At 47.9% G+C, this 139,574-nt stretch overlaps 11 protein-coding genes across 30 annotated transcripts in view; 7 read left to right on the plus strand and 4 right to left on the minus strand.

Annotated features, from left to right (window-relative positions):
• furinb (furin (paired basic amino acid cleaving enzyme) b) overlaps positions 1–3,769 on the plus strand; it is a gene marked incomplete in the record, with an annotated part of 78,023 nt that extends 74,254 nt beyond the window's left edge. The window contains 3 exon segments of the mRNA XM_030366918.1: positions 232–359; positions 805–933; positions 1,821–3,769. Of these exon segments, the coding sequence (XP_030222778.1) occupies positions 232–359; positions 805–933; positions 1,821–2,626 (1,063 nt within the window).
• A 1,777-nt stretch (positions 3,770–5,546) lies between these two features.
• man2a2 (mannosidase, alpha, class 2A, member 2) lies at positions 5,547–41,115 on the minus strand. Of its 6 annotated transcripts, none has more exons than XM_030365713.1 (23): positions 40,958–41,115; positions 36,110–36,290; positions 35,138–35,395; positions 34,543–34,687; positions 33,150–33,321; positions 31,583–31,710; positions 31,173–31,346; positions 29,383–29,569; positions 26,422–26,599; positions 25,286–25,488; positions 24,239–24,421; positions 23,064–23,178; positions 22,264–22,334; positions 20,934–21,099; positions 19,753–19,989; positions 18,250–18,372; positions 17,428–17,542; positions 16,448–16,581; positions 15,544–15,685; positions 14,392–14,525; positions 10,120–10,314; positions 8,462–8,575; positions 5,547–7,789 (listed from the first exon to the last, which is right to left on the minus strand). In XM_030365713.1, the coding sequence occupies exons 2-23, from the start codon at positions 36,239–36,241 to the stop codon at positions 7,637–7,639; spliced, it is 3,459 nt and encodes a 1,152-aa protein (XP_030221573.1). In that variant the 5' UTR covers positions 36,242–36,290; positions 40,958–41,115; the 3' UTR covers positions 5,547–7,636. The 6 variants fall into 6 exon arrangements, with proteins under 6 accessions (XP_030221573.1, XP_030221572.1, XP_030221571.1 ...); XM_030365712.1 differs by having other exon boundaries at positions 40,906–41,115; XM_030365711.1 differs by lacking the exon at positions 40,958–41,115 and adding an exon at positions 39,929–40,219 and having other exon boundaries at positions 36,110–36,293.
• A 1,745-nt stretch (positions 41,116–42,860) lies between these two features.
• unc45a (unc-45 myosin chaperone A) lies at positions 42,861–53,859 on the plus strand. The gene is made up of 19 exons (XM_030366063.1): positions 42,861–43,030; positions 43,239–43,431; positions 44,158–44,333; positions 44,439–44,528; positions 44,788–44,955; positions 45,429–45,597; positions 45,977–46,147; positions 46,762–46,933; positions 47,419–47,719; positions 48,003–48,097; positions 49,042–49,183; positions 49,817–49,957; positions 50,462–50,589; positions 51,130–51,196; positions 51,291–51,404; positions 51,561–51,676; positions 52,066–52,183; positions 52,416–52,571; positions 52,949–53,859. Exons 1-19 carry the CDS (start codon positions 43,007–43,009, stop codon positions 53,231–53,233), a joined length of 2,826 nt encoding a protein of 941 aa, XP_030221923.1. The 5' UTR covers positions 42,861–43,006; the 3' UTR covers positions 53,234–53,859.
• Positions 53,860–53,873: 14 nt separating this feature from the next.
• On the plus strand, positions 53,874–58,200 carry rccd1 (RCC1 domain containing 1). Its single transcript, XM_030366064.1, has 8 exons — positions 53,874–54,199; positions 54,602–54,802; positions 55,308–55,473; positions 56,039–56,160; positions 56,490–56,591; positions 57,084–57,254; positions 57,779–57,808; positions 57,920–58,200. Exons 1-8 carry the CDS (start codon positions 53,980–53,982, stop codon positions 58,075–58,077), a joined length of 1,170 nt encoding a protein of 389 aa, XP_030221924.1. The 5' UTR covers positions 53,874–53,979; the 3' UTR covers positions 58,078–58,200.
• Positions 58,201–58,237: 37 nt separating this feature from the next.
• On the minus strand, positions 58,238–60,895 carry cib1 (calcium and integrin binding 1 (calmyrin)). Of its 2 annotated transcripts, none has more exons than XR_003977948.1 (7): positions 60,695–60,895; positions 60,422–60,456; positions 60,156–60,255; positions 59,512–59,662; positions 59,039–59,198; positions 58,590–58,678; positions 58,238–58,488 (listed from the first exon to the last, which is right to left on the minus strand). XR_003977948.1 is itself a non-coding variant. In XM_030366065.1 (7 exons), the coding sequence occupies exons 1-7, from the start codon at positions 60,743–60,745 to the stop codon at positions 58,467–58,469; spliced, it is 567 nt and encodes a 188-aa protein (XP_030221925.1). In that variant the 5' UTR covers positions 60,746–60,895; the 3' UTR covers positions 58,238–58,466. The 2 variants fall into 2 exon arrangements, 1 of the variants encoding a protein (XP_030221925.1); XM_030366065.1 differs by having other exon boundaries at positions 59,080–59,198.
• Positions 60,896–61,622: 727 nt separating this feature from the next.
• On the plus strand, positions 61,623–88,389 carry si:dkeyp-19e1.3 (TBC1 domain family member 3K). Of its 3 annotated transcripts, XM_030366868.1 has the most exons (15): positions 61,996–62,185; positions 72,672–72,783; positions 74,318–74,391; positions 74,660–74,739; positions 75,826–75,865; positions 75,968–76,048; positions 76,715–76,822; positions 77,163–77,272; positions 79,913–79,961; positions 81,847–81,967; positions 82,359–82,453; positions 82,840–82,905; positions 83,290–83,389; positions 84,334–84,486; positions 85,332–88,389. In XM_030366868.1, exons 3-15 carry the CDS (start codon positions 74,326–74,328, stop codon positions 86,771–86,773), a joined length of 2,511 nt encoding a protein of 836 aa, XP_030222728.1. In that variant the 5' UTR covers positions 61,996–62,185; positions 72,672–72,783; positions 74,318–74,325; the 3' UTR covers positions 86,774–88,389. The 3 variants fall into 3 exon arrangements, with proteins under 3 accessions (XP_030222729.1, XP_030222728.1, XP_030222727.1); XM_030366869.1 differs by lacking the exons at positions 61,996–62,185; positions 72,672–72,783 and adding an exon at positions 61,623–61,737; XM_030366867.1 differs by lacking the exon at positions 72,672–72,783 and having other exon boundaries at positions 61,997–62,185.
• A 158-nt stretch (positions 88,390–88,547) lies between these two features.
• Positions 88,548–96,468, minus strand: uevld (UEV and lactate/malate dehyrogenase domains). The gene is made up of 12 exons (XM_030366873.1): positions 96,015–96,468; positions 95,217–95,301; positions 95,060–95,125; positions 94,660–94,823; positions 93,777–93,912; positions 93,199–93,293; positions 92,985–93,090; positions 92,660–92,830; positions 92,144–92,308; positions 91,280–91,376; positions 90,287–90,410; positions 88,548–89,380 (listed from the first exon to the last, which is right to left on the minus strand). Exons 1-12 carry the CDS (start codon positions 96,054–96,056, stop codon positions 89,216–89,218), a joined length of 1,416 nt encoding a protein of 471 aa, XP_030222733.1. The 5' UTR covers positions 96,057–96,468; the 3' UTR covers positions 88,548–89,215.
• Positions 96,469–96,842: 374 nt separating this feature from the next.
• On the minus strand, positions 96,843–101,774 carry spty2d1 (SPT2 chromatin protein domain containing 1). Its single transcript, XM_030366870.1, has 6 exons — positions 101,395–101,774; positions 100,673–100,790; positions 98,857–100,560; positions 98,014–98,173; positions 97,834–97,911; positions 96,843–97,585 (listed from the first exon to the last, which is right to left on the minus strand). Exons 1-6 carry the CDS (start codon positions 101,452–101,454, stop codon positions 97,498–97,500), a joined length of 2,208 nt encoding a protein of 735 aa, XP_030222730.1. The 5' UTR covers positions 101,455–101,774; the 3' UTR covers positions 96,843–97,497.
• Positions 101,775–102,862: 1,088 nt separating this feature from the next.
• On the plus strand, positions 102,863–114,472 carry tmem86a (transmembrane protein 86A). 11 transcript variants are annotated; one of them, XR_003978010.1, is made up of 5 exons: positions 102,863–103,016; positions 108,490–108,754; positions 109,483–112,101; positions 112,309–112,428; positions 113,063–114,472. XR_003978010.1 is itself a non-coding variant. In XM_030366876.1 (4 exons), the coding sequence occupies exons 1-3, from the start codon at positions 102,996–102,998 to the stop codon at positions 109,935–109,937; spliced, it is 741 nt and encodes a 246-aa protein (XP_030222736.1). In that variant the 5' UTR covers positions 102,863–102,995; the 3' UTR covers positions 109,938–109,940; positions 111,123–114,472. The 11 variants fall into 11 exon arrangements, 3 of the variants coding, with proteins under 3 accessions (XP_030222736.1, XP_030222737.1, XP_030222734.1); XR_003978011.1 differs by having other exon boundaries at positions 109,483–112,073; XR_003978009.1 differs by having other exon boundaries at positions 109,483–111,195; positions 111,935–112,073; positions 112,309–114,472.
• A 9,616-nt stretch (positions 114,473–124,088) lies between these two features.
• LOC115551240 (E3 ubiquitin-protein ligase TRIM39-like) lies at positions 124,089–128,594 on the plus strand. Of its 2 annotated transcripts, XM_030366871.1 has the most exons (2): positions 124,091–125,666; positions 125,767–128,594. In XM_030366871.1, the coding sequence occupies exon 2, from the start codon at positions 125,769–125,771 to the stop codon at positions 127,386–127,388; it is 1,620 nt and encodes a 539-aa protein (XP_030222731.1). In that variant the 5' UTR covers positions 124,091–125,666; positions 125,767–125,768; the 3' UTR covers positions 127,389–128,594. The 2 variants fall into 2 exon arrangements, with proteins under 2 accessions (XP_030222732.1, XP_030222731.1); XM_030366872.1 differs by having other exon boundaries at positions 124,089–128,594.
• A 7,959-nt stretch (positions 128,595–136,553) lies between these two features.
• Positions 136,554–139,574, plus strand: part of b4galnt4a (beta-1,4-N-acetyl-galactosaminyl transferase 4a) — a 136,163-nt gene continuing 133,142 nt past the window's right edge. Inside the window, exon 1 of the mRNA XM_030366359.1 lies at positions 136,554–138,474. Coding sequence (XP_030222219.1) covers positions 138,333–138,474 — 142 coding nt within the window. The 5' untranslated portion in view covers positions 136,554–138,332. The remainder of the gene's footprint in view (positions 138,475–139,574) is intronic.

Raw genomic sequence — 139,574 nt, forward strand, 5'->3', positions numbered from 1 at the left:
TTGTTCTTTGGCTTTAAAAGTATATTTCTTTCCAATGGCATTATAATGATATACTATTATAACTATATTCCCCCAAAATATAACCCTTTTAGAAAATAAACGTTCCTCTATTAAGCGTGGCGACGGTTCAACGGTTTTCCGTGATGATGTTGTTAGCCTCATGCTAGCTGAGAGCCATGGGGGACGGGACACAGTGGGGTAACCACTGTTGTGTGTCTGCCCCCGGTCCAGACCCAATGATTACTCCCCAGAAGGCTTTGAGGACTGGTCCTTCATGACCACCCACTCCTGGGACGAGGACCCCAGAGGTGAATGGACCCTGGAGATAGAGAACGTCCCTGCAGATGGAGGCGATTACGGTAAAAAAGGTTTTAATTTTCTCAAGCACACTTTATCCCCTTCCTCTTTTACAGGACATACATGCAACGTAAGGGAATTAATTGACTTTACGTAAGACCACTCTCTCTCTCTCTCTCTCTCCCATTCCGTCAATCTCTCCCCCTCTCTCCATCTCTCTCTCCCTCCATCTCTCGCTCCCTCTCTCTCTCTCGCTGTCTCGTTCTCCCATCTCTCTCCCCCACTCTCTCTCTCTGCCTCCCTTTCCCTCCATCTCTCCCCCTCTCTCCATCTCTCTCTCCCTCCATCTGTCCCTCTCCATATGTCTCTTTCCCCCCCCCCCCCCCCTCTATCTCTCATCTCTCCCCCACTCGTTCTCTCTCTCTCTCTCTCTCTCCCCCTCTCCATCTCTCTCTCGCCCTCCCCCCCCTCTCTCTCCCCCCTCTCTCCCTCTCTGTCTCCCCCCAGGTGTGCTGAGTCAGTTCTCCCTGGTCCTGTGGGGTACGGGCCCCAGGGCGGTGAACCCCTCCTCCTCAGACTTCCCCCGGCCGTCCAACAACAGCTGCAAGACCTTCGACGCTCAGCAGATCTGCATAGGTGCGTGAGGGGGCGGGGAGGAAGCAGAGGTGGGAGGGGGGGGGGGACGCCCGCGGGCAGGGGAAGGAGGTCAGCGGGCAGCTGGGGGGTGGGGGGGAGGACTGCAGTGTGCTCGTTGAGAGACTGCAAGTGTACCGCACGCTGCTTGCCGGGCTGACTCATGTTTTGTGTCGTGTTGGGAGGAGAGGGAGGGAGAGGGAGATGTAGGGGGGAGAAAGTAAGTGTGAGCGGGTAACAGATGGTGGAGGTGAAAGAGAAAGATGGAGAGAAAGAGGAAAAGAGAGTGAGGGTGATGAGAGGGGAGAGAGGAAGGGAGGGAGTGGGTGTGAAATCGAGAAAGAGGAAGAGAGAGACAGGGAGGGAGAGAGAGAGAGAGAAAGAGGGGGGGGGAGAGAGAGAGAGAGAGAGAGAGAAAGAGGGGGGGGGGAGGGGGAGAGAGAGAGAGAGAGAGCACTCGATGAGAGAGTGGGAGAGAGCTTCAGGCCGACCCAACAGCAGATCTAAACAGCTGGTTCGGTATCAATGAATCTGGGCAGCCATAGGAAGCTCGGCCGCATGGGAAAGACGTTGCTAGTCTTGTACCTTGTCTTGGATATGAATGGCATATGAACTCAAACAGAATTTCAGATGTGTGTGTAACAGTGTGTGCATGCGTGTGTGTGTATGTGTGTGTGTCTTTGTGCTTGTCTGTCTGTCTGTCTGTCTGTTTGTTTGAGTGTGTGTGTGTGTGTGCGTGCGTGTGTGCATGTGTATGTGTGTTTGCCTGCTTGCGTGCGTGCGTGCGTGCGTGCGTGCGTGCGTGCGCGTTCGCATTCATGCGTGCTGCGTGTATGTGTGTGCGAGCAATGCGTAAGTGTCTGATGCTTGTGTCCTCCTCCCCCCTGCAGAGTGCAGCCCGGGCTTCTCGCTCTTCCTGCAGGGCTGCGTGAAGCTCTGCCCTCAGGGCTTCACCTCGGCCGCCCAGCTGCTCAACCTGTCCCTGGAGACCTGGGTGGACCTGTCCTCCGTGCAGGCCTGTGTGCCCTGCCACGCCGCCTGCCTCACCTGCTCCGGCCCGGGCCTGTCAGCCTGCCTGTCCTGCCCGGCCCGCAGCCACCTGCTGTTCACCTCCTGCCTGCGCCAGAGCCTGGTGCAGCGCAAGTCCCCGCCCCCGCCCGTCGACACCGCCGCCGCCGCCGCCGCTGCCGCCGCCGGTCTCCGCGGCAACGACGGAGCCTGGCAGGAAGTGGAGAGCTCGGCGGGCAGGGAGGAAGATGCCGGCGGGGGCGATGGAGGCCGAGGAGGGGAACAGCCGTCGTTGGGACGTCCCGGGCCGGGGTCGACATCGACGACAATGTCGACGACGACGACGACGACTACAACGGCAACGTCCTCCCGGCTGGTGGTCCTGTCGGCCGTGCTGGGCACTGCCTTGCTCGTGTTGGGCTGCCTGGGACTCGTCCTGCTGCTGCTGCAGACGCGGGCGGCCGGGGGGCCCAACGGCGGCGGTCTGCGGACGGCGGAGGCTCCGGGCGGCGGCCGGCTTGGGCTGAGGCTCGGCTGCGACAGGAAGACCAGGGTCTGCTACCGGGGGATCCCCACCGTGTGGGGGGACAAGGACGGCGGCATCGCGGGCCCCTGGGAGGGGGAGTCGGACGGGGAGGAGGACCATAGCGAGAGGACGGCGTTCATCCGGACGCAGAGCTCCGTCTAGGGCTGGTGGGAGACCATTGCTGATGGAAGAGCTTGAAGCAAGGAGGGGATTCGCCCCGGTTGGTCGCTGATAGTGGATCCTCAAATCACACGGCCGGATGTGCGCCGCACGATAGGGACAGTATGCGGAGAGATAACCGAAGTTTAGCCCAAACGCGCGGACGCGAGCTGGACAGAGAGCCGTCCCGGCAGCCGCGGATGCGTACGAATCAAAGTCAGCGGAGCACACGGCGTTGCTAGCAGGACTAGTGCCCTCCCTGCGCGCTACGAGCTACGAGCTAGCTCGAACCCACAGAGCCGAACCTTCCTGTTCCTTTAGTCGCATTATTCATCATGATTTTTATTTTTTTCAGAGATTACCCTTAACTGTGTGTTGGTTATTTTGCAAAAAAAACTGCATAGATTTAAAATGTCAGCGAAAAAAAACATTGTGTTCTCAGTGTTTTTGTACTTCGACTTCTGCATTTGCATCCGATATGCGGCTCCCATCCCGGGGGTTATCGCGGCGTCGCCTGCGGAGGCCCTTCTGCCCGCTGAATGTACCAAATCAATCCCTCAAAACAACATCCAGCGCACCGCAGAGATGAATTGGCAATCGCACGTCGGTAAGAGCCACTTAACCAGCTGCGAGATTCAAGGCACCGTTGATTGGTTGATTGCGGAAAAGTGCTGCAAGTGCTAAACGCGTTTAGTGAGCCTCTTCTCTGTTGCTCCGACGGAGAACGTTTTCACTCTTTTTTGTAAGGATGGGAAGACTGATCCCGCCGCCCAACCCCGAGACGTGACCTTCTCTGACAGTTTTCTCTATCGCTGGGAAAAGGAACTTCTGCTCTCTTCCTCCTCCACCCCATAAAGGCTGTGGTATCGATTGGTTTCTGGGTCTTCTCCAAGAGCATCGCTTCATCAGGGAAAATAAGCGAGCTTGTCCGCGTGTTTCAAATAACCCGGCCCGGCCTGCTGCTGTTCCCGGAGAGTCGTAGTGGGCAGTCTGCTACCACTGGAGGACTGGATTCACGCCTTGGTGAATCAGTGTGAACCACTTGGATTAACGACGTTTCCTATTGTGGTTTATTTTCTACGCGTTTTTTTATTTATTTATTTATTTGACTTGGTAACGGTTTATATTGTGCAGGAAATAAAAGCTGTGGAAAAAAAAAGTGACGGTACGTGTTTGAGTGCAAGCAGGCGCGAGTGTGTGTGTGTGGGGGGGAGGGGGGGGGGGGGGAGAGAGAGGCAGAGAGTGAAAATGCGAGAGAGAGAGAGAGACTGGGAGGGAGACAGAGAGAGTGATAGAGTGGGATTGAGAGAGTGAGAGTGAGAGTGAGAGGGAGAGACTTCCTCACTCGGTAAGTCTGCATAATTGCAAGTCTGCTAGTATTCCCCCCAGGATGTGAAGCGTACTGCATTCCACCGCTCCGTCTCCTCCCCTCTGTCTTTAACTCCTCCCCTGTCTGTAACTCCTCCCTTCTGTGTGTAACTCCTCCCTTCTGTCTGTAACTGCGGGGCAGAGGTCCTCCCCTCTGTCTGTAACTGCAGAGCACTCTCCTCCCGTCAATCTGTAACTCCTCCCCTCTGTCTGTAACTCCTCCCCTGTATATAGCGCCTCCCTTCTGTCTGTAACTTCAGGCAGATTGCTGCCGGGCAAGGACGGATTAACATGAACATGGGCCCTGGACCCAAACCAGCCATGGACCCCTACCAACATGCAAATACACGCACTAGCATATCGAATTTGGTTGCATATTATAACTAATGCAACACACATAATAATGCAGCGCGCAGCCAGGAGAGAGAGAGAGAAAGAGAGAGAGAGCGCCGAGACCATTCACGTGCGTTTCCCCCGGCCTTTAAACGGCACTATGATATGACGCCGCCATAATTTATAGGTACAATTAATCTAAAATGGGGAAAGGGGTTGTATTCAATGCCTGCAGTGAAACAACTCTGTGTGTGTGTGTGTGTGTGTGTGTGTGTGTGTGTGTGTGTGTGTGTGTGTGTAAGTATCGAGTTGGTGAGTCATAATTAGTTCTGGCAGAAAGATTTTCCACTTAATCTGGTGGCCATGAAATGCTTCACACCGTGCATAGTAAACAGGTAGAGCTTGCGTGTGTGTGTGTGCGTCAGTTTATTCTATGAGGTGTTCCAATGCACCCTAATGTGGACGAAACACACCCAAATTAAGGTTACTGTATCAATTATTAATATGTTAAGGGTCCTCATCACAGGCCAGTCCCAGACAATGCTTTATGTAACTAAATATATATATTAATAAATAATAAATATAAATTCATGATGAGATGACGCAGGCAAAGGTCGTACGCTGTGGTCCTGATGCGACCCGAGTACATGTGACGTCACAAGCCAGCGAGCCTGCTTTTTATGCGTTTTCCACGAGGTGGCCACGCCCTCCGCTTCTCCCCGCCATTCTCTGCACTGTATCCGGGTTGTAACCCACACAAGAGGCTTGTGTTGCCTTTTGCCATCTGCTCGCCCGCTCCATCACTGGCCACCCCCCGGAGTGGTGGTCAACCTCAACATGTATTTTCCTGTTTGAAGGGAACCTTGGTTCTGTGTTGGTTAGAAACCATTTTACAGTGTGTTGAACTGGAAGGCCGCTCAAGTGTGTGTGGTGTAGCAAGAACTCTTCGTCAGGCGGTTTAACTCCTCATATCGGTGTGTTATGAAGATCAGCCGCCCTCCACGGAGCTGAAGGAGTCCGGACCGGACGCGCAAGTTCATCGCACAGAAAACACAACGTCCTCGCCATCCCTTTGTCCCGCTCACACTGACTCAATGGCGCCCCCTACAGTCCACTCCGAGTTCACATCAGCCTGGGATGGATCTTATGTTCGCATACGCTTTAAAAATGTCAAAACGGGATCAAAGTAAATGAAATAGAAAACAGGGAGTGGAGACACAAGTATTGGTCAGTAGATCTTTTATTCATATCCCAATCCCTTATGTTCAATTATTCCTTTATTTCCACTGATAGTCAAGAGAGAAAATAAATATCAAGGAGTTCAGTCTTTCACAGTCCAACCCAACTAACAGCGCTACACTGAAGATTTCACATAAAAACAAGATGTACACACTCCCGTCCCGACACACACATACACACACGGACATCAGAAACAGGGGAATCCAGCAAAAAGTCAAATTTCACAAAATGTTTGCAATATCGACACTGCGGTTGATGAGAGGCCGGGCGATAAAGTGCTAAGCGTGGAATGGTGTGGGTGAAAGAACGATTTGGCTGATGCATAGCACGGATCTGGAATGAGAGAGTGAATGAGTGAGTGAAGTACTGTTGTGGGTGTGTTAACCCAACGTTCCTCCCATTAGGTGTGTGGGCAGCTCTGCCACAGTGACACGGTGCTAGACAGACGCACTGGGACTTGGGGAGGTGTGTGTGTGTGTGTGTGTGTGTGTGTGTGTGTGTGTGTGTGTGTGTGTGTGTGTGTGTGTGCCTGTATGTGTGTGTGAGTCTATGTGTCTGTGTGTCTTCAGCAAACTGTTGCTAAGGCCTAAGAAGGCTAATGCTGCTGTGAAGGCTACAAATGGACTGTAAAGAGGGGCGGCCGCCTATCAACGACCGCCATGAGACCTGTACTACCGTGGACCGTAAACACACACGTTAAAACATTAATACCACCTGGCGGCTTGTTCCATGGGGGCCGACCGTGGCGTGGAATAGACTCAGGGTCCGGCTAGCTTTAGCAGGACTGCTGCTACGTCTGACTAAAACCAATGGCACATGTTTGGGTCTGGCCCTGTGAAGGGACAGCCTAACTGAGAGTGATCGGTTCCTAATACATACCCTACTCCCCTCCCGGTGTTGAGAAACAGACTCCCTCCCTCCGCTACACACATGCACACGGACGTACATGGAAACACTGGAGAGAAACAAAGACACGCGGTCCCGGGAGCGGTCATCCTCTCTTCCTTGGTTGTTATACTGCGGTACGGTACGTTGGGCCGGCTCTCGTTTGCACAAACACACAGATGGCCTCAGAGAAAATTAAAATTACAGCTAGTAAAAAACAAAACAAAGGACAGTGATTCATCGCAAGACTCCTGAGACCAGGGGGGGGGGGGGGGGGGGGGCAGGGGTGTGGGGGGGGGGGATCAAATGAAAACCAGAGGACAGAAACAAGAATGGTCGCTGTCACCAGACACAGAGAGAGCGGGGATAAACCACGGAGCTTTGGACCCAGGGGCTCGAAGAGTGAACACACATTCACACAGTCATACATTCATACAATCATTTGTTTGTTTTGGAAAGAAAAAAAAGAGAAAACGATTCACAGATTTTAGAACTTGACGCTGTGTGTGCCCGTGACTTCCTCGTCACGGAACGTGAATTGGTCGGGGGACGAGAGATGAAGAAAAAAGAAGGAGAGGGAGCGATGTGATTGCACTCTGCAGTGGAGTCTCCCGAAGCTGTATGTACATTCAGTAGTTAAGTCTGGGGATTAACAAGTCAACGCGTCGGTTCAAGTCCTGCCCACGAAGGTCTGAAGGGCACCCCCTCCCCTGCTGGGAACCATCGCAGTGAAACAATAACCCACAATTATCCAAGAAGATTTCAACACTTCCGCCCGCTTTAGTCTTTTACTCCTCCACAATTGGCTGCATATTCCAAACGGGTTTGGCCGCTTCGCAAGGGAGGGCGGAGCAAACAGTGATCCACTTCCTGTCGCCCGGCCTCTAATTGGTCCATGGGGGGGTCCAGTAAGAACTAGCTCCACTCCAGGGGCTTTAGTTCTAGGGAAGTTCTGCTCGTGCTCCTAAACAGAGGACCCCAAAACATCACCACCACCGTCGCCGCCACCGCCACCACAACCCCTAGACCCCCAGCATCTTAAAATATGTCCACCAGGGGGGGGGCCCCCCCGAGGCCAGGAGCCTGCGTGTGCAGTCTGGGCGGCGGGGGCTGTTATTGCGTGCCGTGGAGGACGGAGGAGGGCGGCGGCGGTGAGGGGAGGGGGGGAGGAGGGGCCGGGGGCGGTCCTTAGCGCAGCTTGAGTTTGAAGGCGGAGAGCTCCATGGGGTTCAGGCTGACGCTGGAGTCGTTGGCCAGGGGGGGGGCGCTGTGCATCAGGGTCAGGGACACGGGCTGCAGCAGCTGGAGGTCCAGGCCCCGCAGCAGGCCCGACACGCCCAGCTGGAGGGGGGAGGGGAGAGGGCCGATCGCCGATTAGTATGACAAGGCTGAGGCTTTACTGTAATGGGATGCTTATTCACTGTATATACTTACACAGTATGCATACACAGGGAGACAACAGAGTGACACACACAGAGAGTGACACACAGAGAGAGAGAGAGAGACAGAGAGAGAGAGAGAGAGAGAGAGGAGTGACATAGACAACAGAGTGACAGAGAGTGAGAGCAAGAGCGTGAGCGAGAGAGACACAGAGTGACAGAGAGAGAGAGAGAGAGAGACAGAGTCTCAGAGAGGGAGACAAAAGCACAGAGAGAGACAGAGATACATAAGGACATGGAGAGAAACAGAAAGAGAGACAGCGAAACACAGAGATAGAGAGAGAAACTCAAGAGAGACAGAGAGAGAAACACATAGAGAGAGACAGAGAAACACATGACCGAGAGTCGGAGAGAGACCGAGAGAGGGAAAGAGACAGAGTGAGATTTACATTCCAGAGGTATTTTATTCACTTCCCTCGTCTAGAGGGGGAGAGAAAAGAGAGAAAAGAGCGAAACGAGTTCCCATGAAATCAGCAGCTCAGGGTGGAAGCAAGCAAGCATGGTGAACACATTTGCTCCCAGTCGGCAGTGGGGGAATAAATCCAAGTGTTCTCCGAGGACTGTGTGTACGGACCTGTCCCTGCGTGGTGGAGCAGTTGAAGCCCAGAGACGGACTCTCCAGGCTGCAGTCCATCCCTTTACGGTGCAGGATCATGGCTGTGTAGGGAGACGGGGAGTTGGGGTCCTCCTGCACACACACACACACACACACACACACACACACACACACACACACACACACACACACACACACACACACACACACACACACACACACACACACACACACACACACACACACACACACACACACACACGATATGAGAGTGAAACTATTGCTTCCTCAGAGTAGCGGTCAACCACCTGCGTTTGGCTGGTGACCCCCGTGTGTGGGGCTCAGAGACCTCTGGGCCCCCCCACCAGCGCCCCGGTGGAGCTACGACACGCACGGCGGCACGATAACGAAATTATTCTTAGTGTGCCGGTGTGGCTGCGAGTCATTAGGCCCACTGTTGATGTACAAAGGGGCCAATTTAGATAGTTTATCAAAAGAACGTTTCAAAGAACGTTTCAGAGAATAGCGATGCCTCAGAAGTAATCTCCCGTGACGGATTGTGCTTATCGGGGGCCCCCACATGTGGTTCCCCCTCCCAGGTCAGGACCCGCCGCTGTACCACAGCGGTCCTCAAAGGGTGGGGGGGGGGGAGCGAAGAGGGGCGACCATGGGGGGAGGCATGAGCTAATGCGATGGGGGCAGATGAATTAAAAAGGGGACCGAAGAAAGGGAGTTGCAGGGTATGTTTCCTGAGGAGGTACAGTAAACAGAGTGCTGCTGAGTGCCATACAGGCCGCTCCGAGAGGCCGTGACACGTGGAGGAGATCACCACTTCAGACAGGAGGGGGCGGGGAGCGGGGGAATTCATTTTAACGACCTGATGAATAAAGATGGTAGGTCCTTTTGCCGCATTTTTACAACAATCGTGTTAATCACGTTCAGACCGTAGTCGTTCCTCCTCATCAGAGACACAGCGTTCTCACATCCTCACATGAAAGGCTGTGTGTGCGATTGATTTTTAAACAGGGGAGTGGGGGGGGGCTCCAGGAAAAGAGGGTCAATGAATCAAAGTGTTGGGTTATCGCGGTGCATGAAGGACAGGTGTGGGTGTTCTGCTTAGGCACCGCAGTGATGGAACGAGCACCCGGCCAATGGACCGCCGAGACGCTCACCAGCTTTACGCAAAAGACCCTCACAGTCCCCCCCGCCACCCCCTACACCCCTCTTACGCACGTATTGCATGTTGTACGACCTTGCACTTAAAAATACTACTTAGCATTGTGTAGCGTCTTATCCTAGCTACCTTTGTTATATACAGCGAATGGGTTAACCTAGTGATTATAATTAGTGCCTGGTACTTGGTTCTATGAACATCCTTACTTCTCGGACAGCGATATATATGTTTGTTCCTCTTTCTCCTGACAAATGTAGTTATTGTAAGTCGCTTTGGATAAAAGCGTCTGCTGAACGTAAATGTAGATGTACATGTAATGGACTGTGGTCTGATCTAAGGTCTGGTCTAAGGTCAGTTCTCGTCTATGGTCTGGTCTAAGGTCAGGACTATGGTCTATGATCTGGTCTAAGGTCTGGTCTAAGGTCTGATCCAAGTCGCTCTGGATGAAAGCATCCTGAAAGTAAATGTAAAGGTAAAGGTAAAGGCGTGAGGGCAGTCCTACCTGGCTGACGACGCTGCGCAGGTTGACCAGGTGGAAGTCGCAGGGCAGCGGCTCCCTGAGCGGGCAGAAGGTCTGCAACTGCGGCACGCCACGCTTCTTGGGCAGCACGGGCAGCGCCAGCACCTCGTGGTTCAGGACCGCGCCCGTCAGGTGGCCCAGCAGCGACGGGAAGGCCGGCGCGCCGCTGTCCGTCATCTGGCGGCCGGGCAGGAAGGGGAGGGGTTTAGGTCAGGAGCAAAAACCAGTGCTAATGAGCATTAATGAGCGTTAACGAGCGTTAACGAGCATCAACAAGCATTAACTAGGGTCAACCAGCATTTACTAGCGTCAACGAGCGTCAAAAAACGTTAACCAGTGTTAACGAGCGCTAAGGAGCGTTCTACATCTGTAAACGAGCGCTAACGGATGCTTACGAGCGCAACATAGCGTTAACTATCTCTAACGAGCGTTCTACGTCAGTAAATAAGCTTTCTACGTCAGTTTAATCCTGCGCTGTTCTACTGAGCTTTTTCAAGGTGTTGGTTCACCCCGTTAAAACATATCTGACGATCCTCAAGAGTAAAACGAGCCCATACACACATCAAGCCATCTGAAACTTGTACAGCTATGAGTGTAGCTACAACCCTGGCCACTAGAAGGTGCTAATGGGAAGACTTAACCAGTGCGGCTTTAACCAGCATCAGTTTGGAGCTTCCAGTCCATAGTGTTTTCACATATCTTTTTATCCGAATTTGCACAACTCCTCTTACTGTGTGCACAGATACACTGCATAGACGTTTTTTGCATATCCCTTGTTTTATCCTTTTTTTATCCCTTTCTTTATGACAGCACCAGACCGCGGTACTTTCTGCTGTGCTCTGACGCTCGGAATATCCCGGCTGGCATTAATAAAGTTCTACTTTATCTGTTGAATCCCGACTTAAGTGCTTCATTTGCTTTGACTTTAACTTCTAAACAAGGTGTATGAGCTGCTCCAGAACGCATTGGAAACACCGTAAAGCTGGGGAGGCTTCGGGCTTCGATTACCTCTAGTGGGGGGAGGCTGGGGGTGGCGATGAGGCCGAGCTACTGGGGGGGGGGGGGGGGGGGGGACGACACACTTACTTAGGAGCGGGGTGCCGTGATGGAGCGTGTTGTCACGGTACAGTAGAGCACTTTCAATAACACTACATCATCCCTTAATGAACAAAGCAGTGCGAGGCGGCCGTATATCAGCAGCGTCCCCAGTACATAGAGGAGGCAGACGTACGGCGAGGAGGTGTTTCCGTCGACCTGACAAACGACGCCGTTTGTCATCGCACCGTGAGGTGGGACTATTAAAAGGGGGGGGGGGGGGGGGGGGGGGGTACTAGGATGTCTGGCTGGAGGGCTGAGGGGGGGAGAGGCCTGGAGACTGGGTGGGAGAAGGGGAGTATAGCACCAACGCTACTAGCGAGCTAGTGGCCTACTAGTGGCATCTTCTCGGTTGCCGCGACAACGTTACCTCTGAAGCCCCGCCCCTCCTCAAGGCCAGAGGGAGGAGCGAGCGAAACATGGCGACCAGTTTGGCGAGCAGACGGCTCTGGGGTCAATGGCGCAGAGGAGAAAAACACACACAGAGAGAGACAGAGAGACAGAGACAGAGACAGAGACAGAGACAGAGACAGAGACAGAGAGAGAGAGAGAGAGAAAAAGGACAGAGGGTAGAGAGTAGAGAGTAGAGAGAGAGAGTGGGGGGAGAAGGGAGAGACAGATGGCGAAGTCGGTGAGGAGAACAGAGAACAGCCACAAACGGGTCATTGAGGAAAGGCGGGCTCCGTGGAGAGAGAGAGAAACCGGGAGCTTTCTCCCCCTGTTAAGCAGGTCCGTTATCGTCTGGTGGTGAGGGGTGGGGGCGGCACCGGGGGCTAAGGGTGCGTCAGCAGGTTGTCCCGGAAACCCACTGACTCATCACAGTCTGCGGTCGGATCGACCGGTCTCTGAGTCTGATCTCATGCGTACGAAAGGTTAACTCGTAAAACTGTGACAATAATTCTTTAGCCTATGACGATTTTATATAGTGCCCTGGCGTGTGTTGTGTTGTGCGCTGATTTACCACACAGGCCACCACGGCCCAATTGGATTGTGAAACGATTTAATTCAGTCTTGATTGGCATTTTAGTGCGATACAATATGTGTATCTTCCCTGCGATGCAGTGATTGAGCGCATTGCAACAATAAGGGCATTGTGCCGGTAAATCTCCTGTCAGAGGTCACGAAAACACAAACGCTATTTAATATCGGTGAACAAATATGAGGCGACAGCCAGCTCTACGGTTCCTCTGTCAGTCATGCAGGGCTGCTCTGAATACATGAATACAGCCGCTGCCTGATGGATAATCGGCCCCCGAGCAGCAGCCGATACGCTGGCTTTGTTCAGAGCTCAGGAGCCCGCGGTTTAGAGCCTCTGCTGACGTCAGCGCAGCGGCACAAAGCACGTTGGAAATGACACGACGTGTGAGCTACGTGGGAGCCACGTCACGGGTGGTGAGCTGAGTCACACACACACATACATAGAACCACTACATGTAAACCAGGTCACATGACCCTAGGGTCGGTGTGTAGATACCCCAACACACAGAAAAATTACATGTAATCCAGGTCACATGACACTAGGGTCGGTGAGTAGGGAAACACAAACAAAGACTGAAAGTCAGACAAAAACACACAGACCAACGTCACATGACAGTTTTTCTGTGACAACGCTGCACCCGATGCAGTGTTGTCTCCTAAGGCTGATATCACTAATTCTGTCCACCCCTTTAACACACATTGCTACATCGCTTTGGATGAGATAGATCCTAGTAAGAATTGCTCCCCCCTTCAATCCGGCCCTTGGTTTAATGAAAAAATTCCTTATGTCCGGGGTGGCAGAGTGACTGTGTAACTCCATCACACTCCATGTTCACCGCCTCCACCACACAGAGCTTATAACGGAGTCTAACAACACGGTGCAGGTCACCAGGGCTTCTTACTCAGCTAACCTAACCACCTCCGGCAAACGCAACGCCAAAGTCCTTTCTGCACACCAATAACCGGTCTGTCGCTCCATCACCTCCTGACATGCCAGCCTTTTGCAATAAGCATCGCAGTCACTCTCTCTCTCTTTCTCTGTGGAAAGGATTTGAGATGGCAGGGCAGAAGAATCATTAACTCTATTCCCTTCTCTGCTTATCCATCTGTTTTGGGCAGTTTCTCTCCCATCTCCCTGCACATCCTCGTTGATGTGTGCGTCAGGAACCGTTCCCAATGCCCTGCTGGGAAGGGTTATTGACTTTCCTGCTTTAAAAACTTTTGTGGGCGTCTTGCTCAAATCCTGGTCTCCATTTTTAATAGCTCCATGCAATGCAGCTGTGTCCCGTATTATTTTAAACATGCCAGTTACTCAGCTCACTTTGAAGCAAACCAACCTTGATCATCACTTCCGAAACACTAGAAGGCCTATTTTCTAAGTTGCCTTCAATCTTACAAAGATTTAAGAAAACGGTTGTGCGACAGCCCACTGACAGTCGACTGCACACAACATTGTAGATCAATTCCAATCTGGTTTCCGTCAGAAGCGTTCCACGGAAACAGTGCTGCTCTGAGCCTCCCATGAGATAATGATGTCTACTGATGTGCTGAAGGCTCTGCTTTTGGTGCTGCTGGAACTCAGCGCATCTTCTGACACTGCAGATCCCCAGCAGCAGAACCCTGACTGAAGGTCTGGTGGGTGGATGGATCGGGGCGTGGCCCTAGACAGGTTCTTTCTGGTTCGCTTGATCCCTACGTGTCTGGAAGTGCTGCTTTCTCCTGTGGTGTGCCTCAGGGTTCCGTTTTAGGTCCTCTTTCATTTGCTTAGTTGGTTCTCTCCGTAGGTCGTTTTGTTGATACATAAAAAAGGTATCTTGTATCACGGTTATCAGTGGTGGATCCTGAACCCTTCTGCAAGGCTGTGTCCAGCATGACAACTCGCATCACAACCATCTTAGCCTCATTACATTTTGTAAAGTGCAGGGGGTGTTTTGTGAGTGTAGGGGTGTGTGTGTGTGTGTGTGTGTGTGTGTGTGTGTGTGTGTGTGTGTGTGTGTGTGTGTGTGTGTGTGTGTGTGTGTGTGTGTGTGTGTGTGTGTGTGTGTGAGTGAGAGCATAGGTGGGTGAGTGAGAGGGTAGGGTTGTGTGTGGGTGCACGAGTCTGTGACTGTAAGGCTGTGTGTGTGTGTGTGACTGTGAGGTTGTGTGTATATGTGAGTGTAGATGTGTTTGCGTTCTCACAGCGTTGCCGGTGTCTCTGCGCTCCAGCAGCAGGCGGAAGCGGTTGACGGTCTTCTTGTTGTCCTTCAGGCCCTGGCCCAGACCACGGTTATCGTCCTGCATCAGCCGGCGGTCCAGGATCACCTCCAGCTGGCCTGGGGCGCACATACAGACGCACGTATGTTAATACAAATGTAAAAATACACATACACACACAAAAATTATCTATATCTATCTATCTATCTATCTATCTATCTATCTTAAAACACAAAGATATTCAAAAACACACACATAAATAAGCACACATACATCTGTAGCCTAAGCATAATGAAACAAGACCCTGCTTTCTGCATGCATTCAAACCAAATGGAGCTCACTGTCTGCTGTGAATTTAAATATATAAATCTCACAGCCATCAGCCTCCTGGAGGGTATGTTTAGGGACACACACTTCTACCTCAGGAATAAGGCTATTCAATTAAATAGACGAATACACGACTCAATAAACACCAAATGATTCACTTGGTCGTGAAGCGCTGCTGGTTCTATTGTCAACAAATGAGGTATTGTTGAAACGTCCTTGGTCAGGCTAGACAGGGAGATAACTGCTCCTAGCGTCTTGTTTATGACCGCTTAAGTGTATGCGTGGGCGCGTTATTCTACATGTCAATGTGTGTGTGTGAGTCTGTCTGTCTGTGTTGTGTGTGAGTGCCCATTATGCTACATTTCCTTGCGCGTGCGTTTGTACATGTGTGTTTGTGTGTGTGTGTGTGTGTGTGTGTGGTGTGGTGTGGTGTGGTGTGGTGTGGTGTGGTGTGTGTGTGCGTGCAATGTGCATGGTCCTACATTACCTTGCGTGTGTGTGTGCCGCGTGTGTGTGTCCATGCGTGTATGTTTATGTGTGCGCGTGATCCTACATGTCCTTGAATGTGTCCGTGATCCTACGTGTGATGTCCTTGCGTGTGATGTCCTTGCGTGTGTGTCCTTGCGTGTGTGTCCGTGTCCGTGTGTGTGTGTGTCCGTCTCCGTGTCCGTGTGTGTGTGCGTGAGAGCCTGTGTGCTAAGTGCAGAAGCAGACATGCTGTCAGCACATCCTGCGGCCCATACATTAACCCCATGGGGTCAGCCCCCCCGTTCCCCATCACTAAACCCCTGTGGAGGCGGGGCCACTGACCGCTCTCCAGGCTGGCCACGCCCAGGGCCTGGGCCGAGTGCAGGCTGAGGCGGTGCTGGCTGTCCTGGATCAGGGCCTGGCTCGGCATGGGGTAGAAGTTAGCCTGCAGCGGCAGCTTCAGGAACTGCCGGCGCGCCTGCATCTACGGACCAGGAACGACGTAACAAAGTCAGTGGGGCGCACAACACAAACACAGGGTGGATGGGAGAGTCAGGGGCACCACACAACACAAAGTCAGGGGAACGACTCAACGCAAAGTCAGGGGTACGCATAACACAAAATAGGGTGGATGGGAAAGTCAGGGATCGCACACAACAGAAAGTCGGGGAAACAACAACACAAACACAGGATGGATGGGAAGGTCAGAAGGAACAACACAACACAGGGTGGGTGTGAGGGTCAGGGGAACAACACAACACTAGGTGGATGGGAAGGTCAGAAGAACGCGCACAGCACAAAGTCAGGGCCATAACACAACACAGGGAGGAGGGGGGGGAGTCAGGACGACGTTAAGATTGCGTTGATTGCGTTGAGCAGGCGCTTTAACCCACAGCGACCTACATGAGGGCTAATTACTAATTCATCCTGATCCTGATCCCGATACGATTACACCCTCGCAGACTATCTTCCAGCGGGCGATTATGAGGGTTGGGGCGAATGTATGTCAGGACGTCAGATCAGCCGTTATATCCTGCGTTGAGTGACACAGTAAACAGCTTGCCATTTACGTTGTCATTTACCTTTGGCACGCTTTCATCCCCGGTGATTTACAAACGAGGCCGTGAACCCTCTGAGCGTACAATCCAAAACGGCGCAGCTACACAAAAGTGCGAAGCGCTGCGGCACTGCGTTTAAAAAACAGCCGATCAGAAGGGGCGAACCGGGATGTTCGTGAGCGACTGACCTGGAAGCCGTTGAGGTCGGTGTGGAAGACGTCTCCGCTCTGGATGTCCGTCACCAGGCGCATGGCCAGCTCCTTGTTGGTCTGGTCCCGGATGTCCACCGCCGTGCTGAGCTCCACGGAGAGCCCGTCCGCGCCTGGAGGGACCAACGCAAACCCACGTTTAATACAATGGTAAATGTACTGCATCCAATGGGGACGACACTAAACCCGAAACCTCGCTACCCGCGGTAGAAGAGGATACGGGACGAGGTGCCTGGGGCCAGTGGGGCGTGCTCACTTCATGTTAAAACCCAGGTTTCACGTCTTTTTGTCATCCGTTATAGGTGATATGTGGAAGCAAAACTCTTGAGTTTAATTTCCGCGTTTCGAGAGCCCCACATGGCGTTCAGCAGGCGAAAAGAAGGCGGTGTACAGCAGGCGGTGTACAGCAGGCGGTGTTAAGCAGGCGGTGTAAAGCAGGCGGTGTTGGTGGATACTTTGAGGAACAGGTCACGACGCACGGAGTGCACAATCAGGGTTTCACTTGGAAAAAGCGACGGAAATGTTTTGGAGAGAGCAGCACAGATAGACGTGATGGAAAGACATAATCAAATATTTGATTGGAGAGTTTCAGAGGGTTAAATAATTAATTCATGTAATCAAACTACCCACTGCTCCATCTGCTGCCTGTGACCGCGCCAAGTTCGGCCTCACGGAGGCTGCGTGCGTGTGTGCGTGTGTGCGTGTGCATGTGTGCGTGTGTGCATGTGTCTCTCCGAGTGAGTGAATGAGACTACAAAAACGAAAAAAATAAAACGAGCGAGTCTGTGAGTGAGTGAGGGAATGAGAGCAAGAGCAAGCAAGTGTGTCTGTGTGTGTGTGTGTGTGTGAGTGAGTGGGTGAGTAAGTAAGCGAGAGCGAGTGAGTGTGCGAGCGTGCGAGTCTGTCTGTGCGTGCATGCGCTTGCGTGTCTGCGTTGGCGTTGCTATGCGTGGTCTTACCAGGCACGTTGTGGATACGGACTGTCTGCTGGAAGTGCTGGAAGTGGGACACCACCTCGGAGAAGAGGGGTCCCTCTTCAACCCGGACCACCGGAGGCTCCTTCTGGACGTAGGGCTGGGGGCGGAGAGGAGAGGAGAGAGGAGAGAGAAGTCTTACTGTTCATAAAGAAGCTCCTGGTTCACCTGTAAGATGTCACCTGAATAATGTAGGCCAGGCACAGCTTTATCTCTCTTCTGTTTACCAGACGTCGGCTTCCGGCCGCTGTCAATGTCATGGTGATCAAGCTCTTTTGAATATGAGAAAGACAGAACTCAGAGAGAGACAGACGGAGAGAAACAGAGAGGAGGCAAGAAAGATACACACACAGACACAGACACAGACACAGACACAGAGAGAGTTGAGACAGCAAGATATAGAAAGAGACAGCAAGATATAGAAAGAGACAGACAACACAGAGAGAGGACGATCAATAGAGACAGAGAGTGAGACACATGGAGAACAGAGAAACGAGAGAGAGAGGGGTCAAGAGCACAGAAGTGAGCTCTATATGGCGGGGGTGCTCTGAACACAGACACCCCGTCAATACCGGGCCACTGCAATCCACTCCTGCCGCTGCCGCTGCTGAGCCCAGGCACACTCTATTGTGTCTTCCTTTCATTACCTTCTTTCTTTCATTCAATCAATGAGATTAAACAACAGACAACCCTCTCTCCCCAGGGGGGCCCTCCCAACAGTGTATAGCACACTGCTGTTAACCAAGGCTGCAGTGAGCATCGATAGCAAACTAACGAGATGGGACGAGACACCAAACATAAGCACACCTTTGCCGTGCCGTCGGGCAGGAAGAGGTAGGCCCCGCTCTTGTCCTTGGAGGGCCGTGTGCCGTACACCAGGAAGTGCATCTGGACCTTCACTTCCTGTGGGTCGTCCTTCAGGCGGATGCTCTTCATGGGTAAAACACACGGGGAAGGAGGATGGAGAGAGATACTGAGTCAATGGTTAACAGACATTTATACAGCACTTTTCTAACCAGTGGCCACTCAAAGTTCTTTACAATATTGCAACAGTCACCCATTCATACACACATTCACACACCGATGGCGGAGTCAGCCATGCAAGGCGACAGCCAGACAACTTTTTGGTCTACTCTACAAATTAAAATACAAACTACGTGAAATGTATTTGCACATTTTCAGTAAAATTAAAAAGATGTAGCCAGTAGTGAAAAAAAGAATGTTCATAACCTTTTGCTTTAGGACAATGCATTCTTAAACTTTTATACGGATTGGCAGAGTATTACAATATTCATATCAAGCCACGACACTACGGCATACGAAAGGCAATCAGTCGAAGCCATCAGCAGAGACAGCCGACAGGAGGTCATTAGCCAAATCAAGTGATACAACATCGACACAAGGCCACTGTGGGACTATCAGCCTTAGCTCGTCACAAATGGAAGATCATTCATTTGGGTCTGTCACCGTTTCCATTTAGCCTGCTACTCAACAACCCTCTCACATTATCAACCGTATCGGCCCCAAAAGATTGACTTGTGGTTCGTTATTCCCCTCACACAATCTGGGTCGATCCAGCCCTCGGGTGATCGGCAGGAAATTACGCAACAAGATGAAACCTGGAGAGCTCAGAGCAGCCAACTCAATGTCTGCGAATAATTTTGTTAGTTTTGATTTAGTTTTTTGACAGAAAGTTTTTGGAGTGTGCCAGAATGAGACAGACCCCTAAAAGGTGAGGCAGCAGGCGGGAAGAGAGGGATGAAACAGGCTTGCGGTAGCAACAGAAGCAGCAGGCACTGCCATGTCATCTCTGATCAAACAGCCCAGAAGGGCCTTCTGGGAAATCAAGCTGCGGTGGTTTCACTTCTTAAAGAAGACTTCAAGCAGAGATCAAAGTGGAGCTTACAAGCTTCCTATGCAATATGGATCCACAGAGAAGAGCGCGCAGCCGACGTCCGTTTTCATTGTTTTCATCTATTAGTCGATATTAACTATTTATATCGTTCTATTTACTGTAAGGCAACTTCAGGTGCCTCCTGATCAGTGGCAAACAAATACTGTTTTTTAATTATTGATGCAGCAGATGAAGCTAATGTAACTAATGTAGCTAATGTATCTAATTTAACTAATACAGCTAATGTAGCTAATGGAACTTATACAGCTTATCTAGCTATTGCAGCTAATGTAATGAATACAGCTTATGTAGCTAATGCAGCGTATGTAACTAATGCAGTTAATGTAGCTAATGTAGCATATACAGCTAATGTAGCCGATACAGCTACTGTAGCTAACAGAGCTAGCGGGTCATACCTCCAGGAGGCCGGTGGTCCCAGAGAAGCCCAGCGTGAGGGACTGGGTGGTGATGAAGAAGGGCTGGGGGTCGGCCTGCTGGGAGCGGACGGGCAGAGGGTCCACGGCCCGGGCGCTGACCCCGGCCCCCGGCAGGCGGAGCAGGGTGTCGGAGCGAAGCGTCATGGGCGAGTCCGCCATGTTGTACAGGTGGAACACGGCCAGGCCCAGGGCGGGAAGACGGGCCATGAAGGTGGCCTGCGGACCACAGAGCAGGGCTTACATTGGATTCATCATCATCATCATCGTCATCATCATCATCATCATCATCATCTTTGTATTGTTATTTTATTCTTTTTTTAAAGTAACAAAATGCTTCATGGGCATAACAACTGCATAAGTAAGAGGTAATACATACGTATAAAAAACTATGACTAAAATAATTGTCTTAGCCTTAAGAGATTTGAAAAGTTTGTTTGTTCCGCGATGGCTGTATGGGTTTAAGAGTCGTTCCATTATAGACTGTGCCAGTTCATATTGTCAAATTCATAATAGGCTATTGCAGCTTCGTCTCCCCCTCACAAAATGAAAAACACAGCCCAAAATATATATATAAAGCCCCTTGGTTATGTCAATATTGTGTATGGAGCCGCAGAATCGATCGCTGGCCAAGAAAAGTAGAGAGCATAATAACAGTGGAATCTGTTTACACTTCTCACTATTTGGCACCTATTGCCCTCCTACCCGTCCCCTGGAATAGGCTTCTTCGTTGCTCCTTCATGAGAGTTTCCCTTGCCCTTCAGCAGGTCTATAACCTGGTCTGTGAGACCCTGTGTGACTGGAACTGGGATTAAGGAATATACTATAAGGACTATAATGGCGGCATGTGGCTCAGGAGGTAGAGAGGGTTAGCTGCTAACCGGAAGGTTGCAAGTACAATCCCCAGGTCCTCAACGGTGGTGTGTGAATGAATGTGTAAATGAATGGGTGAATGTGAGGCAGTATTGTAAAGCGCTTTGAGTGGCCACCGGCTAGAAAACCGCTCTATAGATGCCTTCCATTTACTAACACACCTGACTCGACTAGAATACGGTACGAAAAATACGATTTTTTGAAACCCTCAATCATTCAAACATAACTCGTACAGCCCCCTTCACACACGCCACCCCAGCCCTGCGCTGGACGGCCCGCCCCAGTCTCACCTTGAAGACCTCGGAGCTCATCTGGATGGGCGACGCCCACTGGGCGCTGACCTGCACGGGGAGGGTCTGCCCGTCCTCCGTGAGCACGCGCACGTGGGCGGTGTTCACCAGCACGCTGACGGCACACAGCCGCTCCTGCTCCACGGGGTTGTACAACACCAGGTACCTGGGGGGGGGGGGGGGTGGTGACGGGTTAACTCTTCAGCCCTGGTCTTCTGGAGCCCGGGAACCAGGTGCATCTCGCCAGCTCGTGGCGAGGTCTGGCTCCCCTCCCGTACAACATGATATCTGCCCGGTTACTACATAAACTGACCAATCACGACCGTTTATCTGATACGAGTAGGGATGAATACGATGACGTTGCAGGGGAGTGCTTCATTTATAAAAAATAGATATACACACACACACACACACACATATATATATATATATATATATATATATATATATATATATATATAATAATTATTTTTCTTGCCCCTTTTAATTGATACTGTTTGTACGGTTTGCCCTGTTAGTTCTATTTGTCCTGACTATAACATTGACTTTTAACATTTATTTTATTTTTCCTCAGCATTACTTCACACTAGTTTATATTGTATGGTATTATAGCTTGTATCTCTTCCTTCACTGCTGCTGTGCTATAACACAAGAAATCCCCCTCTGGGGATTAATAAAGTATTATCTATCTATCCATATATTTTTACAACAACAACAACAAAGTTGGCTGCTTCTGCCGTAGAACGATCTGTTTATTTTGCTATGTCTGCTTATCTGTTTAAAAAAAATGTGTTGCCCAGTGCTGCATCACCCATTATGTTGCTGATTGGTTGCAGGTCTATCGTATTTTGTCCAGAGGTATTTTGGTCTGCGCCCGTTGGAAATCGAAAATGAACAGAGAGGTTCAATACTGAATGCAGCTTACATTTCGTCTGGCAATGCCAGGCTAAGTAATAAGTCTCATATGATCTTCAACCTGGTCATCTACGCCATAGTGTGTCCATATTCACATGGACACATATTGTGTTATTAGAATACGACAAACATTAAGAGAAGACAAGTGTAAGAAGGTTAAAGTCTCTGGAGTTGTGGTCGTTTTAGCAGCAGTCCTTGTTTGTAGCAGTATTGGCATTCATAGAAGCATTAGAAATACGTAGCTATTGCGGTCATTCTATGTAGTCACGTTAGTGCTATCTTGTAGTAGTCCTTATGGTAGTCGTAATAGTTATTCAGAAACTAAGTTAAAACTGTACACAATAGTTTCCAAGCACTTCAAGCACTCTGCGTTGCCGTGGTGAGTATCACCAGCGGTGGGTGGAGCTGTGGGTACCTGGGTCCAGTGGAGTCCAGCTCGATGAGGGTCTTCTGGGGGAGAGAGTCCTGCGTGGCGCGCCGGTCGTCCTGCAGACAGACGCAGTGTTAAACACAATACGACTTTCAATGTGTCAAACACAATACGACTTTCAATGTGTTAAACAAAATACGACTTTCAATCTGTTAAACACAATACGACTTTCAATGTGTTAAACACAATACGACTTTCAATCTGTCAAACACAATACGACTCTCAATGTGTCAAACACAATACGACACGTCTTTCAATGTGACCCCTGCCTTAAACCCCTCACCAGCAGCGCTGGACACGGTGGGCAGGAGCAGCGAAGCGGTCGGGTAACAAGGGCCCAGGCATCAAGGACCCAGGCATCAAGGGCCCAGGCATCAAGGGGCCGGGCACCATGGGCCCAGTGATCAAGGGCAAGGGAACCAAGGGCCCGGGGATCAAGGACCCAGGCATCAAGGGCCCTGGCCTCAAGGGGGCCAAGGGCAGCAATGTGCCAGGAGGGAGAGTTAACCCAACATGTATGTCATGTGGCTTGAGAGGTAACCGGAGCCAACACGTAAATAAACCCAGGTGAAACCGGGCAGAGCATCCTCACACAAAGGGCACAAGCTGGGTGTGAAAGCACCCAGGGCCAGCCTGCCTTGCAGCACGACGGCCCTGGTTTTTCTCGTACAAAATAAGAAAATAAAACTCATCCGAGATAGCCGGTAGTGCTTGAACCTGAGTGCAGCGACCATCTCTCACACACTTTCCCTGACAGACACTACTGAGTAGGTAGCGGGCCTCACCGTCTCCAGGAAGGGCTCCGTCTGGTAGAAGCGATAAAACTCCTTGTTCTTCATCACCAGGAAGTGCGCGGCGTTGATAATCACGCGCTTCAGACCGATGAGAGATCGCAGGAGCCTGCAGGGGGAGGAAAAGAGAAAGAGAGAGAGAGAGAGAGAGAGAGAGAGAGAGAGAGAGAGAGAGAGAGAGAGAGAGAGAGAGAGAGAGAGAGAGAGAGAGAGAGAGAGAGAGAGAGAGAGAGAGAGAGTCAGGAGCAGCACCCAGCTCCTCTTCTCTTTCACACTTCATCCCTTGCCCATGGGCACTAACATCAATCCGTCTCCCCAACCAGAACAAACCAGCCCCCGTCCTCTCCCGCCTCGCCCTCCCCACACCAGCCCCTTCTCTTCCCAGCCTCGCTTTCTTCCCCTCCAGCCCCTGTATAGCTATGCATGCATGTCATATATATGCATACCTCATCGATATTTATACATGCTGCATAGCGACTGTACATGTCATGTACTGTCCTAAAAATGTGCACATCACTTCATACATGTGCATATTTATCCATGACTCTTTTTTTTTTGGCGCAGATGCATTGAAATGTATCTCTGACCTGGAGCTGAGGCAATGTGAGGTTAGAGCAGTCGAAACAGCAACTATCCTGACCATGCCAAGGGGATCAAGACAAGAACCTACTACTTACTACCCTGAGGTACTTGGCATCGTGCAGCGTCTTATCCTAGCTGTCTTTGTTGTATACAGGGAATGGTTTAACCTAACGATTGTTGGTGCTTGGCACTCTTTTCTATGAACAACCTTACTGCACCCACAGCGATATATTGTTTTTTCTATTTCTTTGGCAAACGTACTTATTGTAAGTCGCTTTGAAGAAATGCCTCTTCTAAAGGGGTGGCATGTGGCCCAGGAGGTAGAGCGGGTTGGCTGGTAACTAGAAGGTTGCTAGTTCAATCCCCGGCTTCTCCTAGCGAGAGTGTCAAGGTGTCCCTTAGCGAGACACCTCGCCCAGTCTGCTCCTGTCGCCTTGCGTGGCTGACACCGCCGTCGGTGTGTGAACGTGTGCATGAATGGGTGAATGTGAGGCAGTATTGCAAAGCGCTCTGAGTGGCCACTGGTTAGAACAGCGCAGCATAATTGCAGTCCATGCAACGCCCTGAATGTAAACATAGAGCGTCACCTGGCGCCGTAGTCCACCACCACGTTCTCCTTGGCCGTGCCGGTGATGGCGTCGTGGTGCTGAAACAGGGCCACGGTGCGCCGGGCGTCCACCAGCAGGGCGTAGTCCGCCACCGGGTAGCGGCCCTCCATGGCCGCGTGACGGGCGTGGCCCAGCGCCAGGCTGTACAGGATCTCCGCACCCCTGGAGGTAAGAGGTCAGAGGTCAGAGACAACGTTCAGGCCCCCGGTCACGTGAAGGTGACCCCCCCCCCCCCCCCCCCCCCCCCCCACACACACACACACACACACTAGAGTGTGACCGAAGGGGTGCTTGCCCCTACCAGTGAGTGGCCATTTATTTGGAGCCCCATTATCTCCTGTTTAGGGTAAGCATCGGGTATTGCGCCGACCTAGGCTACACTTTTCCCTGCACTCCCCCCCCGCCCGCCCCCCCTCCCTCCCCCCAAACACACCGCTGCCTGTCGGTCCTGTCAACAGCACCGACATTACGGGAACGTGATAATGGCTCATCTCGCTGCGACTCGTGTCATTAAACAGGCCGGCCTGCTAATCACAGGGCCGATATAGTGTCTGGTCGCTGTGTTGGACAGGAGCCCGACTGGCCCTGCAAACACGTCTGCAAACATGTCAATTCCTATCAAGTCTGAGCCTTCCCCGCTCTGCTGCGGAGGGGATGCGGTGCCATTAAATGCTCATTCCATCACTGCACCACCTCGGGCTGCAATTAATTATTATTTGTGGATTAAACTGTGATGGGTATTTGTTATTGTTATACTCGAACGTCACACATAATGGCATACAGTTATTAAAGTTATTAAGCCTCAAGGGATGTTGAACTTTTGTCTGTTTGGCATCCAAAGAAAATTGCGCTCTATTAAAATGATAATAACGACAAGAGGCGGGACATCTCCAACCGGAGTCACTGATTGGCCCACCACCGGGCGGTCATCAGCATCATTGGCTGGAAAGAACAGCTTGTACAACGCCATTGGCCACAACCGTGCTAGCACTGAAAGACAGGGCGGTGTGCCGCCGTGGTCCCAACCTGAGGTGAGACTCCAGCACGCGGTCCAGGCTCTTGTAGAAGGGCCTGGAGGTGAAGTAGCCCGTCCAGTAGTGGTCCTCGCGGTCGGCGTAGGCGAAGAAGTCTCCGCTGAGCACCGGGAAGTCTGCGGGCCGCGCCCCCTGGGCCACGCCCCCAGCCTTGTACACTGCTGAGAAGTACTCCGACAGGGTCCCGAACTGGGCCTGGTGGGAGGGGGAGACCCAGAATATATGAGGGAAGGAGTGAGTGGGTGAGTGAGTGAGTGAGTGAGTGAGTGAGTGAGTGAGTGAGTGAGTGAGTGAGTGAGACCAAAAAGACAGAGAGAAAGAGAGACACAGACAGACAGAGAGAGAGGGAGCGAGAGAGAGAGAGGTTAGAGTAAGAAGGAGTGAAGAAAGAGGGAAGAGCGAGACAAACAAAGAGTATGATTGTTTAACCTTTCCCATCAGAAGACGTTGTGCCTCCCTCTTTACTCAAGATGGAGATTCATTGAAATAAAAGAGGTTGTGACGCCATTAAGCTAACACGACAGGTGGGCTTGACTTATGGCCCTGATACAGTACAGAGAGTGCATTACACAGTGTTTGTTTAGAAGCACAGAGCATTTAACCTTCTCCTTTCTCCTCCACATTCCCTGATCTGCTTGAGTGATATCTCACATAAGCCAACAAAAGCATATTCACTCCTACGCAAAGAGGACACGCCATCTTACTCGATCAAATAAAGAGGGTCCTTTATTAATCCTAGACAGTGAGACTCGTGGGAACTGATAAGAGTCCATCATGATGCGGCTCCACCCCATCCAGAGCCCTAGAGGCGCTCAGCGTGGACAACGAGAAGAGTGTGTCTTCATTACTTGTGGAGCTAACCACATTAACGAGGGAACTTGAATGGTAGTCAACTATCCAAAGACGAGAAATTGAAAAACTCATTTTGGACCCCGAATAAAGACAGAAATCCAGCAATTTACCTTTACAGTCATTTTGTATTCATGGTTAAGACACATATTGTGATGTATCGAGGATTGTATACAAACACATTGCTTTACGCCGAATCGCTGTATCACGATATTATCGCAATGGTGGGCCATGTATCGTATCATGAGGTACCCTGTGATTCCCAGTCCTATTCATTACCTTGACGTGCATCTGGGGGTGGGCGTTCATGTAGTCGAAGAGCCGCTGGTAGTTGGAGAACTGCTGGTCCCATTCCAGAGCCATGTCGTAGCGGAAATCATCGCCCAGGGGAACCAGGAGCACTTTGCTGCGGAACAGCTTGGACTTCTTGCGGTACTGGTCCAGCAGTAGGTTTGCTCTGTGTGGGTTGGACAGGAGGGAGAGGGAGGGAGAGGGGGAGAGGGAGAGGGAGAGGGAGAGAGAGGAAGCAGAAGTTACCAGGCGGCAGGGCTTTTAGCTCAGAGGCTTACATTTACATTTAGGGAATTCAGCAGACGCTTATATCCAAAGCGACTTGCAACTTGCAAAAGTACATTTGTCAGAAGAAAGAGAAACCATACATCGCTGTCGCTACCGTAAGGGCGTTCATAGAAACAAGTACCAAGCACTAACAATCGCTAGGTTAATTATGTGCCAGGACGTATCACATACATTTAGTGCGAGGAAGTGCGTACATTAAGTGCCAGGCCGTACCACATACAATAAGTGCGTACATTAAGTGCGAGGACGTACCACATAAAATAGGTGCGCACATTAAGTGCCAGGACGTACCACATACAATAAGTGGGTACATTAAGTGCCAGGACGTACCACATACAATAAGTGGGTACATTAAGTGCCAGGACGTACCACACACAAAAAGTGGGTACATTAAGTGCCAGTACGTACCACATACAAAAAGTGGGTACATTAAGTGCCAGTACGTACCACATACAAAAAGTGGGTACATTAAGTGCCAGGACGTACCACATACAATAAGTGGGTACATTAAGTGCCTGCCACGCCATGGAGGGTGACCTCCGATGGGAGACGGACTCAAATGAACCGTGGGGAGAGAAGGAAATTTGCGCACTCCGTACTCGTTATGTGGTTATCTGAATCAACTTAGAACATGACAACTGGGTCACCGTGGGAATGTGCAAGCCCCCCCTCAGAGGGAAAGTGAGTAATAGCAGAACAAACACTGCATCTCCTCTAGGGCCATCTGGGTACATGGCAAGCAAGCAGGCAGGCACAGACACAGGCAGATACACACACACACACATTTCTCATCCAGCAGTCCTACTAAGTTTTAGCAGAACTTCTGATCCAGCAGTCCTATTGTGTTACAGCTGAACTTCTAAACCAGCAGTCCATCTATGTTACAGCAGAACCTCTGATCCAGCTGCAGTCCCACTATGTTACAGCAGAACCTCTGATCCAGCAGTCCTACTGTGTTACAGCAGAACTCTTGATCAAGCAGTCCTGCTATGTAACAGCAGAACTACTGATCTGATACTGATGTTAGAAGCACTTCATGGGGGAGACAGCAGAGTCTGGGCTTCCTCCAAAATAAAAAAAAAACCCGCACATCAATAAACCCTGCAGAAAAAGCAACAGTCACCTTAATAAAACATGGTCAACATTCACCACCTAACACTCTCATAGTGAATACAATTTGGACTCAATTCTCCAATAGTTTGGCAGCTTCCTGGTCCTCCACAGCAGATGCAATAGCTCAGTGCTGTACCTAACAACAGTCTGTGAATCTTTTCAGGTCAAGATTGACTTTAAATACTTTTGTACCGAGAGGATTCCTGGCAGCTCGCACATGTTTTTGTATCAGCCCATCTGGTAGGAAGCGGGCCTCGAGCGAAAACACATTCAGCAGAAAGTGAGGAAAGTTTTGCTTCCTGGTATCTGGGGGGCCCCGATGTGTTCATTTTGTTTTGGTCCCCTGCTGTTCCTCTAACTGTAACAGCATGATGTGTGCACTGGCAGACCCCTCCGACTCAAGAGTATCCACACGCTTCAAACCATTCGTCCAACACAACACGTTGGACGAGAAGAACTTCAGTCATTCATCGGTCGGAACAACTCCAGCAAAGTGTTGATCCTTTGTCCTTGATGAAGTACTCGGGGACTTGAGACTCCCCTTCGCCACATTCAACCGTTCTTTTGGTGTTTAGCTCTCCCGTATTAATATTGTATTACTTTTGCAGAGGAAAATACTTTTCATTCAAGGGATTCATCCATTGTGTTAAAAGGTCAAGTTTGCCACTGCAGGCAATCAGACGAAACGACGGGCAGGAGACAGCTAGGTAAAATGCATTAGTAATGGTTTCGCAATATTGTGAAGTTTCCACGAATAGTACTTCAACCGAAGCATGCGTAAGTGGTGTGTGTGTGTGTGTGTGTGTGTGTGTGTGTAGCCACAGACAATATTTAGCATAAATACGTAAATAAATACAAACACAGACTAGGTCCACCTAGTGCATTGACAACATCACACATCTAACATATCTTACATGAAGGAAATGCTGCAAGATCACCACAAATATTTGCCTACTCCTGATATATATTTTAACCACGGGGGCTCACTCAGTCAGACTTCTTCAATATTGTGGGTTCACATTAAGTTTCACTCTGCTGACCTTTGTTTCTTCATACCCGTTGAAAGACAACAATCTTAACTAGGGGGAGGAACTCTCTCTCTATGATGAACAAGAAGCACTGTGCTGCCATTTGGATTTACATTTAGCAGACGCTTTTATCCAAAACAACTTACAATAAGTCTTCTTTGTCAGAAGAAAGAGAAACAATATATCGCTGTCGGTGCAGTAGGGATGTTCATAGAACCAAGTGCCAAGCACTAACCACTTCCCTGTAGACAACAAGATAGCAAGGATAAAGTTCTACACAATGCCAAGTACTATTTTCACACACACACACACACACACACACACACACACACACACACACACACACACACACACCCCCCAGTTTTTTCGACAATGTGAATTCCGCGCCTATATTTGGAAGTCAATGACTGCCCAGCCGAGGCCAGGCCGATATTTATTACGCAACACAAGTATGGACGTCGTCAGGACGGTCTCCCAACAAGGCTACGGCGCAAACGGCCCCAACAGAAGCCCTGCTCACCTCTCCTCTACGTTGGCCTCCACCACGGCCTTGGGGGGCACCTTCCAGGGGCAGTTGACCCGGCCCCCCGGTAGCCTCTTGAAGTCGAATTGGCAGCACACCTTCGGGTCGGGCCCACAGGTATGGGGCACGTCGTAGCTGTAGAAGGGCATCATGTGGCAGAAGATGTCAGAGTCCGACGATTTGTCTGCGGGGTGGGAGAGAAGAAGAAAGTGGAAAAATAAATAGATGAATGTTCAAGTGAAAGGTTTTTGTGGCTTCGGAGAATCAGCTCGACTTGAAATTCGTCGTTACGGGGTAATTGGGGAGATAAGAAGCGGGAAGAAAAATTCAAGCCATGTAGTTGGAAACTTAAGTACGCAATGGATAGTCAACAGAATGCATTGGTACTCCCATGCCTTAGGGGGCGCTCTACGGCACCTGTTAAGTGTAACTTATAAAATTTTCCTGTAATAAATCAGAGTTAAAATGAATATCAATGTCTCAACCTTCTTGTGTCACGCCGTTGCTAAGTTATCCATATGTTTTAAAACAAACATAATAGAAACGTCTGAAGCGCTGCATGTCCTTCGACATGTCCGTTCTTTCTAGAAGGACTCTAAGGGGCTAGGCTGGTTCTGCGTCGGCCAAAACGCACCGCGTTGCAGAAGGGAATGACTCACCATTAGGAAGGTGGAGAGCAATCGACACCTAATACCTTGACCAGTAAACAATTACCCGAGCAAGCGGCATAATGAGTCGTTTTAACCCCCCCCCCCCCCCCCCTTAAGATTTATTCCATGTTTGTACAACTGAGTTTTGCAATTTGGCTCTCACACAGTTAGCTCGGGACACCTGGATTTAAGAGAAACAAAGTAAGAAAAATGTAACTTATTTTCAAATTACTTATTAACTTTTTAACTTGAGGTCAATGTTTGTGTATCATGTTTGTAATACTATTCTGTTATGCAATTTGGCTCTCACACAGTTCAGTCAGAGACCATGGATTTAAACAGACAAAATATGATGCACGAAAATGTGACTTATTTTAGAATTACTTATTACGTTTTTAACTCAAGGTCAAAAGCAAGAACCGATTCTCCGTTTCCATACAATTGTGGGTGAAGCAACACGACAGCTCACTTGCTCCCGTCACCCTGATGCTCAGGGAGAAGGGGACCGATGAAACACTGATATCTCCCTGGTAAAAAGGCCATCCGTGATGATGACACGGAGTGACACCGGCTTTCAGAGGTAAAGTAGTTCTAATGACAGCGATGAGGAAGTAGATGTCGGAGTGGGGTTTGAACAGCAGTTTATGACCGGGGTAATCGTGGCAGCTGAGGAGTGATATGGCTTCAGCGCTCCCTGGAGCAGTCTGAGTGTAGGAGCCCCCGCATTTAATTAAAAGGGGGGCTGTGACAGGAGGCAGAACAGGATGAACAGACAGGATCTGCGCCGGGCATCCGTCACTATTTAGTGTGTCACCGGGTTTATCATTTTACAACGGCACTATGAATATTAGCACACTAAATCTCCCACTTGGTGCTTCGTATTCGGTGCGACAAAGCAAGTGTTACTGAACTGGGACTGGGAAAAGTGTTCCAAGGGAGGTTGGCATGAATGCCCTCAACAATACATGCTTGGAGATGAGCGAACGCCTCTCACCCCCTATCCACGGCCCTTCTTGTCAACTTATCGTTGCTGGGCTGCAGCGTTTAACCTCGGGGCTAGGCTTAGGGCCAGGGCTGTGTTGTGTGGGGTAAGGGTTAGGGTTAGGGTTGGGGAGCCAGCCTCAGGGAGCCACTCACCCCAGGACTGCCTCCACATGAACTCCAGGCTGCGCGTTGAAGCAAAGTGTTTCTTGATGGAGTAATGGACCCTCTGGATCAGCATGCTGGTCAGGTTGGCCTTCTTCAGCAGGTAGGCCATGGTAGCGCTGTGGCCGAAGGGGTCGATGGCCCACCCTGACTGGGGCTTCACACCTAGGCAATGTAAGATAAAACGTACACAAACTGAGAACATGCATTTCCTTACAGCTGCTACTCAAGGCGCATGGCTCAGGAAGGGACACATTCAGATCACAACGAAATACAATCATAATATTACACGGAAAAGCTGAATTGCACAGCACAGGCTGATGAATGTATAGTTACAGGGAGTGGCGTGGGAAAATGATTGCGCCGCAGCGATATAGAAAAGCCGTACGCAAGGGCCATACCCAGATTGGTCTCCAGCCACTGGTGTCCTTCGATGAGCTGGTCTAGCATGGCAAAGTAATGCGCGTTTGCCTCGTCTGTCATCACCCATCCACCAGTAACGATCTCCAGCTGGCCCGACTTCACCAGTCTGTCGGAGGAACATTTGGACAACAAGGTGGCATCTCAATTTTCAAGTCATTATGTTTGATTAGCCCTTAATCAGTTATAATCACAGTCTCAAAGGGCTGCACGGGCCGCAATTCAGGACGCCCCGGCCCTAAGTATGGCAAGAGAATATAATCCCCTAATTAACTGGAAAAGGGTGTGGTGGCCATTGAGGCCTGTGTTAAGGAGATGACCTATTCTAGGAACATCCCTGGGTTCTTAAGTCCATCTACAGATACTTAAGGCAGAAAGAAAAGCAGCTTACTTGCCACTACTACGTGTTGTCTGCACTAATTCAGGATAACGTCACAAAGCTTCGGAAAATACAACAACAAATGTTGTGCAAAACATTTTTAAAAAACTTCTACAAATTTATGTTCACTTCCTTCATTCCCTAGCAGCTTTGGAAACAAAGCACTTTCCCTCGCAACTATAGGAAAATCGTATCATTATTAACACAAATAATAATGATAAATACAAATAAGATAGCAACAACACAGACACTAATTTGTGTGGAGAGACAAAAGAGGAAGACACCGATTCGGTTTGTATGGTTTATCTGTGGGCCATTTGGATATGGAAAGCAGAGGAGTGTAAGAGAATCATGGTAGTGGGAGGAATAGAGATGTTCCGATAAAAAAATGTTCCTTCCCGATACTGATTCCTATTCCGGAACTTGAATGTCGGCCGATACCGAGTATATACCGATACAGCATCTAGCATTGTAACTGTTAATAGCACTTTTCGGTTTTCATACGATGCCGCCAATGTAGTCGGTTCACGGTGACACGGTGTCCAAAAAAAATAAATAATCTGAACTAGATAATTTACATTTCAGAATATATAATTAGAATAATACATTTGAATTCTTCTAGTTAAGAGTGAGCATCCATGTTTTTCCAACTTGGCTCTAACGCACGTAGGGAGGATACCGTTTTCCATTCCGCCTTTCCACCTCCGACTGTCAGCGAACGCAGCATAATGCCTCATGCCCACTGCACCGTCAGTCAAAGGACTCAGAAGGCGTGGCTGACGGATGGGGGAGGTTTCCAGGGTCGTCAGAGCCCGAGTAGTGTCACAGTGCCTACATTTGCATACGTGATCTGATTGGATGACGGATCCGTCGCTGTCGAAAAAGTTGAATTTTTTTCAACTTTTTGACGGAGCCTTCAGCGCACGGATCCACAATGCATTGCGCGTCCGTCCCCATTCAAAGTCAACACAGGCGATGTTCCCTGCCTGTGTAGAAAATGAGCTAGTCACGTGATGGTATCGGATCGGCGCATAGACTTGCGTACTCGCTGATTCCCTGATACTGCATTTTAGGCAGTATCATAGGAATTTCCGACTGGTATCGGTATCAATAGCAGTATCGGAAACCACTCAGAAACAACACTAGCGTTGGACGCTGCTGGGACCTACTTGCGTGTGACCTCTCTCTTCTGCTTGTCCGCGCCCTCCCACCACTTGGAGAAGTAGGAGATCTCCGACCAGATGAACCTCCGGCGGGGGTCTTCGCCAAGTTTCAGCACCATGTTGTTCAGGATGTGCTGCGTCTGCTCCAGGAAGTACTTGTCAAACGTCTTGATCCATCCTGTCACATGGACACAAAAGGGTGGGCTTTGATTGGCTGTTGATGGTGCGCACCGTTTCTTTTGCGCTTTACTACCGACTGCGTATAACTAAATGTACTGTAGATTGACACGTGTCAGTCAGAAATGCTTTACTTTGTTGTTGATTCATGTGGGGAAAACCAAACAAAATAAAAGTCAAATTAAATGTATAAAGTTTGTGCATTGGTTTTCCGATAAAGCAATAAAGAAAAAGTTATGTATAAAGCTGTAGTTGATGGCCGTCACATTAGATGGCAAAAAATAAATGCATAACGTAGAGGACAGACACACATTTTGTCTCGCTTATGTGAGACTGGATTTTACAACCAGGAGCAGAAGTCACAGTCAACATGATACACTTCAATAAAAGTTATTACAATGGAATAGAAAAAGAGAATGTAACAACACCATCCTGTGTGTGTGCCTACAGCTGACATACGGACTTGTAAATCATTTCAGAGTCTAAGGCAGTTCAGTAGACCCTAGGAAGACACTGATGCAAACCAGAATGAACCCATCGGGAGCCGACCGTCTTCGGCACCAGAGGAGATGTCTCCTACTCTTCTCTGGTCATTTCCTTAACTCAACTTTGCAAGGACTGGTATGACCTATCGCCGTGGGTTATTTTTTGGTTACTATTTCAGTGAATCCCTAGTATGTCCTATCATTTTGGTTGGTTTCCCTGTCCTTTGTTAATATAAGGGTTCATTAGTTCATTAGTAAATTGGATATGGGTTGTATGTTGTTTATATCCTGGGATGGGGCCAGCTAGAATATCCAGGGCTGTTGTCTCAGCAATGTTGGTTTCTGTGTTTATATTGTGCCATAACCCCTTAGAGTGTCATTACAGGACAAAAAAGAGGTCATACGCCTTCCTCAGCTCTGATGTTTTGAAATATCATGTAACTAAACTTAAATGTGCAATAGGACAGCTGTCCAATAATCCCTGTTCTTATGGACTCAAGTGATAAGTCTATGGCATCGATCAATTGCATCATCCACTTCGACATTAAGTTTTCACATCCGTTTGTAACTCCTGGAGGGAAACAACACGCAGGGATTGATGGAAATGTACGGCTAGAATACGAAAAGAAAAATCAGCCGTACTACGTATGTTTTGCATGCTTGTGACCCATATCAGAGCCTTCCAGTTGAACCTGGAGCCCTCCCCGTGGTGGGTACGAGCGACCGGGAGAACTCACCGGGGTCGTTATGCGAGTGGGGGACGACAAACACCTGCAGAGGCTCCTTGTCCCACTCTTCCGGTTCGTACGTGATGTCGAAGCCCTGCTTCCACACGCCGCCGTCGAGGTTGTCGAACTTCAGCAGGGAGTACACATCCAGCATCTGAAAGGGAAACACATGTCATTCACGGTGCAGAGCACACCTTGCACAACTGGTTGCACATGCATGACTCTGTATGTGACTTGGGAGGCCTGGAGTTGAACTTCTCCCCATAAGTGTGTGGTCGGGGTTGTATTTAAAGAAAACAGCCGTTCAACATGAAGAAACAAAATACAATTACATACCAACACCATTTATCATTAGAAAGAGAAACAATATATATCGCTGTTTGTACAGTAAGGATGTTCATAGAAACAAGTAGAAAGCACTAACAATCGCTATGATAACCCTTCCCCGTACACAACAAAGACAGCTTGGATAAGAGTTTGACAGGAGGGTGATACACCCTCCATGTGTTCACCTGACCTTTGATACTGCTCTTGAAAAGAGTCTGCAGATAGCCCTGACCGCAACCCCGGTTTTGTTCCATTTCGGACACGCTCACTCACTCACCTGGAGGTCACTCTGTCCGTGGTTGTCCACGGCGACCTGGCAGTCCTGGGACTTGACGGCGACAAAGGAGGGCCGTCCGTCGAAGGGCAGCACCCAGGAGCCGTTGGCACTGCGGAAGGGCAGGTGGCCGCTGGGCGACACGGCGCCCGTATCCGTGAGCTCCATCACAGAGTCTTTTATGTGGCTGATGATCTGGTGGTTCTCCTCCAGCAGCTGCTCCAGCTGTTCAATCCGGTTCTGCAGCACAGAGATCTGACTCTGGAGTAGCAAAAAATACACCCCCATGTTATATATATAGACATTGTGTTACACATTTAGAGACGTAGGCGATGAATACAGATCCACGTTTCCCTACTGCGGTGCGTTTAAGTAGCGTGATGTATTTAATAATAAAAGCCTTTAAAACCCATGAAATTATCAAGACTATAATGCGTGCTTTCACTGATGAAAAAATGCAACTCTTGCAGAGTCACGAAAGTCTTAATATTTCAGCAGTCTAATGGAAAAACTGAACTAAATAACACTGCAGTGTCTACTCAGTTAATTTCCATAATGATGGCTTACTAAAGCAGTACAATGCCTCAGAGGCTACAGTGGGAAATAAGTGGGCGCTATTTAAGGAAACATGATTTATTCAAAAATATGAAATCAACAACTAAGGCCAGGAGTGTTTTGCTTTGATGCAAACTGAAGGAAATCGTTCACGTCCTCCTACTTGTGGTGTAGTTTGTGTAACCACTGGAAGGTTCACGGTTGTGCCTTATTGGATGCATCTACTTGTATACCCTTCCACTGTCCAGGTATTAAAATAACCTTATTGTTCACAGCTCAAGATCGGCCGTTATAGTCTCTACCACACACAACCCGAGAAGTAAAAAAAAAAAAGAAGGTAAAACCAAAAAAGTGCTTTAAAAATAGCATCCCATTAGGTATCGATGACATTACAGAGACAGCAGCACCAGATGCACTTACTCTGGGGAAGTTTCCTCCATTTTGTCGCCTCGCGGGGTCATGTTGGACCCTGTCCAGCATGAGGTAGAGCGAGAAGACCGCCACGCAGAATATGGCGCCGCCGCACACGGTCACCTGTTTCCTCAGCTTCATCTTTTACCCCCAGACGACGTCACGACGCGTATGACCTGGTCCACAGCCGCTGCTTACAGGACACCACGCGGGGAAGGAAACACAAGCAGAATTCAGCACAGGGAGGCAGAAAACCCCAGAACGTCTCTCTCCCTCTCTCTCCCTCTCTCTCTCTCTCTCTCTCTCTCTCTGAACACATGAACCACTGTTACCAACAGTTTGGTGGCTCATCCGTATTGCCCCCGGCTTTCCTCCCCCGAGATCTGAGGGAACGGCACAGCAGACTTGTAGCGGTAGTGGCAGCAAGACGGGATGGATGGCATTAGGAAATTAGGCGTTTGGTTGAAAGAGGTTCCACCTTTTAGAGTGCAGGATGGGGGGCAGGGAGGGTGGGGCTTAAACAGGGAGCCTACTGTCTGATTAGAATGGTGGGCATGGTTGTGAGTCCATCTGAGCTCCTCTACTCTGCTTTGAATCCCAGAAGAGCGTCTTATCTTCTAGTGCAGCTGTAACCGACTCTTGCTCACTTCCAGGCAGTGTGGAGAGAGGGAGAGCCGGCGTGTTTCTTTCGCTCCCTATAAAAGTTGCCTCAAGGCCACCCAGTTGTCTGGATGAAAAGGCCTTTTTGTGTCAGTAGAGACATGCAAAGAATCAGCAGTTACAAGTTTTTCTTTGCCTTGGCTTTGATTGCAAAAGATAAAGATAGTGGGCAAGTAGGTAAATGTAATTACTGCCCACTGTTGTATGGAATTATTAGGGGTCCGAGCAGCGAAGCTGCTTGGTCCCCTATTGTTTCTGTAACGTTTTCTTTTTTTTCAAATTCTGTAAAAGTCATACTGCAGCCTATACCGTAAGTCGAAAACTCTTGAATTTTTCAGGTATGGTTACCAATAACCCCCACTACCAATGAACCCAAATTGTGGTACTGCACCCAAATGTGGCACTATTGTAAAATATCATGAATTAGGCTTATTTCTCCTCACCAGATTGAACTGGACTCAAAATTCTTTCCGAATACTAATCTCTAGAATCAGATGCATTTATAAAACCCTGTAAACCCATGCCGTAAAAATGTTTACTTTTCCCACAATTCCATATTAAAGCTAAACATGATAAAAAGATTCACAGGCTACAAAAATAATCAAAAATTTACCAAAATCGCCACATAAAATCTTTAGACCAAGGCCCACAAAAATCATTGAACAGAATTTGTTTTATTTAGTTCCATTTGAGAAATATTGGCCATTAAAGTTAGCCCATTTTCCTTATATGACCATTTTGTTATTGTATAAAAAATTATTATTAGGTGGATACCAATACCCCCCACTACCCATAAACCCAAATAGTGGTACTGCACCCAAAGGTTGCGCTATTTAAAAAAATATGAACTAGCCTTCCTCCTTACTAGATTGACCTGGACTCAAAATTCTTTCATCATATTAATCTCTAAAATCAGATGAATCTTTTTTACCGTGGTCTTCTGCTCTAAAAGGTTTTACTTTTCCCAAAATTTCATAGAAAAGCCAAATGTCCGTCCACAGTCTCAACCCATTTGGCCTATTTGACAATATTGTTATTGTATAACTTCCATACGGCTATCATTAGGTGGATACCATTAACAGTGCAAATTATCAGATCTCTACTCTTTTAAGAAAGCCCTTAATTCTCTTGTGAAATGTGTGCTTGGAGATTTCTTGATGTTGTGTGCTTATCAATCGACATTTTCATGATGTGAATGAGGCTTCATGCAGTTCAGGAACGGTACTGGTGATCATTAGGTTGAGAGTTGGAATCCTGATTAGAGCATTATGAACAAGCTGAACATGACATTCTTGTCATTGCCACTCATTTAAGAAACACAACATTGAACAGCACCTGAAAATCATCAGGCAATCAACATTCCGGCTCATTAGTTTCCAAGAATCGGACTGCCAAGACACAGTATGGCATTAAGGGGAACTTCTTCATGAACCATTTTTCCTTCATAATTAGGGTTAACCCTAACCCTATTTTGTATTTCTTCCGTTAAGTGTTCTTGAGTACAAATGTTTAATTTTCCAAGAATTTCAAAGATTTTTCAGGTATATGCTTTGAAGAAAGCCCTTAATTCACTTGAGAAATGTGTGCTTTGAGTTTTCTGGATGTTGTGTGCTTATCAATAGACATTTTGACCATGTCAATGAGGCTGCAGTTCAGGTTTAAGTGGAACATCTTTCCTTAAATATGACAATTATATGTTATATTTATACATCTTCCATTAGTGTGTTTTTTGCTTTTAATTTTGCTCGGACCCCGTTAATCACCTCTTGCGGTTATATTTTAACATTGTTTGCATGCCGTGGTGTAATGTAACAATATGACCTTATAATACAGGCATTGATGTACTAATACTAATAAACAATATATCTATTAAATATTGCACATTAATAATACACACTATATGTGATATACCTTATATATATAATATACAGTGTATATTATAAGCAAGCACTTTTAATAGCAAGCATTGTCTGTACTCAGAATTCACTGAACAACAAGTGATCTATCATGTACAGTCTGAGTGTGTAGATTATATATTTAACCAAGTGAGGGTCGTTTCAGGCCATGGGTCATTGTCAGGAGCTACGGTAGAGTGAATGAACGCTTGCCATGTACTTCTTTATTCGACGTGTCCTAAACAGACACACACGACCCCGCCCACAACACCCTACCCAGGGACTGCTGCTACTTCACTCTGTAACAACCAGACTGCGCCCTTTGGGACCGGATTCTCCCACATCTCTGGAACAGGTGTTTCCCCTTCTCTCACTCCCTCTCTCCAAGTAAAGCCTGCATAATCTTAATCTGATCCATGTTCTGCAGGCGGCCGTGTAAGCTTCACAAAGTAAAATCGCCACACATGGATAACAACAATGTGCAAGGTGTCAAAAATAACAGTCATCAACCGCTTTCAAATGCTTTTCAACATCCAGAAAACAGGAACTGAGTTGTTATGGACAGTGGATATGTAAATATGAAAACATGCATGTCAGCTCATCTGACAAACCCCGGACGAGCAACTGTGTCTGGATCGTTTGCATCCAAAGCAACGCAAAGTACGGTAGACTATTCAACTATTGAGTAACGCTTCCAAACGAGTTACACATCAATGCACCCTCACCCTAAAGAGGGTAAACTAGTGGAGACCATCCGATAAGAAACATGCAAGCCAACACGTATCCGTGATTGTGACAGCTGCTTGGATCCTCCAACACAAATCACAGTATCACCCGACTTGGACACAGACCTCGGACCCAGACTCTCAGATGCAGACCTCGGGACCCAGACTCTCAGATGCAGACCTCGGGACCCAGACTCTCAGACACAGAACTCGGGACACAGACCTCGGAGGACAGACCTAGGAGGACAGACCTAGGAGACAGTCCTGTCAGCTGTGGACCAGACCCAGCTACGTGGAGCTACCTCCCCTCCCACCCATTACAACTTAGTGGTCCTGCTACCGGATCAACACCTCCACCCCTCCCAGGAGCTGGTCCACACACATACGATCCTGCTCAAGTCCTCCACCCTTGAACACACTATCCGGCAGACTGACGTGACGGACAGCCGCGTAAAACACGTTCAAGAACGCAACCAATGTCAACATTAGCATTCTGGTAGCAGCCACCACAACTTTAGCTACGTGGCTAGCTGCCCCGTACACCTTACCTTAGCACACTTTCATCTGGGATCGCTCGTTTTGTCCTGTGGTTATCCGATTGTGTGCATCGGGATCCGGGTGTGTTGGTCCCAGGTAGGAGGGGAGATACACGGGTAAAGCTACGCCATTTCAGCCCAATGGCAGATCAGCAAATGAATTAAACATAGAGAGAGAGCCGAGGCGCTAGCTAGGGCTGAGGAGGAGGACTGAACAGCAAAGCCTTGTGGGAGCGGACGAGTCGGTGTGTGATTAGACTTAGGCTTCGAGAGGAACGGGCCATTTGGTGTTATACCGGTCTACTGCCACGCAACGTCCGGTCTTTTACTTCCTGGGAGCTGGGTACGCCAGTTGAAAGTCCAGGGAGTAAGTAAGAGAAATTAGAATATTACAAGAATTAGCAGAAGAAAAACATCAAGGAAAATAAATAGAGAATATTTGAAGTATTAAAACATATAAAATATAACATATAAATACTGGACGAAGCAATATCCAAAACCTGTCACGGAAACGGTTATCAGACTACCGGAAGTTGGTCACTGTCGCCTCTCACCGCTAAACCCGCGTAATTTAAAGTCCCGCCCATAACGCTCATTTAAAGCATCCCGTCCCACGCATTCTACTGTGGCATATAACGCTTGTGAACGAGGTTAGATTACAACAGAGAGAACCAAACCAAACACTGTAGTCCGCTTGATTATTAACAAGAAGTCTACAGTGTACTGCAAGTATGTGACCACCACATACTGTAAGTCATTGAATTTCCAGAGTTTAGAAATTCCTTTAGATTCGATTAGGTTTGCATTGTCTTTGCATGATAAACCACAAAGAAACTTAGTTCTTTATAATTCATCCATTCAGCAGCATGAAATAATAATAAATGTCCAATATAATGAATAGTCCTCTCCAATTAACCAATTAACCAGACAGTCATGTCACTTGCACTAGCAACAGTTATATATTATAGATTGGGCTATCAACTGCTTGCCTTTGCTGTGTGCCTCGGTGGAGCAACAGAACCAGACTGAACAACAGTGCACCTGGATGCTCTCGGTGGTGCAGCGGTAGAAGCTGATCAGCTGTTATTAAGGGGAGCCTGTTGCGCCTCAGGGTCCTCAGATAAAAGAGGCGGCTGCCGGCTGTGCTTGACCAGGCGGGAGGTGTTCAAGCCCCAGGTCAAGTCCTCAGATGTATCGGACTCCCAGGAAGTTGAATCTGGTATCCCGCTGAACCTCCTCCTCCTCCCCATGGATCCAAAGTCCAGTGCAGTGGGTTTATTTGTTGTTTTCCCTGAAGTCGATAATGATTTCTTTATTTTTTTGGTTGGGTTAAAGTCCAAGTCGTGTTTCCTGCGCCATGCAGACAGCGACTGAACCTCTGATCGCTCTAGGCTGTTGGGTTATTATTCAATATCAGACCGGCTATGCTCATGTAGTCTGCAGATTCGTGTTGGAGCTGCGGGGGGGGGAGTGCAGTCGTTAGGGTAAAAGGGAGTAGAGGAGGGGACTGAGGACACTGCCTTGTGGGATGCCAGTGTGGAGGTCTCCTGACGTAGGTTTTAGGCATCTCTAGGTAGGGGAGAGCGGTGGAGCTCTGACGTGATGGTGTCGTATGTAGATCTGTTGGCCTTGAAGGCAAACTAGTGTTGGTCGTGGTCCGAGGTGATGCAGGCCAACACCCGTCTCTCAAAGAATTATATTTCATAGCCAGGCTTATTCCTTTATAAGTCTTTCTTTGCATGCATGGCTGTATGGCTTTGGTGATTCTCTGTCCTAATATTCAGCTGATTGGGTCTACCTGTCATTTATGGATTATGTAAGAGTTATGCAGATGCCCTTGTCTTGGTTTATTGAAAAAGCAAAAGCGTATAATAATTATGTAATGTGAAATGGGCTACATAAATTAAATTTAAATATATATATATATATTCATTTATTTACATATATCGTCTGTTATAATTATTTTTATAATTATTACTACCACCTTTTTCTCATTATTATATGATATATATAATTGTATACAATTCACAATATTGGAGTTATTATTGAGGTTATCAAACAATACCACTATTTGGTGACAATAAGAGGTAATAGGACATCTGCACTTCACTCTTCTGAGTGAGGTCTCAGCTGCCATGCGGGACTGACAGAGGGGAACAGGATGGTCCGGACTCCTGGTCCCTCAGGGGCTTGGTAACCCAGACACTAAACACACGTGAACAATGGCCACCTGAAACCAGACGTCAACGAATCCACATTCCTTCAAGAAATGCGATCCCTTTTACTGTGTAGCCTACTTTCCCAAAGAGTCATTTCTTTGACTCAGAAAGGAGTGCCGTTGGTGTGTGTGTGTGTGTGTGTGTGTGTGTGTGTGTGTGTGTGTGTGTGTGTGTGTGTGTGTGTGTGTGTGTGTGTGTGTGTGTGTGTGTGTGTGTGTGTGTGTGTGTGTGTGTGCGTGTGTGTGTTTTCACTCTGTCCTTGGATTCAACTGAACAAGAAATATTAAGCCATCCGTCTATCCAAACATATTAATAAAGAATGTTGAAAAAAACATTATTATGTTGCATACTTATTGAACTGCAAGAATACATGTTGCATTTTACACAGAGACACGTGAAAAGGTGTCTGTGTGTGTGTGTGTGTGTGTGTGTGTGTGTGTGTGTGTGTGTGTGTGTGTGTGTGTGTGTGTGTGTGTGTGTGTGTGTGTGTGTGTGTGTGTGTGTGTTTGTGTGTGTGTGTGTGTGTGTGTGTGTTTATATGTGCGTGTGTGCGTGTTTGTGTGTGTGTGTGTGTGTGTGTGTGTGTGTGTGTGTGTGTGTGTGTGTGTGTGTGTGTGTGTGTGTGTGTGTGTGTGTGTGTGTGTGTGTGTGTGCGCGCACCACCTATAGCGGGTGCGCATCGTTCAAGCCTTTTACGGTAATGCTGAGGGAGGATGTGGGCGTGGTTGCCTTCAAACGTCATCACCGTGCTCCAAGCAACCAGGAACTGGTGTAGTGATAAGAAGTTTTTCCCTCACGTAATCTTTAAATAACACTAAAAACGTACTGTTGCTTCTTTAGCCCGTTTTATATTTCGTTGATCGAATTAAAAATGAGCAACAAAGAGAAGGAGGAGGTAAGGAGAACACACAAAAGCATGCTATGTGAGGCAAGCCACTGCATACCATAGATGGAGTGGATCTATGGGTTTAGACCAGCGATCAGATCTCCTTAAATATACAAGATGCTGCTAATGAATAAATGGGATTCAGCACGATTGACGATGATTTCCTTTAAATTATCAAATCTCCGCATGGACATCTTTCCCTGTTAACGTTACCCAGGACCCTGCGACCCTGAAGGATGAGGGGAACACCCTTTTCAAGGCTGGGGACATGAAGGGTGCTGCCTGTTGTTACAGCAAGGCGATAAAGCTCAGCGATTGCAAGGCTGAAAGGGCTGTTCTGTATCGCAACCGCTCTGCATGCTACCTCAAGCTCGAGGAGTACACCAAGGCAGAGGCTGATGCTTCTAAAGGTTGGTCAGACAAAAAAGTAACACTTTCCTAAAAAATGTGGATCTTATTAATAATTTTTAAAAAATGTTGGTAAAATTATCTTCAGAATCAGAGCATTCAACCAACTCTCTCATAGCAGGAGTACCCACAAACCCGTCTTTTTAAGTCCACACATACAAGACCAAATGTACATCCACATCAATGCATATGGGTTGATGCTGATTCATAAGCTATAGATACCTGAATTCATGAAAAGATATTGTGTATATACAAACAAATATTAGTTTGCACAGTGATATATCTAGCAAAATCTATTTTGGTTAAAACACAAAATTGTTAAACGTTTAGATGACCAGAATGGTCCAACCTAAGTATTGGGACCGTATGGGAGAGCAGCCTTGCTTTACTGTGTCATCTCATTTCCATTACCGTTACATTCAGGGCATTTTGCAGACACTTTCATCCAAAGCGACTTACAATAAGTACATTTGTCAGAAGAAAGAGAAACAACAATATATCGTTTTCAGTATAGTAAGGATGTTTATAGAACCAAGTGCCAGGCAAGCACTAACAATCGCTAGGTTAACCCCAAAGTACTATTTGTATGTGCAAGGACGTACCAAATACAATAAGTGCGTAAGAGGGCTGGGAGGGTGGACGCGATGGGTAAGGGGGGAGGCTATGCAGAGTCTAGGTGATCTCTGAACAAGTCAGTCATGAGTCTTCCTCCTCCTCCTCCTCCTCAGCCCTGGACACAGACCCTGGTGACGTCAAGGCCCGGTTCCGGAGGGCCCAGGCCTGCCAGAAGCTGGGTCAGCTGAACCAAGCCTTCGAGGACTCCCAGAAGTGTGCCCAACTGGAGCCCAAGAACAGAGCTTTCCAAGACCTGCTGCGAGAGCTGGGAGCGCAAATCCAGCAGAAGGTGCGGAGGTGTTTCTCAGAGCAGTGAGCGGTGAAGGAGGAGGAGGAGGAGGAGATCTTGCAGGAGCTAACACTCGTTGTGGGGGGGGTCCTCATCTCTGTGTAGGCCAAGCAGATGAACTCCACAGACGCACGCGTGCAGCAGATGTTCTCCCTCCTCTTGGATGCGTCGGCGACCGACTCGGACCGACAGAAAGTAAGAGTTTAGTGTTTAGCATTTCCCTTCCCGACCATTAACCAACGTAGTTTAACCCCGTATTGTTGTGAGGTTCTTTGCCTATGTAGTAAATGAGCTAGTCTGGTGATGGTTTCGGTTTGGCGCATAGAGTTATACCACTCCCAATATTGGAGGAATTTCCGATACTTGAATCGGTATCGGAACACCTCTAGTTGAGGAGGCTATTTCACGGCCATTAATGACTCGAACAAAACCAATGACCCTGGGAACCGTCTAGGCGGCCCAGAACCTGGTGGTGCTGTCGCGGGAGGACGCCGGCGCAGAGCAGATCTTCCGTAACGACGGCGTGAAGCTGATCCAGAGGCTGCTGGAGTCCAAGCTGGAGGACATCCTGCTGTCGGCGCTCCGCACGCTGGTGGGCCTGTGCACGGGACACCAGTCCAGGGTGAGTCGTCTGCGTGTGTGCGGGTCGTTGCGTGGCGCCACAGTGTCTTCGACGAAAGGTCTGGGAAGACTGGGATGGAAATGGTAGAGGAGTGGGCGGAAGGTCACTCGGGTGGTTAGAGCGTGTTGGCTGGAAACCGGAAGGTTGCTAGTTCGATCTAGCATTCATACAGCGCTTTCCTAACCAGTGACCACTCAAAGCGCTTTAGAGTGTTGCCTAACATTCACCAATTCGTGCACACGTTCACACACCGACGGACGGTGACAACCATGCAAGGCAAAGCCAGCTCGTCGGGAGCAGTTAAGGTTAGGGGTCTTGCTCAGGGACACCTCGACATTAAGCTAGGAGAAGCCAGGGATCGACCTATCAACCATCCGGTTACCAGCAAACCCGCTCTACCTCCTGAGCTACTTGCCGCCCAGATACAGTACAGAGCATCAACGAAAGGTCTCGCTGTCCCTCGCTCCTCCCAGACCATGGCCATCGTGAACGAGCTGGGCATGCAGCAGCTCTGTGGCGTCATGGGAACGGGGGCGTCTGCCGTCTCGCTGGCCGCCTGCCACCTGCTGCAGGTGATGTTCGAGGCTCTGACCCAGGACATGAGGAAGGACTTCAGAGGCAAGGACGAGGCCATGCTAGCTGGTGAGACCGGAGTCACATTCAATTGTCACATTCCCGTTCACATTCATTCAGTCTTTCTGAATATCTGATTAACATGGTGGTTCTCAATTTAGACCTCTTTATCGAAAACATACAACAATTATGTAAATCAATTAATATAATATATAGAAGCTGCATACATTTACATTTAGGGCTTTTAGCAGACGCTTTTATCCAAAACGACTTACAATAGGTGCATAAGTACATGGTTTTTGCATGTGAGAACTCAGAGAGTGTTACACGTACGTTGGGTAGGGAAGGTTCCATAGTCCAACTCAAAGCCCTCCCCGCCCGTCCAGATGGGGGAGGAGCTGAAGGGTTCTATGGCTGCTGATTGATGGATGAGTGTTGGTGTTCTCAGAGCCGTCCAGAGAACTGCGTTCCATGCTACGCCACCTGCTGGATATGCTGCCCGCCACCGCCGTGTCCGGACCGGGCCGGGACAGCGCCATCAACCTCCTGGTGAAACAAGTGCCGCGCAAATGCCAGAAGAACCCCGATAACTCGGTCACACTGTGGGTGATCGACCAGGGTACGACCCCCCCCCCCCCCTTGCATTCCTCCTGGAGGAAACACCAGACGCAGGCTTTAACTCAATGTCTTGTTGTTGTTTCTTTATATGAGTGTACAAAGTGACATTGCACATTGTTGATTCTTGATATTGAGTTGTGACAAATAAGTGTTGTGACTTCTACTCGCATCAGAGCACGTGTAGAAGTCATTAAGGGCCATCAAATGGCCTCCTCAACAAATATATAAGTGCAAAAAATACATACAGATACAATATTATATACACAGACAAAGTCTTGAGCCTCAAGTCCCAAGTGGCACGCACGTTAGGATTAGGGTTAAACAACGTAGGAACTTCCTTTGCATGTTCCGAGGATTACGGTACATAAAGACATGTGACCCGGCATACAATTTAGAGACAACAGGCGAGTAAAAGACAACAGAGAGACGATAAGACAAATGATAATAGACATGCCAAGTCTCAAATATCCAGTACAAGGGTCCGCTGAAAGTTGTCTGACTTTAAAGATGCATCACTGCTGCATTCGTTTCAACCTATCCAAGGGATTCCTTCTTTAGCGGAATCACTAGTCTCCTTCTCACCGAGGGGTCTCGGGTGCTGGTCTGTCTCTGCAGGGCTGAAACAGATCCTGGAGGTGGCGGGGACGGTACCCGAGCTCGACCACGGCCCTGCGCTCACGGAGAACACCAACATGAGCTGCTCGGTGCTGCTGAGCAAGCTGTACGACGACCTGAAGAGCGACAAGGAGCGGGAGAACTTCAGCAAGCTCTGCGAGGATTACGTCCAGTGAGTTGGGAGACTGATGAATAGGGGTGGGACAATATATCGAACCGGCGATATATCGTCAACCTTCGTCGTGCGATATGAGAATCGATACACTAGCGCCAACTATGGATCTTTTTAGTATTTATTTTAAATGTCCTATATTTTTATTTTACCCTAACTGCTCCCTACGAGCTGGCTGTCGCCTTACATGTTTGGCCCCGCCGTCTGTGTGTGAATGTGTGAGTCGCTTTGGAAAGAGGCTAAATGCCGTAAATGTAAATCTTTTGGAAAATTGTATTTGTATAGCCCTTATTAGCAGGTACAGTCTCAAAGGGCTTCACAGGCCATATGTTGATGAAACCCCCCTGACCCTAGCCCCCATGAGGGCAAGAGAAAACAACTACTATTAATTAGCAAGGAAGAAATCTTGAGGAGGTACGTAGAGTGGGGGACCCCTGCGCTAGGGATGATCAGGAGTGCAATGATTTTTTTTCCTTTCCGATCAGGCAACACTTCAACCGGCCGGACGTGGAGAGCAAGCTGCGGGCGATCCAGAGTGCCTCCACCCTGCTGCAGGGGCCCAGCGACACGGGGAACCAGGCCCTGGAGGTCCCGGGCATGATGGACGCCGTCATCGCCCTGTGCGCCTCCAAGGACGTGAGCCACCAGCAGGTGGCGGTGGAGGCGCTCATCCACGCCTCGGGGAAGGCCAAGAGGGCGTCGTTCATCACGCCCAACGGGGTGGCGCTGCTCAAGGACCTCTACAAGAACAGCGAGAACGACCGCATACGCGTCAGGGCGCTGGTGGTACGTACGGAAACAACAGCAGTGTTAAGGTTTAGATTGAAAAAGGTTTTTTAGTTTTTTAGTTCAAGTCTGTGATCAAGCCCCGCCCATTTTTTTATCTGAGTTTTAACAGTTTATTTATTCACATTAAGCAGACATGTTTTAGCTAATTTGCTATAGGTGAAGGGGTTGCAATGCACTGAGTCGAATCGATAAATTTAATCTTTACTTATTTACTTTAATAATTATAATGAGGAATCATTTATATGATTCATCATGACTTATTTAAATGGTTTCCATGCAGGGTCTGTGCAAGCTGGGCTCTGCTGGAGGGACAGACTTCAGCATGAAGCAGTTTGCAGAGGGGTCCACGGTCAAGCTCGCCAAGCAGTGCAGGAAGTAGGTCATCATGACCCAGTTTGGGTCTTTATTTGTATTCCCTACGCATCCACATTTGTACTCCTCCTATTGTGTGTGTGTGTGTGTGTATATTGTGACTACGATGATGTAGCAAATACTGTCAATAATGTCTAGAGAGAAGGATAGAGATATTTCATTTCCAATTCAGGAATAAGATTGACTAACTCACTCCTATACCGACCATAACATCATTATATAATATATTTTTCATCCACATTTCTATTCTTTCCGTGCATATCAACATATTTTCAATTAACTAAATCAATAAAGTACTCCCTTATCTTATTATATCATGTTTATTAAAAAGGACGTGAGTCCAGGGATTTTAAGGGTACCATCCCTCTCTCTCTCCCTGGTGGTTGTGTAACAACTCCCTTCTCTCTCTCAGGTGGTTGTGTAACAACTCCCTTCTGACTGTCTCTCTCTCCGGGGAGGTTGTGTAACGACTCCCTTCTCTCTGTCTCTCAGGTGGTTGTGTAACGACTCCCTTCTCTCTCTCAGGTGGTTGTGTACCGACTCCCTTCTCTCTCTCTCAGGAGGTTGTGTACCGACTCCCTTCTCTCTCTCAGGTGGTTTTGTAACGACTCCCTTCTGACTGTCTCTCTCCCAGGTGGTTGTGTACCGACTCCCTTCTCTCTCTCTCAGGTGGTTGTGTACCGACTCCCTTCTCTCTCTCTCAGGTGGTTGTGTACCGACTCCCTTCTCTCTCTCAGGTGGTTGTGTACCGACTCCCTTCTCTCTCTCAGGAGGTTGTGTACCGACTCCCTTCTCTCTCTCTCAGGAGGTTGTGTAACGACTCCCTTCTCTCTCTCTCAGGAGGTTGTGTAACGACTCCCTTCTCTCTCTCAGGAGGTTGTGTACCGACTCCCTTCTCTCTCTCAGGTGGTTTTGTAACGACTCCCTTCTGACTGTCTCTCTCCCAGGTGGTTGTGTAACGACGCCCTCCCGGCGACGTCCCGCCGCTGGTCCGTGGAAGGCCTGGCGTACCTCACCTTCGACGCAGACGTGAAGGAGGACCTCGTTGGAGACCGGAACGCTCTGCGGGCCATGTTCGAACTCGCTAAGGTCAGACACCGTTTCGTACTTTAATGCACCTTTTTATTCATTCACGTTTTTATTCATTCTTTTCACATTCAATTTAGGGAATTATTGCAGACGGCATTTTGCACTTTGGTTAAATTGCAAGAGCTTGTTAACAGTATTTGATTGAGTTGAGTGGTACTTGAGTGACATGCGTTCGCAACGTTTATTTGGAGAACAAATCTGGTTTCAATATGGAGCGTAGGAAAGAATTTATTGAAGAATCTAATTTGTTTTTCATTCATTCATTCATTCATTCATTCATTCATTCATAAACAGTCAGGAAACTTTGGCTTTATTGTCTGAAGTTTAACCTTACCATCTGCTAGTAATGCAGTATTGTAAATTATGTCATAATACTGTACTAATGTACCTTATACTGTACGTTATACTGTGCCTACTTTCCATTTCACTGTATACTTGTATGATTCTGACAAATACAACTCTTGAATCTTGAATTTAATAACAAGGCTTTGTTTGATTCATATTGTGCATTGATGTATTATATATTTAATGAAAACATATATTCCTTTTCCTCCTGTGGGATGCATAATACATCACCATATGATCCACCGTCGTGTCTGATAACTCTCCCCCCTCCCGCTCCTGCTCCTGCAGTCTGAGGACAAGACGGTGCTGTTCGCCGTGGGCTCCACACTGGTGAACTGCACCAACAGCTACGACGTGGAGAAGCCCGACCCGCAGATGTTGGAGCTGGCAAAATATGCAAAGCAGCACGTGCCCGAAGAGCACCCCAAGGTGCTCATTTAAAAACGATCCCGACCCCTCCAGCTTATAGATAGCATAGTCTTTGTCTTATATTCAGAGTTCATCCCTAGACCCTGCATAGCCTTAAACCCTTACCCCCCCCCCCCCCCCCCCCCCACACACACCCCTATTCCGCACTTATTGTATGTTGTACGTCCTGGCACTTAATGTTCTCACTTATCGTATGTTGTACATCCTTGCACTTAACAAAAGTACCAAGCATACCTAGCATCCTATCCTAGCTATCTTTGTTGTATACGGGGAATGAGTTAACCCAGCAATTGTTACAGCTTGAAACTTGGTTTTATCTTCTATGAACATCTTTACTGTAGCGATATTGTTGTTTCACCTTCTTCTGACAAATGTACTTATTGTAAGTCTCTGGATAAAGCTAAATTCCCTAGATGTAGTCTTCATTTCCTGATGTTCCACTAAAACACAGTCTCCTTGACTCTAACGTGCTGCTGTTATGATGCTCCGTGTCGCCCGTGTCAGGACGAAGCCTCGTACGTAGAGAAGAGGCTGGGGAAGCTTCTAGAGGCCGGCGTGGTGTCTGCCCTGGTGTGCATGGTGAGGCACGAGAGCCCCGCACTCACCGAGTCCTGCCGGGAGTGCGTCGCAAGGTAGGCCCCACCTCTCTCCCCCTCCGAGAACAGGGCCATAACCAACAATGGGTTCAGTGTTGCTTCATCTGCTCGCTTATCTTCTCATTGAGCTTCAGGGTCGTTTTATTAAAGAAGATGTAATAAATAACGCCAAAATAATACCTCACTGTCAAAGCCTGGAAATGGATGGCTGTGTCTGTGCCAAGCAAAATAAACCCAGTGTGATGGAGTATTTCCTCTGGATCAAACACAACATTTTCCTGAAGCTGCAAACAAAACAGAATTTGGTGTTTTTTCCTGATAACGACTAAAGCAAACATCACAGTGATCCATCGATGGTCTGTCAAGCGAGGAACTGACTCATCGTTTCAGCACAACTTGAGTGTTCTTTCTCTATGCAACCGAGTTCCACAGAACATCTTGTCTCAGAACATTCCTTCTCAGGAGAACTGTTCTCAGAACATCTTGTCTCAGAGCAACCCTTCTCGGGGTCATCTGTTCTCAGAACATCTTGTCTCATCTAGGGACCACTCTCCTAACCGTCCCTTCTCACTTCAGGGCCTTCCTTGCGTTGGTGGATCGTCAGCAGGACCGAGGGGCCGTGGTGGCCCAGGGCGGAGGAAAGGTAGAGCTGACCCCGGGGCTGCACTGTCCTGCCCGGGTGATAACCCTGAGACCGAACCGTAACGTATCGTCTCTGACCCCTCGCTGCTCCGCAGGCCCTGATACCGCTGGCGTCTGACAACACGGTGGTAGGAAAGGTCAAATCGGCACAAGCTCTGGCCAAGATCACTATCACATCCAACCCAGAGATCGCCTTCCCCGGAGAACGGGTAAGGACAAGACCTAATTGATAACTCTCTGTACACTTATTTATTCATCTCTCTCTCTCTCTCTCTCTCTCTCTCTCTCTCTCTCTCTCTCTCTCTCTCTCTCTCTCTCTCTCTCTCTCTCTCTCTCATATGCAACGATGTCTGTCTCTTCTTTAGATCTACGAGGTGGTCCGGCCCCTCATCAGCCTGCTGAGTTTGGAGTGCACCCTGCTGCAGAACTTTGAAGCTCTCATGGCGCTCACCAACCTGGCTGGCATCAGCGAGCGTCTCAGGTCAGCCACTAGGGGGAGCTCTTCGCTTACAGGACGGCAAGATGGCATGTACCCGCAGCTGCAAGCGTGCGGTAGTATGTGAAAGGAGGAACAAAAATTGTGTCCTTTTTCACTTCCTCTTGATTTTTAAGACATATGCGTCGATTGAGCATTTTTGGTTTGCTTTAAATACTCCCACATCAACATTTACATCAACATTTACAGAGTGCTAAAATGTCCGATACCCTTTGCAGGTCAATAATAAAATGTTTTCATAATGAATTACTCATAATTACATTTATATTGTGAAATATAAGTGACCTTGCATACCAATTTTATTCTCCAGGACCACAGCAATAGAGGCGGCCATGCCATTACCATAAATAATAGAATAGTGTTGTGTTTTCCAGACAGAAAATGATCCAAGAGAAGGCTGTGCCCAAAATGGAGGGCTACATGTTTGAGGAGCATGAGCTGGTCCGTGCAGCCGCCACCGAGTGCATGTGTAACATGGTCCTCAGCACAGAGGTAAACACAACGTGTGTGTGTGTGTGTGTGTGTGTGTGTGTGTGTGTGTGTGTGTGTGTGTGTGTGTGTGTGTGTGTGTGTGTGTGTGTGTGTGTGTGTGTGTGTGTGTGTGTGTGTGTGTGTGTGTGCCAAAGGTTGGCATCACAGCTCATGTCTCCTAAATGATCTCTTTCTGTTTGTGTTTCCTCACTTGCTGTGGATCTCACCCACCCTGTGTGTGTGTGCTCCTCAGGTGCAGCAGCTCTACCTGGCGACGGGGAACGACCGGCTGAAGCTGCTGGTGCTCTACAGCGGCGAGGAGGACGAGAGGCTGAGGCGTGCCGCCGCCGGGACCCTCGCCATGCTCACCGCCGAGCAGCCGGAGCTCTGCGCCCGCGTCCCCGCCACGGTGAGCGCATCACCTCCCGGTCCGACAGGAAGTGACCACTAGCCCCGCCCCCAATGTGGCCTGAGAGGCAGGGGCTTAGGGAGATTATGGAAATTAGAAAAATGCATTGGAAGGAAGTCGAGCCCGTTTTATTGGTGAAGCCCTCGGAAGGCAGTCGCAGTGATTAAAGGGCTTCATAATTCAACACACTTGACTTGCGTCCGGAGCCACACTGTTTGCACAACCCTTCACTCTGGCAAAGAAACAGTCTACTTTTTTAATTATCAATGATAATTGTTAAGCGCATTGTGTGGCCACTGTTAAGAAAAGCGCTGTATGAATGCAGTCCATTTAACATTTACCTTTCCTCCGTCTTGCCCCCCCCCCCCCCCCCTCAGACCACCCACTGGCTGGAGATCCTGCAGGCGCTGCTCCTCAGCGAGGTGGGCGACCTCCGCCACCGCGGCGTGGTCATCGCCCGCAACCTGATGACGGCCGAGCGGAGCCTGGCCGAGACGCTGATGGAGAGCGAGGCCCTGGAGATCCTCTCCGTGCTGGCCAAGGGCGGCGGCACACCGGACCCCATCGCCAAGACGGCGCAGAGCTGCCTGGACAAGGCCATTGAGTACGGCATCATCCAGAGCAGCGGGGAGGCCGGGGCGGCCCGCATCGTAGAGGAGTGAGGGGCGGGTGTGTGTGTGTGTGTGTGTGTGTGTGTGTGTGTGTGTGTGTGTGTGTGTGTGTGTGTGTGTGTGTGTGTGTGTGTGTGTGTGTGTGTGTCCAAAGTGTATAGGTGCAGCAAAGATATGCTTTGTACCACATATTCTAACACGTGTGTCATCATTTAGAAATTGGCTTTTATTAGAAGCAGCCTGATGTGTCTTACACTACCTGCGATGTACTCTTACATTGTCGTCACCAAGAATGTTGGGATGGAAAAGTATACAAGTCTGGATGTTTTTATAATTTTGTTCGCTATTTCATTCCAGAGAAAAAAATGTTGCTGGTTATTTCATTCCGTTGTACTTTAATCGATGTGCAACCAATTTTCACACACTTTCCTTTTTCAATGAACTCCTTTATCGGTTGCATTTATTTGTTGTAATGGAGCGCACAACCATTTCACTGCAGGCGTGTTTCTAACACAATATGACTGAAGATGCTTTTTCTATCTCTGCTGGGACATTCCTTTTATGTTGTAGTCACCTTTTTTTATCAACTTTTAAAGTGCACATATATATAATGTATGATATTTAATTTCTATAATGATGCCATACCAAAATTGATAATAAAATGACGTCACATGTCACATGACATTGTTCCTTGAATTTCAACGTCAGCGCATGCGCAGTGTGCAGCTATCGCCAGCGTTAGCAATGAGGTTCAACTTTCAAACACTCATGAGAATCCCAGTTGGCGCATTGTTTCAATGAACTGTTTCGGATTCGGCTTTAATGCTTTCGGGCAAATATCGGACCGCGGGAAACCATCACAAGGCGACGATGAAGAACATAGTTACACGTGTTTGACGCCGATACGTCTGAAACACCTGGGTGGCCGCGAGGAGGTAGCTGAGTGTCAACAGGGGCGCGTGGGGACAGATCAGCTGAGCGCGTGCTGGAGCCGCACGGCCTCGCTATGTTTACACGGTGAGACTATGACGTCACATGACAGTTCACATGACTACATCTACATGTATTTTCATAATCTATCAAATTACTACATGTGTTGTCATGTTATATAACATGATCCATTCATCTATATATGTTATGTCACTTGACGACTACATCTACATATGTTGTCATGTTATGTCACATGACACATCTACATGTGTTGTCATGTCACATGACGACTACATCTAAATTTGCTGTCATGTTTTATCACCCGACAATGACGTGTGGTCACATGGAAAATACATGTACATGTGTCCTAATAATAGCACGTAGTTTGGGCATGCAAACTAAAGATTCATTCTATGAATCATACGGTTATACTTTTAATATTCTAAAGATATCCGAGTACTGACTTGGCTGTTTCCCTCTCCATCGTAGACCAGGGTCGTGTGTTCTTATCGGGCTTCGGAGCCGACGAGAATGGAAATCACATGAGTGCAAGCCTGGGCTGCCAGGACGCTTTGCTCGGGGAGCGATACCTCACCCTGGGGTTTAGAGACAGGGTGGAGTGCTGGGACGTCCAGCGCCGCGACCCGGCCCCGGCATGGAGCATGGAATCCCCGCCCGAGGAGGAAGCTGGTAATACTGTGTGTGGTTGTGGGTATGGATGTGGATGTGGAGGATAGATGGTTGGAGCAGCCTCACCTGGCCCGAGTCAGACTGCATGGTTGTGACGCTGGGACTGGATGAGGCTCCACACCTGTTGTGCATTGAGTAATCAGTATGCCCAGGTGAAACAAGCCATCACTACACACACACACTCAGGGAGATCTCCTGCATCATCAGGCCATGGATCATTATCAGCAAACCTTAAAATAAACCGGCTTCAACACCACCACCCAGTGTGCTTTGTCTGGAGGAGCCCAGCAAAATCCACCTAGGTGGTTTTGCTCCATGCTGCCATACAGGAGATCTTCTTGACTGTGTGTAGTGGTGGCTGGTCCAACCTGTGTCCACTGATTCACTTAAACCAGCCACCATCAACACACAACCACAGCATCACTCATCCCATTTCAAACAAGACCAACGCCAATATTTCCTCTGCATCCTTGTGGATTTTTACCTTGTTTGTCACGTATTTCAGGGGCCTCCCGCCGGCTGCCGCTAGTCCCGGGGGGCTATATAGCCTCCAAACCGCCGTTCTACCGGCCCCTGTCGCCCCAGTTGAAGGCTGTGAGCTTGGCCCTTGGGGCGGAGCATGCCATCCTTCTCAGCGGCTCCGGAACCGTGTTTACCTGGGGAATAGGAAGGTATAGACACCTGTATCACAGCATAACATGTCCTCCTTTTCCTTGAAATACAAGCTGTGTGTTGTATTATTACACAGGTGTTTACGATTCAAAACGAAATGCACTGGAATGAATGTAGTTAAAGGGGGGGCCTTATGCCACAAGGTGTGTGTGTGTGTGATTTGCCGTGAGAGTCTGTTTGAACATCGTCTTTTCCTGTGTTTTGTGACATCGCTAGTGGGCGTGTCCAGCTAGATGTACGCTGGATAGATGGATCAGTCTACCAGCCTACCAAGTAGACTGCAAATGTTGCTCATCTATCCATCATACGTCTAGGAACACGCATACACAGGAAACGGCCTTTAATGGCTGATCACACTCAAAACTGTTGGCATAGTATCACCCCTTAAAAAATCACTTAACATATTTAATGTTTAATGAATATGTCTATTGTCTAGTTAAGTTGTATGTTATTATGAGTTATGTGTTGCTACCATGAGCTGATCTCCCAGAGGCCTGGCTGTGCGGTCATTACACCTCTGGATCAGACGTTATATTCCAAGTTTGTGTTACTGTTTATCACCAGCCACGGTCAGTTGGGCCACTCTGAATTGACCCCTGAGAAGGAGCCCAGGCCGGTGGAGGCCCTTTGGGGGGTCCCCATCGACTCTGTGTCTACAGGAGGCTGGCACTCTGCCTGTGTTAGTGGTGAGTCCTTAAAGGGTTAAGGTTTGTGGATACTCTGCACTCTGACCGTGGGCGTGTTAAAGGGGGGATGTTTTGCCAGGTGTGAGTGTGATTATTCATTACAAGCGGATTGCTTTCAGCCTAACTTGTGGGTGACTTTTGATAAAACAGTCATTTACATAAATGTAAATAAAAGCTTTACTGTTGACCGATTTACTACAATAAATATAAATACATACTAATAAAGAAATCCCAGGATGAGGTCTGTCATTTGCCTCTACACCGTTTGGCCAGGGAATCTGTCTTAGTATCGTTTTCTAAGCTAAGTTTTCTTATCGCTTACTTCACAGCTGGGGGCGACCTGTATGTCTGGGGCTGGAATGAGTCCGGCCAGCTCGGACTTCCTTCTCTAGCTATGCGAACAAGCCAAGAGCAGAAGAGGTTTAAAGGAAGTAAGTATTTCTTGGCAACTCATTCACCTTGACAGATATATTACTGTTACACCACCGCTGTGCTTGTGTACAAATGTCAGGTGGGAAATGACGTTCTTTCATATATGACAAATTTGCTGTCATATTATCGAAGTAAATGGTAAATGGACTGCATTTATGTAGCGCTTTTCTAACCAGTGGCCACTCAAAGCGCTTTACAATATTGCCCAACATTCACACACCGCTAGTTACACAGCAGTCAGAGTGAGGTGACTTGCTCAGGGACACCTCGACACTAAGAGGAGCCAGGAATCGAACCAGCAACCTTCTAGTTACCAGAACAACCCACTCTACCTCCTGAGCCACAGGCACCCCGAAGTCTGTTGCAATCTTTTTGCATGCAAGATTATTATTGGTTGATAGATGACATGTCAGCGTGGCATGGATGATTTCAAACACACGCTCAAATGAGTTTTCAGGGTGAAAGGATAATTTTCCCTCTTTATCCACCAGCTGCGTCATGCCAAGAGGCCGGCCCAGTGACCAGAGGAGAGGAGCAGAAGGAAGGGGAAAGCCAGGACGTGTTTATATCCATTCAGGCCTTCCCGGCCTTGCTGGACATCACTGATTCATGTGACGTCGCCAAGGTCAGCTGTGGCTCGCGACACACCGCTGCGGTGACAAGTAAGACTTCTCTCTCTGTTCACAAACAGATTAACCCATGTTTTTAGTCATTGCACAATGTATAGTCTGCCTGTATCGGCACATTATGCCATCCTCTGCCAAATCCTAACCATCCCTGGTAGGAGATATGCTTCTTTGTGCATTCATTTACATTCCGGGCACTTAGCAGACGCTTTATCAAAAGCGACCTACAGTAAGTACATTTGTCAGAAGACAGAGAAACAACAATCTATCGCTGTCAGTACAGTAAGGATGTTCATAGAAATAAGTGCCAAGCACTAACAATTGTTAGGTTAACCCATTCCCTGTTTACAACAAAGATAGCTAGGATTATAGTCTTTCTCACGGTTTGTTCCCTGATATGAAGGGAGTTTTTGACCATGTCCCGTAAGGGGACGTGGTACAATGTCGCCTGTAAAGTCATTTGATAGCAACTCTGACTCAGGGCTACACAAAAGAAATTGACTTGACGATACAATATAATAGCCTTGATGTTGACGTCACATTTCCATTCAACATTTCAGCCACTGGTGATCTCTACACTTGGGGATGGGGTAAGAGTAAAACAATTCTCAAAATAGACGACATTTTTTAAATGGATGTAGGCTGAGTTTTACATTGTACTATGTTTTTTTTTTTTTTTCTGTTTCTCCGTCTGTTTTCAGGCGAGTACGGCCAGCTATGTCACGGGACAGCATCGAGCTCAGACGAGCCTCATTGCGTGGACTTCTTCAGGCAGGAGGGCTTCAGGGTGGTTGATGTTGTCTGCGGGCCTTGGAACACTTTTGCCATGGCAACCAAGGAGGAAGTGGCGCATTGTTAAATTACACACCTGTGGATTCTCCTTGGTGATAACAGGCAATGGACCTCGAACTTTGGACCTCCAAGAAATGCATCAGCTGAAAATATCCTGTTTGTCAATTAAATACAAGGTTTACTTTTGTTATTCAGTCGGCTTTCTCATGTAAAACTAGACACATCCACATTGTTGAGGGAACTTTAATACACAAGTTTATTATTAGTTTGATAAGTAACGGTTAAAAATAGAACGATAAAAAAGATCTTTGCATTGCACAACATTGTACAGTAAAAAAATCACAGAAAAATAAATTAAGTATTTGCATGTTTAAAAACTGCCTAACATTATCGAAAAGGAGCAAGTATAGAATTAGAATCACACAGTAGATCTGTTTCCAAAGCTCTTTCACATCTTCACAGCACAATCTTGAAAGAACTGTGGATACAAAAACGGATTATGAATCAGCATCAGGGGCAGCTAAGGAGGAACGGTATTGATGAGTAATATAAAGCATTGGGATGATAATGACATTTCACCTGACAAAATCTGGCGATCTGGAAATAACATGCTGGAACTCGGAGAGGTTCACCGTGCCGTCCTTGTCGATGTCAGACTCCTCCAGGATCTATGAAGTACGCAAAACCTCTAAACCACGGCTGCAGCAACACAATCGACCACCACACGAGTTGCTTGAATTATTCAGAGCACTTAGCAGAAGCTTTCATCCAAAGTAACTAACATTAAGTATATTTTTCAGAAGAAATAAAAAAAACATCAATCGCTGTCGGTACAGTAAGGATGTTCATAGAACCCACTGCCAAGCACTAACAATCGCTAGGTTAACCCATTCCCTATACGCAACAAAGATAGCTTGGGTGAGATGCTACACAATGATGTGTGTGATTTTTATGTGCCGGGACGTACAACAAACAATAAGTAGGTACATTAAGTGCCAGGACGTAAAGAAGTGTGTAAAAGGGATCACCTGGTTAATGAGCTTGGTAGTTTGAGCCTCAATTAACTCACATTGCTAATGAGCTGCTTCATCTCGTCCGGGGTGAGCCGGGTTTCGTCTGTCTCCCCGGTGAGGCAGTTCACCAGCTTCTCCAGGTCGTTTTCGTCCAGAGTGCCGTCATCGTCAAAATCTGATCAACAAACACCCACACAATCATAGTTGTGAGTCATTCCGATACCAATACCAGTATCGGATATTCCTCTGATTCTGCCTAAAATATATTATATAATACAATTATTTATACAGTAAGTGAACAGACTATACATTGCTGTCTTCGAAAGAGAACCCTTCAATATAACAAGTGCTATTAGTAGTTACAATGCCAGATGCTGCATCTGTATATACTTGGTATCGGATGATACTCAAGAATCCGAATCGGTATCGGGAATGAAAGAATGGTATGGGAACATCTCTAACTTTCATAGCACCGATGAGATATTTACCAAAGATCCGGAAGGCGTAGTGGGACTTGATCTCCAGGGTGGCCGAGTCACTGAAGGCACTCAGAAGGTCCAGGAAGTCCTCAAAGGTCAGACCGTCCCTTGACTCAGACGTCGAGAACACACGGACAATCCTCTCTCGGAAAGGGTTGGACTATGGTAGTGGATTGGAAACAAGTCCAAGGGTCAGTGGGACTCTACGAGAAACGCCAGAGAACTTCCTCTACGGTGACCAGAGTAGAACACCAACCTGGTTCATTAGTGTAAACTACCAGACATTTAACAAGCTAAGGGTCTGTTTGTGGAAGCATCTGAACACTATCTCTCATTAGTGATAATAACATGAAGTACAGTGTTTAGTTGGGCATTAGAATTAATAACACGAAGTACGTGGTCCACAGTGTTTTTAGTTAGGTTACCGTATTTGGAAGCATCTGAACATTATCTCTCATTAGGGAATGCAGTATAGTGTTTAGTTGTGTCTTAGTATTAATAACATGAAATATTTGGTCCACTGTGTGTTTAGTTGGTTCTGTCGTGGAAGCATCTGAGCATTATCTCTCATTAGCATTAATAAAGTACAGTGTTTAGTTGTGTATGAGCATGAATAACATGAAGTACAGTGTAGCGTGTCGAGTTGGGTTTACCTTGAGCTCGGGCAGCGTGAGGATGGCCTCTGTCGGAGCCCTGGGGTCTGGAAGGTTTTTATCCTCTCTGGACAGCAGTTCAGTGAACCGCTTGTGGGCACTATATAAAAACAATGATTAGATGTCTTTAGTATAACGTTTATTCTCATGTCTTATTGACGCTATGTTTATCCATTCCTTACAACAATCGCATTGTAAGTGTGTATCAGGTCATTTAAGTGTGTGGGTGATATGAAAGTTGAGAGGACAGTCAGCGGGTCACTCACAGAAGAATCTCCTGCTTGGTCAGAAACGTCAACTCCTAGAAACGGAGAGAAACATTTCCATGAGGGACAACCCCTTGTTTTACAGCGCATTGGCTTCAATCAACCTACTGATCGAAACAACTTCACAACCACGCCGTAATATCAGTCGCAATGACGATAGAGCACAACTCAAACCCTGACTATCGATGGGTTTCCTTAACTTTTAACAACTCATCCAGGGAACCATCGCCCCGAGAACCTTACGCCAGGGAGCGGCTCTTGAACGTTACTCACTTGGTACTCCGACAGCAGGTCCTTCCCGAGGTGGCTGGCTGTGGCTCCCATGTTGGTGGATGTGATCGCAGAAGGCGATCTGTCTGTAATCAACTTGTAGCACCGACAGCTGGATCACCTTCTCTGAGTAATGCTGGCCGCTGACCCTCTCCTCTCTCTCTCTCTCCACTTCCTGGATCCGCGGCCCAGCATTTGCATGGCAGCGCCTCCCCACCCACAGGTGACAACAACCCCCAACAGTTACTGCGCAATGGGATAAAGTTGCTAATGGATATTAGTTTAATAGTAATACATTCAAGAAACTTTTTGGACTATTTGTGTGAAGTTGCATTAATATTTTTGGTTCTCCAGCAGTGTTTCTGTGGTCCTCATGCATAGTGGTTGGAGTGTGTTGTACGCCATCACCCGACATTTAGCGTCATTTAGTGTTTCTCACCGTTAAGTGCAAACGGTGAGAAATAGTGGATGGTGTACTATGCAGTGGCTGGTCGAAGAGTGTATCGCCCCTTTTATAAGGTTATGTGGGCATGTAGGCCATGGCCGCGGGGAAACAGTGAAAAAACTCAGAAATGCTGCTTATCCTGCAGTGTGTCTAATAAACGAATTTACAGAAATGAACAAAAAACATCATTGAAAATAGAATGCAAAAAAGATATCATGCTGTTGAAAAATATTAATGTTATATATATTTTTAATTATCTATAGGACTATATAATTTTGGATATTATTTTAGGTATTTATAAAGAAAATATATAATCCCAATTCTTTGGTTGATTTTCAAACTGACATTTTTCATTTCCATTTAATATTATATACAAACATCGAATGTTCCTCTTATTTAGTCCTTCTCTGTGTGTCTCGAGGCTACCGACAGGGGGCGGACAAACCTCGCATTTCTGTCCCCAAATTACATGACAAGCTCCTGTCGGGTGAGGTGACAAACACCATCTAATTGCACGTAGTGAAGTGTTTCCTTCTACGGTTTTATGGGATTAGAAAACTTGGGCTCTTCCAGGAGCAGCTCTGAAGCTCCACACCACTAGGTGAGAGACAGACGTGTATGTTCAATTCCGATAAGAGTTCCGTTTTTCATAATGTAATTGATTGTAACCTTTGTATTGGGTTAGTCCAGAGCTCCGTCAGACCCCAACACGTGTTTAACTTTCTGTTTGTGTCCTCCTCTCTAACGCATTCTGTTTTGCGCCACACTTTTACGCATCCAATACAAAGTCAACGGTGCCGCGTCGCGCTGCGGAATAAAACGCATCCGGTGGTGCCGCGCGCGTCACTACGCGGCGGCGCGCTGTACTGCAGACAGCTGCTGCCGTCCGGGGATCGTCTCACTCAGACCCATCTCGGAAGCGAGAGAGGAAGCTTAGGACGCTAGGTGGTCCGGTCTTCAAGTACTAGAGAAGCCGTCGAAGAAATTATGAGAGGATAGTGGATTTGGATTCTGCTCCTACAGCGCAGAGGAAAAGTGGACCCTGAAAGGTACCGTACACATATCTTGTCTCTGCCTGCAGACCCGCAGCGTGTCAGCGCTGTGATGCCGTTCAGAGCGTATATTTGTTATCCCAGCCGCGTCCCCGTTTGTGTTCTTCACTTAAGCCGCACTGTAACTCAACCAAGGACTTTCTCTTAGTGATGAGCGCCGGTGTCTAGTTGTATAGTCGCTGTGATAAGCATGAAGAACATTCCCAGTGTTTTGAAGAGCCAACCTTGTGACAGGACGTTTTTCAGAAAACCATGTACGAGTGAAAACGGTGTACTCATGATCGATGGAGATAGTCTTTCCATGTCGTGAAGTGTGCTATTGATTTCCTGGGGTTATTTTCATTTTGTGTTTGTAGCCTGTGTCGGGGAGTGTGATTCCTAAATGGGACGTTTTGCATATATGCATTTAATTCAGATGAGTAAGTAGAAATTAAAAAGCCAGTGGTCACACACACACACACACACACACACACACACACACACACACACACACACACACACACACTGTATATCCACTGTACAGATATTCAAATGTAGGCCAGCACCAGCAACTGGTCAGCAAATAATTTCATGCCATGCTGGTCTCCCTGCTTGGTGCTAATTGGCCGTCTTCCATTGGCTCTCTTGTTATCCCTGCAGAGGGAGGGGGGCGTGGGGGTCTCCGGTTGTGTCTGGCTCCACAGAGGGAAAACAGTGATTTCTGACATGATCCAGCTTTAATCAGCCTCTGGTCGTGGTCCATTGTTCTACAGCTGTGCTTGCTTTTCCTCAAAATGAACATCAATTGTATTTGTGTGTCCCTCTATTCAAGCGGCCGTCTCAAAGGGCTGAGCAGGACACATTATACGTTTGCATTTACATTTAGGGGATTTTGCCGACGCTTTTATCCAAAGCGACTTACAACCATTCATGCACAAATTCACACGCCAACGGCAGAGTCAACCACGCAGGGTGACAGCCAGCTCGTTGGGAGCAGTTGAGGTGTCTTTCTCGGGGACACCTCGACACTCCTTTAAGTAGCCAGTCAACCCGCCGCTTGACCATTAAGAGAAGGGAAAAACGTGTGCGTTTGTAAGGGAGAAAGTCTACCGCCAGCCAGGTAGTCGTTGCATGCTCTTACAGCTTAACCAGAGCCGGTGCTAAAATTAGAACTGCATGCGCCCCATCTCGTACCAGTGAAATGAAATGGGGTATCAGTATCGGAGAAGCTCTCTGATACAGAATCCGATATGGTTAGGTCAAACATGCCGTATTTTTGCCAAAGAAGCATAGTAAAGGTCTTCTAAAGGGGAGCATGGTAAAGGTCTTCTAAAGCAGAGTATAGGAGCAGGGTAAAGGTCTTCTAAAGGGGAGCATGGTAAAGGTCTTCTAAAGGAGAGTATAGGAGCAGGGTAAAGGTCTTCTTCAGGGGAGTGTAGGTCAGGAGCATGGTATCACCCCCCGTGTGTTAACACTAACTCAGTATGACTCAAACCCACCAGTGGCCATCTACACTGTGAAGGTGTTTGCTTGGATCTGTAAATATGGAGCCCAGCCAGAGGCCTCAGAACCAGGCTGTGAGGAGCTGGTGCATGTATGAGCATGGAGAAACGTGTGCCCCTCGTCGTTATAATTAGCTAGAATCTCTAGTCTGAGGTATGAGTTATACGCTTTGGTAATCGCTTTATCACTTCCTTAAAAAGCTCTTGTAGGAAGTGATAAAGGCGTGGGACAGAGCTGTGTGTTCATTCATGCGACAGCCTGTGACCTGTCACACCTGTAGTCTAGCATTTCCTTCTTCATTTACTTCATTTACACTTATCCCGCCAAAAATGTATTCACTTCCCATCCCAAAATATTCATAGCAAGTAGGCTTCGAAGGCCTGTACAAGTTAGGTTTGTCTTCATCCAACTTTTGCAAAAGATATTTTTTTGTAACTGCATGCCCACAAAAAGTACAGAATATAGCGTCTGTCTGGAAAGACGTGCCTTGAGTAAAGATTGATTAGTCACATGCACGTCAGCGTTAAGATTTAAAAATAGCCAACCAAAATGCCGCCTCGGTTTGGCTTAGTTTTAGTTGCATTATATGTTTTTTGAAAAGCATAAATGGTCTTTTGTCCGCCTGAAAGACTTCCCTGCGATGGGTGTCACAAAGCAGCAGATAGTGAGGCCATGCAAAACTGAAAGACGGCAAAGTCTTTGACCTATTGTGCAGCCATCACACATATTTATAACATTCACTTAAAGAGGTACCAACCAAAACAAACCGAATTGTAAAACTGTTAATGGAAAGATTTAGAGCTCGCCGTTATCATTATCAATTGATAATGTCTCCAAGGGCAGGCAGTCGGAACAAGAGCACATGTGCTATTGTCACACACACACACACACTCACACTCACACTCATACCGTAATTGGCGGATCATGTTTTTGTGGTAAAGGTAGCAGTTTCTGCGTACATGGAAAACTCTCCTTTCCTCTTTTGGAACGGAATGCTTCCATTCACACCACACTGGCGTTGCCATTATAGTCATCCTTTTGTTATTTCCATTTTGCTACCAGCTTCCATTCACAAATCACCACTATGCGTTACATTCCCCTATGCTGTTACTACATGTGTGACCGGGGCTCTGGATGCTTGGCTTGGGGTGCCTTGGTTGAAGTCCCAACCGAAGTGCAGCTCAGTGGGACTGCTGCAGCTATTGTGGGGATATCTGTTTGTTTTGTTTTGTTTTCTTAGCAAAAGGCCAGTCGGGCATTAAACTTCCTTGTGGATCAGCCCGGTATGTTCCCCACGATCTGTCAAACAGAGGTCAGATCGACTCTACCATTAGCTGTAGTGGCAGGCCGTAGCTCACTGGTGTAATGGACTAATGGCATGCTTGGGGTTTCTAGTTTTTCTGCATTAGGCTGGATGTTAGCGGCTTGTTAGTGGATCTTACCCCGAACGACATTGCCAAGTGTGTCAAAGTCGAATGAGTCACAGCGAATCATTTTACCCCCCTCTCCCTCCATCTTGTCTGCACACTGTGTTTTGTAGCAAACAGGATTTGAGCGTTTTGGTTTTGGACAGACAAACGACTATTTCAACAATCCCTAGAATACCTTTGAAGTGTTACAGAACATGGTTGTTGTCCCTTGTCTTTTGAAAGATCCCAGGCTATAGTGGAGTGCGAGGGGGGGGGGGGGGGGGGGGGCTTCCTATTTTGTATCCCAATATTAAAGCTTATTTAAGGCAAATGTTGAGACCCCAGCCAGAGTAAGGTCAATTTTTTTAGTATCCAACCGATAAAATCCCACCCCTCTCTTTAGGCTAACCACCAAAGCATGTGACTAGTTCACTTGCTTCAAATTTCTGTTTTTGTCCTCCTCCTTAATGCATTCCGTTTTGCGCCACACTTTTACGTAAACAATACAAAGTCAATGGTGACGCGTCGCGCTGCGGAAAAAAACGCATCCGGTGGTGCCGCAAACGTTGCCCGAGTTGCCTAAACTATAGTGTTAAACTATCGAATGTAGAATATACCTTATTCTACATTCTATGCCCTTTCACTCACTGTCCCAAAAGGTGGGACACACACACACACACACACACACACACACACACACACACACACACACACACACACACACACACACACACACACACACACACACACACACACACACACACACACACACACACACACACACACACAGAGAGAGAGAGTGGCTGCAGTCGCCAGTGTCTGCAGCATTGTGTTTTCTTTGTTATGTTTAGACATGTTTTTCCTTCTTTAAAGGTGGCGAGGCGGGCAGTGGGAACGTGGATGTTGGGTTCTCAGGCTGGGTCAGATGGGAGGAAGAGGGCCGGTGGGAGGGGGTCTCCCAGAAGGCATGACCTCCTCTACTTGTCTCCATCTTGTTATTTCCTATTTTTAAAGTCGGTGGAGAGGAGTCGATGGGACGCAGAACACAGTGGCACAGTCGCCAGCGCTGGAAAATGATACGGGAGCGTGGAAGCCCTTAGGGACAGAGCTATTCTCAGTCCCTCTGTTTTCCATGTGTTCTGCTTTAGCGTGGCTCCTCTCCCGTGTGGCCGTTTCCCACTACTCAACACAGACTTTTACATTAAGGGCATTTAGCAGACGCTTTTATGCCAAGCGACTCACAATAAGTACATTTGTCAGCAGAAGGAGAAACAACAATATACCGCTGTCGGTACAGTAAGGATGCTCAAAGAACAAAGTGCCAAGCACTAACAATCACTAGGTTAACCCATTCTCCTTATAAAACAAAGATAGCTTGGGTTAGATGCTACACAATGCTAAGTACTATTTTTAAGTGTAAGGACGTACAACATACAATTAGTGTGTAGGAGGGGTGGGGGTAAGGGCGGAGGCTATGCAGCGTCTAGGTGAACATACTACACTACAGATAAGAGGAATACAAGGAAAGGCAGGACCAGGACCGAAATCGGACTCATGAGAATTCTTCACAACACTTTATAAACCCTGTCAAAGCCGACGGGTCATTATTGTTGTTGGATTGACAACGTCACGTTGGGCTCTGGTTCCTTCTGTTGGCAGAAGGAATTGAACAATTAATCTGGATATCAATAGTTGCATTAATGGACTGTGAAATAATGGTTTCTGGCAGATGCGCTTGCTTGCTTCCTGGGCCCAATCCCAAAGTGAGCCCTGAGGACTAATGACTAAGGACTCAAGGACTTAATTGATCTCAGATGCTAAGTGAGTAAGTGTGTGAGAGCACATGGCCTCAGATAGGTATATATGGGATTGGGACAGCATTTCACAAGAGCACATGTTACCTTGACAACTTTTAATGACAAAGATGTTGCTGGCAATTTCCGGTTTGGGAATTCACATTTTGACGCTTTTTTGTTTTTTTGTAAGTGGAATAAACGATCGGCTGTAGCAATTTAATGATAATTAGAAAATATTTGTTTTACTTTTGAATACTTCAGTATAAAGGATGTGTTGCAAAATGTAGGTGATTATTGGCCTACATATACTAATCATAATTCAGAACGGGCTACATTTGGCTGAATTATTATAAAAGGTATAAATAGTAATATGAAGAGCCGTTTGGGAGCCAAAAGAGCAGGCTCTTGTTGGTGAGCTGATCCAAATGATCCGCCTCACTAAAAAAAGGCCAAAATTCCCATCTGGTGGTCGCGCATTGACTGTAGCGTCGTTTTGTTGTTTACCTTCCTAATTTTGCGAGAAAGCGCATCAAAGTCTGTGAGTCCGGACACTGGGATTGGGCCCTGGTGTCGTGATCTTAAAGGACCCCTGACCTTTCAAACATCTTGGCTGAGAACCCAGTGTCCTGGTAGACCTACTGATGCCTGATCGACATGTCGAGGGCCAGATTATAGATCGGCATTCTCTATGCCAGAACAATAAATGGCTGGGGCCTAAAAAAAAAAAAAGTTTGGTTCCTGTTGGTTGTCAGTTGAGGTCATGGGTAAGTAGGGAATTTTATTTTATTTTTTTATTTTATTTTTTCCAGGGGCAGCGAATGATAGGTAGGTTGTTTTCATTTAAAAACGAGAAAATTCGCTCATCCTTGTACAGAATGAAGAGGTGCTGTACCAAAACGTAATTATAGTTTGCATCAAAATTTTTTTTTTTTTTTTTATTATTTTTTTTTTTTATAAAGCTCATAAAATAATTTGGGTCGCACATAAATTGACAGGGTCGGTCGGAAACGGGAACCAAACAACATTTTTTTTTAGGCCCGGTTTGTTTTGAAGGCCATATATAGAAATGTGAATTCCAGTCTACATTTGAGGCCGTACTTAACCAGTGGGGCAACCCGTCTCTTCCTATACGGCCCCACCCTGGTTCCATGCTTCTCTGTTTAAAGAATGGGATGACTGTCGCACATCTCCGACCGGCCTTCCTGGATTTCCTGCCCCCTTGATTTGTTTCCCCCAACCATGGCTTTGTTTCACTTCACAGGATGGTACATGAGGATAGGAATAAAGTTAGGTCCGACGTAGAACTGAACTGAGGTCTGCAGGGTTTGTATCTGTTCTGAATGTGGAACTGAGCCGTAGACAGAAGCTGCTCTACACTCCACATACGTGTGGCTGTGTTATCTGTGGTCCTTTTTAGATCGCTGGTGATGAACTCCAGATCTCGTTTTGACAGCCCTAACCTGCTCTCATATCGGACTATTGCCTACACAATATCGGAAGTCAACCTCCCTTCCATGGCCATGTCTGACAGCTTTATTTGAATTTTTCACATTTGTCTTCTTCTGTCCTCTTTATCTCCGTCTGTAACCCTCTGTCTCATTCTCTTCTATTTGTAGTTCCATTTGACTTTTCCACTGTTTCAAGACATTTAAACCGAGGGCCGGCTGCTATTTTCGTCCTTCTCTATTATTTGCATGATTTTGATTGGATGGTCTTTCCCCCTCAGTACATCCTTGCTCTTAACAGTCAAACCTCTAAAGATATCAAATCATTCTAGAGACTCCATTCAAAGGAATTCAGATCAGATTAAGATGCATAGGAAATAGGAATGCGATGTATGTCTTGGGATGGAATGTGGTGGATGCAGACTGCAGAGCTGATCATCACACTTCACATGCCGATATGTTAGGGAGACCAATGGGTGTTTTCACACTTCGTTTCAAGCTTATGAAGCTGGTTTGCAGTAAGCATATTCTTCGCAGCATTTCTATATTAAGGTTGAAACTGAAACATGATCTTCAATCAGCTGATTGTTGGTGGAAGAAAGAAAGGTTTTATATTTGTGTCTTAAATGCGTGGCCATGGGTAACCATTTCATCCTTAAAATGCATGTTAAGTCAAGATCATACCATAACCTTCAGTTTATCTGTTGCCTCTTCCTGCCCACTTTCATTATCAATCTACCCAAATCCCGTGTTTAAATCAGCTTCTTGGATTAGGATTAACTAAAGTCTGAAGGAGTGGAAATCAGGGCACATGGGTGGGAAAGTCAAAAGTCTGATATTCTTCACGCATTACAGTGAACTACAAAGGCATAGTTGCAGATTTGTCTTTTTCAATACAATTACTGGATAATAGTTCTTAATTGAAGGTTGTTAATGTGTTGCCTGCAGCCATGGTTGTACTTTTCATTATTGGTTAAGGTTGGCTTGAGAAGAGGAAATTATGTGTTGCGTCCTGCAAGCAGCTGAACTGAGAGAAGCTGTGAATCAAAGCGGCTTCAAATTGTCGTACTTCACTCACATCTCTACTAAAGGGATGGCTTCGTCTGCTTAATGGCGTTTGGAACATCTTGATATGGGAGGGATTTCCAAACATGTTTTTGTGCACAGGGATACAGATGTGACTCTTAGCTCCTGCTCTCTCCTCGAGAGGCGTGAATGTATGTTAATGAACTCCTACATACTAGGTTCGAATTTTGCAACACAACTTTAAAATCAAAGAATAACGTCATCATTCCTATCTGTGGATATTACATTAATCACAGTTAAAATGAATACGTTTTGACTGACTTCTTGGAAGCGGCTTCTAATCCCAACGTCTACGTTTCGTAACCACAACACAGCGCCATGTGCTCGTCCCTCTCTGTATGGCTCAGTCGTCGTCTGGATCAGCGCTTTTACAGCGTTGGACACCGACCAGTTTCCACTCGCCTTGTTCTCTCAGGTGGGATGTATTTTAGGAGATGTGTGCCTCTGCCCCCTCGGCCCGGGACGTTAATACAGTTGTCTTCCTCCTCCTCCTCCTCTTCCTCTACCCTGTTTTTGCAGCTTTAACCACGTGCCTCACTGTCTGCGTGGACCCCACATTAAACACATTAAACCAGCCATCCAAGGCTTCTCTGAATAGACATGGCGGGGGAACCTCCGTGAAGGCAGGGGACTGGTTCTGCTGCTGACTCGCGTACAATGGGCGGCATGTGGCTCAGGAGGAGGGGGGTTGGCTGGTAACCGGAAGGTTGAAGTTCGATCCCCGGCTCCTACGAGCCGAGTCTTGAGGTGTCCCTGAACAAGACCCCCCACCCTGACTGCTCCCAACGAGCTGGCTGTCGCCGTGCGTGGGTGACTCCGCCGTCGGGGTGTGAATGTGTGCATTAATGGATGTATGTTAGGCAATATCATAAAGTGCTTTGAGTGGCAACTGGTTAGAAAAGCGCTGTCTAAATGCAGTCTATTAACCACAAGACGGTTGTAAAGAGCGCTGTGTTCATGAGCCAACCGCCATGTTTTCCCTACTTCACTGAACATGCTTAGTCTGAGGCCGCTCAGCCTTTGACACCAGCGCTCTGACTCATTGTTTGGGAGGAAGTGGGGAGCTCCTGAGACCAACCGAGCTTCCCGCTCAGGATGGGGCTACCCGTAGTTTGACCTGGCAGACCGGGGAGTCCAAACGAGCTCCCCCGTCGCAGCGCGCCACCATGTTTATAAAGAGTTTCTTTTATTTGTCTTTGCACAAGTACAAGATACACAAAATTTGATCTCGGCACTTAACTATCACTAGCAGCACTAGAGCTTTTAACCATCGCTAGCAGCACTGGGAGCAGTGGGCAGCCACAGAGCAGTGCCTGGGGACCAACTCCAGGGCAACTGCCTAGGTCAAGGGCAACGGCAGGAGTATTTACCTAACACAGATTTATTTTGGTGTAGGAGGAAACTGCAGCACCCGGAGGAAACTGGGGTGAAGTTGAACACTGGGAGAACATACAAGCTCCACACAAAACCACTTGTTTTGCTGTACTAAAACATTGCCGATCATGATGTCAAATATTATGTGCATTTTCTGCTGTAGGATCAGTAGCGGCTTTTGAGGTGGCTCAGAATAATGGGCGTGTGATAGGACTCCGTTCTACCTTTACTGGTGCCACTCGGTTCACCACAGGAAGCGGTGGACTGGGTTCTTCAGAGCGAGGCCGTGTCGACCTTTTCAGCCTCAGCACGCAGCACAGTGATTAAAAATGTCTCTCAGCATCTAATCCTGAAGCTAAATGAGGCAAAGTGTCTCACTCATTCAAAGAAAGTCCTTGAAGTCAGGCCCGCTTGTCTGGACGGATCCCTCTGAGACCGTCGACGGCTCTGAGTCGGGGGTTGAGCAAAGTCATCTAGATTCTAGATTAATAATTCTATAAATCTTGATCACAGCTGGATCCTAGAAATATTTATAGAATCATTCATCTAGCATCTAGAATATGGATGAATGATTCTATCAATCATGATCTAGCTAGATTCTCTAAAGATTAATATAATCATTTGTCTAAAATCTAGATGAATGATTCTATAAATCCTGATCCTATCTAGATTCTAGAAAGATGTATACAATCATTCAGCTAGAAACTAGATGAAAGATTCTAGAAAGACTTATCAATCAATCATCTAGAATTTAGATGAATGATCCCAGGAATCTTGATCTGACCTAGATTCTAAAAAGAGTACTGACATGTTTTTTCTAGATAGTTTCCTTTATTCAAACTTTTTTCCCATCCTTGAAGGCCATTTCATCTGAAAACCCCCCAAAAAACACATCATGTGTACGCCACAGGCAACGCAGCTCCGTGGTGAAAGACACAGGCATTCAGATCATTCTGCTGAGGCGGCCGACTGTTACCCAAAATAGTGTGAGCAGAAAACAACAGAGAAAGGGGAAGTCGAGGGGAGTCAAAGGGCAGAGGAAAACAGCCGAGTGGACGGGCTTGTTCCCAGTCGGTCTCAGAGACCACCTGTCAGAGAGGAGACGCTCCAGCTGCTCTTTGGAGTGAACAGACACAACTGCTCCCTGGAAATGATGACTTTACTTTACTTTGTTAAAGAAGGGCCGTGTGCGTTTCTCCCCAATGCTCGGTTATCTTCACCGGGCAAATGTTGAAGTCGACAGTGCAGTTTGTATCGTCGTACCCTGTATGTGCTTGTAGGTCAGGATACACAGAGAAGGGGTTTTATTTTATATATCATTGTTACACTTTCTACCCATGCAGATAAAAGGCTTAAAATGACCAGCTGAACCTCTGAAAGTGTGTCGGCTTGCGGTTACTACCGGGTCAGGACAGACCATTCCAGGCCGGTATCGCCACACACCTGTTGGTCAGGAATGGCAGCAATGCCTGGGCGGTGCATTTGGGGCATGGACGGCCACACGTGTGGACAAATGTTAATGAAAGCACCCTTTGTTGTGGTCCTATGTGAGGTCACCCCCACCCCCCCCCCTCCCCATAGTACTGCTACATCAGTGGGGGACTCACTCACTCACAGAGGACCCAGTCTAGGAGACCATTGGCCTAATTACCTCCAACTGTAAGACCCTGGTTTGAATCTTTAACAGGTCAGAACTTTCCCCCGTACTATGTTTGGGATCATGATTGGTGTGTGTTATAACAAAGACTGTGTGTGTGTGCGTGTGTGTGTGTGTGTGTGTGTGTGTGTGTGTGTGTGTGTGTGTGTGTGTGTGTGTGTGTGTGTGTGTGTGTGTGTGTGTGTGTGTGTGTGTGTGTGTGTGTGTGTGTGTGTGTGTGTGTGTGTGTGTTAGGGCTTCTTTCTCAGGGGGACTGTGGACACTGGGCTTGGAACCCAGAACCTGTCAGCTGACAGTCAAACACCCCAACCACTAGATACATATCAGTTATGCTGTAATTTCACACGTAAGTAGTGGGCATGCCACAAGTCTATTGGTTGAGGGCCAGACATAGCATACTGTTTGACATTGATATTTATCACATCAGACCATAGGCTAGAGTCTAGCATCATTAGTTTGAAAACCGTTAAGAAGCCTTAGGTTTCAAGTCATGGGTGAGGACATTGCCTGAGATCTTTGGCGACAAGCAGTGGAAACTATCCATATTTGGTACAATAAGACCTTCTTAAAATATGTAATTTGCAGACGCACTAGCCACTGAGATCCTAAGTGAACAAAGAAAACTGTATTTGCTTTGTTTGGGAGACGGAAATCCCAATTTGCCCGTTTTCGTTGATGAGGAATGGTACTGGTCTTTTTGCATCCTACCACAGTGCGCCACCTATAGGCCATGAGTTGACCTACACGTTAATCACTTGGCCAGAGCTTCTCAAACAGGCGGTCATGGCTGCCGCTTGAGCAGAAGAGTGTTTTGAGATGCTTATCTGACAAATGGGAAGGAGGGGGTGGGCAATGAGGCATGGCAAGCTCTCTGCTCTGAAACTTCTGCTGTGGCAATAGGTTGAGTGAGCATGTTCTCTGTGGCTGACTAGACCGCCGCACTGGAGGGGTGTGGGTGTGTGACGGGGCCTTCTGAAGAGGAAGGAGGGGGCGGGGGGAGGGTCGCCGATGACTGCCTTTTCCTGTGGGATTTTTTTCTGGTTATGATGTCATGCTAGGCGACACACACGCAAGAAGCAGCTGCGTATGTAAACAGTTGCTGAGAGACTCATGTACACACGTATACACATCTGATTGACTTATTAAGTGAGTGTCCCGAGTGTGAACTGTGCACATCAGCACTTTGACTTGAAGTATGTTTGTATCTACACACTCCCCTCACGCTGAAAACCTGGTGTACAGTTTATAACCAAGAGTGGGTTGTGTTAGTTTGGCTCTTTCGTGTAATTTCGCTCTCGCTTGCCTGTCTGAGGATGTGAAGGACAGTTTGCTAGAGTAAAGAAACATTTACATTAGCCAAACTCAAACGAAACAATCTTGTGGCTGCCATTAAACTTTCTACCTTCATTTCGTGGAACTCATGACTTCTGCAATCAAGGAATTATTCCAAATCCAATCTAGCTTTTATTTGCCATTGAGTCCTACCACAAAGATTGACATAGTAGAAGGTTTGACCAGTCTTGTTGAGGGTTAAATGTAGCTTTTTATAGTATTCTGAGTATTTTGGTTTTCCTTTTTTCTTTTGCTTAATCATTAAGAGTGTAACTTTTGAGAGCGGCATGTGGCTCAGGATTTAGAGCAGGTTGGTTGGTATCCGGGAGGATACTAGTTAGATCCCCAACTTCTCCTGGCTGTGTGTCGAGGTGTCCCTGAGCGAGACGCCTCACCCTAACTGCTCGTGACGAGCTGGCTTTCGCATTGCATGGCTGACACCGCCGTTGGTGTGTGAATGTGTGCATGACTGGGTGATTATGAAGTCATCACTATACGTTGTCTTGATCTGATGGTGTGATTGAGCCGTGTCATTCCTTTTCCACCAGCGTCTGACATGAAGAAGGACATTGAGACGCTGATAGCAGAGGAACGTGCTGAGATCATCACCAAATATGACAAGGTTTGTTCCTGGAAGGACACCTCATCACCCAGGGTTAGAATATGCTATCTGTTGTCGGAGAAAAAGACGTCTCCAAAGATGTGTTGAATTGATTTGTTTGTTTTCACAATGTTTTATACAAGTTCATGGCAGTATAATTATCTGGTCCTGGCGCCTAGGCCTAGTGGCAGAAAAGCCTATCCTAATCACCAATATTTCCATTTTCATTTTTTTTTATAGTGAAATATATATATATATATAAATAGGATGTTTGTTATTGTGTGTTCAGGGCAGGGAGGAGGGCGTGGACCCCTGGGAGGATGCGGACTACAAGGTCTACAAAGTCACCGACCGCTTCGGCTTCATGCAGTAAGTCTGACCTGAGCTCCAGCACCAAGACTCTGAGCAGAGTCTGACCTGAGCTCCAGCACTAAGAATCACAGCAGAGTCTGACCTGAGCTCCAGCACCAAGACTCTGAGCAGAGTCTGACTTGAGCTCCAGCACCAAGACTCACAGCAGAGTCTGACCTGAGCTCCAGCACCAAGACTCTGAGCAGAGTCTGACCTGAGCTCCAGCACCAAGACTCTGAGCAGAGTCTGACCTGAGCTCCAGCACCAAGACTCTGAGCAGAGTCTGACCTGAGCTCCAGCACTAAGACTCTGAGCAGAGTCTGACCTGAGCTCCAGCCCCAAGACTCACAGGAGACTCTGAGCAGAGTCTCACCTGAGCTCCAGCACTAAGACTCACAGCAGAGTGTGACCTGAGCTCCAGCACTAAGACTCTGAGCAGAGTCTGACCTGAGCTCCAGCCCTAAGACTCTGAGCAGAGTCTGACCTGAGCTCCAGCCCTAAGACTCAGAGCAGTGTCTGACCTGAGCTCCAGCACCAACACTCCCAGGAGACTCTGAGCAGACCCAGAGTGGCAGCTGTCAACGTTCCAGATGGTCTTTTTGCATGGCCATCAACATGTTATTTGGTTTTTATAACCTTTATTGGGACCTACCATAATACAGGGCAGAAAACAGAGAAACCTATCAGAAAACTAAAACAAACAAAGTCAAAACACAGGACAAATAAGAAAGTGGGCATAGTGAAAGAAAATAATGAATTACAACCTATTTTGGATGTTGTTGCTGGTCAGGCTCAGCCATGTGTTGAGTTGCATCCCTTGTTATGATCGTTTGTGTTTGATTTGTGCTAATCTACTGCCCTTTTGACCTGCCCATCCATGGGCACAATAAATGGTTTATCTAAATGTATTTCCACTTGGATATAGAAGGATGAACAAAATTAATTCATGAACAGCCCTGAAGCGATAGTACATCATGTATTCATTCAGAGGGATTTTATTACGTTCAGTGGGCGATACCTTAAACATAACGTAGTATTTCATATGAATCAAACCTGGATCTAATTCTAATGCTGTAAATGTGGTTATTCTGCTCTCCTTCCCAGTGAGGAGGAACTGCCCAGACCCAGTGCCATGGAGGAGAAGGTACCCACGCTAATTTAACTTCTATCACTCTATCTGTATCTCACCTCAGTTACAAATCTGTTTATTTGAAGAATAACTTTTGAATCCTTATCTAAATTCTAGCAAAACCAACTGGAGGCGGAGCGTGCAGAGAAGTGGGTGAAGATGGGGAAGAAGTGGGACAAGTACAGACACAGCGATAAGGTGTGTGTGATGAATGAACCCTGACGAGAACACGCTGACTCTTACTCCCACACGCTGCAAAACAAACCCTCTGTTTTAGACACTACGGGCTATGCCTGGTCCATTCCGTCTATGATAATAATAAACGACATGCATTTCGAGACACAGAACCTGAGAATTAATATACAGTTAAAGGAAATCCTTTACACCAGTCTGTCATGGCCCCCTATAAGTGTTAACGGTGTAGTTTTACATGTTCCATTCAGGCCAAATGCATGCAGTACATCCATTTACATTTGACATTCAGGGCCTTTAGCAGACGCTTTTAACCAAAGCGACTTACAAAAAGAACATTTGTCAGAAGAAAGAGAAATGACAATATATTGCTGTCAGTACAGTAAGGTTGTGTGTGCCAAACTCTTACAAGCAATAGGTTAACCCATTCCCCGCGTATAACAAAGATAGCTAGGATTAGAACAACCTACATTTCTGCATTCTATCAGAGACGTGTGAACCTGATGAAAAATCAATGCCACCGAAAACGCACTCGATGTCCATTTCTTTATTTCTGTTCCCCATTCCCCTCCAGTCGATCTATTTTGTCATGTATGCGACGTGCGTGCGTGTGTTGCACACTTAAATCCGTTTTGAGAACGTGTCTGACGGAGCTGCTTGTGTTGGGGTCAGATGGCGAAGCGTGTCTACAAGGGCATCCCTCTGAAGCTCAGGAGCCGCGCCTGGGCTCTGCTGCTGGACCTGGACCGCGTCAAGCAGGACAACCCCGGGAAGTACAAGGTACGCACCAGCCACAGGCCCTGCTGGTCACCACCGCCCTGCAAGGTTGACTCCACAGTCGGTGTGTGAATGTGTGCATGAATGAGTGACTATAAGGCCATATTGTAAAGCGCTTTGAGTGGCCACTGGTTAAAAAAGCGCTACATAAATGCAGTCCGTTGACCATTAATTTACTGATAATCCTGAAATTGAAAAACCCTTAATATGAAAAACGTAATGGAGTTAAAGTCAAACTACGGTAAATACTATTGCTTTGGATTGGATATGAAATGCAGAAAAAATAAATACACATAAAGTAGACTTTTTTTATTTGTTTTCTCCCTACCCCCTCGTTTTCCAGAAAATGAAGCTGCAGGCACGGAGCTTCTCCACTGAGATCAAGCAGATTGACCTGGACGTCAACAGAACCTTCCGGAACCACATCATGTTCCGGGAGCGCTTCGGGGTCATGTAAGAGCCAATGCCGTACCGCCGAACCGCCCCCCCCCCCCCCCCCCCTTCCTCCGAACCCCGCTACCCCTACCTAGGCTAGTAGGGCCTTGAAAGAGGGGCCGGCCCACTAGACTGTGGACGCCACTGGTCCAGCTCACTGAGAGTGTTCCCTGGCCCGTTGACTACGGTTTATTTAACGAGCAGACCGCTATTAGGAAATGGCAGAGTGTGACAGTTCCTATTTAAAATAGAGACATGCCATGTCTCTGTGAGGTGCATTTTCCCTCCCAGTGGGTTTCATTGGAAGTGGATTAACTGTTTTAGAGGAAGGATAAAACGTAGAGGAAACACCTGTCTGGTCTGAGGGCTGCGTACGTGGAGGTGGCTGTTGGGGAGGGAGGGAGGAAGGGGGAGAGATGGGGGGAGGGATGGTGGGAGCATTGTGGTGTAGTTATCATGAGTCGAGGACATGTCAGATGTCTCTGCCTCAACAAAACGTCATTCTCATGAAAGTTGAGCTGGCCGCCGACGCCTTTATCCGAATGCTGAGAAGAATCAACGCATGCGGTCAAATATTTGGAGACAAAATGAAGTCTAGTGCTGCACAGACCTTGTGTTTAAATGAAGGGTTATTTTTGGATTGGTGGTAGCGCAAACCAAAGTGCTTTCTGAATCTCCCAACATTTTCTAGATTCCTTAAGTTCCACAAATATAGTACAGCTCAACGAAGTGTGTTCTACGCTACCAATGTTGACAATCCCACATCAGCATAAGGATACAAGCAGGCTGAGGAGATGTTCGCTAAGGAGGAGGGTCTTCAGGTGTGTGTGTGTGTGTGTGTGTGTGTGTGTGTGTGTGTGTGTGTGTGTGTGTGTGTGTGTGTGTGTGTGTGTGTGTGTGTGTGTGTGTGCGCGAACTCACTACAAATGTATAGCAAAAGAGGTGCCAGAGCTGGGTGACAAGAGGCCAACAAACAGGAGGAAACGCACATTGATACACTGCACGAGAACGCATGCACACAGATACCGTCGAAACGGGAGTTGTTGCCTTTCAAAGGTTTACTCAACTTCCTCTTCAGCAAGCCGCAGCAGCCTCCCCGGAAACAGCCTTCACACACAGAACGTTTAAGAAGTTCAGCACAACACAGCAACACAGTGTCACTGGCCACAGCAAAACTGCCAACAAATAATGACCTTCCTCTTTTAAAGGATAATAATTCTTAAAGAAAATTAATGGTACAGCTTCTATCCAAAGCTTTTACGAAGGCATGTTTATTTGCACTAGCGCTGCACTCGCTATGTTGATGAAATTAACATTATTTTATTTATGCATCAAGTAATAGGCCAATCATTTGCGGCTTACAGTTTACACAATATTTGGTTGCATTGGTTTCAGATTATGATAAAAGTAATATGGTAGATTTGATTCGCTGCACGTCGGGCAAAACAAGCTGATTTGATAACCTGTGAAGAACCTAATCATTGAAAATGGGACTTAAATAATCACTCGTTGCAGCCCCTTTGGCCACAAATCCAATTCCAAGGCTCTCTGAGCGATGGAGTTCTATTTTGCCCGGGACCTTAATTGGTTCTCCAGGTGTGAATCTCATGAATATAAACACGCATAAAGCTGCTCCTTCCTGCTCCCCGTCCCTGAAACAGAGACCTATTTAAGGCCAGCTTCCTGCCTCTGTCTGCGTTTGCAGCACATCTGTGGGCTAGCCTAGAGGGTGGATGGGCTGTGATCAGCATCTGTAGGGTGTTCCAGTCACTCTACAGCTAAACACTCTGGACACAAACACAATCACTCTACCGTGGAACACTCTTGACAAAAGCGTGCACACACACACACACACACACACACACACACACACACACACACACACACACACACACACACACACACACACACACACACACACACACACACACACACACACACACACACACACACAGTACAGTAAAACACTTTAGGGACACACACACTCTACAGCTGGAAACACAACAGCAAAATACTCTTGGGACACAAAAAAAAAACACACACAAACTCGCACTACAGCAAAACATTCTGGGGACACACTCCCCATCCCCTGGGGAGTTCAGATGCTTAGCGCTAACTGAAACCGTCACTAACAACCCTGATTGTCTGGTCTGTTTGCTTGCTGGATGCTTGTCAGTGCATGCAAATATGCATTTCTATGCACTCTCACACACATACACACACAGCTTTTCAACATACCAGGTTAACATGGTACTTTACTGCTGCTACAGGCTTCTCTCTTTGAGGAGTGATGGTTTGTGAGGATCAATACTCTGTCCGCCCTGATCAATACTGGAGGAAGCTCTTCTGTGATGGGCTAAACAGTCAGAGTGGGCAGACTAATCGGAGGAAAGGAACAATGTTGTGAAAGCCAGCATTTGTTCAGAGTACACAGGATGTGAACTGGTGGCCATTGTGCATAATCCCATTGTGTAAAAGTTGACACTATAGTGGGAGAATGTGTTTCAACTGACTGGGAAGCCATTGATATAAGGACCAGTTCATATCCCCTGGTGTGGTTGTTTAATGTTTGAAACGGCAGTGGTCGGAAATAGTTTGATTCCGGTTTATAGAAAGTTTGAAATAATGTAGACTCTTCTTTCTTAATTTTCTCTGCAGGCAGCAGGCCCTGTTTCATGTCCTTGCAGCCTACTCTGTCTACAACACGGTGAGTGGGTGTGAAGGTGTGTGTGTGTGTGTGTGTCCCCCCCTTGTGTGCGTCTGTGATACATAATCGTCATCAGTGTTGGTTCCTCCTGGGCTGAATAATGGATTGAGGAGCTGGACACTCTGAGCACCTCCGGTTCCCTTCGGTCCCGCCCTGCCGCCCTGGTCAGATGTTTTATTCATGCGTGGTGGAGGCCAGGCACACAGAGGCGTGGTGGAGCCCAGGCACACAGAGGCGTGGTGGATCCCAGGCACACAGAGGCGTGGTGGAGCCCAGGCACACAGAGGCGTGGGGCCCAGGCACACAGAGGCGTGGGGGCCAGGCACACAGAGGCGTGTGGGCCAGGCCAGGCACAGAGACCGGAGCGTCCAGCCCCGTTGTAACGCTCCATGTCGTGACACGGCCCCCACTGACCACGGATAGACTGGAGCCCAGGTCGCTGATGTCCCCACGCCCTACCGCTCTGTAGTAGCCCTCTGGTCAGCAGGCGGCTTCCTATAGACTACCCTCAGGTATTAAAGGTACTGTAGTACTAGCAGGTACTACTGTACTACCTACTGTTCTATAGAACTACAGGCTACCCTACATGACCATGCCTTTAGTATCTGTAGTACTACAGTGCCGTTTGTTCAATCAGTTTGCAGAATGACTGAGGAACGTGGTTTTGTCGGCTGTGAATTGTGCCATGCGGTGGGTTGTGAACATCAGGCGAAACATCACACAGGATGTCGAACAAAGTGCACCGACTGGTGAACGCCGGTATGGGCTGTCCCGTTCCACGCTGGGTGCTGCCGTAGAGTCCCTATGCCCTATGGGTGAGGGACGGGGCTGGAGCAGCCATGACATCATCCACCACCACCGCGGTATTGATTTGGTGTCGCTGTCGCTGGCGCTTGAATCAAGTCCCCTGCCGACCATCAGGGCTTTAATGTGTAGCAGGCTAGTGATCTGATGCTGTAATGTCATCTGTTTTGACACTCATTTCATTTTCAAATGCTGCATAAATACTAGCATGGCTCTGGTTCCTAAACAGTCAATTATTATTGATGATAATGGAGAAAGAATTGGCTGTTAACAACCTTTACTATTAACATTGTATCTCGCCGTGAGTGGTTGATAATCATGTGAGAATTGTCTAAACGGAATAGATGGAATAGAATTGATGGAGTTAAATTACTGTCATTAGATCTCGGGTCCCTTAAGTGGTCCGATCCCATCAGAGGTGTGTGTGTGTGCGTGCGTGCGTGCGTGCGTGCGTGCGTGCCTGTGTGTGAGCTTGTGCCTGTGGGTGTTTGAGTGAGCTTCTGTGGTGGTGTGTGTGAGCCTGTGTGTGTGTGTGATGCCCGTGTTCCTGTGGGGTGGGGGAAGGAGGAGGCGGTCCGTGTGTACTCCGACCAGCTCCTCTCCTGGGCTCCGTGGGTAAGTGGGTCAGCGGGAGGGATGGAGGAGAGCGTGTTTATCCTTTACACTGTAAGGGAAAGAATCTGGAGAATGTTTGGCTTAGCCTCCCTGTAACCTCGTTAATACTATCCCTCTGCTGCCATGTAGGGCTGTTTGGGAGCTCTGCCCGGTAGCACAATAAACAACTGCTTATCGAAACAGATATTAGCCACAAGACGGGCTCATAATAAGTGGGAAAATTATAAAAAACTGCAGTAACCCAAATTCCACTTGATAAGGGCGTTATTTAGACCTGATGGATGGATGAATAATAACATTGGGGGGATAAATATCAGGACAGTAAGTTCAGTGGAGGTACTGATGGTACCGCCACCCTCCTGATTTCAGAGCCCATCAGACATGCATGTGTTGGCCCCCTCATGAATAATTGTGTGTGTGTGGTTGCTCCATGCTAACCTGTCTGCGGCGGTGGTTCCTCCCCCAGGAGGTGAGCTACTGCCAGGGGATGAGCCAGGTGGCCGCCATCCTCCTCATGTTCCTCAACGAGGAGGAGGCCTTCTGGGCCCTCTCTCAGCTGCTCACCAACACCAAGCACGCCATGCACGGTAAGCCTACCGCACCTAGCATGTAGCACGATGTAGCCTGCTGCATGTAGCATGCAGCCTGTAGCAGGCTAAGTCTACCTAATGCAGCATGTATCGCATGTCTCCCGCTCTCACCCTGTCTCTCTCGCTCGCTCTCGCCCTCTCGCTGTCTCGCCCTGTCTCTCTCTCACCCTCTCTCTCTCGCCCTCTCGCTCTCTCTCGACCTCTATCGCCCTCTCTCTCTCGCCCTCTCTCCCTCCCTCCACTGATCGGCGAGTAATGGTTTACTCAGAGTGTACATGTGTCACTGGGAAATATTTACTCCATTGTATTCCTTGCATGTGAGAAACGCAGGCTAGGACTCCTACCTGTGAACCTGAGGGCTGTTCAAACTGAATCTCGTCCTCCGCAGGGTTCTTCATCCCCGGGTTCCCCAAACTGCAGCGCTTCCAGAGCCACCACGACCTCATCCTGTCCAAGATGCTGCCCAGGCTGAAGAAACACCTGGTGAGCCCTGTTCTACCTTATATACCGATGATGAGGTCATGATGATGAGGTCATGATGGGAGCATCGTCATAGCTTTAATGACAATGAAGATGTCATGTAGATGATGTCATGATGAGGCTGCCCAGGCTGATGAAACACCTGCAGAGCAGCCATCATAGTGTCCATAACGGTGATGATGCTGATGATAATGATGTAATGATGATGCGGCCCAGGCGGAAGAAACATCTGGTTATCAACATCATGATGATGATGATGATGATGATGTAAAACCATCAATGATTTTATTAGTGCATTACCGTCCTCCAGATTCTGATGGGGTTGACGGAGCATTACGGTCTTATGTTATGTCTTATACCCCTGGCTGAGCCCTCTCCTCCAACCACAGGACAAGGAGCAGATGATGACTGGGATCTACACCACCAAGTGGTTCCTCCAGTGCTTCATCGACAGGGTAAGTTTCTGTTGATTTACCGACAATATATATCGCTGTACAGTATATATCTATCCATCTATCGCTTGGTACTGTAAGGATGTTCAGAGAAGTGCCACGCACCAACAATTGCTAGGTTAGCCCATTCCCCTCATACAACAAAGATAGCAAGGATAAGTACTATTTTTAAGTGCGTGGACGTAAATTATACAACAAGTGCATAAGGGGCTAGTGAGGGGGTTAGGGGGGGTGGCTATGCAGATTCTAGGTGAACTTTGGGCAAGTGAGTCTTGAGTCTTTTGCTGAAGCTGGTAAGCGACTGGTCCGATGCGAGACTGTATGCAGTGGTCCGGTTCTTGCACAAAGACAATCCGGTTTGATGTGACTGACTCTCTGCTCGCCCAGACCCCGTTCACGCTCACCCTGCGGCTGTGGGACGTCTACATGCTGGAGGGGGAGAAGGTCCTCAGTGCCTTCGCCTACACCGCCCTCAAGCTGCACAAGAGTGAGTAGGGCCCCCCTATTACACCACGTCTACTCCACCTTCAGTCAGCTGGCCGCGGAAGCCTTTATCCGAAGGCTGAGAAGAATCAACGCATGCGGTCAAATATTTGGAGACAAAATGTCTAGTGCTGCACAAACCTTGTGTTTAAATGAAGGGTTATTTTTGGATTGGTGGTAGCGCAAATCAAAGTGCTTTCTGAATCTCCCAACATTTTCTATATTCCTTAAGTTCCACAAATATAGTACAGCTCAACGAAGTGTGTTCTACGCTACCAATGTTGACAATCCAACATTAGCATAAGGATACAAGCAGGCTGAGGAGATGGTGGGGTCTTCAGGTGTGTGTGTGTGTGTGTGTGTGATGGCTGGTTTAACTTGTGTGCCCTGGTGAGGGTAGACACCGCAGGTGTTCAGCCTCATCCAGCCCCAGAGTCCAATCATCCTGCCTCGTGAGGCTGCTTCAACCAGCCGTCATCCACACACACTCCACACTGGCACACAGTCGTGTCCTGGAGCAGGGGTGGATTCTGTGGAGCGTAGAGAGCCCGGCTGCTCGTTCCACCAGACTGATGACATCACATCTCCCGGTCTGCCCCCCCTCCCTCACCCCCACCTCAGTGCGATGCCTCTCGGTCGGCCGACTCCTTAGCGGAAAGCTTACATAATGCAAAGGGCCGGTTGCCGTGCAGAAATATAGAGGATGAGCACGCTCACTTTCCATTGGCTGCACGCATCACGGGCCGCGTCTCCATTGGTTGATTGATCTCACAAAAAAAAAACGAATGACACATATTATAACCTTTAGAGGTGTAACAAGATCTTTCGGCGTTCATTGACTCTAGGACTCATGTTTCTCACGCCCCCGGCGGTCGTTTCCTTGTTGATGCCTTTGCTCCTCCCATCTCGTCTCTGATTGGCTGTGTGTTCCCTCTTGTGTCCAATCAGAGCGGCTCCTGAAGCTGCAGCTGGAGGACCTCCGGGAGTTCATCCAGGAGGATCTGGGCGTGTCCTTCTATCTGCCCGACGACACGGTGGTGGAGCAGCTGCACGCCTCCATGGAGGAGCTCCGCAGCAAGAAGCTGGACCTCCCGCCTCCAGGTCGGTCCCTGACCCCTGACCCCTGACCCGGTACCGTCTGACTCGGGCCGGAGAGCACCATTCGATAGAAATCACTTGACCTTCGCCCCGAGAGAAAGCAGAGGGCGGCATGTGTCTCAGGGGGTAGAGCGGGTTGGCTGGTAACCGGAAGGTCGCTAGTTCGATCCCCGACTCCTCCGAGTGTCGAGGTGTCCCTGAGCAAGACGCCTCACCCTGACTGACTGCTCCTGACGAGCTGGCAGTCGCCTTGCGTGGTTGACACCGCCGTCGCTGTGTATGGGTGAATGTGAGGCAGTGTTGTAAAGCGTTTTACTTTTGAGTGGCCACTGGATGGAAAAGCGCTGTATAAATGTAGTCCATTAAGCATTCCCAGGCCTACAGAGGAAAACATTTTCTTCAGGCATCAGGTACTTCATTCAATTCAGCGGTGAATGAGAGTTTGTCTGATAAATGGTCATAAGCAGAGCATTTAGGTACATGTCTTTAAGGAGCAGGTAGGGGTTGGGGACAGCTTGCTGTAGGATGCTGACAGGTTGGCCTGTGTACGTTGGCCATCGAACCCAGTGCCTTTTTGGACCGATTTTGGACCTTGTGCTTCCTGTAGTTTCTTTCTTGTGCTTCCTGTAGTTTCCTTCTTGTGCTCCTGTAGTTTCCTTCCTGTCGTTTCCTTCTTGTGCTTCCTGTAGTTTCCTTCCTGTCGTTTCCTTCTTGTGTTTCCTGTCGTTTCCTTCTTGTGTTTCCTGTCGTTTCCTTCTTGTGCTCCTGTCGTTTCCTTCCTGTCGTTTCCCTCTTGTGTTTCCTGTCGTTTCCTTCTCATCAACCCCTCCTCTTTCCCCCTTTTTCAGCCAAATCAGAAGAGCTGCCCAAACAGCCCCTGGGCCTGGAGAGACCGGTGCTCCTGCTGCCCCTACAGCCGGACCCCTCCACCCAGGACCCCCACCACCACAGCGAGCCCCCCTGCACCGTCAACCACGACCAGAAGCCTCCTCCTGGGAGGCCTCCAGAGTCCAACGGCCCCCCTCCTGGGCCCTTCCCCCCAGTCCTGCCCTCCCCAGACCCGGTCGTCGTTCACAAGCCGGTCCCTGACCCTTGGCCGGCCTCGGGGCCCTCCGGACCCCCTCCCATCCCAGCCAAGACCGGCGTGGCTAGACCCGGGCCGGGGGGGCCGGCGGCGTGCGACGTGAAGGCGGGGAGGAGGAGGAAAGACGGCCGGCCCGGAGGCCCCCCCGGCGCGGGGCAGGAGGAACCGGGGGACTGGCCGCCTCCCCCTTCGTACCAGGCTCCTCCTCCTCCTCCTGGGGCCCTCGCCTTGCTTGAGGAGGATCTCCCGGAGCTTCCCCCTCCCCCGATGTGCTATGAGGAGCTCCACCCCCAGACCCCCGTGGCGGCCCCTCCCCCGGCGGCGGCCCCTCCCCCTCCGGCGTTCCCGGCGCAGTTGCGCCGGCCCACGCCGCCCTCGACCCTGAACCTGGGGCGGGCGGGCGAGCTGGCCCCCCCGCGGGCCCCGCTCCCCCTCTTCTCCCCGGCGTTCCCGCCCTCATCCTCGTCCCGACTGGCGGCGCCGCCGCCGTCGTCGTCCAAGCCCACCATGTTCCCGGTGTCCCTGTGCGTGCCGGCCCCGCCGGGGGCCCGCCGGCCCTCCAACGCCTCCCAGTACGACAACCTGACGGACGGCGAGGACGAGGAGCGCGGCCTGGAGAGGCTCCTGGGGGCCACGCCCCCGCAGGGCCCCGCCCTGAGCTCCACGCCGGAGGAGGAGGGGCTTGCGTCGTCGTACGGCCGGCCCCCTCGGCTCGGCCCGGACGGGAGCCGCCCCTACGACCCCGCGACGTACCCCCTCCCGCCCCCTCCGGCCGCCGTCTCCCCCCCCTCCCCTCCGTCGTCGTCGTGGTCGAGCCTGCTCCCGCCCTCCCCCTGCGCCCTCCCCTTCCTGCCCCAGGAGCCGGCGTATGACGGACAGGACAGCTGGGTGGAGCACGCCGTGTTCCCGCCCCCGCCCCCCTGCTTCGCCGACCGCCCCTCCCCCCCGCACCAGCTCAGCTGCCACAGACTGTCGGACGCCCAGCGGGACGCCGCCGCCGCCGCCTCGTCGTCGTCGTCGTCATCGACGACGACATCAAGGGGCCCCAGGGGCCACTCGGTGTTCCCGGCGCCCCTGCTCTACACGGGGCACGCTCGGCCCCCGGCCCAGGGGCCCGTGGTGCTGGGGCTCGGGGTCCGGTCCAGCCCAGACTTTAACAGGATGCACGCAGAGGGACAGCAGCTTCCCAAATCAGTGACCTTCTGAGTCGGCTCTCGGACCGGACGTGAACGTTGGGTTTGTTCTCTGAAGCATCAAGCTTTACAGAGTCGGTCGCTTCTTGTACAAAGAACATTGTTAATTCGGGAACAGATAAGGGCTCAAGTACGGCCAGTATTTTTCTTTTTATTCATTTTGTGTTGAATAACGTGTTTCTTTTCACTTGGTTCGTACCTCGTTGTTTGGTTCTTCCATCGTCTCCTAAGGGCAGTTAGACTTTTTGTACATTCTTTCACTTGAACTTTAAATTGTATTTAAAACCGTTGTCTCTTTGTTACCCAATGCCTCATGAATACAGACGCACACGCAACATTGGCTTGTCCCTGCTGGTTAATGTGTTCAACCCAATGTGGTTTTCATTACACTGGAACCAGGAAATCCTATGCCAGCCCCAGTCAGTATTCAGCCAATACCCTCAATTATCTGTTCTCTTTTTTTATTTTGGTAACAACAAAGTGTCTTAACATGGAGAACGAGTAGCACGCCTTAACTCGAGGGCTTCGGAGTATCTTCGCCCTGGCTCAGTTCCTGGGCCTGCAGCTAGGGCATCGACTGAAGTCGTGTTTGAGTTGTATAACGGAGCTAGTTCACAACAGCAATTCACCACTCCTCATCTGCAAAGAGACGTTTGGTGACCCTTAACACAGATCAACACGTCTAACTGCTGAATCAAACGACAGAGCGAGAGGCACAAAGTGTTCACATCTAGTCTTAAAAAACGTGCGACATCAGACAGGATATCCTGGGTGTTCGCTGCTGCAGCTCTGTCGCAACAGATCAAAGAGACGGAAAGTGGACCCATGTTTTATAACCGTGGCGGTTTCTTCTTCAGTGCGTCCACCTTGTCCTGCTTGTTTATTTATATCATACCTTCAGAATTGTATACAACAGCCTCCATGCTACTCTTCAGGACATATCGCGGCGTAGATTATGATATTTTGTGTTGTCGATTTAGGGCAAGCCTATGCAGGGGTAAGAATAGGACTACACTGAGGACTGGGTGAACACAGGTCAAATTTGGATGTACGTCATTACCACTTCGCCCAAACCCTAGTGTAGCGTGTCCTTTCAATGTACAGAACCGTAGTGCCATCTAGTGGGGAAAGAGGCACAAGTCAAAGAGATGGGGAGAACGTTAGGGTGGCACTGACGATTATGTAACACTAAAACTGAACAGTTGGGCAGATAACTGGGATTCAGAAAGTTTGTTCGGACCTATGCATTTGGTTATCCTTTTAAAGGGAATGTTTAAATGAAGTGCTGTGTTGAAACAGACACTCGCACACCATTTCTGTGCTCATTAAATGCACACGGCAGGAATATAAATAGGACATATATATTGTATATATACACGTGGTACTTGGTGCTGTACATGGAGACTGTTCATTTCAAAAACTGTAATTTAAACCGTTTCAGTTCATATAAGCAATCACAACAAGCAAAGTTTTACTGAGAAATGGAAGTTCAGCCATGACATGTAATTTGTTCTGTTCATTGAATTGCTTCTCCTGTACATCAGCTTTGCTTGACTTTTCACTCGCACCAAAACCTTCGATCCAATCAGTCGATTCAACTGCAGTTAATTAAAAGCACTGTTTGAGTGATGTTGATGTGTGATTTGGGCCAGATGAGCAAGTTTGGTTTAAGGCTGCTTTAAACTGTGTTTTGGGCCCAAACGTGCAAAGATGTTCAATGAACTCTATTTAAAAAAAGAACAACTTTATTGGCTGCGTTTTCTTCCCATCCCACAAAAGCACAACGGTAAAGTCTCACGTTTATTGCACTTAGTATTATATACTATACACCACTTCCACCTTTTGTCATGGAAAAATATATAGTTAGGATATATGAGAAAAGGCACCTCAACATTAGTGTATCTTTACATTTTCTGGGAGATATCCTTTTCATGAGGTATGCATTTACCTAAGCCTCTAACGGACCTGTCTGGTAAAAGTGCAAAAGGTCAAAGTTCGTCAAGGTATTTCTCTTTGGTAAAATATTGAGTTTCGTTAAACATCTTTCTACATCCATTTTGTCTGCATTATTCTTCATGAATGAGATGACAATGGGAAAAAATACATAATTTAGGAAAAAGACAGCATTCGCATTATTTACCCGTGTTTAAAAAAAAACATTTGTTATATCACAACTTCATGGACTGCATCTTTGTTAGTGTTTGGCGGGCACAGGAAACCCAACACGTCTTCTTCAACCCAGTTTGGTGAAACACACCAACCAGGAACATGCTGGCTTGGGTCTCGCTTGGTAGAGTTGCACCGTGTTTAGTTAGGATCTGGCTAGGGGTTGGTGCTAGCTGCTAGCGGTTGGTGCCAGCTGCTAGCGGTTGGTGCTAGCTGCTAGCGGTTGGTGCTAACTGCTAGCCGCTAGGGTTGGGACAGCGGTCATAGCAGCGGAGTCCTGGAGCAGCGGTCATAGCCTCAGCTTGGTCATAAGGTCGGAGAGGGAGGTGACGCTGGTCTCGAGCGCAGAGCGGTCCTCCTGGCCCAGGGTGGTCTCGGCCAGACGCATTGATCCGTTTGCACCCAGCAGGCAGGGCAGGCTGAGGAAGACCTCTGACACCACCCCGCCCCAGCCCTGCAGAGAACAGAACACACACACACACACACACACACACACACACACACACACACACACACACACACACACACACACACACACACACACACACACACACACACACACACACACACACACACACACACACACACTTCAGTTCAGTTAAACCCTCCTCCTGGCTGCTCCCTGTCGTTAATTAGTGTGGGGGTTAATTGGGTAATTGGTTGTGTCATTGATTTCATTAAAGGGGCAGATAGAGGCTCGGTTGTCACGACCAATGAAAGTCCCGTGGTCTCCCTCTCAGAAAAGTCATGCGTCTTAAGTTCTAACACTTTGCTTAGTCCAAGCGCTAGTATGTAATGGCTCAAAAGTAAAACTACTTTTTGTGTTGAAAATGTTTATGTTGCGCCCATAACCTCTCTGCCATCATAAAAATAACACAGGGCAGATAGAGGCTCGGTTGTCACGACCAATGAAAGTCCCGTGGTCTCCCTCTCAGAAAAGTCATGCTTCTTAAGTTCTAACACTTTGCTTAGTCCAAGCGCTAGTATGTAATGGCTCAAAAGTAAAACTACTTTTTGTGTTGAAAATGTTTATGTTGCGCCCATAACCTCTCTGCCATCATAAAAATAACACAGCTGTGTATGTCGGTAGGTATTACAGCTACTGTAATAATGACGTGTAAAATAGGTTGAAGAACATGCAGTGTAATATATAACTACAACTAAAGATATAAGTGAAGATAATGGGTATTATATAGTTATATTTATGATCCACACTATTATATTTCCGTTTTGATTTAATATCTATTTCAATTTGTTCCTTAGTCAGCCCTTGCCTCGTCGCAATCACCTCCCTGTCCAGAGTGACCCTGTGTGATGAATTAACCACGCCGTCTCTCCATAATGGATGGTGCTGCTCTACCTGGGCCAGGGTGGAGATGGAGTGGACCTTGTGGCGGCCCGTCAGGACGGTGTGGGTGATGTCGGCGAGGGACAGACCCACGGACCACGACCGCTGGCCTCGGTTCTTCGTCAAGTCCAGCGCCCTGAGTAAGGGAGTGCGCAGCAAGTATCAATAATATATTCCATCTCTGTCCCTTTGTTCACCGGAGGAAGGCCTGAGGCATGATGTCTGCCTTTCACAATGAATGAGTAATCTCATCGGATTCTCAATTCTGAGATTTACATTCAATGTCTAAATTATACTAAATTGACTTGGACCCAGCAGTCCTGCTATGGTACAGCATAACCTCTGATCCGGCAGTCCTGTGTTACAGCAGAACCTCTGATCCAGCTGCAGTCCCACTATGTTACAGCAGAACCTCTGATCCAGCAGTCTTACTGTGTTACAGCAGAACCTCTGATCCAGCAGTCCTTGATTGAATGAAGCTTTCAAAAGGGATTTCAGAAGTGTTTCTTCGGTGGCCATTCTACACACGTTGATTTGAAACCTTAACAGATACTTTAACACAGTTCAGTACTGCTGGCAGAGTTTTAGTTTGACAGTTACACCCCTACAGATGCCCGTCTCAAGCGACATGATTGATGGAATCAAACATGAAGCGAGAGAATGTGAAACACCCAGTTCAGCCAGATTTAAGATTGGCTCACTCTCAGACTTTAGATACTCTTATCTAAAATCTAAAGTAGATATTTATCCTAATTCTTTATTTTGAGACATGTTCTGACCCTGGAATTGCATAGAGATTATTCTGTTTTTCAAATAACAGAATAATGAATTTTCTTTTCAAAATTTCGTAGAGTTTAATTTAGAAAGAAACTAAATTGTTTACGTCCGCTTTAAATAACTTGAAATCTTGTTTTCCTCACCTAGCGAGTGAGGAACATGCATTATATAACATATGGTACAAAAAATTTACTGAAAGTGGTAATGTGACGATGTGTTATTCCCTACCTCTCCAGCAGGGGTTTACTGGCGCTGGAGCTCGGAGCGATCTGCACCCTCTGGCTGGCCTGGCTGGAACTGGTCCCAACGTTACTCATGACCGCCACTGCAGCAACACACAGACATACTCATGTGTTCACAAAGGCGTGAACGCACGAGTCATGGCATTCCGCGACTCTAACAAGGTAAAGTCTTTCCTAGCAGAGAAGCAGCTTGCACAACGGGTTGGGCAAACACATAGAAACAATATGCAGTGTGTATTTATAACACAAACAATACAGAGGAGGCCGGATGGGACAGTGAGGCGTAGGATGCCGTTATGATAACAGCAACAACAACAACAACAACTTTATAATGACGTGGGTTCTTCTGCTTGGGTTTCGCTTACCACATGGCAGGAAAAACACACGAAACACTAAAGAAGCGACAGATGCTTTGTTTCCATTGATAACAATTTCACAATAAGAGCCCTCATCTTCTCTGTAGTTTGCTGTGGGCGGGGCCTCACACGGCTGACCTGCAGCCTTTGCCCGGCAAAGATACTCTGATCCACAGCCTCCTCTGAGCTGTAGTGAGACCGCAGGGCCCAACCGGCTCAGACTGCGTTTAAACGGTTTAAAGATTCACTTTATTGAATCTGAATACCACCCAATCAAATGTAAGTCACAATGTGTAACAGTAAAATTAGCTTGAAGCTTAAAATAACCTGGACACACATATACATGTAGTTAAGCTGAATGATAGTTATTTTAAAATTGTTATCAATAAAATAACATCCTATAACTAGTATATTCCTCAAATAAAAAAAGCTGGCCAGCCCATAACTCGGGCTCTAGCGGTGAGGAGAAGCAGCGTTTGACGTCAGGCGTTTACCCTTTCCACCCGTCTGCTCTCCGAGGATCCAGGCCTGCTTGTGTACGTTGAGGTTGATGTCCAGCGCCTGGCAGAGGCGCTCTGAGTCCAGGTTGCACCCCGCCCCGATCACGTGCGTGGGGGGCAGGCCGCTCTGCCTCCAGGCCACGTGGGTCATGATGTCGACTGTGGAGGGGGGGATGGAGAGGTGCTACTCGTGAGAAATGTCCCTCTTGTATGCTCCGATTAGTTCTACGAGTTCTTTGGCACGCTGGCAAGAGAATGTTTAGCATAGTGATGAAAGTTTATTTGAAGCAACGAAAACAATTCTTACCCAATTATACCCCACACTAATTGACGAGAGGGAGCAACACAAGCAGGCCAGGAGGAGGGTTTAACTGAAACACTGATTTGTGTGTGGGTGTGGGTGTGGGTGTGGGCGTGTGTGTGTGTGTGGGCGTGTGAATGTGTGTGTGTTTATGAGTGAGTGAGTGTGTGTGTGTGTGAGTGAATGTACATGAGTGAGTGTGTATGTACCTGGGTGAGAGGCGATGAGCATCACTGCGTGGGGGCAGTGGCGGGCCAGCGCGGGGATGATCCCGCGGTACATGTCAACGTTGGTCTGCACCACGCCCTCGTACGACTGCTCGTTGCTCCACGCGTTGGCCGTCACCACCACGACCGCGGACCCTGCTGATGCTGACAGATCTGACAGGAGAGAGGCAGTTAAAAAAAGACGTACAAACAGATTAAAAAGGAAACTGGTACAGCTTGGTGAAACACGACAGACGCCCATTCCACACGGCCCTATTGGGGCGGATTACGAGATGGATGAAGAGATGGCCGCAGAGGGCTTCAGTACCTTTGGACACCTCCACCTTGGGCAGTCTGAAGATCTCAAGGTCGCCGCTTCCACCCTTGGTTGAGCTCTCCGCCACATCGATGAAAACCAGTTTGTCCACCATGCCCTGAAGCGTGAAACCGAGAGAAGGAAACGCGAATAAATACCCTCTGGTAACTTGGCTGGATGATGGATGATGGATGTACGAGACGGGGGGGGGGGGGGGGGGACGCACCTTGGCCAAGATGCTCATCACGGTAGCCATTCCCAAGTCCCCTCCCCCTATGACGGACACTTTGTGGTGGGGTTGGTCGTGGTGCCGTACTCCTCCTGGTAAACAAAGAGGGATTTGTTAACCGTGATCCTCCACCGCGCTCGCTCCATCCACCACGTCCCCCAGTTCAGACTCGCCCCCGCCCCATCCGAGCATCCCAGCTTCCACAAAGGACTCAAGACTCATTTGTTCAGAGTTCCCCCCCCTCTTAATTGTATGTGGAACGTCCTGGCATTAAATGTACGCATTTATTGTATGTTGTACATCCTTGCACTTAAAAATAGTACTTAGCATTGTGTAGCATCTTATCCTAGCTGTCTTTGTTGTATACAGGGAATGGGTAATAATTGTAAGTGCTTGGCCCTTGGTTCGATGAACATCCTTACTGTACCGAAAGAGACATATTGTTGTTTCTCCTTCTTCTGACAAATCTACTTGTTGTAAGATGCTTTGGATATAAGCATCTGCTAAAAGCCCTAAATGTAAATGTAAATTATGCCATTGAGAACCCGACTGGCTTCAACGGAAAAGGGGCTCACCTTCTTTCTGGAGGCTGGAGATGGACGCCAGCAGCTTGTGGGGGTCCTCGTCTCCGCTGGCCTTCGACGACAGCGGCGCCTCCTGCTGGAACTTGGTGCTCATCTCCTTCAGAAGAGCCACCACGTTGGTCTTGGGCTGTGTCAGGAAATCAGACAAACAAGAGGCGTCCCACATGAATACAGTAACGTGCAATATTGTAGAATTGTTGCTGCTATGTGAATAACTCCGATATGAATCAATCATTGTAATATTCGCCTTATACAATGACGTCAATCTAACCGTTGAGTCAGTTTACTTATTTATTATCCCATTTTGTTATTGTAGCTGCTTTTTTACATTATATCTAGCTTTTGTATAGAGTCCTCTCTTACATCCCCTTTGATGGCTGTAACATTACTACCTGCCCCGGTTGTGGGATTAATAAATAATTATCTTATCTTATTTTACACACTGCCTGGAAAACCTCCAGAAAGACTCTGAGTGGGATTTCCCTCATCATGTCATATGCATAAGTCAAAAAGGAACAGTTTCAATAATGTAGCATAGCGGATATTCAAGCCGCTTAGTCACGTATGCATAATACATCGTTTTAATAATGTAGCACATACTCAATGTCCACCTCAACTGCCCATAATGCTTCAATTTGTGTTTTGCGTACTTAACATTATCGCTACTCTTGTGTCCATATATTTATAGATTTTGTATGGATTGTTATTTATTACTATTCATTGTATTTTTCTCTAATCTCTAATCTAGTTCATCTTTTTTTTGTTGCTCCAGCAGACTCATTTTAATGTTATTTTGATTTTGTTTTACTGCTTCTTCCTGTAATTTCCTGTCCGTGACTAAACCAGCACCAGGTTGTCTATGTGGCCCACGTACGTGGTCCCAGTTGTGTAGCATGGGCAGGTAGATGCGTCCCCGGGCGTCCACGTGCCGGCCCTCCCTGATCACCATGGCGGGGGTGGGCCGCAGCAGGCAGATGGGAGGCGTGAAGGGGAAGGAGTCCAACAGCCACAGCAGGATCGGGAAGTTGTACGATTGCCCTGCATGTCGAGGGAACAGACTCGATAACAGTCCCAGATACACAAAGACGGCATGTGGCTCAGGAGGTAGAGCGGATTGGCTGTTAAACGGAAGGTAGCTAGCTCGATCCTTAGTTGATAAAGGAACGCAGAGAGAGGGATCGCTCCTTCCAGGGATGGTTAGGAGTGCAACGGGTACTGTGGTGGACAGTCATAAGGTCTGATAGGCCAGGTGTGTGTGTTTGAGTCAGCTTTACCGTCATATGTTACTGGAAGGTTTCCTATCAGCTTCAGGAGATCTTTCTGAGTGCCGTCAGTAAAAGCTGAAAAGGTGTAGATATACCGTTATGGAAGAGTGTTGGGCATGATCTCACTTCAAATGATTAAGGCTCACACATTAAACACTTTACTTACTGTAGGTGCCGTTCAATAGTTGCATATCAGGGTACACCCGATGGATTTTCTCTAACTCCTCTATTGCAACATCATGGAATTTATACTGATGAACACAAAGAAATAGAAGAAGGGGTTGAGTATTGTCTGAAGCGATAAACAGCCTCCTGTCATGGAGGAATATAACCATCTGGTCTGTCAGTCGGCTACAAAAAAGTTTTAAATCCCATTTATTGATGGCCTCAAACATTTCTAAGTTATATTAATACAAAACCAGGCTATTCCGATGACTAAATTAAAGACAAACATGCGCAAACCTATGTGATCAGAATAATGATGTAGACCTTATTATTGGTATACATCAATAAACATGATCTAAAATCTGAATTTAAATTATAACCCTCCTCCTAAACGCTAGTTTATTAAAAAATATATTTTTACTTAAAAGTAGTCTCAAGGTTAATTCTGGCAGACTAATTGGGTGTCGTATAAATAGGCAAGTATAGCCAACTCCGGACGGCATGAGTTCATGCGGATCTGAAGCTGGTTCTACCGGTTCACATTACCGGCTGATGCGGAGCCGGGTCTTCTGTTGCCAGATTGGGTAGGAAATCTGACCAAATCTGGCAACACTGTCTCTAGGCTTATGGTAAGCGGGTTTGAAACAATCTGAACATTAACTAAACGACCAGAAGCACACACAGGAAGGCCTGAAAACGTTTGCAGTAGATATGAAAATGAGGGGAGGATTTCAATCGGGTTCGTTTCCACCTCTTATTGAAGGCGTTCGCTCCTAAAAGCCGGAGTAAAGTGACTCACCCTGGAGAGGATCCGCTGTTTCTTCTCCGAGTTGATGTCCATCTCTTAAAAACCTTAAACAACCTGGTTATTTGAGTGTGTGTACGAGGTAAACAACGGGCACAGCGTTTACTTCACCGTCCGAGTCAAACAATAACTTCCGCAAACTTTGCGAATTAAAGGGGCGTGTCCTCCGTGGCTGACAGATGACGTAGCACGTCATCAAGCCAAATAAAGAGTGATTAAATCAGGGGAAGCCCCGATTCCAGAGCAATAGAGAATGTTAACTATCACTCTGCCTTTCCTATTGATGCAGCATGTTGGTGACAATTGAAATCCTAGGTTGATCTCCATTTTGTTTTTGGGTGCGTTTGTTACCAACAGATTTTTTTCATTGTTTTTGCATTTTCAGCTAGTCTTATACAGTTATGTCTTACTTTTGTCTTTATACTTTTTAATTCTGTCACTATTTTTTCTTGTGAAGCACTTTCTAACGGTTGGTTTTAACAATGCTTTATAAAAAAGTGCTATAGAAATAAAGCTTGACTTACTTACAATTCTTCAGCTCAGGCCTAGAATACAAATCTGGAGTTTCTAGTCTTCATATTATTAACTAAATACCGTTCTCGAGCAGCGCAATTTTAGGGTAAAATAATAACCCTGAATCTCAATATGTAATAATATAGATAAATATTATAAATTGATCTGAATATGCATATTAAATGGCTTGATATAACAACTCTCCAAAATTTCCGGTCACACAACGATAGCTTTTGTTGCTCGGGCTAAGCCTCCAACATAATACGAGAAATTAATGAACAACAATCAAATAAAAGCCAGAAGCGTGAATCATTTCTGTCAACCACTTTTAAAATGGAAATGCAAACCACAATGTGGAAATCTTATCTCGAGGATTAAATTAAATCGATAAAACGTAACAATGCAACCTTTCTGGGTGGCGTCCGCAAGTCTGCTCCGTAGTGGAATTTGTTGAACATTTCACATCATCATGTCTGATCTTTCTATTATTAATTTTTTTACAAAAAGTGTTTTTACATCAAATTATACTTATAGTGCCGTATTTACAGTCCTGTCCTGTTCCAATGTCCTTCGACGCAGGCCCCATCGTTAAGACCTCTGACTCGAAGGGAAAATAAATAGAACAAGGCAACAGAGAGAAACATGGTGACTACAGAGAGGTCCTGTGTAACGCTTGCACGGAATTCCGTCTTCCAGCTCAGATTCAAATGTAAAGACCCTCATCCTCTGAGGAGTAAACATAAACAAAGACAGAGGGCGGGGGGGGGGGGGGGGGGGCAAAGTCCAACAGTTGAGGGGATCGTCAGCGTGCATGACTGTGTGTGTGTGTGTGTGTGTGTGTGTGTGTGTGTGTGTGTGTGTGTGTGTGTGTGTGTGTGTGTGTGTGTGTGTGTGTGTGTGTGTGTGTGTGTGTGTGTGTGTGTGTGTGTGTGTGTAGGGGGGGCAGTTCATGGCAGTAAGGGCATCACAGCTTTTTCCTCTTGGCGTGTCTCTTGATCTCATCTTCTTCTCGCTTCTCCTCCTCCAGATCTTCCTGGACGGCCATTCTCAAACTAGCGGATCACACAAACAAACAGTCAGTCTAGAGAAACAAACAGTTGGTCTACAAACAGACGTCATACTTTGAAAAGGACCGACGAATGCATTCTGACAATGCATTTTCATTGGTATAATCTAGAACATGGACAACCTAGATATATCTAGAGCAGGTTTCACAACCTTATATGCATCCCGTTCCTCACACGGCTCAAGTCACCCTTCATCGACAATAAACCAGAGATGTCATCCTTCATATTATTACCTCCTGGCTTCCTCCTTCTGCATGTCTTTCCAGCTGCTCTCCATGAACTGCAAGGCGTAGTCGCTCTCCTCCTTGTATCTGGGGTTTGGGGGGGGAGCGGAACCAGACAGCTGGTGATCAGACCGGCAGCTACAGACCCTCGTAAACATCAAGGCGCCGGCAGGAGCGGTAGGTACTTACTTGGAGCGGTCGTAACCGAAGATCTCCCTGATGTGCTTGGAGACTTCCTCCTGCTCGTTGTCCCCGTTGTCGATGAAGTCGTCCATCTCCGAGTCGTACTCGTCTTCCTCATCCTCGTACTTCCTCTTGTAGGCCGACGTGATTGGCGGCAGCGTCGGCGCTGTGAGGGGGAAAAAGGCGCTTGTTTTAACCCGATCTGAAGGATAGCTGTGCTGAATGTAAACGCTGTGCTGTCACAAGTTAACGTTCAGGGAACAATGCAGTTTGAAATGACAACCGGCTTACTGTATGTCGCTTTGGATAAAAGCCAAATGCTAGATACAACATGACTAAATGTCAATACAGTGTCAATATTGAACAACAAAATGAACGTTCGTAATGAATTCACAAGGGCCACCGTTAACAAATCGATGAGGGCCAAGGCTACATTTACATTTAGGGCATTTAGCAGACACTTTTATCTAAAGCGACTTACAATAAGTACATTTGTCTGAAGAAAGAGGAACATTATATCACTGTCGATACAGTAAGGATGTTCATAGAACCAAGTGCCAAGCACTAACAATCGCTAGGTTAACCCATTCCCTGTATACAACAAAGATATCTAGAATAATACGCTGCAGAATGAAATTACTGTGTTTAAGTGTCAGGATGTACAACATCCAATAAGTGCGTATGAGGGTTGCTGGGGCTACAACACGATACTGAAGTTTATTCTGCGTAAACACCCAACCGATTAACCTAAAAACATACCATATTTCAGAAACCGGCACTTCACACTTGATCCACAATTAAAAAAAAAAAAACACATGGCATAAGAATGTCCCTTAACAGTCTCCATACCTGAGGGTCTCGCCATGGACCCATAGGGCACGGCCGCTGGTCTTCCTGCCATCCCGGGCCTCTGTGGCATGCCTGGGCGGGGCGGTCCGCCCGGTCTCGGAGGTCCGCCCGGTCTCGGAGGTCCACCTGGTCTCGGAGGTCCACCCGGTCTCGCCGGTCTAGCCCCGCTCACGGAAATGGTTTCGGAGACAACGGTACACTTGGGTCTCCCGGGACCCGATGCCGGGTTGAGTCCGGGTCGGCCCGGGGCCTGCCCCGCGGCCCCCGCTCGGCCCGGTGCATTCCCGGGTCTAGCCCCGCCTTGAGATGGACCCTGGTGACCGCTTCCTCCAGGCCGGGCTTGAGCCCCACCCCCTGTCCTGCCACCCTGCGGTAACCCACCAGTCCGTCCCCCCTGGGGTACCCCCCCAGTCCTACCCCCCTCGGCGACACCCCCAGTCCTGCCCCCTTGGGGGACCCCCCCCGGCCTCCCTTGAGGAACCCCCCCGGGCCTCCCCGGAGGGCCTCCCCCAGGTCTGGGTGGGCCCCCAGGCGAAGGCCTCGCGGCTCCACTGTTTGGTCTGCCCATGGAGCTCGCTCCAGGTCTAACGGACTCCCCCTTTCGTACCTTATTGTCCATACTGGGAGGGGCTCCCTTCAGCGAGCCCCCCTGGCCTGGCCTGGCCGGCCCAGAGGCCTGAGGCTGAGGTCTCGGGCCGGGTGGCCGTGAAGAAGAGGGACTGGGTCCCGGTCGTCCTTGAGGTAAGGAGGAGTTACCCTTCCTGGAGCTAAGGTCACTTGCGGTGCTGGGTCTGTGGCCGGGCGGGGGCCTGGGGGCCGGCTTGCTCTGAGCAGAAGGTGGTCCCCTGGTGGGGGCTTTGTTGGTTAAGGCACCTGAAGGATTAGACAAACTGGTCTTGGGTCTGTCGCGGTCGCTTTGCGAGCTCTTGGGTCTGTCTCTGTCTCGCTCCTTGAGAGACGACTTGGAAGAGGAACCATGGTCCCTGGCGTCCGTTGGTATCGATCTCGAACTCTTACCAGACGCGTTGGAGACCCCCGACTTCTCTGAAGAGCTCTTCGCCGGCTTCCCGTTTCGATGCTCCTTCTCCGGAGCCCCCTTCTTAGAGGAGCTGGAGCCGGGCTGTGGCCTGCTCTCCCTGTCCCTCTCCGGCCTCGACGAGTCTCTGGAGCCCTTGTCCAGCCTCTTAACCTTACGCTCCAGTGCCAACTCCCTGATCTCATCTGCCGTGCGCAGCCTTCCCTCGTTCTTCACCGCTTTGGCTTTAACCTCAACCGGCTCAAACTGCTTCTTCTCAGCCAGCTTCAGCAGGTCTGCAAACGCCAAGGGGGCTGCCGAAGGCTTGGGCGGGCCGGCGGGTTTCTTGGCTGACGCCTTGACCCCACTACCACCACCACCACCACCACCACTACTACTACTACCGTGGTCTCTCCGCATCGGCCTCTCGGGCTCCTCCTCGGGCTCCGAGTCTGACGGGTCGTATTCGTAGTTGTCCTCGTCCGTGGGGTCGTAGCAGTTCACCATGGGCTTCTCGTCCGAGCTGTCCCCCTTGGACCTCCTCTTCTTGGGCTCCTCCACTATGGGGACGCCGTTGTACCCCCTGAAGTTGTCCTTGGTTCGGGAGGCCATGGCGCGCGCCTTGCGGTCCGACTTCAGCTCCACCCGCTTGGCCGTCAGGACCTCCTTCTCTTTCCTCATGATTAACTCTGGAGAGGGTAGCATGTATAGTGTGGTCAAAACAAGGATGACTCATAATAGACATCGTTGTAGTGTACTAGGAAGAAGAGGAAGCAGATGATGTGGCGCTCTGTTGAGTACCTTTCTTTTTATCGTTGATCTGTTTCTTCTTCAGGAAGGCCTGCACCGCGGTGGAGTTCACTCCCTTCACCTTGGGGTCCTTCTTGGGAGGACCGGTCTGGAGGCTGTATCTCTTCTTCTGAGGGATTGAAGACGGGACAATTTAATGAAAAGCGGACTATTGAATGATTTTCCGCCATACCGTGCATATGTCCACGTCAAATCAGATTGGAAACATTGTCAACCCTGATAATGATTGATTTTAACCATGAAAAACAAATAGACAATGCACTTAAATGTGATTTATCCTTCGTGCCTCCAAAACTAACTATAATTAGACCACTGCCATGATAAGACTTCTACCGTTGTGCAATCTTCACCCAGCATTGTAGAGGGAGGTGAGTGTGAGTGAGTGAGTGAGTGAGTGAGTGAGTGAGTGAGTGAGTGAGTGAGTGAGTGAGTGTGTGTGTGTGTGTGTGTGTGTGTTTTGGGAAGAGATAAGTAGACAGTCATTGTGTTTTCTTCTATGTTCAATTATGATGTGTGTGTTTGACGTCTTGATTCACACCTTACGTTACCCTGTACAGATAAAGCGAAGCATTTCAATCAGCTCAACAAGACCTGCAGACTACGGTGAGCGGTCTGACTCACGAACACGTCTAGTTCAAAAGTACTGAACATAGATGTCATTCGACATAAGTTATCTCTTATCCCTTAGATGTTCTGGGCTTTCCTGTACTCACCTGCAAACTGCTGAGACCCTGGTTTTGGGAAGCAATCGACAATATATTATCGAAGTCCATGATTGCTCAGGCGAAGGCAGTGAGCTCCGGGATCTCACAGAACTTGACGTTGAAACAGTCGGCTAGCTGATAGCTTAGCCTAGAGACGACCTGTCAATACTCGGCCTCGGAGACAAACAAAGCTCCACTATGGTGATGTGATCGACAGATTAGGGCTAAAGGATAACACATTTAGTTATTTAAGCCCCTTGATTGGCTTGCGTGTTTGATTATCCAGAATTACAGTGCCGATCGGCTATTAAATAAGGACTCAGCATCGGGCTGAGGGGTTTTATCTGGGATACGCTGTGGACATGGTCGGATTCATGACCCGGACTGGAGTAGACCTGGGACCGAACTCCAGGCTTTGGATAACCCAATAAATGGCTTCCAAATATTTAAAAGACGTTTAAGAAAGTGCGTTAGGTACTTGAATTGGTAAAGTTGTATTAAGGGGAGGGGACTTAACCGATCATCAGAATAATATACGCAATAATCCATGTAGTCCCACCAGTATTCAGTCCGGTCCGTCCAGTGATTCCACTCCGGGTTCCACAGCCTGAGATGCGTGGCGTTAATATGTGACGTTTTCCGGTGTGTTTTTTTTTTTCGTTTACAAACGCTTTAAACTTCCCCCCGCATAGGTTTTTTATAACTAAACACGTGTTTTTTTTATGTTATATGTGATCTATAGTTATGATCTCATATAATATAACATATTTAAAATGTATAAACTGTTATAAAGCTCGTTTACTTTTATTGTATCTTTTGTCTGGACGTTATCATATATATTTTAAGTGTATTCACATTGATATTTGTTACATGTTGAATGTTTCAGGATGACTGAAATCCAAAAATGTTTCGTCCCTAGTTACTTCTGCTTGTTGTTCCCTAATGCGCACATGACTGTACTTTTCTAGATGGACGGTGCTGCACATTATACAACATTATCAGTGGTACACCTTCTCAACCACCAAATGGCGCTGTTTGACCTCTAGTATTAAACATAATCCGTGGTACACCTTCTCCATCACCAGATGGCGCTGTTTAACCTCCAGTATCCTCAGGAGGCGGACATTCTTAATAAAGTTCTTATGGTTCGTGTCAATCCTCCAGACACTTGGCTAAAGTCTTGCTATTAATAGCGTTAATTATATTTATTATTAATATCTGATATATGTTTTTGTTACATTCGCCAGCCTGTGTGCCTTTTCTGATCGAATACCAACTTTGACTATTTTTGGCATCGTCTTCATTTATTTTATCTAATATTTATATAATATACAAATATCTTCAAGGGGGGGGCAAAACCTGCAACGCAGGACAACGTAAACACGAGTCACGTCGAGCACTATGGGCGTTCCAGCATCCAGCCCCGCCTCACTCATTTAAATATAATCTCTGATTGGTCAGATATCACCGCCTCGCCCACATTTCTTCCCATTTGTTGTTGTACCGAAGAACAAAAACAATCCGTACACACACTGAGGCTGGATGTAAAAACGAAAAACTGCCACATCCTCCAAGTATTCATTTGTGTCAGTCCCAACCTCAGGTTAAAGATGGTTTCTCCAGTGACGGTGGTGAGTAGCCTGCGCACTCTACCGCTGTGAAGCTGTGATTTTCACCATAAACAACACATGGGTTAAGGGGGGGGGGGGGGGTCCAATGGTCTAATTCCAATGTGTCTTTACCAGTTTTCTCAATCGAAGTCTTATGTGCCTGTTCTGTATGTACCTGTTTTGTCATTATCTGGCGCTGTCTGGATGTCAGTGCTTCTTTTGTGTTCAGGGAAAAGAATCCCCATCAATGTTTTTCTAAGCAGATGACAGTTCACATCCTATCTCAGCATTATACTTGATCATCTTGATAAGCCACAATAGCCCCGCTACAACAAAGCCAGGTCGTTCTCTCATCCCCTGGGTACCATGGTCCGTACCGAGACGCTTCGACCGCAGCCGGGACAAAAAAAGGGTCACATGACTCGTGCATCCATCCATGCGTTCTTGTGCAGCGGATGCGCCAGGAAACCTCCTGGCGGTGTTCTTTATTATCCTCCGTCGCGATTGTACTTTTCTATACACACACTGTCCTCATCCTCTCGCTTTGATTGATTGACGGTGTTTGTATCCTATTGCCCTAGTATTGATGGGTTTGATGGTGTTACTTGCCCTGAGCCATAGGCTACTCTGTATGGACTGGAGAGATGGACCGGTCTTCTGAGGAGGCTAGTTTTGTTATCTAGGTGACAGACCATTTGAGGCTGTTAAGTAATGATGGGCCGGGGAGATTGTGAGACCAGCCCAACAATGTTGAAAGCGATGTTACATTAGGAATTATGATAGTGTGTTAACTTTGACTTCTCACAAGTTTACCGACTTCCTTTTTGTAATCTTACACTTAAGTAATGTATGCATGTAGTGTCCACGTATTCAGGATCTAATTCATGAGGATACGTTTGTGGTATTCCTCCATGTGTGGACATGATGCCAGCAGTGTTGGTACAAAGACTGATAGGCATAAGATACGCATCGCACACACACAGTTTTCACTAGGGGTGGGAATCTCTTGGCACCTCACGATTTTATTCTATTCCGTTTATGAGGTCAACGATTCGATTATAAAACTATTATTCTCGATGCATCTCGATGCAACAATTTTTTTATATATTTCCATTTCCATCCATGCGTGTTTTTCAAAAATATATATACATCTGAGTTTTCTACTCAGAGTTTTCTAAGCACTTCCTACATTTGTGACGATCATTAAAGACATCAACAGATTAATTAACTTATCTAATATTTTATTAGAGAAAAAGATTTTGTCACAAATATGACTTTCTATGAAAAATGCAATAATCAATGCAGCTTGCAGCTTGCAACACAATATGGAAGTTTTTTGCAGTTTTCTTTTTCTTTCTAATCCTTCTTTTCTATGTCATTAACGATAAAGCTGCTCTTGAATTAGAAGGAGTTCTTGTGTCTGGCTGTGAGTTTGCGTGCATGCTATGCGTACGCTGAATCGCAATCGTGTCATGACAAATCAGATTGGATACACACTGAAGATAAATTAAATAATTTTAAAATGACTAAAACTATCCTACTCTGGCGAACAGAATGTTGCAGCAGGCGAACAAATTATTTTTTAATTCCGATTATTAATTTATCTGCATCGAGACGAAATCGTTCTAGAGAGAATCGCGATGTATCGAAGAATCGATTATTTTTCTCACCCCTAGTGTTCACCCACTCAGAATTTGAAACCTTAATAGGGTTCATCTTTTTTTAAACTTGTGCCAACAGTCTGTAGGTTATCGCCTTTCCTTTTTAATGTCGGAATCACAGGGTATTACAGAGTATCATTACAGTCTAGCATCATGTGGAGTGTGAGAAGATATATCATGTTTCGATTGAAGTTGAAAAAAAAGTAAATTTTATCCAGCATCTTGATATGAATATTCTTGGAAAACGTGTCTCTGTACACAAGTTTAGCCAACATGAACATCTTTTTGGAAAGCTGGTGTTTAACCTTGTAGGCCTACTGTTTCTCATGTCACGGTTATAATGGGCTAAATAAGTTATTAAGAAGAGTAGAGATGAGGAATGAATGCAGAAGCACTGTCCCTATCCATCCACGTTATTAACCATCATTATATTCTTTATTACGAGTGTAGCAGAGCTACGGTCACAACAGTGTCTGTAGTTAGTGAAACCACTGTTTGTGAAACTGCTCCTGTTCACACGAAAAAACATTCAACAAATGGCGTTTGAACAAGAGATGTTTACTTTAGCCCTAGGGAGGCGGCCAGGGAGAGGATTGAATGTTTTTTGTACTTTCCTATATCATATTTCTATCACTCCGCTCAATGCTAACATGCGACCGACCTTGGACCAAACATATGCTTCAGCTGGAGCTGTAGTTGGCTTGAGGGCCGCTGTGTGAGTCAGCGTCCCTGTGGTCCCATCTCTCCCCCCTTATCCCTGGGACCCAACAACTGGTGTGGTCCTCCTGGCTTCCATTATGGCCTTCGGGCTACTGAGGTTCACACTGCACTCAAATCAGACGAGGCTGTGAAATATAGGAAGGGAAAGAAAATAGAATTAGACTAGCATTTATTCAGCGCTTTTCTAACCAGTGGCCACTCAAAGCGCTTTACAATATTGCCCAACATTCACACATTCATGCACACATTCACACGCTGAACTCATCAGGAGCCGGGACTCGAACTAGCAACCTTCCGGTTACCAGCCAACCCGCTCTATCTCTTGAGCAAAATGCCACCCCACATAGCCTGCAGTTCACCTGTTGATAAGCTCACTTTCCAAGGTGCTTTTGCCTCACTTGTTTTCTCTTGCATGTACTCTTTGATACAGAATGGTGATAAGCCACATGAATGCCAGTGCGGGCTTGTCATGGAATTGAAAGCACTTTGTAACTTCAAAGTGTTTTGAGTGGCTGCTGGCTAGAACAGTGTGATGTCACTGTAGTCCTTTTAGTATTTTGAGTCAGGGCAAGGTAGGCCGCCCCTGAGACCCAGCGACTGCTCGGCCGTCATTGTCAGGGGGCCGGCACCTTAGCGGGAAACAGAGCACCTCATGGACACTTCAGGTGGAGAAATCAGAAGGCTGACCAGTAGGTCACCACCACTGTGTCCCCATGAACCCTAATTTTATTAATGTGCTCTGGTCCGTTTAACAGACAAGTCTATCACATGCTCTTTTATTATTTCGATTTTATTTGTTATGTGATGCTCAAGGGTAGCAGACAGAGCAAATAACAACAAAATAAGAAACGAACAAATACAGACATTTGACAGACACGTCCGTCAAATGTCTGTATTTGTTCCTTTCTTATTTCGTTGTTATTTGCTCTGTCCGTGATCCTGATTGAGTGACAGCTAGAAAAAGAATGAGGGTGAATGTTTGCTCCAATGAACACATGAACAACAGTGTAGACCCCCTGCAGGCCGCCCCCTGTTCCTACCTGAACCCTCATTGTGTCGACGTGACGCAAACAAAACAAGCACTGGGGAAGGGAAACGCCACTTCACAAACACAAACATGCACCTCTTGAACCCGCAAAGGCCGTGGGGGGCATCTCTCTCACTCTCTCTCTCTCTCCCTCCCTCCCTCCCTCCCTCCCTCCCTCCCTCCCTCCCCTCCCCTCTTCACTTCATTCCTTTCTCTCAATTCAATACAAAATAGCTTTATTTTTAGATAAGTATGTACATGGCCAGAACAGTTGAAGAAGTAAACAAGGAATTGAAGAAGCAGTGGTACTGTTTGTGCTAGGAAAGTAACTACCCCCCCCCCCCCCCCCCTCCACCATGTCTAGAAAGACCACTGGTCTCATGCAGGCTGAAAGGTCAGAGTCAGACAGCCTTTCGTTGCCAAGTAAACGCTGCCTTAAGCAATTTGCTGAGGTGTATCGATGCATAAAATACAATACAGGACAAATATATGAAAAGTAAAAATATATAGACCTTGCTGTTAGATGTACAAAATATAGCGTGCAGGAGTGCAGATGTAATAAATGACCTTATATGAGTCAGGTTGTGGGTTGAGTGTACGAAATGCTAAATCACGAACAGAAGCAGCAGGGTCTGCGGCTTTATGAATCAGATCTCTGAGACAAAGTAGGGGCTGTGTCTTGTAGTGGGCGAAAGAGCTGAATGGTTTTACATCAGTGATGTGTGGGCAGTGGGCACTGTGCATGCAGGCTACCTGGAGCAGAACTTGGGCGATATGTGAGGATATGAACCAGTCCGGGAGTTCTGCCATAGCCAGTCTGGACACACTCACACCACCACACCTCCACACCATTCACACATAACGCACGCACACATGCACAAACACACACTCATACACACAAATACTCATTCACTCACCCAGTCAGTCAGTCTGTCAGTTAAACAGTCAGTCAGTCAGTCAGTCAGTCAGTACCTCACTCACTCCCTCACTCACCCTCAAACCTCCACCATGCATCCACATGCGCGGAAGTCACCCACAAACAAGGAACGACCCCAAGATCTGGAAACCCTGAGAGCCAGCACTGTGTTGTATCTCAGCCAGCCCCCCCCCCCACCTCCTAGAGGCCCCATCTGGGCCGTCCAGATGGGCCTCCGAGGTTATTTGGACAGAAAGAGATAGTGAGTTGGACACAGTAGGTGGAGGAGGAAACCGGAGACCTCATTACTCAGGACAAACACACCCGATCTACACAAGATACGGGACTCATTTCTCCACAGGACAAACAGATCTCCGGTGATGGGAGGCAGAGGGGAGGTCATGGGAGGAGGGCAGGATGAACAGCGAGAGTTAGAGTGGAGAAACACACTCAATATAGGAGGAGATACCACACTGAGGCATGCTATCTGTTCTTGCCTTTAATAATACCGAACGATATATACAGAGCAGATGAATGATGTAGAATACAATGGGGAACCACAGATATGCAACGATAGTATATTCCACACGATTTACGAGTTCAGACAGAAAAATAAAGTTTGCGTAAAAAGTTAAAGAAAGCAAGTGTGCGCACTTATTGTATATTGTACGTCCCGGCACTTAAAAATAGTACTTAGCATTGTGTAGCATCTTATCCTAGCTATCTCTGTTGTATACAGGGAATTAGTTAACCTAGCAATTGTTAGTGTTGTTGTTCCTATGAACATCCTTACTGTACTGAGAGCGTTTTAGAAGTCGCTTTGGATAAATGCGTCTGCTAAAAGCCCTCAATATAAATGTAGATGTAAGTGTTGATCACTCTGTCCGGAGAGATGGCTTGAAATTCAAAACCGGGGAACTGGTTTTGAGACACACACACACACATCTCACTTACTCATTCACTCACCAGTCAGTCACCCACTCATTACCTCACCCATTCAGTCAATCAGCCATTCAGTCACTCATTCACTCACCCAGTTGGTCAGTCAGTTAGTCACTCAGTCACTCATTCACTCACCCAGTCAGTCAGTCAGTCAGTCAGTCAGTCAGTCAGTCACACTCACTTCAACCTCCACTATACAACTATGTGGTCCTCTTGGCTCCTCTGCAGGTGAAGAGCGAGGGCCCCAAGCTGGTGCCCTTCTTCAAGGCCACCTGCGTGTACTTCGTGCTGTGGCTGCCCACCTCCAGCCCCTCCTGGTTCAGCGCCCTCATCAAGTGTCTGCCCATCTTCTGCCTCTGGGTCTTCCTCCTGGCCCACGGGTTCAGCTTCCTGCGGGCGAACTCCAACGCCCGTAAGATCCTGGCCGGCCTCATCTTCTCCTCCCTCGGCGACGCGTTCCTCATCTGGCAGGAGCAGGGCTACTTCAGCCACGGTGAGGGGTCGACTCGTCCGGAAATGATCTGCCGTTCATCGCTTACTTTAAGCTAGTGGCTTTGCTTTAAAAAGTTACTGTAAAAAAGTTACTTCACTCTGCAGTAAATTCAGATGTTGTGTTAAAACAGTCCTCATCAAACAATTACTGTGATGTTTCGTGTCATTTTTACACGACCCAAAGCACCATCCGTGTGAGTGTTATCCATACTGTGTCACTATGAGCTTCCGGCCCCCGGCATGTGGCTCAGGAGGAAGAGCGGGTGGGCTGGTAACCTAAAGGCTGCTAGGTCGGCCTGACGGCCTCCTAGATGAGTGTCGAGGTGTCTGACACCTCACCCTAACTGCTCTCGACGAGCTGGCTGTCACCGTGCATGGTTGTAAACGCCGTCGGTGTGTGAATGTATTCATGAATGGGTGAATATTCGGCAATATTGTAAAGGGCTTTACATTTGCATTTAGGGCATTTAGCAAACTTTTATCCAAAGCGACTTACAATGATTAATACACACATTCACACACCGAAGACGGAGTCAACCATGTTGGGAGCAGTTGGGGTGAGGTGTCTCGCTCAAGGACACTTTGACACTCAGGAGGAGCCGGGGATCGAACTAGCAACCTTCCGGTTACCAGCCAACCCGCTCTACCTCCTGAGCTGAGCCGAGCCCGGCCTTGAGTGGCCGCCGGTTAGAACAGCGCCTTACGTCCATCTTACCATTTACCTCCCAGGCCTTCTGATGTTCGCCATCACCCACGTCCTCTACTCCGCGGCCTTCGGCATGCGGCCGCTGAACCCGGCGGCGGGCCTTCTGACCGGCGGCGTGTCGGCCGTGTCCTACGCCCTGCTGTACCCCTACCTGTCCGGGCCCTTCACCTACCTGGTGGCCGTCTACGTCGCCCTCATCGGCTTCATGGGCTGGCGGGCCATCGCGGGCGTGCGGCTCACCGACGACCTGTGGACGTGGACCCGTCTGTCGGCGTGCCTGGGCGCGGTGCTCTTCATGGCGTCCGACCTCACCATCGCCGTCAACAAGTTCTGCTTCCCCGTGCCGCACTCGCGCGCCATCATCATGGCCACCTACTACGCCGCGCAGATGCTGATCGCCCTGTCCGCCGTGGAGTGCCAGGACGCCGCCAACGCCGCCGCAGCCGCACAGGTGGTCCGGGAGAAGAAGAGGATGTGAAAGGTATCGTGTAGTTACCGCGGCAACAAGACGGAGATGGATAAAGCCCAGCCCAACCCCCCCCCCCCCTCCCCGACTCAGCCACCTTTTCAGCCCAAGGTTAGCCGTCAGGCTCGGCACCCTGGCAAAAACCCACCCGAATCCCTCGAAGCGTTTTGCCCCTTTGTTTTTTTACCATGGCAACCGTGTCCCCCCCCCCCCCCCCCCCCCCCCCCCCCACCCTCAGCCTAGACAACGGTACTGTCCTCATGGTCACAAACCTGGTTACCATGGAGATACGGTAGCCATGGTCACCTGCTTTGTACCTGCAGTACACCAGACATTTGTGTCTGTGTTGCATCACAAACACAGTGTGTGTGTGTGTGTGTGTGTGTGTGTGTGTGTGTGTGTGTGTGTGTGTGTGTGTGTGTGTGTGTGTGTGTGTGTGTGTGTGTGTGTGTGTGTGTGTGTGTGCTGGTGTTTGTGTGTATGTGTGTATGAGCACAGAGCACCAGTTTCCCCCTAATCACCCCCATTGCGGTTCAGTTATCTCTTAACGTTACACAGCCAAATTGTGCAATCTCACTTTTTGTGCTTTCCCTCCATGCTCCCACAGTATTCTCTGTGTCACGCTACACGTCACTCCCTACATCACCTTATTAACCAGGTCTCCACACTGGTTGTCTGGAAGTGTTGTCCCTCTTGAGAACTGAACAAGGCTGCTGCTCTAGAGGAACTCCATCACCACAGCCTGTCTCTGCCATCGATGAGTCTCTCCGTTCCCCTTGACGACAACCGCATTGACGCCATGCTGTTCTCAAGGCCCTGTGTGTAAGGAGGAGGAGGTTGTTGAGGGGAAGGACGGGGAGGAGGAGGAAGAGGAGGAGGAGGGGGAGGAGGAGGGGGAGGAGGAGAAGGTGGGGGAGTAGGAGGAAGGAAGAGAAAAAGGAAAAACAGAAAACAGGAAGAATAAGAAAGCATCGCAGAAGCTGAAACCACAGCATTCTTCCACACAGAGCTGTCGTATGTTCAGACTGTCCCCCTTCTCTGTGAGAAATCATTTTCCATTTATGGACTTTGTGTGCCGATATCCCACAATGCACAGCGGTGCAGTGTTGTAAAAGGCAGTTTATTTATTGCTATTTGATCAATGCCGAAAGAGACTTCTGGTGATAGGAAATGGTGAAAGATGTTCTCTATTCTCAGCCCAATCAGGAAGTGGAACGGCCGAAGTGTACATGCTGATTGGTCACTTGGTGCTGAGCCACCAAAAAAGGCCGTAAGTGTTGAGGGGTGGAAATTGCAGAAATCATGTGTTCATGTGCTCATCGATTGTGGTCGGGTCTTTAAAGCTACACCTACGCACACACACGCACAGATACACACACCCACTCACACACGCACGCACACACACACACACACACACACACACACACACACACACACACACACACACACACACACACACACACACACACACACACACACACACGTACACACACACACACATGCATACAATCTTACAAACCTGCAAAGCACCTTGACTTTTAAAAGGTTGCTTTGACAGAAACATTATTACACACACCCCCCCCCACACACACACACACACACACACACACACACAAATGAAAACAAACTTGTTTTTAATCCTACAAAGCACCTCGTCTTTTAAAAGGTTGCTTGGATTGAGACTTTATCACACACGCACACACACACACACTCACACTCACACTCACACACACACACACACACACACACACACACACACACACACACACACACACACACACACACACACACACACACACACACATTTCTACATACACTGTCCTGGGACACCATGACCTTTAAGGGCTGCAACATGGTGACCAGAGCAGTGTTGTGGAAGCCAGGCAGCAGTAACTGGTTTCATGTTAACACAGACTTGTACTCTCCCCCACTCTTCTCCGGAGAGACGCCGTCTGCACTGGAGCTGTGATGACCTTGTTTTCTGTCTGTTGCACGTGTTTGGGTTTCAGAGCATTTCTTTGAGGAAGTGAAACAAGTGGGACATCATGATCAGCAGTCCATCCTAGCAACACGGTTGCTGTGAACGATCGCTGAACCAACTCTGTACAATCCTGTATCTATAACTCTGCCCTGCTGAACAATCTCATGGTACATCTCATGTACAGTACACATTTTGGTAAAAATAACATTGTTTATTTACTTATTAATACTCACCTATACCATACCTATCAAAGGGACTTATGCTAATATTCAGTGGCACAATGTACTTATGAATACGTATTACTTATTATTATCGATAGCACTGTTGATAACTGATGCTGTGGTGTCTTTAGCCCCGAGGGGAGGAATACTTTAACAGTCTGAGTTGTGTTTGTAATTCTAGGTCATTGACCTGAGGTGCTGTCTGCAGTGCTCTCACACACAGCGTGTTCAAACAGGAACTTCATTCTGCCGGTGAAGCAGAAACTGCGGCATTTTGCAGTGTGGCGGGTCATCCTCTTCGGTCCGTAAGAAAGTCTCGTTGCCAAAGGGTCTGTTTTATCAAAGTGACTCCCTTTCGTGTCTTGTTTATCATCTGCTTGTACATATCAGCAGAAACTTCAGGCTCAGTCGGACCAGACTTATGTTGCTGTGTTCTGTGTTCTGTGTTCTGCCTGCAGACAGACAGACACTGTCTGGCGTGAAGGCAAGGCAGCTTTGTCTGGGTGTAATCAGCCGCTGCTGAGGAATCTCCTCGGAACAGACGCTTACATTTGTCAGGAGAAAGAGAAACAACAGTATGTCGCTGTCGGTACAGCAAGGATGTTGATAGGACCAAGTGCCAAGCACTTATAATCATTAGGTTAACCCATTCCCCGTATACGATAGATAGGACAAGATGCTACCCAATGCTAAGTATTATTTTTAAAGCCAAGGACGTACACCATACAATAAGTGCGTACATTAAGTGCCAGGACGCACAACATACAATAAGTGCATATATGTGTGCTATGATGTATTTAGAGGGAGGACGATCGATTAACGGAACTGCAATCGTACTCATCCTTGGGGCGTGGGTTGTTTATGTAAGCACCGCATTCCTGGTCCCAAATATTACATAAAAAACACTTTGCTCCTTCGCTGGTATCCTGCTGCAGGAGGACAGGAGCCCTATAAGGACTCTTTCCTGAAGCCCCCGTCCAGATCTGTGATGATGTCACTGGACTTCCGGACAGCGTTCCATCTTTGGTCCGACGTGGGGCCGTTTCGTCTCCGTCGGTTCTTCCGACGGTTCGGTCAAGAATGATCAATTGATTTAGACCAATGATGTGCATTTAAAGCTAGCACTAGATCGGCTCGATCTAGTCTAGGAATCCTCTCTGTATGAATTATATTTAGATTTGATATTCTATATCGACACAAACATTGCCCTGGGAGCCTCTCTCTCTCTCTCTCTCTCTCTCTCTCTCTCTCTCTCTCTCTCTCTCTCTCTCTCTCTCTCTCTCTCTCTCTCTCTCTCTCTCTCTCTCTCTCTCTCTCTCTCTCTCTCTCTCTCTCTCTCTCTCTCTCTCTCTCTCTCTCTCTCTCTCTCTCCTGGTCCGGTCAGCCCGGGTGTTTAGCAGTCAGCCAGAGCAAGCAGCCCAGGTTGTGGTGTGTGTGTGTGTTGGGGGGGGAGGGGGGATGGAAAAAAGGGCCTGTGGTTTCATTTAATCCACGGCACAGTTTTGTCTTTTTTTCTGGTTTGGTTTTTCCTGAACCTTTCCAGACATTCTGTTTATATCCCCTTGCTGTGTGCTTATTAACTCGAGGTTGACCTCTGCTTGCTTGTTTCCAGGGGGCTAAAATTAGGATGGGCCGGACTTTCTTTATTTTTTACTGCGTTTTAGATTTGAAAAGCCATTCCCCTGATGTCAACCCACATGCACATTGACTTCACAGGGCGTGGCGGGTTCAGTCTCGCTCACCAGGTGTTCTAGGTCCTTACAGTCCGTTACCTGTTAACTACGGCACTTTTTCAGTAGACTTAAGCCAGTCAGTACATGCTCTTTTTAAAATTTTAAAACACACACTCTTGTATGCATTTATAACGAACCACCTTTTTCATTTTCATATATATCGTGAGGAGAGGAAAGCTGTCTGTAGGCATGCTATCGCATTGTGCTGTGTGTCTTCACCGTTGAAGGCTGAGAGAAATGCTGGGGAATGTATTGACAAGTGTTTTTAGCTTCACGTGGATGGAATCCTTTTATTTTTGAAGTCTTGCATAGAATGTATGCGGACAATGCTATCTCTAGATCTTTAGATTAGAGTCTCTTTCCTCAGGCGTGCTCCTGAAATGCATTGATTTCCTGTCACGATGGGTGCCCAGAAATTCTTAAAAGCTCTTCTGAACAAATGAATAAATGCTGGATTTCGATTGAATCTTGTTATCATCTTGCCTTGTCCTTAACTTTTCAATTTAGTGCTCTGGTTTTCACCCATGAATGTAGAGGTCAGACTCTTTCCCTTAGTGAACTTACTACGAATGTGAATCAATGGAAAATAAATGCAAATGCAATGCAACTTCCCCAGTGTGTCTCCTGCTCCATTTTGTACTCAAATTCTTTAAACCACAACAATCCTGAATGTAAATTACTTCCTACGAGGCATTCCTCGACAATCACAATTCAATTTGTTGCTGTGTGGAGGCGATTAAACCGTGCCTTATTTCCTCTGAGAAATCAGTGATATTGTCTTTGTGCTGAGGCTGGGGTGAGGCTGTGGTGAGGCTGTAGTGAGGCTGTAGTGAGCCCTGGTAGAGCAGAGAGAGGCTGCAGTGAGGCTGTAGTGCGGCTGTGGTGAGGCTGTAGTGAGGCTGTGGTGAGGCTGTAGTGAGGCTGTAGTGCGGCTGTGGTGAGGCTGTAGTGAGGCTTTGGTGAGGCTGTAGTGAGGCTGTAGTGAGGCTGTGGTGAGGCTGTGGTGAGGCTGTAGTGCGGCTGTGGTGAGGCTGTAGTGAGCCCTGGCAGAGCAGAGAGAGGCTGCAGTGAGGCTGTAGTGAGCCCTGGTAGAGCAGAGAGAGGCTGTAGTGAGGCTGTAGTGGGGCTGCAGTGAGGCTGTAGTGAGGCTGTAGTGAGCCCTGGTAGAGCAGAGAGAGGCTGTAGTGAGGCTGTAGTGAGGCTGTAGTGAGCCCTGGTAGAGCAGAGAGAGGCTGTAGTGAGGCTGTAGTGAGGCTGTGGTGAGGCTGTAGTGAGGCTGTAGTGAGCCCTGGTAGAGCAGAGAGAGGCTGTAGTGAGGCTGTAGTGAGGCTGTGGTGAGGCTGTAGTGAGGCTGTGGTGAGCCCTGGTAGAGCAGAGAGAGGCTGCAGTGAGGCTGTAGTGAGCACTGCAGAGCCTCAAAGGGCAGGGCTGAGTGCTGTGGAAGCCCGTGGCTGTCCGTCGTGCTCCGCCGCTGGGGCAGAGAGCCCTGAGAACAGCCTCCTGCAGCGCTGGGAACACATCCAACCTTCTGCTGCTATTCCTGTCCTGCTTCCTGCCCTGGCCTCGTGTCTGCTGGGCTCTAGTGCACGCATTCACTTTCACACACACACATTTACTGCTATGCATGCACATACCCACACATACACATGCTTTATAACCCTCAAACCTACACACACACACACACACTCCCTAACTCCACTCCTGCACAAACTTGCACTTTTACTATCCACCTGCATGAACACACACATACATACACAATCAATAATTTGCATACACATACACACACACACATGCTATTTAACTCTCAAACCTACACACACACACACACACACACACACACACACACACACACACACACACACACACACACACACACACACATTATCTTCCACTTTACGCACCCTTGCACTTCAACTCATCTCCACCATCAAAGACACACAGACACACACAGATACAAACACACGCACACACGTTAATTGTATCTCCTTTTCACACACACACACACACACACACACACACACACACACACACACACACACACACACACACACACACACACACACACACACACACACACACACACACACATTAACTTCCACTTTACGCACCCTTGCACTTTAACTCATCTCCACCATCAAAGACACACAGACACACATAGATACAAACACACACGTTAATTGTATCTCCTATTCACACACACACACGCACACACACACACACACACACACACACACACACACACACACACACACACACACACACACACACCTAAACACCTACACACACACCTAAACACCTACACACGCACACACACACACACACACACACACACACACACACACACACACACACACACACACACACACACACACACACACACACACACACGCTCTGCCAGTCCTGTCCCAATGCGTTTCATTCATTGGAAGCCAAGTGTGAGCCCTCAAAGGTCCTCTCTTTCACACTGAGATTAACTGATCAGCGCTCTAAACAAGGACAAAGGAAGGAAGGAAGGAAGGAAGGAAGGAAGGAAGGAAGGAAGGAAGGAAGGAAGGAAGGAAGGAAGGAAGGAAGGAAGGAAGGATGTGGAGCAGACAATCCTAAACGGAAGTGATCTCATGAAATTATGCAAGCTCCAAACCAGGTGGTGAAAGACAGACAGAAGAACGTCATAGAGATTGGCACACATATATTGACAGACAGACGATCTGATCCGAGTGATCATAAAAGGAAATAGGCTGTGATTAATTTGGTTAGTCACTTATAATGACAGTGAGCGATACCCTACAGAATGACTCACGCCTTCCCGCTATCTCCCATTCTGTACTCCACAAGCAGATTCAGAAACAACTCTGACCCCTGGTGTTCAGCTTCTGTTACCACACACAAAAAAATCACTGCATTTAGAAATTTGGTCGTTTATTTACAAATATAATTTGTAAAAAGTGCTATAAACAATTTTTCGATTTTCGTATTATGGAATTAATGTGCATGGATCAGTATGTAGTTATTCACCAGTGTATGTAGTTCAAAAGGGCATCGCAACACAAACATCTTTACGTCTAAAAGAGGAGGGCTCCTTTACTGAGGTCCCTTTGTGATCCTGTTCTCACCTCGACTCCGTATTTAAACCACGCTCTGTCCACCTTCTCGTCGTCCAGGGCAACGCAGAGCTCAGCAGGGGCGCCCGTGGGACACAAAACATCCGACATGTCGCTCTTCACTGCGAAGAAGCGCTCTGCAGAGCAACGCAGCGATCAATAAACATGCTGATGGATATCTGCACAGCCAACCTCGGGTCATGTTCGATCGATGTCTGCACGAGAAAGGTCACATAGTGATGCACTGAGGCTGTCATTCAATTATTTACTTCCAATTTGAGATAGATGGATCTATAGATATATAGACAGACAGACAGACAGACAGACAGACAGGGATAAGATTCAGACAAATACAAAGATACACACACAGAAATTGACAGAAAGATGCATAGACACAGAGGGATGCACACACATAGATACACAGACATACACAGATACACACAGACACATACACAGACAGATACAAAAACAGATAAACAGACACACATACACAAATACACAGACAGATTCAAAAACAGACACATATAAACACATACCGTTAGGATTAACAAATGTATGCACAAAGATGTGCATGCAGGGACACACATAAATCCACACGCACACGCACACACGACTGCGTATGCGTGTGTGTGTTTGCTATGTTCCTTCTTTCCTCACCGTTTCGCGGTGGCTCTTACGGCCTACGAGGAGGGTTCTGGTGGCCCTCAGGTCTCCCACGCTGATGTCGTAGCCCCCCGCTTCCCTGGCCTTCACGTCTCTGATCTCCAGTGTGTAGGTCAGCCCGTCCTCCGAGAGGGACGGCTCCAACTCCTCGTCTCTCCTCACCCGTCACCTGCTGCGTCACAAACAAACCAAGGCTTGAGGGACCCCTCGGTTTATTCAACAGGACATCTTGGATGGAGGTGAAGGCTGGGTTTCACACCTCATGAAAGCATGCAACCTGTGTGCTAGGTAGAAGTCCTTAAAAGGAAATAAACCCCTTTTTATTTGTCATTTGTCGTATTAATCTCAATAAAATGGATCTGTTGCGATGTGCCGAAAATATTTGGTATATTTCAGTCAAAAGGTACAACATGAATGGAGACTGCACCAGTACAACGTGCATCCGTTGATGTTATTCCAGATAATGATGAAACGTAGCTCCTGACACTGAACTTGTGAATCCCAGCTGTGACTGAGTCCTCGTTTTGGCATTCTATTCGTTTGTACATGCCCAGACTATTCAATTAAGATAAGAATAGTACTTAACTAATCCCAGAGGGGTTATTTGGCATCAGCGGGGATAACAACCTGAATCTTTCTTCCTCTGCCTGGTTTAAAACACTAAAGTGTTTGGTTCAAATGGTTCAAACACCATCCAGACAGGAGGTGTTTCAGACTTCTGAGAGACGCTCACTTCAAGAATGACAGTCTGGCGCTCTGTCACTCTGATGGGCTGGAAGTCTGACAGGAGGTTCAGAGGCTTGTCTGCATGGGAGAGAGAGGGAGAGGGAGATACAGAGAGGTAGAGACAGGGAGGGAGGGAGGAAGACACGAAGACACATTTAGAGGGAGTGACGGAGTGTGGGAGGGAGTGAGTGTGGGAGGGAGTGAGTGAGGGAGGGAGTGAGTGAGTGAGGGAGGGAGTGAGGGACGAAGGAGGGAGGGGGGAGAGGTAAAGGGAGAGATGGAGACACACAGAAGGCGGAAGGAGTGAGAGAGAGGAAGAGAGGGAGCGATAAGGGAGAGGGAGGGAGGGAGGGAGGGAGAGTGCGCGATGGAGAGATATAGAGTGTGAGAAAATTAGGGTTAGAGATCGGCACGTCTTGAGAGACGGTAGGCCTGCTTCTCAGCCACCGCCTACGTTCACCCGTCAATCATGACATGTCCCTTGGTCGATATCGAGTCCCAACACCACCCTGCTACACACAACCCCTCAACATGAGGGGGTGTTAGAAGATGTCCCTCTCAGGGTGGTCCTCACCCCTCCAGCAGGGCTGAGGGGGGAGAGAACAGGGAGGCATGGATCCGAGGGGAAGGTGCAACACAGACACACACACACACACACACGCACGCACACGCACACACACACACACACACACACACACACACACACACAGACACACACGTGAGCACAATTGCCCGTGAATTAGAAAATGTATGAACATAGATGTGCATGCAGGGACGCACATAAATCTCCATGCATGCAGGCAGACACACATACACATACACACACACACGCACACACATACACACACACAAATACGCACACACACGCACCAACACTAACAAATGCAAAAACAAAACCAATACACATGTGGCAACATTCCAATATGCACAGGCACACACACACACACACACACACACACACACACACACACACACACACACACACACACACACACACACACACACACACACACAAACACAAACAGTGCATGTTGGCATTGGGGTCCTTCTGCTCAAGGATGGTTTCATACCCAGTGTTGGAGCCCACTCTACCCCTGAGGTTCTCCAAGGCCTGCAGAACACAGACCATTTGTGGAGAGACCTCAGTGGCCAGTACTGCAGCCTCACTGCCAGAAGGTTAGGGACCGTTCTGGAAGGGGTCTAGGAGTGTGTGTTCACATCGTGTTCACGTAGGAGTCTTGTGGGTCTGTCTGCCTGCCTGCCTGCCTGCCTGCCTGTCTTTCTTTCTGTCTGCCTGCCTGTCTGTCTGACAGTGTGTCTGTCATGGGCATGTGTAATATATATAGGCCTGTATTAATGGGAAAAATAATTGTTTTGCAAAGTAATTCAAACATTTGACAGAATGTTCTGGGTCTGCATTATTTTATAACAAGGAGTCGGGGGAAATCAGCTTTTCTATTTCAATTCCGCGGTCACTCTGTCAGTGATCAGGGTAAGTGTGGCTTTAAAAGCTCCTAGTCACTCACCGTTTATTTAACATCCTCTTAAAGTCCAGAGATGGATCTAGATAAAAAAAACTGAGCCAAATCAAACCATATCAAAAAAATACTAAATCATACTCGATAGAATTTCTTTGTGTCTTGTATTCTTCAGACTCATCTCAGTGACCACGATGGAGGCAGAGTAGCTGGTGTCTCCACGTTCATTTGGGGGATACCCTTTCCATCAGCATCCTCCATGAACGCACTCTTGATCTATGGATTCATACAATCACAACATTGTCATTCAGACAACTTTTGCTGAACGGAAGACATTATCCGTTTCATTAATGGTTTGTTTAGTGGGAGAGCAACGCGCGTCTTTTTCAAGTTACCAACCTCTTGTGTCACTTTCATCAATATGTTCATTGCATAGGAACACAAATGGTTTTCGCTCCGGTTTCTTCAATGTGCAATACTCCTGTCCGACTTTAGGGGGCATTAGAGCGCTGTTACTCCCCGCATTGACGTTTCCCAATCAGCCCTGAACAGAGAAACAGATGGCAAAGGAGAATGTGTGTGTCAGCACCAACAAGTTAATTGCTTCCTAATAGCTAGTTAAGCTTTACTTAAGCTCCCAGGCTGGGACAGAGACGGCATAGAGCCCATCCCAGTGTGGTTGGAGATAAAAGGAACAGTGTGGCTTGCTTTTTTTCCCTTTCCCACTCTCCTTCCGCCCATGATGCATGAGTTGGTGTCTAAGTTGACAGTGCTAAGATGGCCGGTGCGAAAAAAAGACTAGTTTAAGCTTCTCTGTCAGGCTTAGAGACAGCGGGCTCCACACATCCATCCAGCGAAAGGCAAAGCCGCGCGCCTCTGCTCTCCATGGATCTGTCGCTATATTCCCAGGGATTTTAAAAGGACGTGGTCATTATAAAGACGAGTCACAGAGCGATAGAAAAGCCAAGGGAATCTGCACTAGCAAGTGAGGTGCCGATCCCGGGTAGATTTACACCAAACCTTTGGAGACTTTAAATGGTTTGAGCGTTCACATTTCACTCATCACTTTTTTTCCTAGTATAACATCAAAAGCGTTTAATTCCCCGTTAAGAACGGAAGGTGCGTGTGTGAGTGTGTGTATGCGTGTGCATGTGCCTGTGGTCGAACATTGAGGATGTGCTGCTTGGCGAAGACATCGTGGAAGGTCCCTGTCTCCTCGGACAGAGAAGTCATAGTATTCCAACGCTGTTCCCAGTTTCCCCTCCCGGTACCAGGGCAACGGTATGCCATTATCCCGTCAACACAATGAGAGGAACTGTATCTTTCGTTTATTCTTTGTACTCAACTTTTCTTTTTGGTATTTTTTTTCTGTGTCTAAATGAGTCAAATGTTCCTACGATGTTAGAGATACCCCGCATGTTAAGAGAGACTACACACTCACCTCGTTACAAGGAGAGTCAGATGGAACAGAAATGACTCACAACACCTACCTACTCAACTATTATGCTTTCCCGACCCCAATAAATCGATTCATACAAAGAATTTTCTATCATCCAATGTCTATTCTGGCACTTTACTTTCGTAGGCCTCACTAGCGTTTCACTAGCGTTCCTTTGTCTGGGTCCTGCTTCTCCTTCCACTCATTGTTCAATTCCGCAAATTCCAGCAAAGCCAAAGTCCTTTAGTGGCATTAAGTTCCTGCAAAAACTTTAGACTAATCACTTCTGTGAGAGAATACATTGCACCAGAATGAATATTCCCTGCGCTATTATCTGTGATTAGCTTCAGCTGGTGACTTGTTCCCCCTGCCCCCTCCAGGCGCGGCCGTGTGCTCATGCTAAACGCCGGATGCTGCTCTGCATTGCGCTGCATTAAGTGGCAGATTGTAATGGAGCTCTTAATCTGGGAGTCACAGGAGTACACCTCTGCCGGCAGCGGGCGAGTCACCTCTCTACCTGCGCTGACGCAGCACTCAGGGACCGCATGGCAAGGACACAAACACAAACACACATGGATACACACACACATGTACGCACGCACGTAGCAAAGACACACACACACACACACACACACACACACACACACACACACACACACACACTCATACATACAGAAATACATGCATACAGATGTACAGGCATTGACGCCTAGAAACACACACACGCATATATTGTATGCATACGCACACGCACGCACACACACACACACACACATATAGACACAAACGCATGCTGTCACAGGCACGCTGTCACTTGCATGCACACAAAGACAGATACATTATAACATGCATGCATATTATGCACACACAAAAACGTACAAACGCATATGCATGCAAACACACTGTCACATGCAGGTATACACACAAATACACGTAAACACAAATACACAATGCTATTCACACAGCACACACACACAAGCAGACACATGCACACACGCATGAACACTCATCCATCATTGCTGTTGTTGTGTGAAGTGCTGTATCTCTTGCAGGATGCAGGATATTGATGAGTCTGGATGTTCTGCTGAAACCTGCCCCACCCAAGGAACAACGCTCACTTGACACATCGCAGAAAACCACTAAATTCTTAATCCGCGACCGGGTTATCCTGGTGTCATCTGCAGGCCAGTCAGCTGGGATATACAAAATAAAAGCCCTCCTCTCCGACGTTTCGGCAGTGCTTAACCAGCCCAGATGGATATCAAATACTAACTAATGCTAACTAAACTCTTGGAAGGAAACAGCAGCCGGAGCAGAGCAGCAGCCCACCTGTGGTCCTCGAGCAAAGCACGAGCTGCTCCAATCACAACATCCACCTACAACCAGCTCACATCAAACTCCTGGCCCACTGGTACCCAGGGCAATGGTAGTTTCTACGGTTACGGGAGGAGAGCTACGCAGAGTGTGAGAGAGAGAGAGAGAGAGAGAGAGAGAGAGAGAGAGAGAGGGAGAGGGTGAGAGAGAGAGAGAGAGAGAGAGAGAGAGAGAGAGAGGGTGAGAGAGAGAGAGAGAGAGAGAGAGAGAGAGAGAGAGAGAGAGAGAGAGAGAGAGAGAGAGAGAGAGAGAGAGAGAGAGAGAGAGAGAAATGAGATATAGAGAGGGAGAGCGAGGTGCCCCGGGGAGACCATTTGTCTCACCCTCTTGGGCTGTGATGGGCTGCAGCTTCCCCTGATATCTGGGGCGCTGGGGCCCTGTGGGGCGCTGGGCGGATCCTGCACCTGGCTGGAGGAGTCCTCCACCACAGAGCTCCTTCACTGCTGCTGCGACAGCCTGATCAGGAGCGACACAACACAACATCACACATTGATCAGGAGCAACACAACATCACACACTGATCAAGAGCAACGCAACACAACATCACACATTGATCAGGAGCAACACAACACAACATCACACATTGATCAGGAGCAATACAACATCGCACACTGATCAAGAGCAACGCAACACAACATCATGCATTGATCAGGAGCAATACAACACAACACAACACAACATCACACATTGATCAGGAGCAATACAACATCGCACACTGATCAAGAGCAACGCAACACAACATCATGCATTGATCAGGAGCAACACAACGCAGCACAACACAACATCACACATTGATCAGGAGCAACACAACACAACATCATACATTGATCAGGAGCAACACAACACAACATCACACATTGATCAGGAGCAATACAACATCACACACTGATCAGGAGCAACACAACACAACATCACACATTGATCAGGAGCAATACAACACAACATCACACACTGATCAGGAGCAACACAACACAACATCACACATTGATCAGGAGCAATACAACATCACACACTGATCAGGAGCAACACAACACAACATCACACATTGATCAGGAGCAATACAACATCACACACTGATCAAGAGCAACGCAACACAACATCATGCATTGATCAGGAGCAACACAACGCAACACAACACAACATCACACATTGATCAGGAGCAACACAACACAACATCATACATTGATCAGGAGCAACACAACACAACATCACACATTGATCAGGAGCAATACAACATCACACACTGATCAAGAGCAACGCAACACAACATCATGCATTGATCAGGAGCAACACAACGCAACACAACACAACATCACACATTGATCAGGAGCAACACAACATCATACATTGATCAGGAGCAACACAACACAACATCACACATTGATCAGGAGCAACACAACACAACATCACACATTGATCGGGAGCAACACAACATCACACACTGTCCAGGAGCAACACAACACAACATCACACATTGATCGGGAGCAACACAACATCACACATTGATCCGGAGCAGCAAAGCACAACACTACATCACACACTGATCAGGAGCAACACAACACAACATCACATAACATCACACACTGATCTGGACCTCCTAGCCTCAAGGGTCGAGGTGTCCCTGAGCAAGACACCTAACCCTAACTGCTCCCGACGAGCTACATGAGTGGGTGAATGTGAGACAATATTATAACGATCTTTGAGTGGCCACTGGTTGGAAAAGCGCTGTATAAATGCAGTCCATTTACCGTTACCATTCAAACATCTCATGTCATCAAAGAACAGAGAGGAGCCGACTGCACTGTGGTCCGTACCCTCCGTGGCCCCTGCAGGGGCCCCAGGGAGACCCCGTGCATTGTGGCAGGGGCTGGTGGATACAGCGGCGGAGGAAGACGAAGAGGAGGAGGATGTGGAGGAAGACATGTGACTCAGGGGCCGGTCCACGTGCTCCGTCATGCCCCCGGTGGAACGGAGGAGGGCTGTGAGTGGTCCTGGTGGTCCGGGGCTGGATAAATAAATAAAATAAATAGAGACAGTTCAGCTGGAGTGAAAACTAGAATTACACTTTTTTCTAAATCGTTTTCAAACTGCTCTGGCAACGTACGTTTTTATTTTACCGTGCCGGTCCTTCCAGGCCCTTGGATCCCAGCAGGTCTCAAAGGTGTCCGGCCCCCTGATGTTGGCCCAGTCTTCAGTCACTCCCGCTGGCTCTTCCTCTACTGATTGGTGGCTTGGTGGACCAGTTCAGTACTCAGGAGACAACAACAGAATATTTTGAATTATGATTAATAAAGTATGCGTATCATCGAATGGTTACGCTGATAACCGCTCATGGAAAATATATAAAGGCCACGGAGGGTACAGGAAGTCCTGATGGCGGTCCACAGCCCCAACAAATCATAAAAAATGGCACATTTCAAAATCATCAGAGACACCTGGGGTTATGTTGAACCAGAATAAGGCAGAATTTGAATTTTTACTAATTTCTCTCTTATTATTATGACTTCATTATCATTAATATCATGCATTTCAATTTCTCCATAGTTATCAAGGACTTAAATATAACTATTGATAAATCTAGGTAAACCTATTTTTTGTTCAGTGGGATTAACTGCCGCATGGTTGCAAGTTTTTGTTGACTCTGACTGAACGTGAACTTATCGGCCTGGTTCGTCTGCCCTACCCCGATTCCATTACTCGGCGGTTTTATGAGGTTAAAGTCTGGCACACAGGGAGAGGCTTGTTTTTTAAAAAGACTGGAGAATATAACAGCCTCAGGCTAAATCAAGTCAAATGTCTTTGTACAGCCCTTAAACAGTGCAAAGAAGAGTGCGTGTCCGTGGGGGAGGAGACATTTGTTGAGGAGGAGCCAGGTGTTAGGGGAGGAGGGAGAGGACGTCTCGTTCAGGAACGAAACTTAACATTCATAGAAACCTAAGCAAGCGACGTGGAAGAAATCCTCTCTCGTTCAGGAGAAAAAGAAAACGCAATTTGGAACATATAGTCTGACAGACAGTAACAACAAGGTGAGTAAAACAGACCAAGAGAAGTTAAAACCTCTCTTTCCCCATAAGGAATTAGAAATATGTAATGGCTCAATACATAAACCTTGTCGTCTGTGTCTAGGAATGGCCTCTGCTAACATCTGGTCTGAAGAGAACTTTTCATGTTCAATCTGTCTGGATGTGTTCAACAATCCGATTAGCACCGCATGTGGACACAACTTTTGCAGAACCTGTCTAACAAAGTTCTGGGATGAACAAGTCCAGTACAAATGTCCTGTTTGCAACAAGCTTTTTGACACAAGACCTGATCTACAGATCAATACCTTCTTATCAGAGCTGGCAGCTCAGTTTAGAACGTCCGTACGAGTAAAACAGCAGCCTTGTGTTGAACCAGCAGAAGTTCCCTGTGACGTCTGTACTGGGACCCAGCTGAAGGCCTTGAAGTCCTGCCTAGTGTGTCTTATCTCTTACTGTCAAACCCACCTGGAGCCGCATCAGAGAGTCGCAGGCCTGAAGAAACATCGACTGGTCGAGCCTATGGACCGTCTGGAAGACAGGATGTGTAAGAAACACGACCGACTTCTGGAGCTCTTCTGCCAGACTGAACAGGTGTGTGTGTGTCAGTTCTGCACAGAGACAGACCACAAGTCCCATCCTGTTGTACCTTTAAAGGAGGGATATGAAGTGAAGATGGCCCAGCTGGGGAAGATAGAGGCTGAAGTTCTGCAGATGATCCAGGAGAGAAAACTTAAGATTAAGAAGATCAACGACACAGTAGAAAAGAGCAGCAAAGACGCAGACAGAGAGATAGCCGATGGTGGGCAGGTCTTCACTGCTCTGATAAGCTGTGTTGAAAAGTGCCGGGAAGATTTCAACCAAACGGTTAAAGAGAAACTGAAATCCACAGAGAAACAAGCTGAAGACCTCATCAAAGAGCTGGAGCAGGAAATACAAGATCTGACCAATAGAAGCTCAGAGTTGAAGCCAATCTTACACATGGAAGACCACCTGCACTTCCTCCAAGCCTTCAGATCCCTGAAGGATCCTCGACCCACCAGGTACTGGGTGACCGTGGAGGTCCGTCCTCCCTCATACTTAGGGACCTTGGGGAGATCCCTTGATCAGCTGGAGGAGACAATGAACATGGAGATGAAGAAGCTGCGTGATGCTGAATTGAAGAGGGTCCAGCAGTATGCAGTAGATGTGACTCTGGATCCCGATACAGCTCATCCCCTTCTCATCCTGTCTGAGGATGGGAAACAAGTACATCATGGAGATATAAGGAAGAGACTCCCAGACAACCCTAAGAGATTTTCACTGTATATACATGTTCTCACGAGGCAGAGCTTCTCTTCAGGTAGATCTTACTTTGAGGTCCAGGTTAAAGACAAGACTAAATGGTATTTAGGAGTGGCCAGAGAGTCCATCAACAGAAAAGCTCAGACCACATCAACCCCTGAGACGGGTTTTTGGACTCTCTACTACGACAAGGATGCGTTGGTATTTCAAGGTAACCCTGCTGTCAGTCTCCCTCGCAGAGCTGAGCTCCAGAAGGTGGGGGTGTTTGTTGATTATGATGAGGGTGTGGTCTCCTACTATGATGTGGAAGCCAGGCTTCATATCTACTCTGTTACTGGCTGCTCCTTTAGTGAGCCTCTCTATCCATTCCTCTGTCCACAAGTACATGATAGTGGTAAAAACTCTGCCCCTCTGATCATCTCACCTGTCAATCAAACAGACTAGGACCTTAGTTTGATAATATAAAAAGTTAAAAACCAAACAACCAAAGCAACTGATGTTGTTTCATAATTGGTAATCTCACTATGTTAGATCTGCAATAATGTCGTATTGCGGTAATTTAATAAGGAAAGTTATTTCAGAATATAACCTCTAAACCTATAAAAGTAATTGAATGTAACCCATGATAAAGGGTTGGATTACACTATATTATTTGTCAGTTTTCTACTGATTATTCATGTTACGAGGACTAACATGTTTGGACTAATTTGTACAAAATAATAATTGTAGTTTTTTAACATTTCTATCTATTTTACCTTATGAATAGTGGATGACAAAAAAATACAATGTCCTTACACGTTAGTTTAATTTTTTTTTATTGTGGAGGCCTACCATTATAATATATAACTTAAGAGGAATAGATACATTCCAGTCTAATAGTGTTCAGTAGAAATATTGTTACAAGTGTAATACAAACCCTTATTTTGATAATTTTGAGATTGATGGAACGTTTTATATCAGCAAAGAATTGTAAAAGTTGGTAGTTGATGAACCAGTAAAACTTATTCTCCACCAAACAACTCTTCATGTATCGAACACTTTTTTTTATTGTGCAATAAAGATGATATGAATTGAATTGAGGGAGACGGGGGAGGGAGAGAGAGAAAGAAAGAGCTGTGGGGAGAGAACGAGGGGTGAGCGAGAGAGAGGGAGAGGGGGAAGATAGAGTGATAGAGAAAGGGAGAAAGGAGGGATGAGAGAGAAGGAGAGAGAGAGAGAGAGAGTATATATACCTACCCTGTAGTATACTGCAATTTCTCCTCATAATAAGTTACTGCATTGCTGAACACTAAAATGCACATACCCCCTGCATAAGAACTGTATCTGTCTATAATGTAGTCTTTTATATCCAACCTTTCATAGCTCAGTGTGTTATATAGTGCATCAGTAATATGGAGATGGGTAAAGACTGCTCTACCTTCCAGTCCGGGGAAAGAGTTTGATTCACTCCCTCACAGTGTCCTCATGCTTTCCACTGTGTTGTGCTGATCATAATTGATTTTCCACTGTGCTTCTGCTAGTGATAATCAATATTTAATTTAGTTTTTTTACCTTGGTGTAGCACTTTGTTATTTTTCATTTGTTAAATTGTAAAACTGCTTTGCCAATTCCCATTTGTATATTCTATTCCATTAAAGCTCTTTCGATTTACTTGAATTGAATAATTGTATTCGGAGGAGAAAGATAAAAATAGACATACATGGTTATTGAATAGATGGGCGTGAATATTATATCCCAAAAGAAGCCACTTAATTCTTCACTTTCAGTCTTAACTTGTTTGACAGAGTGTGTGTGTGTGTGTGTGTGTGTGTGTGTGTGTGTGTGTGTGTGTGTGTGTGTGTGTGTGTGTGTGTGTGTGTGTGTGTGTATACTGTAAACGTGTAGATGTGTGCAGGCACTGACACAATCATTTAGACACATTAGCTTTGGCCTTGGCTGAGTTCATCACTGAAATGGACGGAATCCAACTTGAGTGTCCCTCAATCTACCTACCTTTTCATAGCCTTTTAATTCGTCTCAGGATAGATATGCAAAGCTACTGGACCATTTTGGCGTCTACGTACAGATGTATTAGAGAAATTTAATGCATGATACACATGTGTGCTTTAACTTCTCGGTAACTGTGTCACAGACTGAGGCTCAGAGATCCTGCTAATGGAATCCTTTTTGAGTTTGAAGCCACCTCGGTAAATACTTTGACAGCGAATCGACAGTCAAAGAGGACGTTGAATAAATAAGATGAACGGATAAGGAGAGTAAACGGTACAATCTTAGTTTTTCCTTCCTTTCTGTTTATCTTTCATCACTCCATCTCGCCACACTCAGACACTCAGACAGAGGACAATGCAGATCACAGAGGGATATATATATATATATATATATATATATATATATATATATATATATATATATATATGTCCTGTTCAAATAAATTCAATAGTATTCAAACATCCCTGAATCACATTCAAATCTCTGAGGGCTATTCAGACCCACCTAATATAACATTGCAAAACCCTCTGAAGGGTTTAGCAAACGCTCTAGTCCGAAATGAAGAAACCAAGAGCAGGAACACAGACGAGGGTTCCGGCTGCTGTCTCTATTATCTCCAGCCAGACACCGCACCGCCACACACACTCACCTGTTTCTCCACAGCGTGTGTCTGCTGTGTGTTGGCTTCTCTTCGGAGACTCAGGGCCTCTGACAGAATGGCTTCAGGGTCAGTCTCTGCTGGAACACGCGGTCCCCCTCGCTCTCTGCTCTCCTCTCCTCCCTCTCCTCTCCTCTCTCTCCTCCCTCTCCTCCCCTCTTCTCTGTCTCCTCTCCTACCTCCCCTCTCCTCCCTCATCTCTCCTCACTCTCCTCCGTCTCCTCCTCCCCATCCCTGGATCGTTCAGGGTGGAGGAGACGGTGGAACGGTCCTCTCTACCCTAAGGACCGCTGCAGGGCTCCCATCTATGGAGGAATAAGGCTCTGAGAGGAACCGTCTGGGCAGGCTGACCCCGCCCGCTCAGACCCATAGCTCAGCCTAATGTCTTCCACCACAAGGCCCCAGGGAGGCTATCAACCACCAAGGGCCTAACCCTCTTTCGACCCACGAGGGAGGCCTGATGGACATATCCTAGCAGCTTTGGCCTGTGGTTGATGTCATCCATCACAAACCTTTAGTGTGAATTCTCAGACATTCCTGGCGTTTAAAATGCAACCAAACACACAAAAAAGAGTTTTGCTTTTGCCAGCAGGCGAAACACAAGTCATCGCAATAGCAGTTTCTGATTGGGTTAGATGTTTGCTAAATGGCCTAATTGGGTACTCATTTGAGCCAATGAAGAACATTGATTGCAATAATTGGTTTAGTGCTGTTAATGAGGTATAGGCTATGAAGGAGAGCTTACAAACACAGTGACTGTGAGTCTGTCCCCCTTCCTTTATACCTGCTGTCTGTCTGTCTATCTGTGTACTTTTGCTCTAGACAGCATTCAACGTGGACATAAACTACTTAAAGGCTGTGTTGGAAGCCTTTGTTTTTGAAACCTCATCGTATTTATATTATATTTCTTTATAGACGGACAGCTACACTGATAATTAAGGCACCCCAAATATATATAAAAATAGAAAAAATATATGTTTTTCAAAAGTAAAAACGAACTATTCAATTCAGAGTCCCAATGTTTATGAGTGTAGTGTTGGAACAGAACAGCAGAAACAAACAAGAGGGTGGTGTAGTTTAATTGGAACATGACTCAGGGGTGGATCCATCGCTGTACTTTGTGATTGACCCAAATGGCCCCAGGATTACCTTATCTTCCTCTTAGACGAGACACGATTCAAATGGCGAGGAGGAGGAGGAGGAGGAGGAGGAGCAGGAGGTGGAGGAGGAGAAGTGGAAGTCCTCGTGTGCTGGACTTGAGACCAGATCATCATTGAACCCTGGCGAGGAACACCACCATTCCCCCTCAATGGTTCGGATTACGAGTGGCTCCTACTGTGATCCGCTTTGTGTTACTGGAGAGCGCAGCTGTTTGGGATTGTTCGGGACGAGAGAGAGAGAGAGAGAGAGAGAGAGAGAGAGAGAGAGAGAGAGAGAGAGAGAGAGAGAGAGAGAGAGAGAGAGAGAGAGAGAGAGAGAGAGAGAGGGTGGGTGGAGAAAGTGGGAAAAGAGAGAGAGAGAGCGAGAGAGCGAGAGAGCGAGAGAGAGAAAGAGACAGAGAGAGAGAGATGTGCGGTGCTGGTGCGCTCTAATCCTTGCTGCTCTACACCTGGCTTGCATACTAATGCTACTAAATTGACCCAGATTTCTCTCTCTCCCACTCTCTCTCTCTCTCTCTCTCTCTCTCTCTCTCTCTCTCTCGCTCTCTCTGTCTCTCGCTCTCTCTCTCTCTCTATTTATCCCTCCACACAGCCAAGACATAATCATCTTTAATGGTGGGTCTTATTTATCTCGATTCGACACATTTCCTTTTTGTCTTTTGTGCTGATACTCCGGCTGACTATGAAAGAGAGAACAAGAGAGGGGAAGACAGAAAGAGGGTGAGAGAGAGTGAGAGACCGAGCGTGAGAGTGAGAAAGAAAGAGAGAGGACAAGAGAGTGAGAGACAGAGCGAGGGGGGACAAAAGAGACGGAAAGAAAGACAGATTGAGAGACAGAGAGTGCGAGAGTGCTTGAGAGTGCGAGAGGACAAGTGAGAGAAGGAGAGAGTGAGAGAGTGAGAGAGTGAGCTTAGAGATCTCACTCTTTCTACACCTCTGCCGCAGTCATCCGTCCATATGATATGAGGGTGCAGTATGGGGTACAATATGGGTATGGGGGTACAGTAGGGTATGGGGGGCAGTATGGGGTGCAGTATGGGGGTGCAGTATGGTGGTGAAGTATGGGTATGGGGTGCATTATTGGTATGGGGGTGCGTTACGGGGGGGATTGCTGAAGCTCCGTTCCCCGCTCTCTCCGAGCCACGAACAGAAGTCCACTCCAGCGGGCGAACCCTCGCCTTCGGCGCCCAACCTAACACGATGATGTCATGGTTCCACATTAACAGTGCGATCACGCCGCCGCTATCCCCACGCGGTCCCTCTAGTAGCTCCCCAAGGAGGGGCGTGGTCACGAGCCAGGCGGTCTTGGCCCGGGGCTACAGAGCCAGTTGGCGGTGGCCGGTGTGATTTATATCTCTAACCCCGCTTTATATAGACGTGTCACCTGTTGAGATGGCACTGTCACTGAGGAGGGCCGCGGCGGTGGATGGCTGTCAGGACAACGCGGGGAAGGTCAGCGTTATTCTGGGAGGCTTTGAAGGGTGAGCTGCTGTTGTTGCCGCTGCCAGTGGTTATCGGGTGCAGCGCATGCTGCTGCCGGCTTCACTCAGTTCATATGGCAACCGTTACTTTGGGTTACTGAGCTCTGTCTGATCTTTCAAATACTATCTATGTTCGTGTGTGTGTGTGTGTGTGTGTGTGTGTGTGTGTGTGTGTGTGTGTGTGTGTGTGTGTGTGTGTGTGTGTGTGTGTGTGTGTGTATGTGTGTGTGTGTGTGTGTGTGCGTGCTGGTTTGATTGTGATGTGTGTGTGTGTGTTTGTGTGTGTATGGGGGGGTGCTTCTTTGAGTGCTTGTTTTTGTTAGTGTACGTGTGTGTGTGTGTGTGTGTGTGTGTGTGTGTGTGTGTGTGTGTGTGTGTGTTGGTGTGTGTGTGAATGTGGATGTGAGCATGCTTATTTGTTATGGTGTGTGTATGTGTGTGTGTGTGTGTGTGTGTGTGTGTGTGTGTGTGTGTGTGTGTGTGTGTGTGTGTGTGTGTGTGTGTGTGTGTGTGTGTGTGTGTGATGTATAGAGTAGGTGACATTTTTGTTCCTTAACTATAAATAGAATGCATTGTTATTGTTCCTCTAAACAGTTTGATCGTTTTTCAGACAGTCACAGATTATGTAACGCACCACTAGGCTAGAGCCAAACATTTCCACCATGAATATTTCTCTCCCATCGTTCGTCGTCCTCCTCCTCCACTCTTCTTCTCTGCTCCTCTCCTCTCCTCTCCACTCCTCTCCTCCCCTATCCTCTTCTCTCCAGCCCTCTCCTCTCCCCTCTCCTCCCCTCCCCTCGCTTCCCCTCTCCTTTAGTCTCATCCCCTCTCCTCTCCTCCCCTCTCCTATCCTCCCCTTTCATCCCCTCACCTCCTCTCCCCTCTACTCAGATCTACTCTCTTCTCCTCTCCTCCCCTATTCTCTCCTCACCCCTCTCCTGTCCTCTCAACCCCTCTCCCCTCCTCTCTTCCCCTCTCCTCTCCTCTCAACCCATCTCCCCTCCTCTCTTCCCCTCTCCTCCCCTCTCCTCTCATCCCCTTTCCTCTCCTCTTCTCTCTTCCCCTCCCCTCCCCTCTCCTATCCTGCCCTATCCTCTCGTCCCCTATCCTTTTATCCCAGGAGAAGAAAGAGAGAGAGGAGATGAGAGGCAGGAGAGAGGAGATGAGAGGCAGGAAGGAGAGGAGAGGCAGGAAGGAGAGGAGAGGAGAGGCAGGAGAGAGGAGATGAGAGGCAGGAAGGAGAGGAGAGGCAGGAAGGAGAGGAGAGGAGAGGAGAGGCAGGAGAGGGGAGATAAGAGGCAGGAAGGAGAGGAGAGGCAGAAGAGACGAGATGAGAGGCAGGAAGGAGATGAGAGGCATGAAGGAGATGAGAGGCAGGAAGGAGAGGAGATGAGAGGCAGGAGAGAGGAGTTGAGAGGGAGGTGGAGGGTTCATCGGGGTGCAGGGCTGGCAGAACTCATCTCTCAGGTAACCGGATGAGAGAGCCCATAATCCTGAGGTGATTTCCCCTCCTATCACTCACCTGAGCCCAACAGCTGCAAGCTGGCAGGGAGGAGGAGGAGGAGCAGGACGAGGAGGAGCAGGAGGAGGAGAAGGGAGAGGAGGAGCAGGATGAGGAGGAACAGAGAGGGAGAAAAAATAAAGACATGCGTGTGATGTTAAGGGTCATGTAGGCCATTTCCCGGACCGACAGACCGACAGACGGGGAGACAGACGGGAGGAGTGTCACTCTGAGATGATGGGGGGGAAGAGGGGCGACAGATAGACAGACAGACAGGTAGATGCAGAATATATGAAGACGAAGAAGCGATAAGGTCGCCTCCCTCACAGACGCTCTGTAAATAAAGTAAATCCCAGATTACACCGAGAATGTAATCCCAAGAATTCCAGGGATTGTCAAGAAAGCGGCGTTGTGGGTTTATCGTGCCTCCGGACTCTACAGGGATCACCTTATCGCTGGTGAGGATAATGCCGGCCTGGACGGCCGCCCAGAGCTGCTGAGTCAATGTTTACTGAGAACCAATACTCAACAAGCCCCCCTCTCTTCTCTCTCTCCTCGTTCTCTTCGCACACCCCTCGAACGCCCAGCCCTACCCGACCGTAAAGCAGCGAAAGCCGACTGTTGGGGTGCGCTGCTGTGATGGTGACTGGACACCTGCTTAGAGCCGACCGCTGGCAGCCTGCTCACCAGCCTCCTCACCAGCCTGCTCAGGCTCACCGGCCTGCTCACCAGCCTGCTCACCAGCCTTCTCACCAGCCTGCTCAACAGCCTGTCGACCAGCCAACGCCCATCACCACGGCCATTTTTTATCAGAGCATTTCAAATGTTAGCTTGTAATACCTCACAGTCCCTGGAAGGGGGGGTCCCCCCACTCTGATCCATCGCTCTGAGCTCCTCACCATCCCTGGGAGGGGGGGTCCCCCCACTCTGATCCCCCGCTCTGAGCTCCTCACCGTGCCTTGAAGGGGGGGTCCCCCCACTCTGCCGCTTTCACACCAAAAAGAACCGAGAGCCAGTTCCGGGCTGGTGCTAGGGCCAGTTCCAAACTGGTTCCAGCCTTACCCCAGTTAAGAACCGGTTGGTTTCACACCGGCCAGAGCCAGCCATGGAGCCGGCGTGAGCAACGTCATGACGTCACTGCAAACGTCTCGGCTAGTGAGCTTGGACAGAAGCATACGGCCGACATCTTTCTTTATTCTGGGTGGAAATAGTAACATAGTTACGCCATCAAATGCGTTTATGGAAACATTTTTAGCGAGAAATGTGCATTTTACTTTCATAATGTTCGCTCGGTGAATGTGAAGGATGTTTGGTTTGATAGTTATGACGAAGAGGGAACGCTCCGTTCACTTGCATGGACATGGACTCATCTAGCTGCGTTGGCGCGTTGACGCGTTGAACCACCACACAATAGGCGCGCAGAAGAACCCTCGCGCCAGTTTCAAACACAACAACAACAATTTCGTCTTCGATTCAATCCGTGTATGGTTCGTTCTTTGAATATTCCGATTTAAAACAAAATCAGAAAAAAACAAAAAAGAACCATACACGGATTCACGTCCATTTTTTACTTCGGTGTTTTAAAAAATGCCGGTCTTCGTTGGTCTTCCTGTTTATGAAGGTACGGATAACTCCGCCCCCTGCCCCCGGCGTAAAAGCGGTTCTAGTTCTAGCCCAGCTCTAAAGTGGGGCCAGAGTTGAACCGGTTTTTAGGGGCCGGAGCCGGTTCTTTGGCGGTGTGAAACCAAAGCCCTGGCCCTAGCTCCGAACTGGCCCGGAACCGGCCCCGATTTTGCGGCGGTGTGAAAGGGGGATCTTCTGATCCCCCGCTCTTAGCTCCTCAAGGTGCCTTGAAGGGGGGGTCCACCACTCTGATCCATCGCTCTGGGCTCCTCTCAAGATGCCCTCCTCCTTAATGAAGCTGAGGATCTCCAAGCTGGGGTTAGGGATAATATCTGTTCTGCAGATATGGCCGGTAAATCCTGTGAGACCGGGCTTGGATAAGGGCTACACAAACACAACTCAACTTATTATCTTTTTTCATTTTTATTATTATTTGTATAATATATAATGGTTGACGTCATATCAATTGCTATAAGCACAGTATATATTGAGCACTGTAAGAACGGTTTTATCGGATTCATCCTTTTCTCTTTATTCGTCTAATAACTCCCCGAATCTGTACGGCATATCTGATGTATTTATTTATGCCCGATGCTCGCATGGAAGATTACACGACAATCCATTTAAAACGGAGGATTACGACGGACGCACAGATGGGCTGAAGTACAAAGGAGGTCATATTCATCGGGTCCAGTAATTTCGCCTTTATTTATTATTATTAATCACGTCCTATCTGTATGCATGTTTCTGACAGTTGGTTGAACATTTCTCTCCTTTCTACAGATTAACTTTACTCGTCATCAGTTGGTAACCGCACCGTAACGTTTCAGTTATTATGTGATGTTTCTGATGCCTTCTCGCTCAGACCAGCGGGCGGCAGCCAAGGATGCAGAGAGGAGGAGAGAGAGATCTCTCTCCCAGCTCCACGCTCTCTCTGCCTTTCCACAGATGACACTTTTACTCACAAAGTCACACAATAAAGTGCTTCTCTTAGTAACACCATGGCATCATGCAATCTTTATTTATAGGCTATCATACATAAATCCTGTTCTATTTCAACTCTTTAAAAAAAAAAAAGCTCCAACGACAGGCTCCGCTTTGTCTGAGACGCAGTTGAGGTGCACATGCTGCACGGTTATTCAACACCGGGGAAAGATCTGCCTTTATATGATTTCAATATCCTCATCATCACAGCAGGAGCAAAGAACAACAACCCAACGCGGTGTCGTCATCCCTCTGGCTGCAGAGCGGGGGGCTGTGATTGGACGAGCGCCCTTGCCAATCCCACTCCTCTCCTCCCACGTTAGGTTGGTCTGCGGCGTCAAGATGCTGCTCCGATGATGGGTGTACGGCGATGCCTCTCGGTGTAGGGAGACATTCCTCCAGCTTCTCATTGTAGTGCACGCATCCCGGATCAGATGCATCGCTGAGCGGTGGTCCTCCTCCTCCCGGCATCCCTCCTGTCCTGAAGACAGACGGACATCCTCTTCCACCTCCGCGCGTCCGGGGAGGAGAGATAGAGAGAGCGAGTGAAAGAGAGAGAGTCGGGCGGCGCATTACCGGAGAAACCTCTCGGTAGAATAACAACCGGGGCACCACCACCACCACGACGCTGCTAGCAGCCCAGCGTCAGCCACTCTTCCTCCTGGCTCCACATGGCCGTCCTGCACGCCGCTTCGCCGTGACGCCCGTGCGGCGGTGGATTGTCGCTTCTCTTTTTGCACTAGCCAAGTACTTTGAAACAACCAGGGGGTGGGGGGGGGCGGCACCTGCTCGGAGGTAGCGGCACGGCGGGGGGGCCAGGGGAGGGTGGGAGGGCGGGGAGAGGAGGGGCGCTGCACATGCACACGCACATGGACGACCGCTGGGCTGCACCTCGAGGTTGGACGGGAACGTTTTGAAGCGGGAGATCTTGTGTGAGCGAGCCCCTCCACGCGCGGGTCGGCGCTCTCGGGGGGCTTTAAAGGAGCCCAGGTATGACGGCGCGTTGCCCCTCCTCCTCCACCTCATCCTCCTCCTCCCTGTCCCCGCGCACTCAAAATATAAGCGTGCATCTCGAGAGCCATTATCGTGGATGAATATTTCGTGAAACACTCGTGAAACGCGCGCCATGACACGCGCCGATGACAAGCGCGTGCTTTTCCGTCAACAAAAGTGACGATACTTTTTTGTACTCTTATTTTTTTTATTTAATATTTTCAATACGCTTTTTGAAGTCGTGGAACAAACAGGGATTTATACGAGGAACTACTACACTGAAGTACGGAGAATTGTGCGGGTTTGGGTGTCGACTCTTGATTAGGTCGTGAGACGGTTTTGGAGACATCTGTGTTTGTTTGGAGCGATGCGCACTTGGCTGTTTCTAATCCCGGAGGTTGATGCTTGAGAGTGGCCGATGAATCAAACACCAGCCTCGGTCTCCCAGTAACGCCTGGGAGCCGGCGGATTTGTAGCAGATTAGTGAGTGAACCGCTGTTTTCCTCCAACTCCTGATTAAAAGCGCGTCTTTTCGCTGCCACGGACGGACGCTCTGCAAAGCGCGCAGCGCGGAATCTAACGCGGAAGGAAAAAGAGAAGCCCTTTCTCCCCCCGCTCACATGTGTTCATCACAGACTTTCCCCACGGAGGCGGACGTCACACGTCGCGGGCGTGTTGGTCGACGTGGAGACATCAGGATACGCGCTGGAGACACGCACCTGAACGGCAGACTCCTTCCTCAGCTAGGTGTTCGCCGTGGATGTCATGGGGGCTATCTGCTCGGACGTACTTCTTAAATCAGCAGGAAAACACTCACTCACTCACTCACATATGCACAAACACTCACACCCGCACGCACACACACCTCTGTTACGCGCTTCGGGTCACGCTGGGACCATGTCACGCCGTAAATGATTAAAGAGCGTTTTTTTTTTTCGTGGATGCGTTTCCGCGGACCTCGATTCCGCCGCCCGGCCACCTGACGATGCCTCTGCGAGGATGTTGCGCTTCCCTGTAAAGAAAATTCGGAAGCAATTCAAACTGCTTCTGTTGCTGGTCCTGCTGACCTTCGCCGTGTGGTTCACCTACCTGCACATCAACCAGGGCAAGAGCATCAGGCTGCACTTCAACTATGGCAAAGGTAAGCGGGTTATAATAACTCCTGTTTGAACGAGATGTCAGGACCGCAGAGTCGCTCACCAGCCAAGAGACTCAAGACTCACTTGTTCAGAGTTCACCTGGACTCTGCATAGCCCTCCCCCCCTTATCCCGCCATACCCCTCTGATGCACTTATTGTATGGTCTACGTCCTGGCACTTAATGTTCGCACTTATTGTATGTTGTGCGTCCTGGCGCTTAATGTGTGCACTTATATTGTATGTTGTACTTCCTTGCATTAAAAATAGTTCTCAGCTAAGATAAGATGCTAAACAATGGTATCTTTGTTTTATACGGGCAATGGGTTAATCTAGCGATTGTAAGTGCAGTGCACTTACAATCGCTAGTTTTTTGTGTAGCGTACTTATTGTAAGACGCTTTGGATAAAAGTGTCTGCTAAACACCCTGAATATAAATGTAAATGATTGATTGATTGAGAGGTGGCGGAACTTTGAAAACATGTTGTAATTGGTCAGGACGTCCGGCTACCTGTTGGGTCCAGATGTAGATGTGATGGAAGCTGGAGCACCCTTATCTCCCTGTGACGCTCAATTCCCTCCTGATCTTTCTCGATTCATGTGATGAGTCATATTACTGCTCTTTCAGAATAGGCCAATGTATGGTTTAGGTGTTGGGTTGATGATGTAGGCCTACGGATGAAAGGGTGTGTGGCAGATGGTAAATTGAATGCATTTACCAAGCGCTTTACAATATTGCCTAACATTCACCCATTCATGCACTCATTCTCACACAGCGACTGCCAGCTTGTCTGCTCGGGAGCAGTTAGGATGATGTCTCGTGCTCAGGGACACCTAGACTTTCAGCTAGGAGGAGCCGGGGATCAGCTGGTAACCAGCTGTAACCAGCCAACTAGCTCTACCTCCTGAGCCACATGCTGCCTAAAAAGCAGATGTTTGGGTGATGGTTGTATTTGTGAATGATGGTGGTTTAATTTCCAAGGTTGAATTGTTTGGATTTGGTATTGGGAAGTTTGAAACACATTGGAAAGGGTGGATATGATGATGGACATGATGATGTTGTTGCTATTGTTGTTGTTACTGGTGTTGCCGTCATTAAGCCACG

This window comes from Gadus morhua, chromosome 9 (genome assembly GCF_902167405.1).
Source record: "Gadus morhua chromosome 9, gadMor3.0, whole genome shotgun sequence".
Classification (NCBI taxonomy): domain Eukaryota; kingdom Metazoa; phylum Chordata; class Actinopteri; order Gadiformes; family Gadidae; genus Gadus; species Gadus morhua.

What these genes read in the sequence shown, in the direction of transcription:
- unc45a (XM_030366063.1), top strand. Translation starts at nt 43,007, where the DNA reads ATGAGCAACAAAGAGAAGGAGGAG. An exon ending in GCACGGGACACCAGTCCAGG is followed by an intron (nt 44,956 to 45,428) that starts GTGAGTCGTCTG and finishes CGCTCCTCCCAG; the next exon opens with ACCATGGCCATCGTGAACGA. An exon ending in TACGCGTCAGGGCGCTGGTG is followed by an intron (nt 47,720 to 48,002) that starts GTACGTACGGAA and finishes GTTTCCATGCAG; the next exon opens with GGTCTGTGCAAGCTGGGCTC.
- si:dkeyp-19e1.3 (XM_030366869.1), top strand. Translation starts at nt 74,326, where the DNA reads ATGAAGAAGGACATTGAGACGCTGATAGCAGAGGAACGTGCTGAGATC. An exon ending in GACCGCTTCGGCTTCATGCA is followed by an intron (nt 74,740 to 75,825) that starts GTAAGTCTGACC and finishes TCTCCTTCCCAG; the next exon opens with TGAGGAGGAACTGCCCAGAC. An exon ending in CGCCCTCAAGCTGCACAAGA is followed by an intron (nt 83,390 to 84,333) that starts GTGAGTAGGGCC and finishes GTGTCCAATCAG; the next exon opens with AGCGGCTCCTGAAGCTGCAG.
- spty2d1 (XM_030366870.1), bottom strand. Translation starts at nt 101,454, where the DNA reads ATGGACTTCGATAATATATTGTCGATTGCTTCCCAAAACCAGGGTCTC. An exon ending in AGGGTCTCAGCAGTTTGCAG is followed by an intron (nt 100,791 to 101,394) that starts GTGAGTACAGGA and finishes TCAATCCCTCAG; the next exon opens with AAGAAGAGATACAGCCTCCA. An exon ending in CAGAAGGAGGAAGCCAGGAG is followed by an intron (nt 97,586 to 97,833) that starts GTAATAATATGA and finishes GTGATCCGCTAG; the next exon opens with TTTGAGAATGGCCGTCCAGG.
- rccd1 (XM_030366064.1), top strand. Translation starts at nt 53,980, where the DNA reads ATGAACTGTTTCGGATTCGGCTTTAATGCTTTCGGGCAAATATCGGAC. An exon ending in GGCCTCGCTATGTTTACACG is followed by an intron (nt 54,200 to 54,601) that starts GTGAGACTATGA and finishes TCTCCATCGTAG; the next exon opens with ACCAGGGTCGTGTGTTCTTA. An exon ending in TTTACCTGGGGAATAGGAAG is followed by an intron (nt 55,474 to 56,038) that starts GTATAGACACCT and finishes GTTTATCACCAG; the next exon opens with CCACGGTCAGTTGGGCCACT.
- tmem86a (XM_030366874.1), top strand. Translation starts at nt 102,996, where the DNA reads ATGGTTTCTCCAGTGACGGTG. An exon ending in TGGTTTCTCCAGTGACGGTG is followed by an intron (nt 103,017 to 108,489) that starts GTGAGTAGCCTG and finishes GCTCCTCTGCAG; the next exon opens with GTGAAGAGCGAGGGCCCCAA. An exon ending in GCAGGGCTACTTCAGCCACG is followed by an intron (nt 108,755 to 109,482) that starts GTGAGGGGTCGA and finishes TTTACCTCCCAG; the next exon opens with GCCTTCTGATGTTCGCCATC.
- LOC115551240 (XM_030366872.1), top strand. Translation starts at nt 125,769, where the DNA reads ATGGCCTCTGCTAACATCTGGTCTGAAGAGAACTTTTCATGTTCAATC.
- cib1 (XM_030366065.1), bottom strand. Translation starts at nt 60,745, where the DNA reads ATGGGAGCCACAGCCAGCCACCTCGGGAAGGACCTGCTGTCGGAGTAC. An exon ending in ACCTGCTGTCGGAGTACCAA is followed by an intron (nt 60,457 to 60,694) that starts GTGAGTAACGTT and finishes CTCCGTTTCTAG; the next exon opens with GAGTTGACGTTTCTGACCAA. An exon ending in TCACGCTGCCCGAGCTCAAG is followed by an intron (nt 59,663 to 60,155) that starts GTAAACCCAACT and finishes CCACTACCATAG; the next exon opens with TCCAACCCTTTCCGAGAGAG.
- man2a2 (XM_030365713.1), bottom strand. Translation starts at nt 36,241, where the DNA reads ATGAAGCTGAGGAAACAGGTGACCGTGTGCGGCGGCGCCATATTCTGC. An exon ending in CCGTATCCACAACGTGCCTG is followed by an intron (nt 16,582 to 17,427) that starts GTAAGACCACGC and finishes TGGTCCCTCCAG; the next exon opens with GCGCGGACGGGCTCTCCGTG. An exon ending in GCTCCACCACGCAGGGACAG is followed by an intron (nt 7,790 to 8,461) that starts GTCCGTACACAC and finishes TCCCCCCTCCAG; the next exon opens with CTGGGCGTGTCGGGCCTGCT.
- uevld (XM_030366873.1), bottom strand. Translation starts at nt 96,056, where the DNA reads ATGGACATCAACTCGGAGAAGAAACAGCGGATCCTCTCCAGG. An exon ending in TGATGAGCATCTTGGCCAAG is followed by an intron (nt 93,091 to 93,198) that starts GTGCGTCCCCCC and finishes TTCACGCTTCAG; the next exon opens with GGCATGGTGGACAAACTGGT. An exon ending in AGTAAACCCCTGCTGGAGAG is followed by an intron (nt 90,411 to 91,279) that starts GTAGGGAATAAC and finishes TCCCTTACTCAG; the next exon opens with GGCGCTGGACTTGACGAAGA.